Source organism: Zootoca vivipara, chromosome 6 (genome assembly GCF_965207765.1).
Source record: "Zootoca vivipara chromosome 6, rZooViv2.hap1.1, whole genome shotgun sequence".
In the NCBI taxonomy this organism is placed as follows: Eukaryota; Metazoa; Chordata; class Lepidosauria; order Squamata; family Lacertidae; genus Zootoca; species Zootoca vivipara.
The window spans coordinates 61,105,042-61,217,345 of NC_142589.1; the positions used below are offsets into that span (position 1 = coordinate 61,105,042).

Sequence of the window (112,304 nt, forward strand, 5' to 3'; positions counted from 1 at the left end):
CCTACTGGGCCAACGGTGCAAATGATAAATGGCACACCCCTTTGTGCAGAAAGACCCTACGCAGCCCTTTTCTTCACTATGTTTACTGAGAAGTTATATCCCAGCATATTTTAGGTGGGCTTGCCCTCCCACAAGCATGTATAAGACTGCAGGTTTACCTTTCCAGGCAAACTTCAGAGTGATAAATGCACTGTACCTTTAAGGAAGTTAGACAAGGCGGTGAAACTGGTTTGTGTGGCATCCTGTTGAATCAGACGCTCGAAAATGGGGAGGGAGTGTGTGCCTTCTTAGCAGCCAAAAGGTTATCAGCACCCAAGGATTGCAGAATGAGAGCTTCTTTGAAGGGGGTGAACTGCCCCCCTCGACCTTTCCCAATTCCCCAAAGGGGGACCGCTGAACATTTACTAACTGCCTTAGAGAATCCAGCGTTTTAGAGAAGGCGGGCTTTACTGCCGAGTGACAAGTGGGCGGACCAACCAGAAACTCAGCTGGGAGTTACCTGCTGGAACCTGCAGGTGCGTCTTGAGTTTCATCCCTGATTTCCCTGGAACGGAAACATACTCCTCGAATAGGAGTGTCCAGAAGCGACTAAGCCAGGGCTTGGAACATGGACCCCATCTCCACCTGGAATACTAAGATGGTGGCGGCCTGGATGAGAGGTGAGAGGGAGAGCTGAACTTTTGGGGAGGCTTTTACACCCAAATCAGACATGTGTGTGTTGCTGGGAGGGTTCTATATCCGGCTATTGCGCCTCCATGGGACTTGAGGCTAGCCCATACTCGAGGAAGTGGTTGAAACCAGCAGGTGTAAATCTGAGCTAAAACCAACTATGACAGAGATGGTACCGTAGGAGTAAATAATAGCCGAGCTCTTTGCCCACAGGAATGAAGCACATTCCTGCTCTGGGCAGGCCCTTCTTACCTGGTCGGGCGGTTACTACTTGTCCAATGGAGTGGGAGGAGGAGAAGCCACTCCCCCAAACAGTGTTGTGATTGCCATAACATACCTGCTTTTTCCATGTGTTGACTGTGGATAGGTAAGGAAAGGATCTGGAGGTAGCTGTCGGACATGACTTTCTCCTCCTCCTTTGCCCACTTCTGGCTTCTTAACACAGGGCAGCTCGCTTTCCAAATTTGCAGACCTGGGAGAGCAAGGAAACCAGTGCCGGATTTACATATAAGCTAAACAAACTATAGCTTAGGGTCTGACTCCCTTGGGGCCCCAAAAAAATTTAAAGAGAGAAAAAAACCCCTAGATGTACATTTCCAAAATATAAGATAAAAAACAAATAAAATAAAACCTACATGCAGCAACAGTGTTTTGTGTTGTGTAGGCTCCTATTTGTTATGTGCCAATGGCTTTAGATACCCATTAGGTCCATAAGTCACCATATAGCATATATTCAACACAAAAAACAGCAACAATTTGTTGTTGGCAAAGGACAGCTGGACATAAAAAGGGCCCCATTACCTTCAGTAGCTTAAGGCCTCATCAAACCTAAATCTGGCCCTGAAGGAAACAGAACTGGAAAACTATGGGGGTGGCTGGGAAGAGAGATCACCCAAGTCCTCATTTGTTTGCAAAAATAAAATTCTAATTAGATTTAGGACAGGGATAGAGAAGCCTTGTCTTCCAGATGTGTATGTTTACAGAATTTATGTTATTGTTAATCAATTTATTACTCTGCCATCACCAGCAGGTTGCAGGGCAGTTGCCACAAATGAAGTTTAGTATTCTGTCCCACTTCTCACTTATCCTGCCCTGAGATCTTACAATGAAAGGTGGTTAATAATAATAATAATAATAATAATCTCAGGACAGGTCACAACCATTTAAAATAAAACAGCTGTAATTTGTAATTAGATTTGGGGCAAGAACATGAAACCTTGGCCATGTAGAAGTGTTAGTTTAAAGAATTAATGTCCTACTTCTCCTCACTACTGATTTCAGCACGGGTCATTACAATTTAAAATGCAATGACCAGCAAAGGCAAAAAAAGTAATTGCAATGAAAAATCACAGCTGCTAATTCATCTGTTGTTTGACTCCAACTCTTATTGGCCAACCCCACCTCCCAAAGCATGGCCAACTGTCAGGGATGATGGGAGTTGTAGTCACACTAGATCTTGAGGGGCACAGCTTCCCCATCTCTGATTTTGGAGAACAAACCAAAGTCATAAAAATATTTGTGGCCACATGATGCTTGACAACGTCTTTCTCTCTTCTGCTCCCTCAAGACTCCCCCAAACATGTGATTTCAAAGTTAAAATATGAGATTCTGTAAGCCTTGCCAAATTTGTTATCAGCTGTAGAAAACAGAGTCCTTGAACTCTGATAATGCTTCTTGCATGCCTGGATGGAAGACAGGGTGTTGTGTGAGTGTGTTTAGAAACTAATCTACTATGTGAAGGTAAAAATGGCATTCATTGCCCCTGCCACTTTTCAGCCCACCACTGGCATGTGACCCATGCATGGTTACCCAAAAGGACTCCCAGGCTTATATGATTTCTTGAATTACAAAGGTGTGTGCAGTGTCACTCATTTTAACATGTATCATTTTTGCAAATCAGTTTCATTTGTTAAGACACTAAGAAGAAAGAGGGGAAATGAGGGAGATAGGGGATGGGAGGGTGGATGGGGGTGAGAGTAGGTGACGATGTTTCTGTTTTGCTTAATATATGTAGGGCTTGGTGTCAGCTTTTATTGTGTTGGTACTCCTTTATTCACTTGTGTTCTTTTGATGATGAGAGAGATTGGGGTTGGCCAAGGGTGTGGTTGTTCATTTGTGACTGGCTATGATGGTCTTTGTTTTCATGTGTGAGTGGGGTGGGGTGGGTATTTTGGGGTCAGGTTAGCCATACTGATTTGTTTGCTGGTGGTAAATTTTTGTCATTATCTTGTTGGGCTGTGTGTGTGATAAAGGGGGACCATACCGGGGTAGGGCCCCCAGGCTTTAAAAAACAAAAATGGTTCCCCACCCACCTCCTAACTGAAGATGCCAAAGGTTGAACCTAGGGCTTTCTGCATGCCAAGCAAGTGCCCTGCCATTGATCTATGGCTCTTTCCAAAACGTCTGGGCCAGTTTCATGAAAGAAAGAGGATCAAATGCTTTCCGCTCCTGCGTTTAGGATTGGATCCAGCATTACAAGACTATCCCTTTGAGACGTGGGGCCTGACTGGCAAGGGGCTGCTTCATCTGTCCTATCGGGACCTGGAGGATTTGGGGATGAGGCGCGTCGGCCATCAGGAGCTGCTTCTGGAAGCTGTGGAGCAACTCTGCGTATTGGTGAGTGCATGGCTGTGAACCTCAGTGCAGCTCACAAATCCCTCACCAATTTGGGCCTCTGAAGTACCTTAAGGACCATCTGATTCCTTATATTCCACCTCAACTACGGGCATCTTATGACGGGGCCCTTAAGGTGGCTCTGCCCATGATAATCAGTTGACCTTCACTAGGGAGCAAACCTTTGGCAGGCCCTGCCCTATGGAGATCCCTACCAGTAGAGATTCAGGGGGGAACCTTCCCTCCCTTCTTTCTTTTGAAAACTTTATTATTTAGACTAGCCTTTTTATTATGAATTTTCTCTTTTTAAATCAATCACTCCTGTCTGTCTCTCACACAGATCTCTTCTATCAATCTTCTCTGTATATGTATCATCATAAAAAAAAACTCTAGCATTTTCATGCAGCACTAAACACAGTTGTGCAGTTACACAGTTGTGACCACCTATTTTTGCAAGCAGTTTCTCCTAATAGAATGCATTTTTGTATGTTATTTTCACCAATATCTTCATTTTTCTGCATGCTTTCCCTTGATATATGTATTTTTTATAAGCATTGTTTGGCTGGGAAACTGCACTGCAAAGTTAAGAGAAATGTCAGTTTTAAAGCATGGCTGTGTTTGAGTTCTTGTTTTGAAAAGTGCGAATTTGGTTTAATTTCTCTTTTAAATGCGAACTGAACCAAATCCCACCCCCCTACTTTGAGTGATACTTAGCTGTATACAAGCCTTTGTTTCCATTAGTGAGGGTCGCTGGGTTTGTTTCCCTCTCCCTAGAACTATGACCTGGCCACAACCAACCTGCAGGTGCTGACTGAGAAGCTGCAAGGCATTGTAAGGACGATTCAAACCTTCATCCTGAGCCGTAGGAAAGTTAGCACCTACGACGGATACACTATGGAGAAACCCTCTTCGGACCTCCTGGCCTGTGTGGTGGAGCTGATCGGTGCTGCAAAGGGTCTCTTCTTATGGCTCAACAGGTAAAGATTGTCATGGTCATCTTCTCCATTCCCTTTCTTTCTAACGTTCAGGCTGGGAGTGCTGTTTATGTCATGGAAATGGCACCTCCCATCCAAAAGAGCGAAGTTGTGTGTTTGTGAATGAACCTCCCAAACAGTCAAATGAGGACTGAGTAATACTCTGTGGTCCTGGGACACTGACTGGCTCTTAGGGGAGAACGAAAAATAAGTTGGGAGATGGAATGGAATGGAGTGGAGTGTCTGGGATCCTGAACAGTAGAGTTCCACGCTGTAGCGTTTTGTCACAGACCCCATTGGTGTAGACCAGGTGTGGGAACCTTTGGCCCTCCAGATGTTGCTGAACTATAGTTTCTATCCTTCTTGGCTATTGGGTATGCTTGCTGTAGCTGATGGGAACATCCAGAAGGCCAAATGTTTCCCACACACAGATACTGCTTCTTGTTATCCACTTGGGGGCAGTGGAGGGGAGGTAGTCTGTATTAAATTAATGGCCTGGAGGAAAATAGTATAAAAGGGTTGAGAGGGGAAAGGTTTCGTGCAGATTTAAGGGTGTGTGAAATGGAAAGGGTTTGGGAGTGTTTAAATGATGATTCACTTGTAGAGTTCTGTACCCAAGGGGAGATAAGGAGTAAACCTTGAGCTTTTGTCTTCATCCCTTTGGTCTAAGAGAAAAGGTACCAAGGGAAATTGGAGGTCCTGTGTTCAGCTTCAAACACCCACTGGTTGCTGGGCCAATGCAAGAGCTCAGCATAATCAAGTAGGAAGCCATTTTTCTGAGAGCCAAATTGGAGCCAGATGTTAGCGGTTTTTCAGACTGTCTATGAGAACATAGGAAGCTGCCATAATATACCACATCAGACTGATGGTTTGTTTAGCACGGTACTGTTTACTCTCGCAGTGTTTCACTTTTCAATGCTGTATTACTTAGTCAGGTGGAGGGTGGACAGAAATGGCATTATTATTTTTTTTAAAAAAAGATTTTTATTGATTTTCAAACAAGACAGACACAAACAAAACATATAATATAACACTGTCCCTTCTTTTTCCCTCCACACACCGGTCCACTTCTGCCACCAGTGGGACCCGTGTGCTTTAAGAATCAAAGGGGTCCAAATTATGAATTGAGTTCTGCTTCCCCCCTCCCTCCTCCCCCCATATCCCCCCCCCCCCCTGCCACTGAGAGAACAGGGTGGAAGGAGTTATGGGGATTTGCATCCCCCAACTCTTTCATAATCATATTTACAAACCTACAACACATAAGAAAAGAGAAAAGAAAAAAAGGAAAAAACAAAACAAAAGGAAAATTGGGAAAAGTTAAAACTTCCCAGTTCTTATTATTTTAACATCTTAATTTGTGACTCCCTCGATAGTCTTCCTCATGGTTTTCCTAACATGTTCTAATTACTTGTGGCGAATTTTCCAACTCAGTTTCAAATCTTAATCTTAAGATTAAGATCAGAAATGGCATTAAAACGGGGCCTCCGATTATCAAGTAGGGGGTATTGGCATGTAGTAAGCAGGCTTGTTGATCTTTTCTTGCAGGTACCTCTTCTCCCACCTTAATGATTATTCAGCCAGCAAAGACATCATCTGGCTGTGTGGAGATCTAGCAGAGATTATGAAAGCGGTAAGTTGTTCAAAGACAATGCCTATAATGTGCATTTTCAGGGAAGCTTAGCTTTGCCCCTCTCTGGGAAAATTAAGTGCCTATTCATGCCACCAGCTGAAAGTACCTGTATTCTGAAGGCCAGAATGTCCAGTGGCCTCTTCCATGGGTCTTTGACTGCCATAAATCCAGAGGTGATTAGCTGCCCTGCAATGGCAAGGCAAGTGATTTGGGTGTGCTGGCTCTATTGGGTCTTCTCTAGTCCTTTCTCACTCCCAGCAAGCTGGGTGTACATGTTTCAGGGACCACAGAGTTTATAGATGCAGGCTGTGGTGTGACTCCAGAAACTAACATCTGCTCTATGCTGCTGAATGCCAGTTGCTGGGAATCACGAGGAGGGAAAGACCTGCTGATTTGGTGTGCTCAGATCCTGTTTCTGGGCTTCCCATGAGCTGAATGCTTAACTTGAAATGAGTTTGGTCCACAGGAGGCTGTGGACTTTGCAACACTATATGGAGAATTCACAATTCAGCATGCTTTAGGAGGTGCTGGGCAAATGTTTTCCCCGAATGCGTGCTGTACCCTATGACGATTTGCCGACAGCTCACCACAGATGAGGATGCACCTTATCACAGGCTTTCCCCATATGCAGGACACACCCAGACTATCATGTGGTTTGGTGAAATTGAAGCTGGTTTTATTTTTGTGCCTCTTGAGCTGGTCTTAAGCTCTCACACTGTAGCCACATACTTAACTGAAGCCTCACTCTGGGACACGGTGAGTTGTGATCCAGTGACATTGTTGAGAGTGTTCGTAAGACTTCCTCCGTATGTCCCAATTACCATAATTCTTCCCCACCGACACACATAAAGGCAATTTAATACTGATTTCCTTCGCTCCATTTGGACAGTGCACCATAGGTTAGAACACATATCCTGATTTGAACCTCTCAATGTACAGGTGATCAAACTATGATTTCATTTTTGGTATGTTTGGCATTCCTGTTTCAGGGGAGGAGTAGCAGACCGAACTATGGTTTATCATTTCAGGCATCCACACTATAGCACCTCCTTCATTTACGTGTCCCTGTGTGTATTCTCCATTCAGTGCCTGAGGCCTTATTCTGAGTGCCAAATGTGGTTCAAAGAGTGCCTTGCCCAGTTGAAGAACCTAATTGTGAAATACTGTACCTTCCCTAAGGAGGCTGTGGTTCTTTATTCTTTTTGGCGTTTTGAACAGAACATGCATGGCTATGAATTTTCTTTTCTCCTTTCTATCTAGCTATCTTTTAAGTGCTCCTGTGATCTGCTTTTGTTTGCTGTTATAGTAATTGGAAGAAATTACTATGGTGTTTTATTTTGTTTTTTGGACTTTGTGTGAAGTGTTTTGGTTTGTCTGTTAAAATGTAACTCATTTGGAGTTTATGCTTATGAGGAAAAGTGGGCTGTAAGTTTGAATAACAACGATAATAATCCACAGGGAAGCTTCATTAACTGCGGTTTGGTGTGATTTCAAAACTGAGGTTGTGAAAACACCATACATTTAAAACCTGCCCCCAAGAATGTTGAGAACTGTAGTTTAAGGGTGCTGGGAACTATAGCTCTATGGTGCTAAGCAACAGTTCCTATTATTCTTTTTTTTTTAGGCGAGGTGCTTTAAATATATTGTATGTACATAGCTGAGCTGTGTTAAGAAACTGTCTGCAAATTGGCCTGAAGTTTAATGAGCCTTCTGCAGATACCATCGCATCAGGAGGTTTGTTTTATGATGTAAGAACTGGGCCTATCCTTTGGAACTCCCTTCCACAACACATGAGACAGGTGCTGTCTCCATTGTCATTTCAGTGTTTTTCAAAAACCTTCCTTTTTCAACAAGCCTATTAAGTGGAGATTCTTCTCTCGGTCTGTGTTTGCGTTGGATTTGAAATTGGGTTGATGTTTCTATTGTTAAACCCTTAGTTTAGGGTGTTTCCTAGGAAACTGTTCAGAAATGAAATAAAGGCTGTGTACGTACTACACCTTTAAAGCACATTCGAAGTACGTTCACCCCCCCCAAAAGAATTCTGGGTCCTGTAGTTTGTTAAGGGTTTCTGGGAATTGTAACTCTGTGAGGGGTAAACTACAGGGCCCAGAATTCTTTTAGAGAAAGAACGTGTTTTGAGTGTACTTTAAAGGTACGCTGCTCCAGAAAGATGGTCGCCCCCATGTTTGGGTCAGAGAGGCCATCCATCTGTGGATTGTAGGGTGCCAAGCTCTGTGGCTCATTGTTGGCTGACAGAGGATGAGACACCCTATTCTGAACTTGAATGAACTGAGGGAAATGGCAGCTGACCAGAAATGGGTGGGAGGAGTGAGACCGAGAAGAGGGAGGTAAACAAAACTGGACGGGGGTGAGGGAGCGACTTGTTTTTTGTAGAAATAATCCAGTGAGTCACGCTTTGGGATCGGGGTCAGGGCTGGATAGCTGAGTTTGGGGAATCTCCATTTTCAGTTGGATGTAGCCCAGTGAAAGGAAGCATATGCGCTGCGGGGAGACACACAGAGAGAAAGTCTCTTCAGGGAAGCTTTTACAGGTAGGCACAGCGGTAGGTAGCTTCTTCGTAAAATGTTCCTTCTCTGTGTGACCTTCTGCGATGGAATCTGTGGAATGAGCTGGAGGGACTTGATGACAAATGGCCCTACTGGAAAATCCCGCCAGCTCTAGACGAGAGCATGGGAAAGGAAAGGGAGGAAAGCGTGAAGGTCGTAATAGCAAGAAACTGTCAAAAGCTCCATGCTATAGATTTCTTAAAAGAGCTGGGAGGAGAGGGGAGGGGTGTGGCAAGGTGTGCCATGTTGCAGAAGAAACTAAAGAATTAGGCTTCTTTATCTAAGTAGAAGTAGCTAGAAACTTGAGGTGAGTCCCCCCCCCCATCCCATTGTAGTATTATAAGTGGAAATGTTTTACCTCTACTAAAACCATTTGATCTTTAGGGGTGCCCTACCAGGTGAATGATATTTTATGGCATTTTGAAGCAAAGGTTGTGTGTGTATGTTGGTGTGTTTGTGTCTGTTTAGGGCTGTGTACACCCTGTACATTTGAAGCACATTTGAAGCACACACACAGACACACGCACAAGAATCCTGGGGGCTGTAATTTGGTAAGGGAGTTGTAGCTGTGTGAAGGGTAAATTACAGTTCACAGGATCCATGGAGTGGGTGTGCTTTAAATATATGGTGGGCATGCAGCCTGTATTGTTCGTTCTGTAGTGCTTTTGAGATAAAAAACATACAAATGACCAGGAAAGAAGAATGTGCCAACTCATTTTGACAGATGGGAAGGGAAGCTGGGAATGTGGTGGGAGAAGGTCTTCCTTCCGCTGTGATCTGCAAACCTTCTCCAGCCTGTAGGGTAGGGTTTAGATGTGTGTATTCTGAACATTTCATATTCTTTCATAGTGTCTCTTAGTACTTTGCTTTTCACTCTCTTCCTTTTTCCCCTTCCCCGCTTCCCACAATTATTTGTTTTGTTTGTGCAGTTGGGTTCCTGTCATTAGTTTTTGCTGGGAAATCTCAGTCTCTGGTACTGAGACTTGGGGCGTGAGCCTGGGAGCCCGAGGGTGGTGCGTATTGATTGGGGAAGGGGGCAGAGACTTTAAAACTTCGTGTTTGTATTTTAAAGAGATCTGAAGACTCCTTCTAATTGTGCTCCAGTGCAGGGTTGTTATATCTTCAAACTGCCTCTATTTAACTGGAACAGTCTCAGAATTATGGCGCCTGTCCCTGATAATGCATTGTCTCCATTTTGTCCTTTTGCTAGATGCATGTATGAGAGCCAGTATGGTGTAGTGGTTAGAGTGGAGTTGCACTAGTACCTGGGAGACCCACGTTCGAATTCCTCACTCAGAAGTGAAGCTCCCTGGGTTATCTTGGGCCAGTCATTTCTCTCTCAGTCTGGCCTACCTTACAGGGTTGTTGTCAGGATGAGATGAGGAGAGGGAGAACTGTTTGTGCCACTTTGGGCTCCTTGGAGGAGGCTGTTGGGGTTTTTAACTCTGGTCTCCCAGGTCCTAGTCCAGCACTCTAACCAGTGCACTTTCTTTCTTTCTCTCTTTTTTTTAAGGGGGGGGATCTAAGGGGATATTTTAAAATCCATTGGATCAGCATATGGTGAGCAGATCAGTAAATAGTCATTCTACCTCCAGTATAATTGCATCCCAAAACACATCATTTTGTGGAATGTGTACCTCCCTCTGAGAAGTGTGCATGGCATTACTTGGAACCTAATAACTGGGGGAAGGTCAGTGTTTGAAGATAAGATGCCCTAGTGTGATCTTTCTTGATCCTGGCATACCATCGAGTGGAATGCACATGATTGATGACTGCGCAATCTTTCTGGCTGTCATAGCTAAAAGCCAGATCCTTCAGGGCAACTTGCCTCTAATGCACACACATGCATGCTTGTGCACATTCAAGGTGCCATGTGTGCACAGCTTGATGAGACTTGCCTTGAGTTGTGGATGGCAGGTGAAAATACAAGAGCTGTCCTCTATAGTACAGCTTTCCTCAATCTGGTGCCCTCTAGATTGTATTTTGAACTACAGTTGTGCTGGATTGGGCTGATGGATGTTATATACCAAAACATCTGGAGATTTTGGAAGGCTGTTTTAGTCTCTCTCACACCAAAAAAAAACCCCTGAAATGCATTAATGGTGTTCTTTTTCCCCTGTGTGTGTTTTTAATGCTGCAGGGAATATGGTCAGTGGTACACAATGTGGAAAATATCCATCCCTTGTTGACCCTCAGAAGGAAGCTGAGCCAAACCTAGGATCTAGCAGCCATTACCCACCATTCTCATGGCTCCTCCTTGATTTTGTTTGCGCAAAACTTGCATGGTAGTTGGAATATGCCCAGCCTTTATTGAGCCTTCTTCTGATTTGTTTACAAGGCAATTATCTGACAATGGACATTCATCCTGATTTGCTTGCAGGGTTGTCTACACATCTTCCTGTTGATCATTTGTTCATCCCACACATTATGGTGCATTTCTCCATCACTTTCCTAACTGCAGAAAGTCCTTTGGGGCCAAGCACTTTAATTGTGCAAATCTAAGTTTCTGGTATGGGCCTGCAAGATAAGGACCGCCTGGAGGCACCCAGAGTTAGGAGTGTGGATGAAGCAACTGGCGGGGGTAGACATTGGAGGGAATTAATGTGCAATCTGTACTACACTTTCGCAGGTGAGCTTGTTTCCCTGGTCACTGGTACACTCAGAGAGACTCCCTGCTGCTTTGGAATGAACAATTGCTTCCAGGCTGTTGCTATCTTTGGGTGGGTTTCAGTCGCATACTGGCGAATTCAAGCTATCCAGTTATTGTTGATTGAGAGGTCTTGTGCAACAAACCTGCTTCTCCAAAAAGACCAGACTTTTCATGATAAGCGAAGTGATGAGTAAATGCAGAGGAAAGTGTGGGATCACACTTCCTTTGATGCAGGAGCATTTGAGCTCCCCATAAACAAATCAAGAATGGATTCTCATTGAATAAACAACCTTGTCTAATCTCACTACAAATAAATCAGGATGAATGCTCAGCTGAACAGGTTATCTGGAAGGACCCTAGTTCTCACCTGTTTCTGGGATAGTTTGAAGAGTCTAGCTTGGTTTTCTTTGCATTTGTACTTGCAGGACTGCACTGTGTCTGAGAGGGAGGACCGGATTTTACTGATTGTAAGTACTGCAATTTGTGGATGGAATGCGCTATGAGATGAGACCTGATGTGGAATCTTGCTTTAAATTCTTGGGCTGACAGCTATTTTTTTGGGGGGGGGGGTGCTTCAGGTCCCTTTAATCTAAATTGAACATTGTCAAGTACACACGCCCCCTCAGATGGCCAAGGATTTTTTATTGGCATGAGAAATGTATCCACTGCCTCTGTTCTGGACTTGTGCACACCAGGGATGTACAGCAGAAAATGTTCCGAAACAGCATATTTCCCATTTCTTAAGTTCATTAGGGATGATGAATGCATGTCAACTCCAAATAAATATAATGTTAGGCAAGCTTGACAGTTTCAAAGTTTTGCTTTTGTTTACTAAATACAGATAAAACGAGCTAAACGAGATTGTTCTGTAGGACCAGAGTAGTTGAAACGATGCCTTCTAGATGTTGTTGGACTGCAACTCCCATCATCCATGACCATCGGCCATGCTAGCTTGATGGAAGTTAGAGTCCCACAACATCTAGAATGCACCAGATTGTGGAAGCCTGAAACAACCTATTGATTTATAAAAATTATGAATAGTATGGAAAGAGTGAACTGGGAGCAATTATTTTTCTTTCAAAATTAAACACTTGGCATAATCTAGGTAAATAGCATAGTCTTATGATGGAGTAAGCTGCATCAAAACCATATTTATCCCATTTGGGAAATAGCAGGAGACAGGTCTGCATCATGCTTCCTGGCCCAGGTCACATCCACACCATACATTTAAAGCATGTTGATTCTCACTAAGAACCCTGGGAAATGCAGTTTGTTAAGGGTCCTGGGAATTGTAGCTCAGTGAGTTCCCAGGATTCCTTGGGGGAAGCCATGCCCATGAAAGTGCTGTAAATGTGCTATATATTTTTGGTGTGCATGTAATCTCCCGGTTAGCAAATGCATTTTAAAAAAAATCAGGGGGTAGGGGAAGATCTAGGAGGATCTTGTGCCTCCAATTGCATTTGTTCTTACCTCTGTCAGAAGGCTCATAATCCACCTGGCTTCTTCTAAAAGAATGAGTTTTCCCCTCTTTGTGCCCTGCAGGGCAGACACATCTCAGGAATCTGCGAGCATATCTTGAATTATAGTCCAGCTGAACTCCTGCATCGAACTGCCATCTTGGAGACAGTGGAACTTGTGGCAGCAGGTCCAGAGGACAGTTTGGTGAGCCTGGCAGGCTCTTTTCTTTTTCTTTTCTTTTCTTTTGCAAGGCCTTCACAGGCAAAAGAGCTGAGTGCAAAGCCCCCACCCACAGTTATAAAGTGTATATTCAGCACTTATAAAGGCGGATGTCATACTTGACTGCTCCAACATGAAATAAGAAACAGGAGCAGGAAATCAATAATAAATAACAATCACAATAACTAGCAGTTACTTACCTATCGGAGGGGGTGGGAAAGTCCCACAAAGCAACATGATGCAGCTAAACAGCATTTCACGCTGCTCTGTATCTATACTGACTGGCAGCGCCTCTTGAGGGTATCAGGCAGGGAGTCTTTCGCAGCCCTACCTGGAGATGCCAGGAATTGAACTCAGAACCTTTTGCATGCAAGGTAGGCACTCTGGCCCTGAGCTGTATGGCCTTCCCTGTTTATGCATGTCTGTCAAAGCTGGGTTGGCAAAGTAAAATGTCAAATCCCTCTCCTGCAACCTGGAAGCCCCCAGAATAATTGTCCTTTATTGAAAGAATGTTGACCTTCATCATGGGCAGGATGAATGAGCTCTTCTCCCTCCTTCCTTTAAGTTGTCTTAAACAGAGTCAGGCAGGGATGTTGTTGGGTACTTAAAAGCAGTGAGCCCACGACATAAAATTGCTTCTGGGCAAATTAAGACAACTGGAGTTTCAATATTACTTTGCTCTAAGCACACCTAGCCGCCCTGTAAACAACGGGGGTTTCTAAACAAAACAAAACAAAGATTATAGAGAGGAAAGGACAGGAGATCTGGGTGCCACTGCAAAAACCCCAGGGCTCATGCCATCTGCCCCCCCCCCCAAGACAGGCTTCTAGTCAGTTAAGCCCATCATTGTCTATTCTGCAAAGTGATCCTTTTAACCAGAGATACTGGGGATTTCACCTGCAAACTTCTGCATGCAAAAGCAGGTGCTCTGCTGCTGAACTACAACTCTTATTCTGCTGATATATCAAGATGCCTTATACTGAGTTAGGCTACAGCCCTGTCCAGAAGCTGGGAAACCAGGGTTCAAATCACTACTCGGCTATGAAGCTCATTGGGTGACCTTGGGCCAGTTACTGTCTTTTAACTTAGCCTACTTCAGGGGTTGCTGTGTGGATGAAAATGGGGAGTGGGAAAACCATGTATGCCACCTCGAACTCCATGGAGGAAAGGTGGGATATCAGATAAATATGTGAATATTTATGGGTCTCCAAAGCCTCAGATATGGGTCTTTCCCAGCCCAACCTGGCAATGCTGGGACCTGAACCAGGCAACTTTTGTGTGCCTAGTTAATGCTCTTTTACTGAGCTAAGATCTCTTCTGCCACCATCTCAGTAACTGTGTCTACTATATCTTTTCCTCTTCAGGGCATTGAGATTAAGTCCTCGCCCACCTGTCTCCATTTCATATCGGGAACTGCCCCAGAGGTGAGTCAGAAAGAAGATACAGGGGGTTATTTGTGTCTTAGGGGCATTCCCAGACTGTCACTATATTTCACAGGGATTCGGTTTCATGCTGGCAAATTGAAGATGCACAATTATAGTTGACTGCGGGAGGCCTTGCACAACAAACTTGCTTCCCTGAAACCTCAGATTTTTCATGCTAAGGGAAATGCACTGGAAAGTCTGGGATAAACACTTGCTTTGCTGCAATGTCATCTGTCCTCCTTGTGAACCAACTGGCATAAATGCTCATTATATAGCCAGCATCACCTCATCTCCCCGCAACAAATCGGGATGAATGCTTAAGCAGGTCGCCTGGAAACGCACTCTGGGTTTTCCCATAGGGAAGAAGGGAGCATTAACTTAGGTCCTAAAATAGTGCCCTGCCCTGCCCCACCAAAGTGACTTCAGGTCTCTGAAATGAGCCTGTGTGGGAAATCTAGCAACTCATCTAGAGGTGGGGGAGCTCATATTTCTTCCTCAGATCATGCCAGGCAGAACATGGTTTAGCCCACCTGCTTTGCTTTCTCTCCCCTCCACCCCCCCCCCAGTGTGACTCTGCGTCATCTGAAGCTTGGCCAAAACCTTGGCGCGTGTGTGTGTGTATGTGTGTGTGTATGTGCGCGTGCACTGTTCAGCCCAGCTAGTTTCTTCATTCCTTTGCCTCCTTGCTGAGCAGGAATTACCCCAAAGGTCAGAGCTTGAAGTTAATACTTAATCCCCTCTGCAGCAACTCCCCAGCCCTCCCCCAGTCTTAACTTTCACTGTCCAAGAAAGCTGCTTACTTGGATTTGTCAAAGAGTGAGAGTGTCCAAGTTGCCTCCTTCTCCCTTCCAGCAAAGGAGATCTTGACCTTGTTTGTTTGTTTGTTTGTTTGTTGCACGTGTTGCTCCTTGCTGCTTTCCAGTCCCCGGCTGAGCACTGCAGCAGCGGGATCCTTCCAGGGGACGAGATAGTGCAAGTCAACAACCAGGTGGTGGTAAGTGTGGGCCTCTTCCTCATTTGGCTCCGTGGCTGACAGGGTCTTCATTAATGCCAGGCTCAAATTTTCCTCCTGCCACGCTGCTGCTTGACTGCCTCGTCTTGTTTTGATGTGGGTTTGGTAGTAGTGATAGAAAGTCATGGAGGCAGAGCATAGCCATCAAGGCTAGTAGCTGTTGATGCCTTTATCCCCCATGAATTTGTCTAATCCTCTTTCAAAGCCATCCAGGTTTCAGACAAATTTGCGGAGGACAAGATAGGCTATCCGTGCTTCACCTCCTTAAAAATGGCAATTGGTTGCCTCCTATAGGTAAATTTGCAGCTAGCAACTGGTGAGTGCAGCAGCTCAGGCCTCTAGCCAGAAATATTGTGGTGGTGAGGGAGCCTAAGGGTACATAGAAAGCTATTTAATTGTGTGACATGTCAGTAACAATTTTAAAAATAAATCTTAAGTGCCTAGTGCTTGCCAAAATCAACAAATAATCTTCTATCACCTTAAGACTAATGCATTTTAACGTGGCACAAGCTTTCAGGGGCTAGAGTTCCCTACATCACGTGTATGAAGTGTAACCCTCAGTTGCAGATGGATAGATGCAGAGTGGCTAGTGTTGCACATGGAGTGAGCAGAGGAGAGAAGGACCTGGAATGCAAACAGTACAGATAGTGGAAGTTTGGTTTGAGCTAGAATGTGTGCAAGATAAGCAGGGTGGTCCTCTACAACAGCCCCAAGAGGTGATAAAACAACCAACTTGGCAATGCTGAGTTAACTAACCCTTGAATGGGAAAGGAAACTATTATCTCTATTGAGACCCAAATGAATAGATCAAACCTCAGGAATTGCAATTCTTCTGTTTCCTGCTGGAGCCCCGCCCCCCCTTTGAAATTCCTTTAAGATCAGTGGCAGAGTATGCTGGCACACTGAAATGTTTTTTTAAAAAAAACTGATTTATGAATATTGCCAGTTCTGTCAGTGTTTTTATCCCAGGGCTTTTGCATAGGGCCAGCCTTATTATTATGCATTGCGAGGCAGCCAACTGAGGCAGTGGATACGGGGTGGGGAGTGGTGCTGATGTGTTGGAGCAGGATTGGCCCATGATGTTTCGCTGCTGAAGTTTAACAGTGTGTGGTTTAACAATCAAGCCCTCTCCCCAGGGAACTCTGGGAATTTTAGCTTTGTGGAGGGAGCAGAGGCTTCCTAGCAACTCAGCACCCTTAGTGAGGATTCTTTGAGGGAAGTCATGACTGTTTAAAGTGGTATGATAACGCTTTAAATGTCTAGTGCAGATGACACATATGTCTAAGCTAGCCTGCTGCTGTTCCGTCACCGGTGTTAAAATAAGATGTGCCCAAGCCCTGAATTTTGCAGCCCTCATTTAGCTTAGTTTATTTGACAATTGTTATTTTTATTTACAGTATTTGTAAACTGCCTTTCTACGTCGGCTCACCAAATAATAGTGTAGGTAGATAGATAAATACAAAAATATTTCAAATAAAACAATGTCAAAAAATGTGAAATTTAACGAAAAGCACTTTGAAGCTAAAAAATATCATTAAAGGCAAGACAATCTGTCAACCATGTAGGTGGGCTGGACGCGGATGAATCTGGTGAAAAAGCTTCTTGAGACGTCAAGTCAGGTGACTTTGGTGCTGAAGAAAATACCACTCGTTTTCCCAGGGACTCCCAGTTCCCCTGAGTCTTCTCCTCTACAGCAGAAGGTAAACGAGGCCTAGAAGAGCCCAAAGGCCACATTTCCCTGAGCTGCTTCCCAGTGGTGGGTGAGGCCAGAGGCAAACATGGGCAAAGCAAAGGACAGGACTCTTACATTGTACAGCAGGCAGCACTCAATCTACAGGAAAGTCAAAGGTTTTTGCACACCCATATACCCAGGCATGCAAGAGGCATTATCCCTATTCAGGGACACATTCCAGCCTAGAACAAGCACCTGAGGACCTCCTGAGATCTCTGTGAAGCTGCCCCATGTGATAAACCACTGAACGTCAGCTAGCAGCTTCTCAGGTCCTGGACTGACTCCACCTCCATGTTTGGCATAGGAGACTCCTGGAAAGGAGGTTATGCACTCTCTCCTTCCATGGAGTTTTTAAGCAGAGGATGGGGGGGGCACCTGTCACATATGATTTAGTTGAGATACCTGCATTGCAAGGGGTTGGACTTGATGACCCTCGGGTCCCTTCCAACTCTACCATTCTATGATTCTATGTAAGGGGTGTTTATCTGATTACTCCCTGTATAAGTCCTGGCAGGAACTTCTAGAGCCAGACCTGCTGCTTATCATCATTACCATTATTATTGTTATTTATTTCCCTCCCTTCAACCTAAGGTCCCAGGGCGGGTAACCATATTAGAAACGGTTCAAAACAACTTATAATCACAGAAAGAAGGTGGGCCAGGTAAAGAGGTGTGTCTTCAGCATTGGATGAAGCAGAGCTGGGGTGGTTTCCTTAGACCGTATCTTTGCAGCTATGGGTTGCTTATTCTGAAGTGAGCAAAAAGTTCTCCAGAGTCTCTTAGTAATCTCACATTTCCAAATAAATCTGTGCCTAATCTTTGCTCGTCCTTGTCAGGCTTTTTTTTTTTTTAAACAACTCCCCTAGAGTGTCATTTCTGACCCAATGGAAAGGCGAAAGCATCATCTCAACAATATACAGAAGGCACAGTGTAGACTGTCCCCTTGATTGTAACAGATAGGTGACGTTTGTCTGTTCGTTCCATAGGTGCTGGGAGGTTTGTTCGATGTTGTGGAAGCCCTGAGCTTGCAGAGTGATGAGTCTGCGACCAGTTTTGCTTCTTCGACTTCCAGGTTAGGAAATCCAGCATTTCTGGGGATTTTAGGGTTTTGGGCCCGCTACTGTGTTACGTAGATGTTTGCATACTCGCTCTCAGTATGGCAGTCATGCTGGGAGGAACGTTTCACAGTGGGAACAGCTAGGGAGAGGCATTGGCATGGATTTGGGGTTGATTTGGGCAGGAGAGAGAGAGAGCCCATAGCTCTGGGAGATAATTTGCTTTGAGTTCAAAAGGCCCCAGGTTCAATCCCTGTCATCTCCAGGTAGGGCGGAGAGGGACATTGACCTGAAAGCTTGGAGAGCTGAGCTACTGCCAGTCAAAACTGAGTGAGATGGGCTTCTGATTTGACTCTGTATGAGGCAGCTTCCTGTGTTATGCTAACTCCTGCCTGACTGCAAAATGCTTGAGTTTGAGAATTTGTAAGCTCAATCCAGTGAGTTTTGTCAGTGCTAGGTGCACTCAAGCTTGCAAATACAAAATAAATAAATAAAATAAATGCAGGACGTTTATGATACAGTTTGTAACAAGAGTGGGCTAGCTTCAGTTTTGTATGGTCTACTTATTCTTTCTGGTATTTTACTTGAGGCTCTGTGTCCCATCTATCTGCGTCTGTGTGTGTTTGAAATTGGCAAAGAAAGAGTCCATATGCAGGGTTTCAAAAACAAATTAAGGTCTTTCATGAAGTGCTCCTAATCTTTGTTGAGTGACAAGGATGGTGTTGGCATCCTGGGACACCTGCCTGGGCATGAGCCTTTTGGCAGGGTCCACCACTGCACTGACACCTGCCCTGTTCCCAAGCACTAGATAGCTTGGAGCTGCCATTTTAAATCTCCCTCCAGACATAGAGGGAAGGGAGCTGGAAGGGAGGACAAGGGTCACCTAGTCCAACCCCCTGAAACGCAGGAATATTTTCACCCAACATGGGGCTCGAACCCATGGCCCTGAGATCAAGAGGCCCATGCATACTGAATCAAATTCCTCCTCCTCCATCCCTGCTCTTGAGTACCAGCTGCTGGGGAGCCACAGTGGAAGAGTGCTATCGCCTTCATTTTTCTTCCTGTGGGCTTCAAATAGATGAGGTGTGCATTTGGTCTTATGATAGCAGAGGAGGAGATGATGTCAGCCATGGTCCCAACTCAGACTCTGAAAGCATCTTGCCCTTGACTACTGGAGCTGGGAGTGTTGAGCCAGGCAGATCAGTGGTCTCAGTGTAAGACAGCTTTCCAGGGTATGAAGAGAAGATAGATTGTAATCCAAAGGCCACCTTTGGGGAAAAAAATATGTTGGCATGTGAACTGTGGGTCTGGTCCATCAAGGATTGCTTTCCCTATCACAGAAAGTGTGATTTTTTTTTATTGGGGGGGTGGCAGCAAGTTTGCTGTGCGAATCAGCTTTAAATACTCATCTTGAATTTGCTAGTCTGTGATCAAATGCTACCCCAAAACAGTGACACTCCAGAAGTGCCCTAGGCTGATAGGTCATCACTGCATCCCATGGGAGCAAATTCTGTATAAATAAACATTTTGTGAGGATGCCCTTCATTTCCTGTCCTGAATCTCCCAACTTCTTCAGCTTCACTGGTTTACCCCCAGGGTTCTGTGGACTTGACTTAGAAGCTGTAACAAAATCTGCAACTCACTGAGTTCTGATGATGTCACACTGTACTCATACTTTCAGTGGGAATGAAACTGCAAAGGGTCATGCTGGAACTTGCCCAGAGAGGGGGCATTCTCTGGTTCAACGCGCAGATGGAGTATCTCTTAAATAAATTAGTGACCTTTCCCCCTTCCGGTTACGCAAACCAAGGTCTGACCAAGTTTAAACTTCCCAAAAATAAAATATTTTCCATCCTCTTGGCCACTCGCTCAGCAGAAACTAGGGGCAGAGGTACTTAGAAAATCCCTTTGTGATCTCATGCTGCAGGGAGGGCTATCTTAAGAGCTATTGCATGGAAGATGGAGCAAGCTTGTTTTCTCCTGCCCTAGAGGGTAGGACTCGAACCAATGACTTCAAGTTACAAGAAAGGAGATTCTGAGCTTTCTGACAGTAAGAGCTGTTTGACAGTGGAATAGACTCCCTTGGAAGGTGGTGGACTCTCCTTCCTTGGAGATTTTTAAGCAGAGGTTGATGGTCATATGTCATGGATGCTTTAGCTGAGATTTTTGCATTGCACAGGGTTGGGATAGATGACCCTTGGGGGTACCTTCCAACACTACAGTTCTATGATTCTATCTCAGGCATAACCAGTGCTTTTTTTCAAAAAATATATATTTAGGGGCACTCTCATTTTGATTCAAGAAAATCACCAGTTTATAGTCTAAATCGGGAAAAATAATTACAAAAGGAAAAAAGGACAAAGATGCACAAAATGTTTAGGGGTATGCATACCCCTGTGCCCCCCCCAAAAAAAGCAATGGGCATACCCATTCTTGTTTGAATTTTACTAGAACCTTGAGAGAATTAAGGATTGTAATGCTTCAGAGCGCACACACACTGCTCAAGAATTTCTTTTCGGGACCAGAACCAATCTTAGTTTTCACCCATGAATCTACTCCTGGTTCCCCCACCCTCAAATGTTCTTCCTTTCAGTAACCTAATTTGGAAGAAAAAGGCTTTTGCTGTTTATTGCTGTTTTAAGCAAATGGCTGTAAAACAAAACAAAATGACTGATCTACTGCAAATTGCCTTGGAATCTAGTGATTCTGCCTCTCCTAGATTTCTGGTGGTTAGGGAGAAGAGCTGTATGTGTATGATGGAGAGCCAAGATCTCTCAAGGTGTGGTGTTAAGGGAAGAAGGACAAGGGGGAAGGCACGGGCATCCAGCTCTGTAGCTGTCTGGGTCCCAGCATGTTTTGCTGCCGAATCGGCATTTGCTGGACTCCTTTTTGTGGCTGAAGTGCCAGACAACTGGGATCTGAAGTCCTGGTAAACAGTGCACAGCTGCTATGAAAGATAGAGCTCCAAGTTTGTTTCTTTTCTTTCTTTTCTCCTTTAAAAGCATGACTGCTGAGGTGGATGGGAGACCAGATTTTCTTCTAGGTCTTCCTGCTGATGAAGAGGAGCAGGAAGCAACCAATTCATGGCATCCGGACGGCTCGCTAGAAGAACCTTCTGGGGCAGGTAAGGATTTGGACATTGGCTTGCTGATGGTGGGGAGCTGCATGTTGCCGTGACTTCTTGGACTCTTTTAAATTTAATTATTTTGTGAATTTGTTACATTTTAGTTTAAACCCACCTTTCCTCCAAGGAGCTCAGAGCTGTCCTTTTTTATTATTCCCCCACAACTCCCCTGTTATTCCCACAACAATCCTGTGAGGGAGCTTGGGGTAAAAGAGAATGTGGGTTCATATGATGCCGCTCCCTCTGTCCCACGTGTGCAGGAAGGGCGGAGGCCATTTCCCCAGCTGGTCACACCTTTCTGCTGGGGTGTGAAGAGCCTCTGGCATGGGGAGCCTGTGGCATAGCAACTGATGCTAGACTCCATCTCCTATTGGTCACAGCCAGCCTAGCCAGCACTCAGGGATGATGGAAGGTAGGAAGATGCCTTACATGGAGCAAGAGCATAGCATTGTCTTACTGACCGGCTGTGACTCTCTGGGACTTCGGACAGGGGACATTTGCTGTCCTGCTGGATAATCTAGGTCAGTGTTTCCCATACACTGGTCTCCAGCTGTTTTTGGACTACAACTCCCATCATGCCTGACCATTGGTCTTGCTAGCTAGGGGTGATGGGAGTTGTAGTCCAAAAACAGCTGGAGACCCAAGCTTGAGAAACACTGATCTAGGTACTCAACAAGGGACTTTCTGCATGCAGAGCAGCTGTTCTGCCACTGGGCTGCAGTCCTCTCACCATTTGATCATTTTTAACAAAGCTTTTAATCACCTTGTGCTGACTCATCACCTGTGGCCTTCTCTAGAGAATAGAGGCCTCAGTTAGGCGTGCTTTGCTTACATCTAGGCTAGATGCGCACTACTCACAACAAAGATGGTCTGGAAATGACAACTGGTGCAGAATGCGGCAGCTAGAATGCTTGTTGGAGTTAGGCATTCAGACCGCATTACACCTATTCTGTTCCTGTTTAAATTGTTTATTTGTTCCCAGGCCTAATTTAATACTGTGGTGTTAACTTGGTTCCAAACCATTTAGAGCAACCTTCACTCTAAAGGGTTTAACTCAAATCTGCTCCAGCCAGCACTTGGAGGGGGCCAGCTTGACGAAGGCTGGTTTGAGGCTCTGGAGGTTGGCTTACACCTGTACACAAACCTGCCCAAACTTTGAGTTCAGCATTTGAGGCTGTATATTTTATTTATACTGTATAGTGAATAATTTCAAGTAAGCAGTTTACAAAGAATATAAGATATACATTGAAAATTGTCAATAAAAATAAAAGTTAAAGACAATGTTTTTTCAGGAAAAAAAGATCAAAATATGAATAAGATCAGTGGTGTTAAAAATATTATGAACTAAAATTAGAATACAGGTGAAACTTGGAAAATTAGAATATTGTCAAAGTGTTTATTTCAGTAATGCAACTTAAAAGGTGAAACCAATATATGAGATAGATGCATGACATGCAAAGCAAGATATGTCAAGCCTTTATTTGTTGTAATTGTAATTATTTGTCATTAGGTGGGTCAATTATATATGGAATGTAATTAATGAAATGTAATAGCGATGCTTATTTTTGTATTATTGTAACTATTTGTTTTATTACTGTGGAATTTCCAAAAGAAAGCATTTGAAAAAATTAAAATTAAAATAAAATAATAATAAGTTGCATTACTGAAATCACTTTTCGACAATATTCTAATTTTCCGAGTTTCACTTGTACATGTCACCTTTACATGTCAGGGTAGACTTGCCTAAACAAACGTTTTTAGCAGGCACTGAAAGGAACAAAATGCCTGCTTAATGTCATTGGGCAGGGAGTTCCAGTGTGTAATAGTTAGATTGGTGTTTTTCAAGTGCAGATTGAACATCATGTGGGAATTGTACAAGTTCCACAGGGCAAAGTGTTCATGTGGGCATACATAGGGTAAGGTGATCCCAAGCTGTTAAGGACTTTATATACTAATAGTAACAACGTGAACTTGTTCCCGGTAACAAATTGCCAGTCAAGTGTCTGAATTAACATGTTACATGTAGACAGGATCTCACTCCTCTCAGTCAGTAGTTATGCTGCAACATTCTGTACCAGGCTCAAGTGGAGCCCCTCATAGATCGGGGTTGTTTTCATAGTTTAGAACTTCAGAATATTGTTTGCTGCTATGCTATTATGGTATTGGTGATTTATAATTGTTGCAAACTGACTTGCTGAGGACATGTGCCCATTAGATATTTTAAAATATCTAATGAACAAATAAATCCTTCTGGTATGAAATTTTTTTCAGACTGATTAATTAATGAGCTTTGGTTTGGGTTTTTGACTTGTTCTTCCAGGTGCATTTGCTGAAACTGTGCTGGAAGGTGAGAGCCTTGAAGGATCCAGATCCCCTGATGCTGTTACCCCTGCCAGACCCAGTACCTTGGAACTTGAATCGGAAGACTCCACAACCCCTGAGAATGGGTTTGTCAGAGGAATCGGAGGGCTGGGACCTGCAGGTTCTTCCAAAGAGGTGAGAGTTGCATTGTGTATTGCTTATTTCTAGGTTTTATTTAGACCCTTTGGCTTCAGGTCTAAAAAGGCCTCCCTGAATGGCTAGTGCAACAGAAACAAAAATGTAAACTAATTCAGCAGGACCAATCCCAGCATTGACTCCAGACTGTCAGCATTTTGCAGGAGCGATTCAGTCACATACGGTAAATTTGGGTTTCCGCAATTAAAGTGGATTAAAGCACCCTCTTGCTCTGGTGTAACAAATTCACTTTACAAACGAAACAGGTTTTTGTGGCTAGAAAAGTGACAGGGAACTGCATAAAAAGTGTGGGATAGATGGTTGATCATTGGGAAGTCTAAGGGCATGTTCAATTTACTGCATCCAGTGCACTCCCACTGCTAGTTTTTAAAACTACACAGACATGTTAGCCACAATCCATATCAATCCCGTGATTTCTTAACAAATGCTGCTATTTGGTGAGGTCCCCCCCCCCCCTTTGAATCAGTCTTAAACAAATTGTAATACTGTGAGTTTGTGTTTCTGCTGAATTGTAGTGTGATTTCCCCCGGTCACTTATTATTGTGATGTGGGATGGCTGGCACCATCAACAGGAACACTCAGCCATTCTTGCAGATCCTGATAAATTGCTTTTCTCCCTCTCTAATCCTTTCAGGGCAGTGTTGAATATCGACGAAAGCAAAAAGGTGAGTACCGGAAACATCAGTTCATCCTTCAATATTACAAGCATTTCAGCCTATGCTAAAGCTGTGTAACATGTCCATAAATATATCCTGGTTAGAAGGAGGAGGAGAACAGTTCTTTTTTGTGTGCCACCATTCACCAGACAAGGGAGGGGGGACTTTTATGTCCCCCACGGGCCATGTTTGACAGGTGGGTGGTCAGTCTCTTGACATGATACCAGGTGACTCATGTTTGCCCACGTGGTTGATCAGCTGATTGCCAGAGTTGCATACAGCCACGCATGGGGAATGTTGTTCCAGCCAAGGACCAGAATTACCTGAAGGATTATGAAGACTAGCAGAGCCTTCCCTTCTGGAGGCTCCTGCCCACTTGAGAGAGTTGAATGCAATCTTTAAAGGGCCCGTGGTAGATTCTACAGCTGCATATTCTGGAGTGGCTGTGAGGTTGCAGGGTCATCCTCCAAGCCCCTTGCAGATAGGGACCTGCCAACTGGAGGGCACCAGGTTGCTGAATACTGGTCTAGCATAATGAGGAAGCCACAATTCTAGAGGCAACAGGAGAAGGGGAAGCAAGGAAATAATGAAAAGGAATGAGGTTGTGCTTGAAATTGGCAGTCTTGTTCTTTGTAAAGTGTCATGTACACAGATTTCAGTATGTCTGAATCTGAGTCCTTCTCATGCCGTCCCTGGGTCCCTAAGGCAGGGAATGTGACACCTGGAACCCTGAAGAGGAGGAGCATTCTACACTGCAACATTTTGTTGCAGATTCCAGTTGCCTTGTTGTATGGGATATGTAAACCAAACTCACACCCACACTGTACACATTTAAAGCGTGAGACCAGCCCTGTCTTTAGCATATGCGCTGCCGAGGTGCAAAGATCCGCCCAGCGCCCCCAAATTTAGTTTAGCCCCCAAATTAACTTTTATTATGCTTATGTCAGACACCACGCGTACGCCTTATCTCTTGTTTATGAACGAAGGGAGGAAAAAGGAACTAACTTTTTTATTTTCTCATTTATTTACAATACACTTATACTTAAGTGTACAACACCACCACACTTAAACTTATAAGAATTGTTTAGGCACCTACTTAGGAGAAACATCAGTCATGTCAAAGGTGCCGTCGATCCCACTGCCGCAAAGCAGCTCAATACAATACATAACATAATATTTTGATGTAAGAGTTAATTTCGCGTGCATGGTGCCGTTGTGAATGACAAGTGGCATCATTGAGTCTGACAAGCACCGCCATTGTGAATGACAAGCGCTGGTGCTGGCGCGGCGCATCTTTGGTAAAGGAGCGCACAAAGTCGAAAGTCCTTTAGTGAAACAGTACGGTAGATACAGTGGTACCTTTAGTTGCGGACTTAATCCATTTTGGGGTGCTGTTTGCACCCTGAAAAGTCCGCAACTAGAGTGTCACTGCCATGCATGTGCGTGGCACGCTCAAGCGCTTCTGTGCATGTGCAAAGTGCACAGATTGCTTCTGCACATGCACGCGTGGTGAACCCGGAAGGAAACATTTCCATAAGTCCATAACTTTGCGGAATGCAACTAGAGGTACCACTGTATACATTTCGGTAATACCTAGGTATATATGTATTTTGTTTTTCTAGCTTGATCAAAATTATTTATTATTTCATAACAGGTAGATAGTTAAAAGCTTAGGTGGCTTCAGTGGCAGGCACCTGGTGCCCCCCAGAATTCGGTGCCCGGGTGTCCCGGACCGCCTGCACCCCCGGGTAAAGACGGCCCTGCGCGAGACTTTCTCCAGAGAATCATGCTGGAAACTGTAGCTCTGTGGGAGTTAAACTACAGTTTCCAGGATCCATCAGGGGAAGACGTGGCTGTTCAAGTGGTATTAATGTGCTTTAAACCTGTGGTGAGCAAAGCTGCATCCCTAGAAGGATGGGTTGCTTTTGGCCCTTCTATAAATGCCTCCTTAAGTCAGCAAAAGTAAAAACAAGTGCTTATGGTGGAAGAATCTCAAACTATACTATGAGTCTGATTTTTTTAGTGAATTGCGTTGAGCATCCTGTCCTTCCTTTTTGTCATAATAACACCCCCCCCCCTTGTTTGTGTTGAGGAATGGCAACCCGACTGAGTCGCCGCCGAATCTCCTGCCAGGATCTGGGGCAGGTGGACTGTGATGGTTGGCTCCTTAAGAAGAAAGACCACGGGGGCTTCATGGCCCAGAAATGGAAGCGGTTCTGGTTCGTGCTGAAGGGTCAAGCCCTCTACTGGTACAGCAACCCCAACGTGAGTGCATCCCAGGTCGCTAAGTATTTCAGAGAGTCATGGATCACTAAAGGGTAGCCCTGTTTGTTGTTGTTGTCTCAACAGAGCACCTGCCCATATTCAAGCATTATTTAGCTGTTAATCTACTCCTCCTCCCCCCATTTGAATTAGAATGGAATAGTCCACACATATTTGAACTTGTATATGAGGAGCAACTTCTGTCTTTTTGTTCATACCAGTAGTTGTTCGCTTTTGTGTTTGTCCCTGCCTTCTAATTTGTGGACTCCTTTATTCCAATTAAGTGCTGAGGCGGCACATACACTTCCCCCCCCTGCCTAGAAAGTGCGCAAAAGCACACAGTCGGGCAATTGTGAATTCTCAGCACACACCTCTGTGGTTTTCTGGTTTTGCGCAAATCTGAGGGCTCCAAAGAAAAAACACAATTTTTCCTTCTTATTTATTCATTTAACACATTTAAATACCGTCTTTCTGCCAAGGCACCCAAAATGTCTTACAGTGTTAAAATACTAAAGCAAATGAATGCTATAAATATAAAACATAAAATTGGTCAGGGGAGGGAGCAGTCTGACTCTGGAGCTGGCCCCAATGTTGTCTTTGCCTGCCTCCTCTTTTTACAGAGCAGAGAGTACAACATTCAAGATACAGTGTATTACGACACCCTGATTCTACAGAGATGGGCAACTATGCTATGGGATATGGGGGGCATTCAAAGGGGAGTAGCAGGAAGTGACAACTGATCCACCAGCCACCAAAACAAATTGTCTGCAATCCTGAGTGGAGCAGTTTGGAGCACATCCCCCCCCCCCCAGCTTATCAAATTATCTCCAGGGCATTTCACAACAGAAAATTACATTACAAAAAACACAAAATGATTCATTCTCTGCTATTGCTAGTTGCATCCAAGTTGCAACTGGTCAGTTTCAATGCAAGTTGAAGACCATGCCCATGGGAGCTGGCTGCATCTCTATGATCATGGATGATGGGAGCCGCGGTCCCGCAACATCTGGAGGCCTGCAAGCTCCCCTTCTTTGCTTTATAGCTTGCCCATGGAAGGTTAGGAGCAGCCTGCGGTTCCTACAGCTTTCCCTTGCTTTCTGTTGGTAACTGTAGTAGAAACCTGTTCAACATTCCAGGGCTGCTGCTTTATATATGAGTAGCAGCAAGTGGAGCCAATCAGGGTGTGAAGTGCTGCTCTGTTTTAATTGGTGCTTTCCCTTCTCTTACTCCAGGATGAGAAGGCTGTGGGTTTCATCAATGTGTCGGCGTACAGACTGGAAAGCAAAAAGGAGCAGAAGAAGAAATAGTGAGTATGTGCAGTGAGCCTCTGGAGAGATCTTGAACATTGAACAAACAGGGGAAGCTGACTTCTACAGGGTCAGGCTGCTAATCCATCTAACAAAGTATTGTCTACACCACCCTGGGCTCCGTAGAGGGACGTGCACATCATAAATGCAGTAATTCACTGCCTGGCAGCAGCCCTCCAGGGTTTCAGGCAGGAAATCTTTTCCAGCCCTTCTTGGAGATGCTGGGGATTGAACCTGGGACCTTCTGCATGCAAGGCAGATGCTCTTAGCACTGAGCTACAGCCCTGCTCGTAAATGAAAGGGAAATGCATCCATTATCCATTAAGCAGGGAGAAAGAATGGCTAGGACCCACTACCCTCTGAGAATCAACCCAGTGTGGGGCTTCAACTAGCAACAGTGTAAGGTGCTTACTGTTTTTGTTTACTTCACCTACTAATTGCTTCCTGTAAAACACCCTTGAGCAATTTAATAATAAAAACATCAGTGGTATATTGTGGAATGTGAAACAGGGACCTTTGGTGTCTGATCTGGTTGGGAGGAGGAGGAGGAGGTTTGGATCCCAAGGAGGGCTGTCAGAGGAGAGTTCAGCTCCCATAAGACAGAACCTGTGTTCGGCTCCCATAACACAGAGTTCCCCAAGCCTGACATCGTCCAATGAGGAGCCACTTCTAGCACCTCCACCTGTCAGCAGGGAGGTCTCCCCTCCTAGGGTGGTGTTTGGGGAAAAGTCTGACATCAGTTTGGCTCCAACTCCACTCCTGACTCCCAAGGATGTGGCAGTGTCAGCACCAGAGCAAACAAATCCAGCCCATGTGGAAGAATAACATTTGTTTGCCCAATCCCGAGGCTCTAGGTGCAAACTGCATGAATTGAAGGGCCCACCCCACCCTTCAAAAGGATTGGGCCAGGTGCATGTCAAGTGTTGGATCAATGTCTTCCCTACCCCTAGCCATAGCTTGTTCTGCTCCACTGCGCTTCACCTGTTTGTAGCCTGTAGAGCTGTGTTGGGACGCTGTATTGGTTTGCCCAATAAAGCTTTCAGAATGGACATAGTGAAGAGTCCAGTTCCAGGTCTAAGGAGAGGAGAGCCAGGATAAAGGGGAGGAATATGCAAAGCAGCTTAGTGAGGACCGAGCATGCTCAGTGGGCATGGAATGCTGACTGACTGGTGCATGTGACGGTTGTTGTGGGGGAAGGAAGAGGGAAAGGAATATCCTGGAAGAGACCTTGGCTGAATGGCACCCTGAATGTGAGCATTCCATGCTGCAACACACTGTTGCAGGTCCCACTAGTCCATCATATTGTCCAGTTCATCAGTCATTTTATTCAAGTTCTCGGACCTTAATTCTATCACTCATATCATGTGCCGAGAGTAGAATTATCTCTCTCTGCATATTCTGAGCAAAGAAGTGGGGAGAGTGAAGTTGCCTACTGCAACCATTTTCAAGCCTTGACACACAACTGTAACTATGCAGATTTGTAGTTGGGTATGGGCGTGCCTTGCAGTTGCAAAGAACTGTGGGAAATTCCACCACAGCCACCTTTTCTCTTTTTCTGCAGTGTCTTCCAGCTTACCCATGAGAAATACAAGCCCTTTATCTTTGCAGCAGAGACCCTAGCTGACCTGAGCATGTAAGTAGCCAAATGGGAGTTTTTACACTGTTTTATCCTCCTTTGCTGTGTATTATGGGCCTATGGCCGAAATAAAGTTTATCTTATCTTATCTAGCCAAATGGGAGTGGCCTGAGCAATCTCAGGTTCCACCCTACCGGTAGAAGCAACTTTGGGGACTGATCCATCCCACGCAAAGTCTTCTTGAGTAGTGTTGCAATCCTTGACAGGTGTTGCCTGATTTCCCTAAAGACCTCACTGCAACCTTATTGTGGAGGGCCATAAATCGAGAAAGATGACCCTAGTCAAATTCCAGCCAGGGTTTGCACAGAAAAACAAAAACTGTGAAGAAATCTAGGGAGTATCTGTTATCAGCTGCTACAAGCTGACAAATTCCTGAGTCTGTGGCTCTCCAGGAAATACCCAAATACACTTTGGGGAATGAAGTCATAAAGGGGAGTTGAGAGGCAAAGCAGCTTTAATGCTGCTAATAAAAAGATCATATTCAAGTATATGTTTGTTTTTAGTGGTTTCATATACAGTACTGCAGTGAGGAAAATTGTCTTGAACATCTGGGTAAATCTCAAAACACACTGTTTCTCTTCCCAGGTGGGTCAGCCGTTTGATAACTTCTATGATGAAATACACTCCAGTCCATAAATATGTTCCACATAGGCAAGAAGGTAGGCTCTCAATACTAGATTCAAAATGTTTATGCCTCACCTTTGTAATTTACAAAAATCACTAAAATATATCCTTGAAACAGCAGTATCAGATCTATTCCTGCATTGCAGGGGGTTGGACTAGATGACCCTTGGAGTACCTCCCAACTCTATGATTCTATTATTCTACTAAGAGTGCCTAAAATGCATTAAATTAGGTGCCTGGCGAGCATCCTGGGATGTGAGAATTCCAGAGGCAGGAGAGTGCCCTTTCCACAGTTGCTTTACACTTCTGATAGAAAGGTTATCCGCAAAAGGGCTTCCACTTCATAAACAAAACCTATTCAGCATATTCTCTCTCTGTAAACTGAAGGGACTCTATTGCCTGTGATTCCTAAATCCAGGTCCGGAGATGTTCCATTTGGTTTTGGCCGACAAGAGTCAGTGTTGCAGTCAGCGCTGAGCTACTTCACCATAGGTCCAACATTTGGTTCATTTCTGTGTCATGCTAAGCCAAATCATGGTTCTCAGAGAGATCATGGCCACTTTGCTCCTCCTCCGATCCTGCTCCTGTGAGCTTAAGCCATAGTTCAGCAGGCATATGGTTTGTCTTGTTCCAGGCAAACCACAAGATGCAACCAAGGTTTGTTCTTAGGTTTTACAGCTCATGGTTTTTCTAGAGGAGGCAACCCACAAGATTGGTTTGGGATGCCACACTAAGCGAAACCATGGCACAATTTATAGGAGCGCAGCAGCAGCAAGACTGAGGAGAGGACTGCAGCAGGAACTCATGCGTTCACATGAAGCCATAGTTTGGCTTTGTGTTATGTGCAAACTGGTCCTCTGAATAAGGCAGCTTCCTCCGTTTCTGTCTTGGGATTTTCAGAGACACAAACTTAGGTGTTTTGACAGTGAGAAAGAACAGTACCACGTTCTCTTTAATTGCCCCCTACAGAAAGGTAGAGAAATGATGTCTCTTGCTGGGACTGAATTCCATTGTGAATTTCATGTATTGGAATGTGATTGGCCACTGAGAATTTTCTTTGAAAAACTTCCCATTTGAACAGATTGCTACAGTGAAACAGAAGCAGAGGACCCTGAGGACGACTCTCCTAGGCATAGCTTTGATCTGGTAAGTGTCTTGTGGATGGAGCCTTGCACCCCATAGTAAAGATGTGTGACCCAAAAGAGGTCCCCTGTTTGAAATTACAAGCCCATCCCCTTTTACCTGAGCTATGCAGGTAAGTGGGAGTGGACTCCCACACTCAGTGCCTGCCAAAAAGTTGTGATGATGCTATATTGACCTTTTCACATCAAATGCAATTGGGGATTCTCCACATTTTTTCATTCCTCTTTTTCAATACATGAAGTCTTCAACTAAAAATTAGTGCTGATGTTGATTTCCCCATCTTCCCTCCCCATCATTTTTTCCTTCAGTTTCATGTCTCTTGAATTGTGAGCCTTAGGGAAGGGACTGTCTCCTCACTGATATTTGTAAGCTGCTCAGGGGAGCCTTTGGGGCTGAAGCATGACATAAGAATGCCAAAATGGGCTTATCCACATTTCTTCTTATCCCACTGCTTTCCCCCAGGGAAAACTGCTCTTTAGCACTCAATTGGAGCAAACAGCAATTTGGGTTTTCTCCAGATTGATGTTGGCTCTGATTTAGCACTAAAGAGTGGGTTTTCCCTGGGATAGGAGCAGGGCAAAACCACTCAGATACGTGAGTAGCAAGTGATGTTCAAGTAGAAAACCACTCAGACTCATGCTTTCTAGACATGCAACAAGCAGAAGGGTAGATGAGCCCAGAGATAATGAATTTAGTTCTTCCTGACTCCATTTCTTGCATGCTATAATAAAATCTTACTTTCTTTCAGCCAAAGCGGAGGGAACTGGAAAAAGATCAGCTGCTAACAGGAGCCGCAGGGAATAACGAATCCCCAAGCAGTAGTCCTCTGGGTAGTCCCCTCCCAAGACAAAATGCAGACCACAGCCCAGCATCACCCTCTCCCACAGGTGAGTTTCACATTCCCTCCCCCTTCCAAGTTTATGTAAGAAGAAGAAAATGCAGCCTGAGCAACACGGTTCATTATTCTTCTCTGTGAAAGGCTGTTCTTTGTGTACTAGCCCTGCCCTCTAGGGCAGCAGAGTTCTAGAATGCTTTTGCTTATGGTTTTCAACCTTTTGCCTCATGAAGATCCTTCAGGGGAAGAACTGGAGTCTTTGATCAAGTGTCTGAAGCAAGGCGGAGTGTCTCTCATTGGGAAACAGCAGGTGTTCACCCGCGAATATTACCGGAAGTCCTTTGTCAAGCGCAACAAGAACCCGGAGATCAACGAGAAGGTTCATCTTGTTCGGACCCTCCAAAGCACACTCAAGGTAGGTGCAGCATCACTTTACACTGGGGAGGGGAACATCTTTAAGCCTGAGGGCCGCATTCCCTTGTGGGCAACTTTCCAAGGGCCACCCGCTAGTGGTGGTCAAGGCCAGAGCAATAAATGTGAATTTTACCTTTGTACAGTCCGCTAGTTTCTGTCAACAGTTGCACACACTATTGATCCTTCATCCCTCCAGACAGGCAGGAAGCATGATCAGAGTTCAAGAACATGTACTGCATGTGCCAAGCAAAGTCAGAGAGGAGGGATGACCTGGGGAGAGGAGGTGTAGCATGGAAAGTGGACTAGAAGTCAGGTGTGGGGAACCTATAGCTCTCAAGATGTTGCAGAACTACAACTCCCATCACCCCTGGCCATTGGTCATGCTTGCTGGGGCTGATGGGAGTTATAGTTTAGCAAGATATAGAGGGCCAAAGGTTCCCCACACCTGCGATAAGATACTACAACCAGCATGGAAATGCAACAGGCTGGCAATTTCCTAAGCTTTAAGATCCTTGCAATTCTGGGCTTCATAGACTTCATAGACTTAAAAATAAATTTAAAAAGAACAGTGCATCAGCATTAAAGATGGGACCTTCCTTCCTCCCTCAGGCAAAAACAGCTGAACTTCAGCTACTCGATATTCTTCTGGATGACTCTGAACTGACCTCTGAGAAATTCAGCGCATGGAAAGAACAACATCAGGAGTTGTACCAGGAAATCCAGGCCTGGTGGGCCAAGAGGGTAAGCCAAGAGGATGGCGCAAGAACAGACTATGTGTCGGACTTCAACCCAGAGGACGCTGCTGCTGCTGCTGCTGCTGCTGCTCCATAAACTATTTTGTCAGCAGGATATGTGCTCTGTGGATATTACCATCCTCCCTATTCCCATAAACAAATTCAGGTGGTCCTCTCATCCTATAGAGAAAGAATATGAATGACAAAGAACTTCTTGCTGAACTGAGAGATTAGGAAGCTTGTTTGTTCTCATGACGGGCATTTTGATTTCATCTGGGTTTATTTTTTTAAAGAAGACTGACACATGATTCTGACAGTGCAAAAGAGAAGCCTGACCAAGGGAGCAGGACACTAACTGCTGTCTGTGGACCAACATCTTGGAAAAAGCTGAAAAAAGCAAGATTTTAAAGTTGCTTTCCATAGCTTTGTTTCCCTTGAGAAAGTTATTCAGAAAGCAGCGATTTCACTGACACGTTTCAAGTTGAAACACTTATGTGTAATTTTAATAACTAAAAAGGCATCCTAGCAATGTGTGTGGTTTTCAATTTTAAATGACCGGTGGTTTGCATCAGAATCCAGCTTGGGTTAAGAAGTGGGATAAGCATATGCGAGAATAAATAATATTGGCTACATGTACTATTATACTGCAAAAATGCTCTGACAATATATAGATTCAAGCCTGTCAAACATGTTACTTTGCATATATCTTCAAAATGATGACTTTCAAATTGTCCAGTCCCAAAACAATGAAGTGTATGTTGAGCTATAATAAATCAAGGATTTTTTTAAGGACAATGCTTATCCTTTTTAAAAAGGAACACTTTTGGATCCTGCAATCCCCTGCGATTCAAAGACACCCTTTTTATCTTGTATTTATATCAGATTCATGCATGTTTGTGTTAATTATAGCCATCCAAGTAGACTTCCATTATTAGGCAGAAGTGGGTGTCACATTTTAAGAGGCTGTAATGATGCATAGATAGTGTCTGGCAGGACATGCCCTTTTAATACCCCGCAATGTCCCTGTTGCACAGTCACTGTAGGCATTGTGGGAAATCAGCTGATTGGTGCTGACAGCAAACCCCACTATCCAATCAGGAGCACATTTTAAGGCCCCTGCTTTTTCCTTTATAGCCACAGCTTTAGCTGCCCTATACAGGGGCGTAGGAAGGGAGGTGTGTGTGTGTGGGGGGGGGTGCGGCAAGCCCTGGGTGTCATCCTTGAGGGGGGTGACAAAATGGTATACCGCGGGAGTCGGCACTTACCTTGGGGCCTGGCCTGTAGCGCGCCCGATCCACGTGTGTCTCCTGGGAGTGATGCAGTAGCTTGGGGCTCCATGCTGCCCGAAATGGCAGCGTGGGGTTTGCATCCGCCAGTGTGGTGCCCCCATATGCAGATCGCTGTGGCACCATCGTGTGGCACCCCCATGGGCGGCTCACCCCACCCTCGTGGACAGCTTGCCCTGCCCCCACCACTCCGGGTGCCGGAGCAGTGAGCTATGCCCCTGGCCCTATACTTGGTCACATATGACTTGCTCATTGGGGTGCAGATTCACAGAATCGTAGTTCCTCAGTGCTGTTCCAGGGTATCTGGGTTCAAACCTCACCTGCCCCTTTTAAAACTTTGGGCAAGCTTAGACAAAACCAAGAAAAGTGGTTACCTATCTGTTCAAGGAGTTTCCTCCTAATTATTTATGTTGCTGCTGGAATTATGTATATTTTTTGCCATGGTTTAACCAGAGCTTGTATAATTTAATATGCCCTTTTTGTGTTGGTTGTTTAAAGTCCTTTGTTGATCTTTTTGTAAGTCACTGCATTCTTTTAAACAAAAAAGTAACTTCAGCTTCAAAAATAATAAAATACTTCATAGGGACTTGTTGCAAGATCAAACAACTTGCAAAATCCTTAAAGTAAAATAAAAAACCTGTAAGTGCTGAATGATAATCATTTGTTTCTGACTTCTCATTTCCTGCAATTCTTTCCAAGAAGTGGAAGGGTTTTGTTTTGTTTGCTCCAAAGCTCTGCGTACCTTCACTATTATCTAAACTGAGGCACCAATACAGCGCTGGAGAAACAAGTATCCTGAAGAGGGAACTCTTGGCATTGCAGTGCAGGATTCTATCACAAACATTCCTTCCTAGTTATTCATTGATGGGTGGAGGCAGGAAGAGAGGGAGTGGCAGTGTTAAATCACTGTACTGACCATAGTAAAGCTTAAAACCACTTTATTTCCAAAATAAACACAGAATCTCAAAAAGAATCCCACAGTCTATTAATGCTTCCTCTTAGCAGTAAGACTTTGTCAAAATAGGGATGCTCCATAAATCTAAATCCTCAGGGAAATCAAAATAGGAAAGGGTCGCAACTCAGCAGTAGAGCACCTGCTTTGCATGAATAAAATCCTGGGTTCAATCCCCAGCATCTCTAGCTAGCCTTTTGCCTGAAGCCCTGCAAGTCACTGCCAGTCAGTGTAGACAGTACTAAGCTAGATGGATTAATGACCTCACTAATTATAAGGCAGTTTTCTATGTTGCTGTTGCAAGAGAAGGTCTGAAGCTATAAGTTTCCGACTTGCAGTTTTTGCTAGTGGCTACAGGGGGCGTGGGTATGTCTGTCTGACAGACCCAAGCACCGTGGTGATCGAGAGGGAAAGCGCCATGGTGAAGCGCCCCCCCCCCAAAGATCCACCAGGGTTGGGGGGTCATCAAGAGGTCCAGCTGAGCGCAAGATCTCTTCCGCAAGTCCCGAAAACCCCCACCAAATTAAAATAAGATGAAGTTTATGGAAGGAAATTTGAACTGAAACAATAAAAACTGATGGTATATAATTAAGGTAAAATAACAAGGATAAAAAAGAGGTTTAAGTATAATTATGCAGAAAATATATATATTCAATGAACCAGGAAAGGAAATGGAGGGAATTCAGGAGGTTAAAGAGAACCTCCCAAAAGATTTTTTTTGTTTTAGTTCTTATATTCCATGTTTGATATTTTGCATTTCTCATTCTTTTTCTTTCTTTCCCTCTTTTTTGTTTTTGATGGAAAATAATTGTTGAATTTGAAATTGTAAAACCAATAAAAATTTATTTACAAAAAAATGAAGCTATAAGCTTTCCGATGAAAAGCCAAATTTTAAAAGGGTAGAGTATTTGATCAAGATACATGCAAGATAAAGGGGAGATCCATACATATTTAAAGAACATTCAATGCACATTTAAAGCACTTGACTTCCCCCAAATAATCCTTGGAATTGCAGGCTCACTCCTACAGAGCCCCCTGGGAAGTCTGTTAAACTAATATATTATAAAATAACTATCAAAAGAAACAAAAGCATTACAATTATACAAAAAATAAGTGAAACACACAGTATTGTTTTAATGAATAAAGCAGAGCAGTATAGATAAAAAAAAAAGAGGTGAGTCTCATTAAACAAAAAACAGGATAAAGAGGTATGAATCTTCAGCATGCAAGGAAAGCTATAGAATGAGCATACCAGACTCATTTCTGTGGGGAGGGGTCCGTAGGTATGTAGTTACCTAGATATTTGGGGCCTAAATCATTTAAGGCTTTAAAACACTAAAGTGAGCACCTTGAATTGAGCCAGGAAACAAACTGGCAACCACTGTAGCTGTTTTAAAACGGGGGTTATACGAGTTCTAAATTGAACCCCAGGCAGTACTATTTGGGGGGGGGTGCTTTTTGCATGTTCGATAGGTTGAAGTTTCTAAATTGTCTTCAATTGCTGTCTTATGTAAAACACATTGCAATAGTCCAACCTGAAGTTCACCACTGCATGGAGTATGGTGGACAAGTCCTTTCTATTTAAGAGGGACCATAATTAGCAAACCAGCTGTGCTGGAAATAGGCACTCCTAGTCATGGTGGCTACCTGAGCTTTCAGTGAGAGTGCTGGATCCAGCAGCACCCATGAGTGGCAGACCTGCTCCTTCCAGGAGAATGCTACCCTATTCAGGACAGGGAGATGATGAGTAGGACTGCACTGTTCATCAACAAATCCTTGGAGTGTCAACATTTCAGTATAATCTAATGTCTAGTCCAGACTTGAATTCAATTGGATTTACTCCCTGGTAAATGGGATTGCTGTCTTAATCCTCATGTTCCAGCCCTATCTCAGTTTAATCCCCCCCTTCTAATTATGGTTGAAATGTGCAGATACATTATATACTTATATCCATTACACCCTACCTGTTGACCTGCCCACTTCAGCCTTGACAGGTTCATCTTCCAGTCTTTCTGTCATGAAACACAACACACATTTCTTGATAAGCTTCCGTATCTTCAATTTGCCAAGTCATCACTGAGCCCCATCCTACAAATATTTTTAAAGAGGCTGCCACATACAAAGGTTGGATTAAAAGACCCACCAACCCATTTTGTTCTACCAATTATCCTGAAAGACTGAATTCAGCTCCTTAATAATCCACGTAGTAGGGCGTAGGTAGATTCCTTAAGCTGTTGTCATGCTTCCTTTGGAAACTTGTAGCCAGGCACATCCCAGCAAAGGTCTTGGCTGCTCCTCCACTCCAACCTAGATAGACACATGTTCCAAGATGGAATTTGTCCATATCTGGGGTCTCTGTGTTTGCAATGTTAGATAGGACTCTGTATGCCATGTAGGATGTTGCATAGAGGTATAAGACTCCAGAGAGCAGGAGCAAGACCCCAGAGCCTCCTGTAAGGCAGTAGTTTGGATGATGTTCAGACCACCAGTGTGTCCCCACATGGGTAAGAACATAACTCAGGAAGCCACCAAGCAGAGAGATGATAGTCAGGGCCCTCACCATCTGAACAGGCCAGGAGATAGCCATCTCCTCTGGAACTGGTTGGCATACCTTGTCTTGTATGCTGGTCATCTCCATACAGCTCTCCCAAAGGCCGTCACTGAAGGAGACATCTTGAGGGAAACCAGGTCTTTTGGGGAACTCCCGCCATTCTGGTGTTACTGTAGCTGCCAGCATCAGAACCCATCCCATGGGTGCAACCACCAGTCCTAGCACCATAGCGCCAGTTGCCATAATCCACTTAAAATGTCCGTCCTTCCTATATGATTAAGCCAGACTTGCTTGTCTCCCTAATTTTGGTCTAGCATCAGAATCCAAACTGCTGCTTTTTATAATTTTGGTAGCCACATCAGCTTCATCACTTTCAAAGCACAATTACAAATAACTGGGAAAGGAGCTCACTTCCTAGAGGGCAAGCGTCATGAGACAAACCAACTCCATTGAGTTACATATTAATGATCCTTCTATTTCTGGACCCTATTCATGGCCAGTCATAATGAAGACCTTTAATCATTAATAAGCAACACACCAGCAGCATGCACAACAATTAATCTTGAATGATTATGCTCACATTTATAACCTGACCCAGAGTGGAATCAAGGAGATTGTAAAATTAAAACAAGGGAACATTTAACAGTGGAAGGTTAAAACTTCCGGTGGTTTTTCTCATTTACAATCAGCAGAGAGACTTAAGTTGGAAAAAAAGACTTGGGGTATGGAACAAAGCAAGATGGGTTATGAGAAGCAATTGTGTAAGGATGATGAACATGTTATTGTATATAAAAAATGTTTAAATGTTTGTTGAAATTTGAAATGTAAGAAGAACTAGTTAAATAATGCAGAATTAAATGAGCAAAAAGTGTTGGTTTTACAGATGGAACAGTGGGAACATATACGTATAGGCATATACTGTGCTATGATCTAAAATAGAATTTTTACAAAATTATGTACCATTGGTTTTTACCTCCTGAGAAATTATTTAGAATGTATAAAAATGTCCCAAATATTTGTTGAAAAATGTCAAGAACACAAAGGGGCACTTTATCATGCTTGGGGTATGTTCAAAAAGCTAAAAAATACTTGATACAAATACACAAATTGATACAGAGGATTTTGAAAGTTAATATTCAGCTGAAACAAGAACTCTTCCTGCTGGGACAAATGGATATATAACCAGAATAAGAATATGGAAGATTATTTCAATATCTGCTCACTGTGGAGAGATTTTTATATGCATAAAGATGGAAGACCTTATTACTGTATTACCTACTATTAATGGAATTAATGGCTTTGGCTGAGATGGCCAAGTCCGTGTGTTTAATTGGAGAAAAATCATTGTTGCTTAATAATTAGAAACCCCTTGTGGTCTTTTTGCACAATAAGGAAAATGAGCTTTAGTTTGAAGACTGAAAAAAGGTTGGCTTATGGGAGAAGAGTTGGAATGCAATTACGGAGCAAGAGTTTTGCATAAGTCTATAAAGCTGATAGTTAGAGACCCACAAGTTTTTTCTTTTCCCCCCTTCTTTATTTTTTATGTTAAAAACTAAAACGCTTGGCGTTTGATGTTAACATTTGTATATTGCTTCTTCTTTGTTTTTCTTTTCAAACTTTAATAAAAAAAACTTTTTAAAAAAAATATATAACCTCAGCTAGGATTTAGCCAATGTGGTGCTGGACTGCAACTCTCACTGGGAGTCTCCCAGTCCTGACCACTGGCTATGCTTCCTGGGCTGTCTCTGACCTAACCTGTGCCCTAGATTTAAAGCAGATAACATCCATGAGCTGGATGATATTAATGTTATTAGCAACATAAAGAATGGGATTTATTTTATTTTCAAAAGTACAGCAGCAATACACAGAAAGCTTATAAAGAATCATAGTATTGTAGAGTTGGAAGATACCCAAGGGTCATCTAGTCCAACCCTAACCAAAACGTAAGTAAATCAAGTTTTATATATATGCAAGTAATTATGTACTGTATATGCAATTATCTCGGTTTTTTTTTAGACAGATATTCTCAGATAAATATGCAAAGGAGATTTACGCAGTAAAATCAAACATTTAAGAGAAATCCAAATCCACAGTCGGGCAATACTTTTATTAGGACAAACGAAAATTTTACAAACTAAAACTATTGCTCAACTGTAGATTTGAGTGTTTTTTCTTATGGCCTTTGCTCTTCAAGAGAAATGGAAAAGTGGAGGTACTTCTCAAAAACGCAGTGCTCTAATTTTTTAATGGCACATACATATAGCAACTATAGATGAACACTATTTTATTAATAATGGTGGCTCCTATTTACCTGGGAGTAAATTCCATTGAATTCAGTAGGGCTTACTTCTGAATAGACATGGTTAGACTTCTGCTGTCAGGTTACAGAGACCTGCCGTGAATAGCTGTAATGGAAAAATTTAGGGATGAATTAAAAGTTGCTGGTTGTACAGTACAGTACAGTACAGTACAACTGACGATGGAAAGGCTACAACCCCGTTTTGATGGAATGAGGCTTCAGGTATTTCCGCCCTCTCCTCCACTACCTCTGCCCTCACTACGGTTCTCGAGAAGGGACAATTTTTTTCTTACGAGAAATTGAATATTCGAGGAGAGGGTACTTGAGTCCGAAAAGAACATTCATTGGGTGCTCGCCGGCCAATTGCATTCGGAGGCTGTGAACCAATGGGAAAGGAAACGGAAACTCCTCCCTTGCCAACTGGCAGAGAAATGGGGCGTGGCGCCGCCCCGCGGTCGAGGGCGCGAGCCTTCAACAGTCAACGCGCGAGGGAGGGGGCGGGGCAACAATGGAGAAGGCGGAGCGTCGTGAGCCTCTTTCTTTTCACCCTCGTGCAACGGTTGTTGCGCGCGCGCAGTGAGCGGCGATTGGTCTGAGGCTCCGCTTTCCTGGAGTTGTCTGGGGAGATTTCGTCGTCTCTGCTGTTATCCGAGTTGTGAACGGATGTATTTTACCTCAGCACTCGCTCAAACAGAGGGACGTTTGTTCGCGGACCCGTCATTTGCATTCTAGAGGTAAAATAATAATAATAAATAACTTTCCTCTTCGTGGGTTTAGCCCTGACCCCATTTAATTCGCCGCTCAGGAGCCCTGAAATATATTCTTTGGTAAACAACCACGGCTTTACCCCAAACCAGCGTGGAGGGAGAGGTAGTGAGGAGATGGGTGTCCTTCTTTGCCCTCAGATAGGCACTATTTAGCCTTAAAATACACTCATAACTCGCCCCCTAAAACACCATTGCTGGATTCCCCCTCCCCCCTTTCGTGGCTCTTTGAATGAAAGATGCTCTTCATATACACATGATGCGGATTGAGAGGATTCTAAATAAGTCATGGGCTAGAAACTCAAAACCAGGCTTACTTGAAAGTGAACTCCATCAAAATGGATAGACCACTTAATGATTCTTCTGCCCATTGTAGTAATTGCAATGTGCTCTGCTAGATGCTGAATGCCTTTTAGTTGTATTTTATTCATTATTTTGTTTTATATTGTATTGTGTTGCAATTTGCATTACATAGAACTTAAATTGTAATATAATGCAAGAAATAGAAGCAATAAAAATACAATTGAAAATCGAAACGAATATTTAATGTGGACATGCCATGGACATAAACAAAGCTTGTAGGCCACTGGTGGGCCACAGACCACAATACAGGGAACCTATGCCTTAAGGTGCATTTCTTGGTGTATGCACTGAAGACTTGAGTCCTTATTTCCAGGTACGTTCCAGACATGTAGAATTGCAGCCGTAATGTACATTAGAAGCAATATATATTTAGAGGCTGAAGTTGGGTAATGCCTTTATTGCGTCCAACCAACATTCCACAAAAAAACTTTTGAGTTCTATAGAAATCTTGATTGGGCAGGATGTTACACAAAATAGGGGGTGATTAGTTGAGGAAAAACAATAAGCAAAAACCCAGAAAAACTACCCTGGATGTTCTCTATAAGATCTGGTTGTAGGTAATGTCTAAAATGGAGATTACAAGCTGAGTCCCTCACAGATGCTGAGACACTGGCTTATATACTTGGGGTTTTGAGGTGGATAAGGAAAAAATGGCTGCTGCCCCCATTTCTTTGAAAAAACAATGCCCAATTTGTAAAGCTGTTCTTTCCCACACACTTCAAATGAAACCACAGGTTCCTGCTCAGGTAAAGAGCAGAGATAAAAAGAAATGTGGCAGTCTTTATTTCAGCAAACCCAGAAGTTAATTTTGGCAGATGCATTAGGTGACAGGCAATTTAAGTGTGCTGCATGACTCCTACCTTCTTAATATGTGCGAAGGCTGTAATCGTATTCACACATTTCGTATTAGGTCCTATGAATTTTAACAGGACTTTCAAACAAACATACACAAGATTGGTAATGCAAAGGTGTTTTTTTAAATCTTCCCAGGATAAAAGTATTATACATGTGCTTTTAAAATGTGAAAATAAAACATGTTTTGGGAAGAATATGGATGATCTTCTGTATATCACACATGACACAAGTCGTATGAGAGAGGCTCAAAGGCATTTTTCAGATTTTGCATGAATATGCCCTACAGAGAACTCTTGAACTCTTACGGCTATTGAATGTTGTTGGGAATGAATGTGAACGTGATTAGGAAGGTCTGCAAGTGACTTACAGCAAAAAAGATATGCAGTACATAATATCTTAGAGGGGTGAAGTGGGGGAGGGAGTGTGATTAACTCAACATACAAGAATTAAGCCTGGTCTTACACCCTTTCTCTCTTCCTAGCATATTACCATTGATTATTTTTTTCAGAGCCTGCCTGTTTGTCTGTATACCTTGCACACATACTGTAGTGATATCTTTACACCATACACAAGAGAATGAGAATATGCTCCTGAGGTCTGTCTATGGTTGTGGAATAGGATGTGTTCCTTGCACTTGGTTTGGGAATTCTTATAGATATAAAGCAAGATTAGAATAGTGATTTGCTAGATACAGTCTTGTAAATTTGGTATTTATCTAAAATTCCAGATAGATACTTTGGTCATAGTTCCAAGCATGGCTGCCTATGGGGACACACTAACTGAAACCTCCTCCTCAAACAGTACTGATGGTAAGTTTCCATTTTTAAATCCTTAATCCAATACAAAGCCTTTACATTCCAGGTTACTGTTCCTTCTCATTTTATTGCACACATTTTGAGATGAGACAGTGGCAGTATTGAATCTGTATATAGGATTGGTAATGAACTGAATGAGGACCAATAAACTGAAGTGCAGTCCTGACTATTGGACTGCTGCAGTGTGTTGTATGTGGGACTCACTTGAAGACTGTTCAGAAACTGCCTTGGATTGGCTGCAAGGATCAGATGTTGCCATTTTTAAAACTACGGTACTCCACTTGCTAGTAGCCTGTTTTCTGAACATAATTCACAGTGCTGCCTGTTGCCTTTAAATCCTTAAATACGTGTGATCTGACTTCTTGAAGCATTGCTTTCTCCTACACATTTCTGTTTTAATAGGTTATTTTTTGCTGCTCTGAGTATATTAGCTGAAGAATGGATACAGATTTTGAAAATAATTAAATAGGCTTTGTCTTTTATCTCCCTTTTCTGAGGCTTTATGTCAAGCAGGAAACAGATCAGCTTCTTGCTGCACATGGTTTTTTAAGTTCCTTTGAATTGAAATTTGTTTCCATTTTAGGGAATTTCAAAGGTGATAGTTGGTTACAGAGCTAATGGCTTTGGGGACTTCTGACTGTAGAAAAATTATCCATGATGTGACTGTACTATAAGGAAACTTGATATGCCCTTTAGTTTATCTTAGCAGTGGGCAACTTTGCATATACAGTAGAACTTTTCCTACACATATATACATTGTTATGGGGTGTGGGGGAAGGCATTTGCCTAGTGCATGCTGTGTGAGATGTTCATGAAATATCTATTTTCCTGTTTATATACAGTCATACCTCGGGTTACGAACGTGATCCGTGTGGGAGGCATGTTTGCAACCTGCAGCGCCGTGTCTGCGCCCGCACACGATTCGACACTTCTGCGCATGCGTGTGACGTCATTTTGTGTTTCTGCACATGCGTGAGTGCCGAAACCTGGAAGTAACCTGTTCCAGTACTTCCGGGTTCAGCGTGGTCCGCAACCCTAAAATGCGTAACCCGCAGCGTTCGCAACCTGAGGTATGACTATACATATCAATTGAAAAGTAATTAGTTGGTACCCTGTCACATATGCAATGTACATTTCTTTTTTGCACTGTATGAAGTTGTCTCCTTGGTTCAGAAGGTAGACTACACCCCAAATACATTTCAGAGTGTCCAGCTGTAACTGCATCCTAAAACCTTCAGGCACTCAGACTCCCTTGGTAAGGAAGCAAGCACTTGCCTCATCACTTCAAGATCCAAATTGCTGGCACTGAACTAAAGACTTGTTAACCAGTGTCCTGGTAAGGAGAGCAGTTTAGGTGGGAGAAAGGGTATGACTTGTTCCATCTCTTCCTGGATACTGTGGGTGCCTTCTCCTTCCCTGTCATCCACATCTGTAGCTGTGCCCCTAGTCTACTTCCCTCTTTTCCTCTCTCATAAGGAGTTCTTACGGAGATGTTGCATAGCCTGCATATGTGCATTGCCTCCCAACACCATTCTACACTCTTTATAGGTAAATGCCATGTGTGAAGTAGGCCACCAAGGTGAGAGGCTTAGCTGAGATGTGAATTTTCCTATGCAAATATTCTCTGAGCATGTCCAGATGCCCCTAATTTAAGAGACAGCATGTGTGATTTTAGTTTTCCAGAGTGTCTTAAATAACTTTTCCCAGCACTTCTGTATTCTGAAAATAAGAAATGCTAGAAATCTAATGTGGGATCTCATACATGCAGAGTTGTGCTCTGTTCTACTCTTAATAGAACTTGTTTCCTAGTGCCAGTATTCTGATTAGTAGATAGCATTCACATCTTCATATGATTGGCTTAACAAATACTAAACAACACTGTGTTGCCATCCTGTTTTTGAAATGTGTCTAGCTCTTGCATAATCAAATTTCAGTTCTTGGAGGAGTTATCAGCTGACCAATTCTTCTGACATATTTCATATTGGCATCTTGTCAGTAGATGCTTAACCATGCCATGCATAGCATCAATCCTGTGATAATCAAACTGGGCCCCTGCATTCCCCTTCATATTAGCATTTGGGTATTGCAAACAAGTGGCAATATGAGATCATCATTCTGAAACAGGAAAGAAGCTGTATCCCAGGGAGGCAAACTTTTAAATTGTATTTTTGCTGACTTAAATTCACGCAAAGGTACCCAAGAATATAGAGAGGGATAAATATTGTTAGGCAATATGGTGCCTTGCTGTTTGGTTGAACTGCTGTTGTTTTTCCTGTATTGAAACCTGAGAGTTGCTAAGAATAGCTTCACACTTCCATCTAGTCAGATCTGGTACTTCTGCGTCAGTATTTTCAGCATTCGTACAGCCTTATTCTGTACAGCTGTTGGGGAGAATCAAAGCTTATTTTGGGGGAAAGCTAATGCCAAACAGGGCAGCAATTGCTTCACTTTTCTAGGAGGTGTTCCAATCTACTGCTGCTTTAGGGTAGCCGCCAGCTTCACTTGACGTGTCCAGCAGCAAATGAGAATTGCAGTGCTGTGGGTTGGGAATGTAATCAAGAGCTCAGCTCCTCGATCCTGAGTAAGTGGTAGCATTTTATAAAGCCACACTTCAATATGTTTTTTATGAGTAGCTAGAAAGTTCCACTTTTCTTTTAAGATCTCATTTGATCAAATAAAAGTCACATCTGGTTGCATATTTACATTTGAATTGTGACCAGCGGCTGATGTAAATAAGCTAGGAAATATAGCTATTGTTTATAGGAAAATGGCTTTTCCTTTTTATCATATACTGTAGTAGCTCTACTGCAATGTGTGAGGTGCCTAGCTGCGTAGTGTACAGATAAACTGCACTTCTCTATGGTGTAAGGTTTTGAGCCTAATCTACCAGTTGTTTTTCTTTTCCCAGCATTCTGCAGTTCCAGTGATGGTTCTTCATTTCAGCCCATCAAAACCCAAGTTGCCATCCCTACAGCTCATGTCATGCCTTCCATGCTAGATAGGTCTTCTTGTACAGTGGGTGAATCAAGCGTGCTTCGGACCACCCTGACTTCCTCTCTGCCAGTCTCTTCAAGTAGCACAGGAGGGCTGATGTCCAACCATGACCCTGATACTCTGAGGCACTCCCAGGTGTTTCACAGGAATCCTGTTCATCTTTATCGAACTTCAGTGGAAAATGGCTGTAATCAATCCTCTTTCCTTACTCCTGACCAAACAAGTGTGGAATGTGCTCAGAAGCCCATTAGATTGGCTGCTGAACTCACATTTAACCAATCTCCTCTTCTGGATAAGCAGTCTGCTGGTGCTTGGTCCCAGCTTCAAATGTGTAATTCAGATACTGCTCTTACTGGCCTAGAAAAAGACCCACGCAAAGTACTGCTAGATGTTAAACCAGCAACAGAAACCAACAGAGCCTGTGAAACGCAGGTACCCTTGGGGCTTAATCCTGCTACTATGTACCCCAGCCCAACAGCTGCTCAGTCTCAGCTGTGGAAGCAGGAAACTTGCACACTACATCAGCATGAGAATTGTGCGCTTAGTGCCTGGAATCAGCACTTGGACCGTGTTCGGCTGCAATTGGAGCAGATTCAGGTAGAAAGTCTTTTTGAAACAATCTGCTTTAGTTTAAGAGAGTGTGTGGACACAACAAGAGTTTAAAGTTGAATAGAACTTTTAGCCCTTATTCACAGTTGCATATAAACAGGGTTATTCCATTGCATGTTTGTGTTTCTGAAATATATATGTTTCCACTTTCTATTTAAGTGTGAGTCTTTCCACTCTAAATTATTTTCTGCTTTAATCTCTATGATAGTGGTTTAATAGAAATAAAATATACAGTTGTCAGTGACTAAAGCTGTTGTATGGATTTGTCTGGTGAAAGAGTACAAGGTAATATGCTACCTTGACTAACGATTAATGAGGGTGGAATTGATAATCATTAGCATTTTCTATGTGGTGCTTTAGTTTACAGGGAGAGGTGGCACTGTGCCATTTTTCAAGGAGAAGTTCCTGAAAAAATGGGCAGCCCATGGGTATGCATAGTAAGAAGTCCTGTATTTGTTGTGTCCAGTTTTTAAGGGGTTTAGGGATTCTCCAAAGTGCATATTCCAGCCTTGTTTTTCCAAATGTTGCTGCTACATATCATGAATTCTTTTTGACTGTGTTTGGAAAAAATTGCAGACAAGTAACAGTTAGCAAAATGACTGTGACTCATTTTGCCTTTTTGTTTGAAGACTTTGTCATAAAATCCACACTCTTCTAGTGAGATGAAACTATCTTTGTTTAGTGACTTAGAGCAAATCCCTTCCATTCCCTGCAGAAAAGGAACTTTCATGGTTAGTCCAGTGTATCATTTCTTTGTAACACACAGAGTGATCTAAAATTATTGAGTGCAGTTCTTGATTATTGAGTGCAGTTTTTTTTCATAGTGTTTTGATGTAGGTCTGGAATAGCTGGGTGTGAGATGAGTCTTCTATGTATTGGTGCATGGAAGCGAATAGCCTCTTAAAAGTTGTGTCTGAGCTGAACCTAATGCCTCACTTCTGTTTGACCCTCATGATTCCAGCTGCAAAACAAAGCTCCTTGCTACCATCCCTTGGGGAGCAGTACTTCACTGCACACTATTGATCCAGCCCAGTGGGTTGGTATTGTAAATTCAAATGAGAACCTGCTCAGGGAGAAAGAAATCCTCATTGACAGGTAGGAAATGGAAATAATCTTTTAGATTTCCAACTAACAACTAACAAGTCTGAGACTGTCACTCAATTAACATGTAATTAACATGTAACACTAAGCCACACTATGATTTAGCACGAATGAGCAAACATGGGAGTTCTGGCATTGAAGTTGTCACACCACCCCAGGACTAAGCTGTGACTTGGTTTAGTGTTATATTCAAACCTGGGCTCATGTTTTGTCTCACTTTCAGGCAACGCATATTTATTGTTTAAATTGAGGGATGACAATGGAAGGTAGCCTTATCCCCAATTACCTTTTCCCTTTCCATTACTCTCCCTCCCCCATCTTTGCTTCCTGTCTTTAGATTATAAGCAGGCATTAGTAAATACCTTTTAAAATCTTGTATAAAGTCCATCCTACTAAAGAAAACTTCTTGTTTTCTGAATATCTGACTTTGCAAATGTAAATATGTGTGTTGGGGTTATTCCTTTTTTGAAGGCAAAGGCAACACATTTCACAGCTGGAGCAGAAAGTACGAGAAAGTGAGCTGCAAGTCCACAATGCCCTCCTGAGCCATCCTGCTGCTTATGGGGACTTGTATCTGCTCAGAATGCAGGTAAGCACCATCAGTTCATGGTTGGTGTGGCTTGAAGATTCAATTTCCTTAATTTTTCTGAAGTACAGTAAGAGCTACAGAAATAATGCTTGGGTGAAGAAGGTTGTATTAGGGAAATGCCATAGTAATCACCTGCCATTTCAGGATCTTCTGAAGCTCTGGATCTGACAGTATCAACCATACCATTGGTCTTTTTTCTTTCTTTTTGCAATTGCTGCTTTTCTGGAAGTACAATATTTGGTGTGGATTTTGAGAATGCTTGGAAGCTGGTATGATCCTCATTAACTCTTTTGCAGGAAATGCAGCGGGAGAACATATTCTTACGAGCTCAGTTTACTGAAAAAACAGAATCTCTTACTAAGGAAAAGATTGAATTGGAGAGGAAACTGGCTGCTTTAGAAGCAAGTGTAAAACAGATCCAGGAGGCCCATAAGGAGACTATACAGAAGCATACAGTGGAGCTGAAGAAACAAGATGAAAGGGTGGGCTGTCTCTATTAATACAATAGGTATCTCCTGGTTTCCACTAAGATACTTGGTTACAAAAGGAAAACAGTACATGGGCACATGGTATATGCAGAGTGTTTTGCTTCTGATTATGGTCATTGCAGGTAGTAAGAATAAACTATCACAAAATATGCAAGGAATGTTGGTATACAGAATCCTCCCCCTCATGCATTTTGGGGTTAAGGCAAGAGTACAACAGCTTCTTGCACATGAGTTTATATTGAAGGATTGACTCTGGAGCAAAGAAAACCTAGTACTTGGCTCTTCTGGCATCTAAACCTGGAGTCTTGATACAGTTCTTGCTTGCTGATCTTGCATCATGTAGTATTGCTTTTGGAAATTGGTTTCTGTGTTGAAGATCAGTAATGTGAGTTAGAAATAGTTCTGTTTCATTAGTAACAGTGAATAGATGTAGTTACAGGTAAGTAGCCGTGTTGGTCTGCCGTAGTCGAAACAAAATAATAAAATTCCTTTCAGTAGCTCCTTAGAGACCAACTAAGTTTGTCATTGGTATGAGCTTTCATGTGTATCTGAAGAAGTGTGCATGCACACAAAAGCTCATACCAATGACAAACTTAGTTGGTCTCTAAGGTGCTACTGGAAGGAATTTTTTATAATGAATAGATGCTAATTGCAATACATTTATTAGGCAAGCTTAGCAAATTCAAAGTTTATTTACTAAATATAGATAAAATAAACATGGTAAACAATTTTGCTCTCTGGGGCATCAGAATTCCTCTCCACCGAAACCCCACATCGGCGTTGAAGATTCTAAATACAGTGGAACCTTGGTTTATGAACACCTCGGTTTATGAATTTTCGGTTTTCGAACGCCGCGGACCCATCTGGAACGGATTGATTCACTTTACATTACTTTCAATGGGAAAGTTTGCTTCAGTTTATGAATGCTTCAGTTTATGAACAGACTTCTGGATCCAATTACACCCATGCTTCAGGTTAAGTACGCTTCAGGTTGAGTACTCCGTGGACCCGTCTGGAACGGATTAATCCACTTTCCATTACTTTCAATGGGAAAGTTCACTTCAGTTTATGAACGCTTCAGTTTATGAACAGACTTCCGGAACCAATTGTGTTCATAAACCGAGGTACCACTGTAGTGAAATGCAATGGGCAGAAAGCTGAGCACATCAAGATTTTTCCAAAACGATAGCATCAGTACTAGACTGGGTTTCTCTGAGCATCCAAATCCTACAGTTTTTCAATATGAAGCTTTAGCTGTGCTCTGCATGTAAAATGTGTTGCATTCTTCATCAGCATGTCTTAAGGAGAATTTTTTTTTACTTAGCTGACACAACTTATCCTCTGACATCATGTTGCTGCTTTTGTGTAACTTGGAGTGAGATTAACCTGCTCTTTGTGATAGCCCATTCTGTCTTGAAGTACTCTGCTTAAATGAAGTCTCTGATGTATATTTTATTTGTTGCTTGTAGCTTAAAATAGTGTTTGCCCCTCAGCTTCAGGCATCAAAGCTGATACATGTACTCACTCAATGAGTGAAAAACAGTCCTCTAAGAAAGCCCCTACTTTTGTTCTTTGTTTGTGCAGGTAAAGGCAAGAGATAAACACATTGAGCACCTGAAAAAGAAGTGCCAAAAAGAATTTGAGCAGAACCGTGAGAAACAGCAGAGAATTGAGACTCTGGAGCGTTACGTTGCTGACCTTCCAATGTTGGAAGATCATAAGAAACTCCACCATCAGGTATATTGGTATCTCCTGGATATAGCTGCACTTGTGCCAGATCTTTGCATCTAACTGAGTGTGCATGGCTGGCTGGAATGGCAATGTGTTTGCAGGAAGTGAAATATTCTGATCTATTCAAATTGCTTGGAACTGTAAGAAGATGTAGGAGACATATGCTTTGCGTGAAAGAAAAACTGCTAGGAAAGAATTCTGTTGGTTCTGAAGTGTACTCTCTCTTTCTACTTTCTAGTTAAAAGAATCTCAGCAGGCAACTACAGCTTTTCAGGAATCAGTGACCACTCTTGAGAAAGAGCTTGCAGATGTTCGTGCCAATTGTAGAGAGAAGGAGCTGCACCTAGAAATGCAGAAACACAAAGAAATGGAACTGCTTTCTACCATGCGCAGGTAATGCTCTTGGGAACTGTGAGTGAAGAAGCAGAATGAAATAGGAGAATGTTATTTGGTGTGGTCTCAAAGCCTTATATTGTATTGTGCTTGTGGTAAAACTTCCCTATAATGCATTTATATCAGGGATGCAGGGAGAGACAATATGATAGTACAAGCCTCGGGAATGAGGGTGGGGGCAAGAGGTGAGAATAGTTGTAGAAGAGTAAACTTTTGAGTGGCGGTGGAGTGAGAAATAGATTGTGTTCAGCTGCTTTGAAGGTGTAGATGCACAACATTCAGTTTTTAAAACTATAAAACTGAGTAAGGGAGCTTGGGGGCAAAGAGTGGACTCCGGAGTTAGCGTGATACTTGAGAGAGAGAAATGGACAGTGGAGGAGCAGACACCACAGGTGCTGAGTATATGGGTAGTAGCCAAAACTACCTTGGGTGCCTTGGCATAAAGGCAGTATATAAATGCAATAGATAGATAAATAAAATAGTTGGCTATAGGCATGTAGTGAGCTAGCTATTAAAAATGTCATATCAATTTTGTCTTCCAAATTAAGGTAAACGTTCTGGCTTCGGAAATAAGAGGAGATAATTTGACACTGAGCTTTGGGCTGCTTTTAAAACACTAGTAGCATGTGATGGAGGCAGATCCATTTTGTTTAAACTACCCAGTTGTGTGAAGGAGAGATGTGTTTTGAATGATTAACAGTAAAAAAGAGTTTACAGTGGGGGTGGGGGGACACAGTCCTTCCTCCTGCCCATGAATCTGTTCCCCATCCCCAACGCTTGTCTCATCAACTGAGTGTCCTTGCTTGGGATATCTTTTTTAAAAAATTGTAGCTGTTTATATTCTGTCTCTAGGGATACAAATCCTTCCAATGTGAGTCACAATTGCCATCAAAATCCATTGACAGAATCACAATAAACAATATAAAAACATAAATAATCAGAATCCTTCCCACAATGTATTCGGGGAGTTGACAGGACAGTCCAGTTTGAGCAAGCTCCGAGGCCTGCTACCTCTCCTGGGATCCAATGAAGACAGAGTGAAAAAGTTTAGGGAACTTGCCATGCTGATTATGTAAGGCTGTCAACCTCTTCCCATGTTGGATGAGGGGTAGGGAAGAGCTACAAGACAATGTTTGGCTTTTTTGTTCTTTCACAGAAAAACGTGGCCTTGTCTCGTTAACACAAATGTGACTTTGTCAATATGGGATCAAGGGGTGGCTGTAGTTTAGATTGAGTATTATGAAATCCATCTTCAAGGCGTGAGCTTGTTGAGGTCATTCCATTTAGCATTGGCATCTTGTTTCTTAGTTTACAAGATAAAATACAGCGTGGGAAGAATTCAGCAACAGAAGACACTGCCCAGGAGTTGGAGAAAGAGAAACAAGAAAAAGATTCTCTGCAAAAAGAATGTGATCTCCTTAGGAAGGTAACCTACTCCCAGTGGGGAATTGGTAGTTATTGTGGATGTCATATTCTCTGGCAATTGCATCATAGTCTTTGTGCAGTCCCACATATGGGTTCTGTATCTGCTAAGATAGACATCTCTTAGATAGGTTGTGCCAAGCTCAGTGATTAACATCGCACACACGATATCTCTGAGGATGATTTTTGCCTGCCGCTGAGGAGGCAGGCAGGGGAGACGGAGAGCTAAGGCAGAGAGTTATCCTGCAATTCTCACATGATTTCTCAAAAAGTGATTTTTGCATCAGCCTGCTGCTGCTGCCACCTCTATAGGAGGCACAAAAGAGCACCTGAGGCAGAGTTAGCAATAGCAACGGTTGCACAGGACAGGAAGAAGCATTGGCTTTCCGATTTTTGCAATGTTGTGCTTTTTGACTATTGCACACAAGTAGACACGATTCACCATATATTGCCAGATAATTTTTTTTTAAAAATGGTTATCACAATTTGCTCTTTATATTGATACTAGTGTCGTTCAGCCCGTTTAGAAAACGGGCGCTAGAGGATATGTGAACATTCGGCCTCTTTCTGCAGCGACCGCCTGAGGTGGTTTGCTGTGGGGCGGGTGGGCGGTGTGTGTGTGTGTGTGTGAGAGAGAGAGAGAGAGAGAGAGAGAGAGAGAGAGAGAAGCGAGCGGGGCTTCTCCAGAGCAGTCGTGAGAGGGGAAAGTTGCGGCTGCGCTTCCCTCCAGTCGACCGCCTGAGGTGGTTTGCTGTGGCGGCGGGCGGGCGGTTTGTGTGTGTGTGTGTGTGTGAGTGTGAGTGTGTGTGTGTGAGAGAGAAGCGCACGGGTCTATTTCGCAGCCTCCTCCTTGCGCTGCTGCTTAGAAGCAAGTGCGCCTGCGTGGAGACAGAGCGCGCTTGCTCGCACGGGGAGCGGCGGTTGGCGGCCGCAGGTAGGTCTCTGCATCCAATCCCTGTGTCCGTGGAGCACATGAGCATTAGCGCGGAAAACGGGACACACGGAATCTGGACGCAGAGACACAGGGACTTTATTATATAGGATAAGACAATATATTGATACATTGCCTGACCCTAGTGCAGAACTCTTATGTGACTACACAAATGACCACATGAGGAATCACGGTTACAGATAAGCATCTGAAGAGATAAGAGTTTAAATCATGAAGATCGTAAGCTCAACAATCTAGTACTTCCTGCAAGTGTGGTCCTGAATTAGTGGGGTATTGCTGTGAACAGTTATATTTCAGGACACATAATCTCTTCTGAAGAGTCCACAAAAACGATTTGGGGTTGAGAGTAAGATCAGAATGTTATCTCTCTAATTGCAAATATGGGGTCATACACAGTAGTGCAGTGCTCATAAATGAATTTGTTAAAGCAATAAACATTCAATTTTTATTTTTCTAAGAGTACATCTAAGGGAGCTAATAAATACATGGGAAGGTTTTCATCTTTTTCAGATTGTGGATAATCAGAAGAAGAAGATGAATCAGTTATCTTCAGAAGTAAAGGTGAGTTCAAATTGAAGGATTGGATATATGGTTCATGTATCCAAATCATCAACAGGATAATCAGAACTTGTTTGTTTTTGTATTCCAGGATCTAGAGAATCGGATTGCTCAGGAGGAAGACACAGGTCAGGCTCTCAAAGTGGAAGCACTGAGGCAGGAGAATGCAATGCAACAACTGCGCATAGCAGTGAAAGAGGTAGTCTCCCTTTTTAAATATTGGCATCTGTTAAACAGATTAGCCAGCCAAACAACTATGTAGTAGGATCTACATTCCTAGTCCCTCCCTCCCTTTTTTGCTTTAGAGCACCTTGATTGCCTAATAAGTCTGTGTTTTACTTCTCAGATTTGTAGCCTTATTTGAATCCTCCTTCCCTTTGGTTTGTTATACCCATTTAGAAATAGTGTTTAGTGTTTTTGGTACTCCTAGGGCTGTACAGCAATTTGTAGCTTGTGGCGGCTTTTGGTTACGAAAGCATAGCATCCAGCAGCTCAGGATCTAGTATCTCTTATTCCCACCTACACAGTAATTATGGTTAGAATTGAGATCACACAGTGACCTCTGATATTTTATAAAGACGTTAGAAAGTGGGTGCTGCTGCCAGTCTGAAGGTTTCCAAAATAGAAGACATCCTGTAGAATTGCAGTCTCACACTAGGGGGTGATAGAGATCTTCTCTAATGCTCCAGCTTCTCTTCCCCATTCCTTTTTAGCTTTCTGTACAGAACCAGGAACTGATGGAAAAAAATCTGACTCTTCAGGAGCACCTCCGGCAGATTGAGCCGGGTCAGCTACTGTCTGTTGAAACAGCCCACCTTATTCAAGAGCTGCATAGAGAGCTAGCCAGCTGCCTGCAGGACTTGCAGTCTGTCTATAGCGTTGTAACTCAAAGGGCTCAAGGAAAGGATCCCAACTTGTCTTTATTGTTGGGGATTTGCAGTAAGTAAAACTGTGTTTTTTTCAGCAGGTAGTAGTAGATGAATATTATTTCTTTGGGGCTCTGAAGATGTAATGCTTCTGTTTTATTGGTTGCCTGTTGATAGCACAAGGGTTGCCAACCCTTTCTAGGTCTGTGGGCATATTTGGCGTTTTGAGATAGTTCTGTGGGCATAGTCATATCTCTCCTCACTCCCCTGGGTCATTCTGCTCCCACAATGGACAGAGGAGCACACACAAATTCCTTGCTTGTTCGTGGGGACTATGTAAAACAGAGATCCAGTAGAACTGAAACAGCCTCATGAATTTGCCTGATTTCATACAGAGCTCTCAAAAAGCATATTCAAAATAAAGCTTACATTGGTAGCCTGTGCAGTAAAAATTATATACCAGCTGCTTGCCAACACTGCTAAAATATGGATACAAATCACAGATTTTAATCATTACACATGATGGTGACTTTAAGGGGATCTCTTGGTGAAAAAAGGATCCATAAGCCTTAGATTCATGTGTTTGCACCATGGCAGTGCTAGAAAACACTGGATCCATGAATCAATCTTATGGCTCATTCAATGGACATATAATCTGTGAGGAACTGAAAAAAGTTATGCAATTTCAAGAGGATCCATTTTACATGTGGTGTGTGCACCCACATGCTCTCCCTGGCACTCCTCTCCCTCCTGACTCCAGCACCCTAATTTCTGCCCCCAGTCCGCCAGATTGTTCCCCTTTCCCTCACATCCTCTTGAAACACTTTTCTTTCTCTTCAGCTGCTTGGGTGCTGCTTGAAGCCTTGAAAAGCCAATGGAACTGAAAAAAGAAATGCAAGAGAGGGTAGCTCACTTCCTGCCCCCTTGCCTCCGAATGACAAAGGTTTTGGAGAGTATTGGGGGGCAAGAAGCTTCACAGGCACTAGGAAAAGTCTGTAAAGAGTGTCATGGTGCCCACAGACACCATTTTGACAGCTTGGGGTTTTGTGCTGAGGATGTCTTGTAAATTGTTTTGCTGTCATTAAAATTACAGTATTCAGTTATGTTTGCTTCATTTGCAATTCCGTTTCAGAATCACTAGACCATTGACACTCAACCATTCTCAGTATACTTTCTTAACCATTTGGAGACATACCCAAATGTGTATTCATAATATTGAGAGCTAGAATGTGCTTTAAAGGAGGGGGGTGTAAAATCTGTTTCTAGCCTTAAATGGGATATCTGCAATCCCTGGATATTTCCTTTTTTCACCGTAAAGTGATCCCATCACTCATCTATAACTTTGTTCTCTGATTTCACAGCTGTGCACTGTTCAGTTAAAGAAAAGGATGACTTACAGAAACCGGGCATGATAGCAAAGAAGCTGGAGGATGTAAAACAATTGCGCAAAGAGATTGAAGATTTACGGACTGCTATTTCTGACAGATATGCACAGGATATGGGGGATAACTGTATCACGCAATGAATGCAAAATGATGGGACCCAAAGACTAAGATTCCACATCCATGAAAGCTGCTATAGGGTGGAATTTTCCAAAGCTCCTTCAATATATTACTTCCGATTTGATGCCAAGTAGAGCATATTTCCCGCACCAAGAAATCAAAGTGTTTCTCTTGCCAGGAAGGTTCTTTGAAGAAAATGTCTGTGTTTGGCACACACCCCTTTTATTTGCGATTGGTTAAGATTTTGGGCAGGCTACCAAATAGCTGGTCCTTCCAACTGTGAGTTCTCAGCAGTGACATAATTGCAGTTCCAGGGCTAGTTCATGCTTGCAATCGCATGCCAGTAAATGCACCCTCTCTTCAGCTTGTAGCCTGCAATTTCATGAGGAAGTATGTGAATGGTTACAGCTCTACAATCATTTCTGTGATTTTTGCAGCAGCACTTTTTCTAGATACCACAGTCATAGGAATCACTGTGGCTATACCTGTGTACTGCAGCTTATGCAAGAAAATATTAGTGCAATTGTGGACATGCACAAGGCTGAGGAGCGACTATGTCAGCATGTGTGTAGAAACATTTAAATTGGTCTGGATAAAGATGTTCTGAAATTCTTAAGTACTCTGAACTGTTCTGGTTTAGAAAGGACCCCCAAAGAAGCAGGAGTACAATGTTGGGAGTTTTAAAAGCCTTGATGCATTTACCCTCAAAAGCCTTATAAGTACAGCTGCTTCCATGGAGTCTGGTCTTAAAAACCTTTATTAGTTCTCCACATGTCTAACTGGGGCAGGGCGGCTATAACCTACATCAGTAAAATGGCCTTTCACAGTGCCTGTTTTAATGGGTTAAAATGTTCCCATTCAAATGCACCTTTTAAACTGTTTTTGTATGTCTGTTCTTTACGCAAGTACTAACTATATATTCCAAAGTGTGTATTTTCATACTCCTGTGCCTTAATTCCTAGAAATAAACTATATGAGATCAGCTGCATTCTAATAGGTGTGTGCCTGTATTGCAGCATTTGAACTCTTTCCATCTATCATGTGGATCTGACTTGGGCAAAAATACTGAGATCCTTTACTGGTTAGTTGTTATGACTAAGCTGATCTGTACAAGTTATGGAATGTAGGTAGGGGAAGAGTTTTTGAATGTCCCTCATGTTTCAAAATAAAACATCAAACCTCTGATTAGAACATTTAAGATCTAGGCAAGAAACCTATGCCTCTTTCTTCACACAGATGGGAACTTTATACTATGGAAAAATGTTCAGTCACTCTTGTGGCAATGCATGCACTTGTTCTAAGGTGTATGAATACACATGGAATTGCCAACTTAACAAGCAGTTAACTGCAAACTTAACAAAGAGCATTTGTTGCCTCTTGCTGCTGTTCTCCCCACCTCCCTGGATATAACTGCAAACCTACTTTTTAAAAATCTGCCTCAACATGCAATTGGCTGACTAACATCCTGCCAGCAGTCCCTTGCTATGTATGTATTCTTAAAGTTCCTGTCTCATCTAAAGTGGTGGGTTACAAATCTCTGAATCTACCTGAGGTGCATTAAATCATTCATAAAGAACTGAGTAAACTACCGTAGTAATAAAGATGTATATGAGAGAGAGAGAGAGAGTGCGCATTGGGAAGTAGAAAGTGAGGAACTTGGTAACCATCTCCTATCTAGGCTTCAGTGGGAAAGGGTAGATGTCTTGTGTATTGAACCTGCAGAAAGATGGGCGCACACGACCCATCTCAAAGGCTAGGTCTGTTTGTTTTTGAGAACAGATAATGTAGAAATTGAATATTTTGTTCAGACTTATTGTGGCTATAACTTATTTCCAGGAAGAATTATTTTAAGCCTGCTGAAAAAATGGATTTAAAATATAGCTTTAGGTTAGTGAATGGAATCTGTCATCAGCAGGAAAGGCTGGAACATCCAAAGTTGTGTATTGGGACAGGAATATAGTTTTGCTTATGCTAGGCTGCTACACCAACATAAAATAATGAAAGCGCTGAATTTCTGACAGTTAATGGAAATGTGGCATTTACATGACATTTTGCCCACTGGCAACTGCTACCCTTGCCAAAGCTATTTCCTAATGAAGTGGGAGTTGTGTGACTCCAGCCAATGAAGGGATAGTTGCTTTGTTATCATGGCAAACTCGCTGCAAAGTGTCAAAGGAAGAAAACATCATCATCATCATCATTATTATTAATATACCGCAGGTTTACCGGAAAGAAAAATCTCAGGGTTATAATTTTAAAATACTTTGTTTTTGTACCTAAAGAAAGCTTACTTTGCCAGACTACTTGGTACTTAGTATTTTGGTTACAAAATAAAGTGGAGTTTATGCTTTTTTTAAAAAAAGTGCCTTTATCCTGGACTGCTTTGACTATAACCTCCGCCACACTTGGCCTTCACACTGCCTTGCTACCCTCCCATTTCATTAGTAATAGACTAATCCAATTTGGCACTAATTTATTGTATTAATACCATTTTTTCTGTGAGGAACCTCTGGCCCTCCAGGTGTTATTGGAATTTCACCTTCCATCAACCCTGCCTGGTGGCCACGCTTGCTGGTCTAAGTAATGCTGCCGCTAACACAATGAAATAACTTCAGGTGTTATTTTGTTGCTCAAGCAAACCCATATATTGGGTGTGGGTGTGCAGAAATGTACATGTTGGCAGTGCTAGAGTTAGGTATGCAAACTTGTTGCCATATTTTTGATGCATCATAAAAGGTGTTCTCTTTCTCAAAGCAGGGAGTGTTCCTTTCCACGATGGTGTTTGCCAGCTGGAATTTTAATGAGCACTTTTATCCCTGCTTGTAGAGTTCATTCTTGATTAACTGGGGAAGCTTTTTAAGTTGAGCTTTTTAAACCAATTAAACGTTTCTTCCTTACTAATAAAGGACCGATACAATGTAGTTCATGAACCATAATAAACTATACTTTAGTGCAAAGCTCTGGTCGGTATTTTCAACTTCATCCCTGAGCTGTTGTCCGACAATGCACGGTCGATGGCGGTAAACCTCAGACTGCGTTCTTTCCTCGAAAGCAAATCTGCACGCGAAGGGGCTTCCTTCCAAGTTAAGACTTCCAGGACCAGCTAGCTACAGAGGCACACAGTCCTGAGAGCCTCTGGGCTGAGGCTCCGCGCATCCTGAAGGAAACCGAGTCCCAACCTAATGCATGGGGACAACGAGCGACCCGCCTCCAAAGCATCGCCTGGCGGCCGGATCGCAGACTATCCGCCCCGCATGCCCGCGGCTGTAGACCCCATTGGTCTCCGCGATCACATGCTGGGCGGGGCTGGGAAGGAAGCAGATTCCCTCCCCACCCCTTTCCTCCGCTTCCTTCCAGGCACCCACCCAGCAGCCAAAGAAGAGAGGGAGCGGCGACGAAGCTCAGCATCATGGCCAGCCTCACGGTCTACAGCACCTCGGTGACAGGCTCCAGAGAGGTGAGTGGCGCGCCAGGGAAGGTGAGCTGCCTCGCGGAGCGGCTCGCTTCTCCCCCGCCCTCCTGGCACTCCGAGGCGGAGCTTTTCCGCCATCCCTCTGCAGCGTGCGCTCCCCTTTCTTGCTCTCTCTCTCCCTTCCCCGCCCCCATGCAGCTGGATGCCTTTTCAACCCTCACGTCCCCCCGCTTGAATTGAGCCCCCTTCTATGAAATTCCCTTCTAGCTCGCTCCCTAGACGGGCTTCTTTTCCATAGGGGATCCAGATGTTACAGTAATCTTATTTTCTGTCCCAAACCCCATGAATGATTTTGTTAGGATTTTGAGTACCAATGCTGTCAGTGTGATTAGTATAAATCACATGAGATGTCAGAGAAGATGCAGTCTGAAGCAGGAGCTCCCGCCCCCCGCATTTCTGAAGTAGCCCTGCCCTCTCCTCGATGCCTAGAATCGTGCCAGCGCTGGCATTTGTACATACTGGGCTTGGTCTGTATTTGGAGAGAAGTGGATCCTCCTCCCTCACAAAGCATGGCTGGTCTTGCAATCCCTGCCTCTAGCTCTTTGTTTTGCATTGAGCAACATGAGCAGGCCATGTTCCCATGTGTGTCACCTTCCCTATGTATCAAATCCCAGAACAGGGTGATTAATCTCCCACTCACCCCCTCCCCCTTTGTGTGTTCTGCAGATCAAATCTCAGCAGAGCGAAGTGACCAGGATCCTAGATGGAAAGAACATCAAATACACCCTGGTGGATATCTCCCAGGATAATGCCCTGCGGGACGAAATGAGGACCAAATCGGGCAACCCAAAAGCCATCCCTCCCCAGATTTTCAATGGGGACCATTACTGTGGGGTGAGTGGTTGGTGCAGGCTAGTAGTGAAGAGATGAGTTGGCTGTTCACAAGAGGTGTGACTGGTGTGGCCCCCCCAGGACAAATTCTAATATATAACTATAGATCTGAAACCTGTAAGACCGTTCATATATTTAATGGCCTTCAAGAGGCCTTTAGTTTGAAGCTTTGAATGCAAACCAGACTTATGTATGCAAGTACATGTGTGAGTAGGCCTGTGTGCCTTAAAAGAGTAGGCCTGTTGCTTAAGTCAGGGGCCAAATGCAGCCCTCCAGGCCTCCCCCCCCTCTTCTGGTCCTTGGGACTTTCCCTACTTTACTGGGGATTGAACCTGGGACCTTCTGCATGCAAGGCCAATGCTCTGACACTAGCTATATGTGTAAAGTTGGCATACTGTAGAAAGGTAAAATTTGTATTTGTTGTCCTGCCCATTTTTTCTTCTGGCCCTCAATCTGAAAAGATCACACGTATACACACACACACACACACACACACACAAACGTGGCTTAAGGGATGCCTACCCTGGTTTACATACAAGGTTCTTTATGGCTCTACGCATGAGTTGCACTTGCAGCTTAAAAAGGCAAGGCCTACTTTGTCATTCTAGCCCTATTGTAGTCTGTCCATGGTTAGGCCCTAGCAGGCTGTGGTGGCTGGTAGGATGGAAGGCAGGGAGACTAACACTAGGTGGGGCTAGAGACCAGTGACAGGCAGAGCCCCCATCCCATGTCTGGTTGTAAGAAAGAATGCGGCAGGCAGGCAGGTAGGGCTGGCTGAGGGCAGGCTGGGGTTGATGGGGTGGTGCCCCATACACCTGAATGGACCTAATTGGACTTGTGGGTAATGCATGTATAATGTTCAGGTGCTAGTTGGGTTGTATGTGTCTCTCATGCTTTTTCCAATGCATTGTAGTAAATTATAACTGCAAAAATTACAAATGTAGTATATGTGCAGTGACGTCGTATTATTTTAGAGATTTGCAAGTTGACCAACATTTGAGCTTTTGGGCTCCTTCCCCCAAATGGGCATTTTTGAATGTACCTTGGGTGAAAAGCCTACCCTGGCTATTTGTGGACATTTGTGTACTTAAAAATGGCATTTGCTATTATTATGACATCCCTGGGGTGCTGCTCTTTTGAGGTGATATGCTGTTGCCATCTGACATCTAGGGAGCAAGCAAAGGTTCAGGCCCTGCTTTTGTCATCAGCTGCTTATTGCAAAGTGCTTTGGAATGTGTGGCGAGCAGCGGGTTAAGTCAGGGAATAAAAGTGAATCAGAGGCAATGTGCCCCTGAAGACCAGCTGCTAGGAATTACAAACGGAAAGAGTTGCTGTTGCACTTGGGTCTGTTTGTAGCCATCCCATAGCCATCTAGTTGACCAGCAGGGCCCCTCTTGAGTCAGAGCTGGGCTAAACTGTGTTTTTTAATATTAAAACGAAACTTTGTTCTTGAGCTTCTTCTAGGTAGATATGTCAGTGGGCTATTAACTGTGCCCTCCCTGTCTGGAATAGATCTTGGGATCATAAGGATCCTCTTTCTCTCCTCCCCACCTTGAGCATTCCCTGATTTGACAGGGAAGCTGTGGCCCTCCAGAGGTTACTGAACCCAAGTTCCCATCAGCTCTAGCCAGCCTACTCAGTGGCCAGGGATGGTGATAGCTGTATTTGCATTCCAAATGGATCACTTCCCAACCTCCTAAGTCCTTGTCAGGCCTATCCTGGCCACAGGTTCTCCATCCTCAAGGTATGGGGAGCCTCTATAAATGGAAACAAGACTGCTGTGGACAGTGCTTGGCTCTCCTTCACTGGAGGCGCCAGAGGACCATCTATCAGGGATGCTGTGGCTGCACCCTATGTTGTTCTATCTCTATCCCAACGCTGTAATTCCCTTCCATTTTAACAACACCCAGAAGTGACAGATTCCAGATCAGAAGTCATTTCCTGTGTCACTTGTGAAAGCTCCCTTTGTAACACCCAGCTAATAGGAGGCCTTGTTTGGTGAAAAGGAGCTATTCAGCCATGAGCCACCCGTAAGGATTGTGTCATATACATCGTTAAATAAGCTTCACCCTCTGTCTGGGGACAGATTTCTAGTGTGATACTTGGGCCAAGTTCTGAACGACTTTTATGAAAGTGAGTTGCTTTTTGTTGGATGGTTTTTTGAAAACTGAAGCCAAGGTGCTTGATTCTGTGGTTATCCTCTCACCACAACCCTTGTTCCTGATCGCACACCAGTGCTCACTTAGTCTCTGGGTCACTGCACCTGTTCTAAACTCTGCCTGTCTTTACAGACAGGAGGTAATGACCATTGCTTACGGCAACCACTCTTCCTGAAACAAAATTTTAATAATGAGCCTCTAGCTAACTGTGGTCCGTACGCTTTCCGCTTCTGATGAGCCACCTGAGTATGTGAGCAGGTCACAGAAAGGAGCAAGCTAAATTTTGGGAGGGCAGAGGCTTCTTCGGTGGTCGGTGCAGGATTCCTCATATAACACTCTTGACATTTGTTTGAGTACTCAGTTCAAAGGCTTCCTGTGTCATGTTCCTGTGCCTTGATGAGAAAAGTGTTTTGTTGAGCTTCTTGCCCTAGTAGCAAGAAGCTCAACAACTGCACTATACAGTACATTTAAAGCAGTATCATACCACTTTAGACAGGTATGATGGCTTCCCCCAAAGAATCTTGAGAACTGTAATTTGTTAAGGGTGCAGAGTGTTGTTAGGAGACCCCCATTCCCCTCTGAGGGCCACAATTCCCAGAGTGGTCTAAGCATTAAGGCAGTGTTTCTCAACCTTTTTTGGGCCACGGCACACTTGTTCCGTGAAAAAAATCACGAGGCACACCACCATTAAAAAAGTTAAAAAATTTAACTCTGTGCTGCCCTATATTATAATTATGACTGTAAGAAACACTTGCCAAATATTGCTTTCCGGCGGGTCAGTGTAATGTATTGGCAGCCGCCAGGCTCGTTTGCACTGAGCTTTGGGAAAGAGGAGGAGAAATATTGCTTTCTGGCGGGTCAGTGTTGATTATTGGCGGCCGCCAGGCACGTGACAATGCAAATTGCCCTTCTCGTCGCCGGGCACACCAGCCAGCGTCTCGCGGCACACTAGTGTGCCACGGAACAGTGGTTGAGAAACGCTGCATTAAGGGAACTCTGGGAATTGTAGCTCTGGGTAAATAGGTGGTCCTTAACCAACTACAGTTCCCAGGATTCTTCGGGGGAAGCCATGACTATTCAAAGTGTCATGAGACTTCTTTATAGTGCAGATGGGGCCTCGGAGAGAAAGAGGCTCTTAGCTTTCTATTACATATTGCCTTATTATTGACTCTGTATTTGAGTTTTGTTTCTTGCTTCTCCCATCCGACAGGACTATGAACTCTTTGTGGAAGCAGTGGAACAGAAGACCCTGCAGGAGTTCCTCAAGCTAGCCTGAGCATGCTTTATTCCTTGACCTTTGACCCTCTGCCCTACCCCAAACCTAGACTTTGCATTCCAAATGGATCACTTCCCAACCTCCCATGTCCTTGTCAGCCCTAGCCTGGCCCTGTGTGACCAGACTCCTCTCCAGCTCCCTTTGATTGCCTGCTTCCCTCTCAGCATGGTCAAAAAGAAAAACACTTTGCACATTCCTTTGAATGCTGCTGGGCCTTGCTCCTCGTGCCTCTGTGGATGAGAAATCTACCGGTCAAGGACATCGGAAAGCAGAGCTTTCCCCAAACCTCCTCCCCCCACCCCTTGTGCCGAGCCTGCCCTTGAGAAAAGAACAAGGGGAGGTGTTGCCTCTTGTCTTATAACCAGTTGCAAATGCTGGCTTCCACCCTTCCTCTTTCATTCCTACCCAGGAAATGAGAGCAGCAGCCGTCTGCTATAATTAATATTACTTTGTTATATACCAATGCAAAAGTACTGCACAAGATGCGCTGAAATTTCATTTTCTGACAGAGAGGTGGGGTAGGGTTGTACGTGTGTCTTAAAAATTACTTCAGTGCAGCTCATACTCTCCTAGGAAAAGCGGTTTCCAAGAGGATGGTGAGAGCAGATCTTGTATTCCATTAGTGTGTTCCCACCCCAACTCATATGGGAAGTATATAGAATGCTAGGTCTGGTCTTGCATCAGCTGTTTCACACTTTTTCTTTTTTCTTTTTTTAAAAAACAAAAACAAACTGGCTTTTTACAAACATGGACCAAGTGCATTTTCAGGTTTTTTTCCTTGCTAAAAGCAAAATTTGTAAAAATGGCCATCTCATTTGAGATACTATTAAATGTTGCTAAAAACCTCAACTGTGGCTTTGTGTGTATCTTTTACTGGAAGATAAAAGTTGAGTACCATCCTAATTATTGATTCAGAAATCCATTTTCCAGCTCTCCTAATAGCTGGGTTGATCACATTTACTATGCCTCAGCACAAAAGATTCGTTCCTGGCACAAGCGTTGGACAGGTGGCAGAGCCCTGTAGGCTATATTGCTGGCTTCCTCAAACTCGGCCCTCTAGATGTTTTTTGCCTACAACTCCCATGATCCCTAGCTAGCAGGACCAGTGGTTAGAGATGATGGGAATTGTAGTCTCAAAACATCTAGAGGGCCGAGTTTGAGGAAGCCTGCTATATTGGGACGGTTTGGGCACAGTTGCATCAAATACCCATAAATTTCTAAAATATCCTTGCACCCTTCCTCAATAACTGAAGTGGATGTATCATAAAAGCATAATTTGTAAAGACTTGTGCACTGAACCCAGGATTGTTTTGCTGCGGATGTACGATGGGAGCTGTGGCATCAATGAATTATTTCTAGTTACAGTCAGGTTGTCTCTAGGAGGGAGGCTTGGTTGCGATTTGTCTATTCAGTGGCAAGATAGATTGATTCATTCATTCATTGTGTGGGGTTACCTGTCAGTAAAACAACACCATGCAGAAGGTGCTAGTAGGGGAAAATGCACTTGATAGTGATCACCATCAAGAGGCCCTTAACTCATCATGCACTACTTCTTTAAGTGGAGTTCCCCTCACCTCCCACAGAGGAAGGCAGTAAGCCGGTGTAAAATGTCACCTTACTTGTTTGAGGTTCTTAATTTGAGACTGCAAATGCGAACTGCAACAAAATGTTGCAGTGTGTGTGCTTATGCTCATGGTGCCAACCAGCCAGCATGCTCTCTTCCAGGATATGCCTTTCTTTTCCCACTTCCTCCAGGCTTTATGCTTTTTTCTCCCTCCATCAATCATTCAGCATTCCGTACTCAGGAGTGGTTTAACAATTGGTCCCTCTCCAGAGGGAAGGAAATCTGGAAGCTAGCCTTGTGAGGGGAATAGCAGCCTCCTAATAACTCTCAGCACCCTTAGCAAACTACAGTTCCCAGGATTCTTTAGGGGAAGCTATGGCTGTATAAAGTGGCAGGATACAGCTTTAAATATATAGTGCAGATGGGCCTAGGTCTGGCAGGAAAGTAGTCCTCATCTCCCAGTTCGGCACCAAGGAGGGGAGAGTGGGGTCTTGTTTCTGTATTGGTAGTTCTGATTTGAAGCTTTGTCCTGGAGACTCAGGACAAAGCTTCAAATCAGAAGAGGCAGAGTTTTACAATGAGCACAAATGGCTGAGATTTGTGGACCTCCTGGACATTGGTGATTTTAGGGGTTAGAGGTGCTGTGTTATGCATAGGGAAGGCCAGATGCATTGGCATTCCTGTTGTGGCATGCAACCAGTAACAAGTAGATAAGGCAGCCATGGATTAGTAAGCACTAAGAACCAATTTAAAAGTTCAGAAAAAGCATCTGGTGTAGTCTTCACAAAACAGTACAACTTAATAACTTCGGCACAATTAAGAAGGGGAGGGAAAAAAGGAATTTGATATGCTTGAGTCCTTCCTCCTTGTCAAAAAATCAGAGAAAGGCTGAGCCTATTCAGTACACCACCTTTTAGCAGAACTGTGGCTTAATAATTATTTTAAAACCCTTCTCTCTGCCATGCTAATTTTCTGGAGGAAGGGAGGTTTTAGCATGGACTGATAATTGAAACATGCAAATTCCATCCCGGGAGGGGTAGGGAATGACACCCTGAAACACGGCTGTCAAGGCGCTTTGGCCTGCCCTCTTTACTGAACAACTACAAAGATCAGTCAGGGGGTGGGAGAACTCGCTACCTAATATTGCAAGCCTTGGGCAAACAGGGAAACAATAACAAGGGACATTGTATTGAACAAAGTGGGTTGCTGTTAAGAGATTCGGTCAGGTTTGCATATAACTCGCCAGAGGAGGAGAAATTAGCTGGGTTTTGTTGTGGCCCCCAAAGAGACCTGCTAAAGGCATTACACACAGTGGATGGGCTGGCTGAAGTTGGGACTCCCTGTTTAGCCTCTTGCACAGGAGAAGAGGAGCTTATATGTGGCTGAGTTGCCTTTGTGACCACCTCTCTCCCAGAATGAGCAGTTCAATGGTTGGGTGCGCAGGTCCTTTTCAGCTTCAGGAAAGGAAAATAACCATCTCCCTTTCCCATTAGAACTAGTGGAGAACCATGGGCCTTTCTGATGGTGCTGAACCATAACTCCTGTCAGCCTCGGCAAGCGTAACTCATGGTCAGGGATGATTGGAATTATAGTTCAGTAACATCTGGAGGGCTGAAGTTTCCCCACACCTGCATTAGGTGAATTAACAGGCATGCATCACAGGTGCCCCATACCCCACCAACTAGTTGGTAAACCCCATTTTTGAGGCCCTTGTAGGCTACAGGAACAGGGTGGGTGCTATCAAGCACATGGTGTACACCAGTGCATGGTCTGGGACGCTATTTGGTGATGCAGCAGCTTAGAAAAGGAAAACTTCATGCTAGCACCAGTAGCCCAACTGTGTGCTCTTTCTTGGAGCAAGGGTCTAGTGTTTCTGAAGAGAGCTTTACAAGGGCCAAAGTCTCTTCATCCATTTGAGGCTAATGATAACCTAGACCTGGGGCTAAGCCCCACTCAGGCTGGGTAACAAAGGGAGGGTCGATGCCCAGTATTCCAACTGCACCCCAACCCCGGCTTTCTCCTTTGACTGGAGTGCTGAGAATAGCTGCAAAGGTTGGAGCTTGGGTAAGTGGAAAGGTCAGTCCTTCCCTGTTTCTCTCTCTGACTAGAGGATGTCATTTTTGCACAGGCTCTCATGAAGAAGGAGAAGAAGGCACACTACTCCCTAGCTGAGTGGCAGCCAAGCCTGATGAATCATCCACTGTAAACCATTACACTTGTTGCCCTTGTGATTTGGTTGACGGGGCCCTTTTCTGCAGCCGAAGTGAGGCATTGGGGACCAGCCCACACTCCTCCAGCGTCATGGAGTTGTTGTTATACACTCGATAAGGAAAAGTGCTGATGATCTCGTAAGGTTCCATTTCTTCTCCCCTAGGAAATGAGCAGAATAGTGCTTGTAAGTGAGCTGATTTGGAATTTGACATTCAAATTTTAATGCAAAATTTTAAAATTTGAATACACATATTGAATAATTGTTTTTTAAAAAATGCAAATGTTTGTTTAGATTTCTCGGCATCTTCGTTGCTTTGGCTTTGGGAGGCATCAAGCCAAGAGTCTGCTTTTCAGAAGCTACGCTATGTCATTGCAGGACCTAGACAATAACGCCATTGCAAGATTCTCTAAGGAAAAGACAGCAGAACACCACACTTCAATTTAGTCTCTAGAGAGGCTCCTTACATTCAAGAATGAATATTATTTGCATCACTCCTAGTATCTCTACATCTGAGCTATGCAGCTTACCTTTCAGGGATGTACCCTGTTTCTTGTGGTCATAACAATCTCTGTGGGTTCAACCACACATACTGGGCATGGAATGAACAGTGCCTATGGCAAGATTTTCCAGGATCCTCACTACTACTATCCCTTGGCAGTAGCCCTACCTGCTTTGATGGTATCATGACCCCAAAGAAAAATACCAGAGCAATGCCAAAGTGGAAGAGGCTGACATGCTTTGTGATATCACAGGCACTTTTATTGATTCTCTGTAAAAAAAAAACTCCACTATGGAGTTGTGGCAGATACTGGAGAACTTGGCAGAGGTCAAAACCAGAAGAAAAGAAGGGCAGATAGTGAGGAGCAGAATACACAATAGCAAAAAATTAACTGGAAGGTGAGTCAGAAACCAAGTGTCTGTATGATGTGATAGATCAACTCCCCCAAAGCCATGGGATCTTGCCTACCTTGTCCCTCCCCAATAACCTGAAAGTCAGCCATAATCCCCAAAGTGTTTATTATTTGCCCTTCATCCCCAAACATTTACTCCCCATATTACATTGCATTGCAGAGGCCTGGTCCTCTCAGATTCTAGGTGGGAGATCAATCTGAATAAATTGGCAACATTAAGCAAAAACACACAGTTCCCCCCTATTTGTTTATAGTGAGCACAGACTTTAGTTGCAGAACGTTAGTTGGAGAATCAGGAGTTTAAGGTTCAGAAACTTCTACAAAATATTATCTGCTAGAATGATCCCTGTTACTACCTGCTCCGGGCAAGATGCTGCCGCAGGTCTCCGATGGTCTCGGTGAATGGCATCTTGATGATATAGGTCTTCTCCCCATTCTCTGACTTTATCCGAAGAGTTGCAACATTGGGGTTGGAGGCCTTCTTTTTTTCATTCCCTTCCAACCTGAAGATCAGAAAAGCCAGTTACAGAAGGGACAATGCCGTCTTTGAAGAGGGTAGGGAAACTTGGGCACACGGACTGGCTTCATCAGCCCCTTGGAATAATCCTTGGGTCCGTCTTGCTCAGTATTTTTCTCTGACTGGTCACATCTCTCCAAAATCTCAGCCAGAGATTGTTCCTCAGGGTTTACACCTGAAGCCTCTCTCATGAATGTGTATGGCTGCAAGGCAGCAGAGGTAGGTTTATGATCAGAGTTCCCCTCCTAGATAGGTTACCTTCCCAAGTTGAGCCGCATCTACCCCTAATTTCCCTCAACAGCACATGCAGAAACATGTTGGACCCGTATGGGGTATTAAGGAAGGGTCAGTATCTCTGGTGGGGGACAGTTTGTGCAGTAGTTTGTCCACCTTTGGTGCACTCAGCTCTCACCTGTGGCTTCTAGAAGCTGACACTGGCCACACCCCAGGAAATGGCTTCAGCTGGCCAGCTAAACCAGGTGAAGGTAGCCGATGGGTCTTAAACCCTCAATGAATCAGGAGAAGTATGAGAACCCAAATCACATACTTCTCAATGCAGCTCTGAATAAAGGGCATCAACATGAAAGAAAGTGCTACAGTGGTCTTCCAGATGCTGCTGGACTCCAAATCACATCAGCCCCAACCAGTGTGGCCAGTTGTCAGGGAGGATGGGAGTTGTAGTCTAGCAACATCTGAAATACCGTAGGTTCCCCCTCCTGCACTACAGCTTGAGGAGACTGCATGATGCCACAGCCATTCATGTGAAGAGGGGGAATTGCCTTTTTTTTTTTTACCTCTTCTTCATTGCTGCAAAGCTGGGGGTCTCCACCACAATCACTTCGTGGCTTTTTCCACTTGAGCCCTGGAATCAAAGAAGGAAATCTGTGTCAAAATCTGACTGTCCTGAGAAATGTAAACAGAATCAGCTGCCCTGCTCATCTCAGCACATCCAAACATAGTGATGAAGCAAAGTTGTCTTTTGTTGTACTGTTTAGAACTGAAGGGTTTGGTCCTGGGTCCTTGGGTATTAATTAAAACTTCCAAACTCAGCTCAGACTCCAAGCTCAGAGTATGGGGAAGCTGCCCATGGGCTGGCAACCCTTACTCTAACCACTACACCACACCACACCACACTAGCTTGATGGCACTATTTGAATGCCAATAGTATATAGTCTTTGGGGAAGTGAGAAAATGACCATATGAACCCCAGCCAATTTCCTGTCCTTCTGATACTTAGGATTAGAGATGTGCTTTCCCCCCTAACCTTATCTCCCATGTCAGCATTGATTCTCAAAATGAAGGAAGAAGGGGAAAGACTATCATTGTGTATCATTTGTGTTGGGCTTTAGGTGGACAAGGAAGGAGATCCTGAAAGGGCAGGTATTCTGCATGTGCATCCTATATTCTTTTGGCACATCCTGGCCATGAAATTAAATTCTGGTAGGGAGAAGGATTCTAGGTAGGGATATGGTACCTAAGCCCACGCTGCTACAAAGTATTGGCTATTAGCAGAAGTGCTGGCCAGCAGAAGGAGACCCAGAATCAAACCCCATTTCATGCAGGCTGGAGAAGGAGTTCCATCCTACCTGGAGGGTTTTTTTAATTTCTCCTCGGATATCGATCACTTGCCCATCTTGAATCTGTGACTTTGGAAGCTTATTCAAAAACTGCTCCATGGTAAGCTTAGGACCTGCCATAACAGAGGATTGTGGGAGTAAATGCTTTAGTACAGGGGTGCCCAAACCTTTTTCAAAGAGGGCCAGATTTGATGAAGTGGACATGCGTGAGGGCTGACCAAAGTTGTTGAGTTGTTTCTTTTAGGGTTGAGGTTGTTGAGCTTTTTTAGGATTTAACCCCAAGAAAGAAACTGCCACAAGGGCCAGATTGAACCAGTCAGGGGGCCGGATTAGGCCCCCAAAATGGACTTTGAACATGCCTGCTTTAGTAGATAGGCGAAGAAAGAGCCTTAGGCATAACACTGGGACTTTGCACTAAGATCTTGTCATCCAGTGGCTGCGGAAGTGGGAGACAATTACTCTCTGGTTGCCAGCCACTAAAAGAAAGAGCTCCAAGCCATTTGCCCTGAGACTGACCGACAACTGACCAAAGCACAGCCTAATCCAGGGGTCAGCAACCTAAGACCCATGGACCGGAAGCAGCCTGCAGAGGTTGTTTGACTGGCCCACGAGCTGCCCCTGAACTGAGCCACCAGCGTAGCGCAGCTCAGGGACTCACTTCCGCGGCACCAAAAATCGTGTCTGTTCACACAAAGATGCCAGAAATCGAATGCGCGTGAGTGATCTGGCCCACAGAGGGATCTCTGGGGACTGATCTGGCCCAGGCAAGATAAACCTTGCTGACCCCTGGCTCTGCTACCAGCCAAAGTGCTACTTCTAATCAGGTAAGAAAGCCAGCAAGGAGAGATCAGTCTGGTTTACAGTCAATATAAATATGCCTGTTTCACAGCTCATCCCTCCTTTCTGGCATTGGCAGACAGGATCTTCTTCCTCTGACTTTGCCCTCTATTCCACTCTCCTTTTTTGTCATTTTCATTTGGGAGCCTAAGGGTTGGGCCTGCGTCTTGTTTTGATTTAGTTACAGTGCCTGCCATCAACTCTGAATTGTACCTTTTACTGATGTAAGCCATTTTGGAAACCACTCTTTGTCCCACCCCCTGCCCCCCAGTGCAGCACATTATACTATCGTTGTTGTTAGTATATACATTGTTTTTTCATTCATTCGTTTTTACTAATTGACTCCTTTCCAAAAAGCCTTCTGACGCTCTTCTTGTCAAGATGCTTGACTGGTGGGGGAAAACAAAAGGTCCTTTTCATCACAAGCAGCACATTCAACACAACACAATGCAATGTCAAAAGTTTTGTCATACAAGAAATGGAGTCATAATTAACTGAGTGGGTATAAGAAAATAAGGAGGACCAGAATTTTAAAACACTGAACGACACACACACACACACACACAGAGAGAGAGAGAGAGAGAGAGAGAGAGAGAGAGAGAGAGAGAGAGAGAGAGAGAGAGAGAGAGATTAAGGGAAACCAAACCAGAACATAGGAAGTGGCCTTATAGTGAGTTAGACCATTGGTCTATTCTGATTGGCAGCAGCTATGCAGCAGCTATGCAGCAGAGAGGGAACCTTTCCCAGCTCTACCTAGAGATGCTGGGGATTGAACCTGAGATCTTCTGCCTGCCAAATACTGCTGCTGAGTTAGGGCCCTTCCTACACTCACCATTAACCACCATCTCACCTGGTATCTCGTTTGTCTCCTTTATTCCACTTGGTCTGGCAAGGCCAATGACGTGGCCCTGGCCAGGAAAACTTTTATGCTGCAGCTTCCTCTCCTGAAATAAGGTGTCTCTCTTGTCAGTGACCTGTGGAAGAGACCCGCATTGCTATTCAATGCCCTTGTTGTTGTTTAGTCGTTTAGTCGTGTCCGACTCTTCGTGACCCCATGGACCATAGCACGCCAGGCACTCCTGTCTTCCACTGCCTCCCGCAGTTTGGTCAAACTCGTTGGTAGCTACCTAACCCCAAACTCCAGAGTTCAGTGTTAGGCAAGAAAGTGTTAGTAAATGTTGGCAGCAGTGACAAATGGAGGATGGAAGAGAAGTCATCATTTCCTTGTGCAGAAACTGCAAAACAAATGATAAGTCAGCAGGGATGCCTCAACCTGATCAGCAGGACAATTGCCACAGTGGCACTACCTATATCAAGCTGGCAATGTTTGATAACTTAATAAACCACACTTGGAGAGAGGTGGGTCAAAAAAGGTTCACTCAAAGCAAAACATTCAGGGTTGTATCCAAATCTAGTCCTACTCACGAGTAGACTGGGATGGCTAAATAATGTCCGGTAATTTCAAGGGACTACTCTGAGTAAAACTTGGGTTGGATACAACCCTCGGCTGGGAGCCACCACAAGCAAGGCCTTTTCTGCAGCCATCACAAACCAATGTGTTTGTGTGAGGAGTCTCAATGATCCACGATGAGCCACTGCCTCTACCAGACCAGATGCTGTATAAAAGAAAAGAGGGTCCCACCCCTTGTTCTTTCCTACTATCAGAAAAGCTATATGAATCTAATCAGAGAGCCACCACTTTAATAATAATAATAATAATAATAATAATAATAATAATAATAATAAATTATTTGTACATCTGGGCAGCTTCCAACAAAGATTAAAATCCAGAAGCAAACTCGGGGCCAGTTTATGCGATCCACAAAATCAAGTGGCATCTCATTTCCAGACTGCCCCAATCTGGGCTATGGGAGGAAGTGGGTTGCATATTTGAAACATTATCCTAGAAAAAGAAAGAAACACACACATATAGAAAAAACACTCTGCAAGTGCTCAGAAAATAAGCATTGTGGGAGAAAGGCTTCTGGTTAGCCTTCTACATAATGCATTACTTTCCTTTGTGTTGTGAATTTTCTCCCGTGACATGTGGACATTCCCTCTGGCAACCCAGCATAGTACCGTACAAAAATACATCACTACTTGATTCTATAACTATCTCTCAGAAACTAGAAGGTGAGAGCAAATGGAAAACCAGAAAGGTATATGAAGCCAAAGAGGCCCAGGTGTCACGTATTCTGGATCTCTATGATCCTCTGGAGACGATCCTCTGCCCCAGCTACCTTTTGGACCTTGTGGCTTGTGCACTCTTCCCTGCTTGAGTCTAACTGACTGTTCAGTCCTGGCGCTCCCCACATCTCCCCTGCAAAAGGAAAGGGAGCAGGTGCTTCCCCCTCAGGTGCCTCACGGGGGCTGGTTTCAGAAACCCCAGACCACATTTCCTTGTTCTTGTTCCTTTCTCTTTTATGTAAAACATTTTCCACTCATCTATGAATAATGAGAACAAAGAAACACAGTTTCCTCCACCTACTTACGAATAATGGGCAAGAAAGCAATACACTTTCCTCCCACCTGTTTGGAAGAAACTGCTCCAGTTGCCTCCAAATAAAACAAACACACCATCTTAATAAGTCACTTCTGCCGACAAGAATCAGAACAATGCTGTATCAGTAGTTCCACCCGAATACTCTACTCTAGAAAGTTAAAAATAGTTTATTGATAAATGACATCCTCATTTCCCTTCCTTCTCTAAAACAGAAAGGCACAGCAATCCCATGGAAGGTGGCAGGGGTGGGAGAAGAGACTATGGCACCACTTTATTTGGGAGCACACCCATCAAAGGATGGGTGGCAGTCCCTCTCTCTCTGCTTTTCTTGTTCTCTCTCTCTCCCCCCCCCACCCCCATCCCTGCTGCAACTGGTTTCAATGGAAAAGGAAAGAACTACATCAGCTTCAAGAGTGTAGTATTACTTCCTAGTCAAGGGCATGTTCAGGGAACAAAAGGCCTCATATCCCGTGAATCTAGGGTCTCCCACAATCTGCCTCCAACACACACCCTTTCTTCAGTTGCATCAGAGCATTAATAGAGTGGAACGTGGGTGGCGCTGTGGTCTAAACCACTGAGCCTCTTGGGCTTGCCAATCAGAAGGTTGGTGGTTTGAATCCCCGCATACGAGGGGGGGGGGTGAGCTCCCATTGCTCTATCCCAGCTCCTTCCAACCTAGCAGTTCAAAAGCATGCCAATGCAAGTAGATAAATAGGTAGTGCTGCAGCAGGAAGCTAATCAGTGTTTCTGTGCACTCTGGTTTCTGTCCTGGTGTCCCATTACGCCAGAAGCAGTTTAGTCATGCTGGCCACATGACCCAGAAAGCTGTCTGTGGACAAACGCCGGCTCCCTCAGCCTGAAAGCGAGATGAGTGCTGCAACCCCATAGTCACCTTTGACTGGACTTAATCATCCAGGGATCATTTACCTTTTACCTAGTGTGGTTTCCATGGCTCCAAGAAGGTCTCCAATGGCAGACCTCCCTCTCTGTAGTCAGAGAGGGAGGTCCACAACATCGAAAGACCATTCGGGAAACTTAGTATGGACCACTAATCAGTTAGGTTTTTCCACAAGCGATATATTTAATCCTCTTCTAATCAATTCTCAACAACGTTCCAGTCACATGCTTTTTCAAACTTGGCTGTTTATAGCAAGTTAATCTCTAATTCTTTACTTGCCTTGTATAATATTGGGCATAATCTAAAGGAAGAATTTGTGTACAACAGGAGATAATTTACTATCACAGTTTATAAAGCAAACACAACTTGGGGACAAGCCTACCAAATATGATAGCCACTTTCAGGCACTGTCATTTTGCAGAAGATAACATATATCTTAATTTGTGGTAACTTGCACCTGTATGTTTTTCATCATCCCTGACCATTGATCATGTTTGCTGGGGCTGATGGGAGCTGGAGTCCAATAACATATGGGGATCCACAGGTTCCCCTCCTCTTGTCAAATATTTTCTGGCTTTTTAGTCTGCCCTTTTCTCAGAGATCATATCCTATTATTCCTCCCATTTGCCTGAGAGCTCTCTTCTCCCACCCCTCTTCCTTTCTTGGGTCTCAAAATGAAACATAAACTCATTTTCTCTAGAGAATGTTCATCCACACAGTCAGTCAGAATCTATTACTGCACACAGAACAACCGTATCAATATTAATTAGTGATAATCAAATTATGATCACACAAAAATAAGTGTTTTGTTTTTTTAAGGAGGGAATCTCCATTTTTAAGAACTGAAAAGTGTTCGTTTTTTTAAAGCAAGAAGCACTCTTAGTTCCTCATATATAGAACAATCAGTTCCTGAAAGAGGAGAAAACATTTTAACTGCTTAGAGTAAAGAAAGGTTCTCAGTTCTGCTTAAACAATGGAGCTGCTCTAACTTCAGACCGCATTTTTGATAAGCAAATGAAACTTCTGCAAACGAATAACTCAATAAACAGGAAGCTGTAGGAGAGCAGGGGGTGGCATACCTGAAATGGGATACCATCTGGGTAACGCTTCTGCAGCTCAGAAGGGAAGTAACCGTCCATGATATCTCGCAGGAGTTGCTGAAACCACAAGCAGGGCCCACATTTCAGATTTTTATTTATACTGAGGGTGATAGTGCCCCAAATATTTTTGGGGCCGGGGGACCAGTTTAAGACACTGTCACGAGAACCACAAGATAGAAATTTCACAGATGAACAACCGGTGATGCTCAGAACATTGAAACAACTAAAACACCTACAGCCCCCTCAGAATTCAAACGAATCATGATAAAAATGGGAAAAGGAACCAACCAAACAGCCAGAAAAGAACATGCCAAAAAAGCTTGAAATAAAATAAAATAAAAATTTGAAGTAAAAATAAACACTGGGAGGAACAGAGGCTTTGGCAGGTGCTAAGGGAGGAGGAGTGCAGGGTTAAGGGTGCAATAGCACCCGCAGGAACCACAGTAGAGACCCCCGGGGCTCTCTGGTGACTGAACAACCACAATAAGCAGTCCAGATAAATGAATACCTCTCATTTATTTCAATTTACAGAATATTCTCTTACCAACGCTCAGAGCTGGAGGTGAAACAAAAAATGCACATAAAAAATGGAAACGTGCGAACAACCTCCATTTCACCAATCCAATTCCGACTGCAAAATATTTCTGAAAGAGAAATTGTAGCTCAAATTCAAAACAGTTTAGGGATGAGAAACCCACAATAAGGAAGAAGAGGACTACAATTTTGGGAGGCAGCTCTGAGTGCCCAGCTTGGTGAGCATGAGCCCACAGCAGCATCTGGTGGCAGCAATTCTGGCAGTGGTCTGTAGCAGGTAGCAAGAGCAGGGGACTGACAGGCAGATCAGAGCCACAGCCTTCAGAACCTTGGACAGGTCTTAGGGGGTAGACCACTTGCTCCAAGGACTGCTGGTGTTAACTGAGCTATAGTCCCTAGGCCTGAGTGTAGGCACAAACCAGGTCCCGCCATCCCTTTGCTCTGGATGCCCCCTTGATTTCATTCTCCACCTCAAGATGACCCAGCACATTTTGGTCAAGAGGGTGATAGGCTTTAAAGAGACAGTCCTCTGCCTGGAACCTTATACTCCCGTTACCTCTGCCTGTTGTGGTGAGCAGGCTTAGAGGCACATTTGAGACTAGGTTGCTGGTGTCTGGCTTTGGAGCTGCAGTCACTGGGAGTCAGTGGCTCAAACATTTCAGATTTGGGCATGCCTGGCTTAGAAGGGCCTTGATGGCAGAAATCAGATTACATCAGGGCCCCAATCAATGCTTCCTGGTTCAGCTGTCTACTCTCCCCAAGTCAGTGTTCAGGGTGCTGCTGGCAGTCTGGGTCATAACACTGTCAGGTTTCATTTCCTCCTCCTTGGGGTACAACCACAAAGCTGAGCATATTTCCCTATCCTCACATCCTCAAATGGCGTTGGTTAATGATGAGAATAATGATACCAGGATACAGCAAAGGTTATGGGATGGTGGTCAGGGGGAATTCAATACAGGGCTGCCATTTGGGGAGGCATTTCATATTGTGGGAACCCATCCTTAGATCTGGAGGTATCTCTAGACAGCTTCCCTTTCTAGCAGGTGTCAAACACAAAATCTAAATCTCACTGCATATCCTTGCCAGATATCTGAATATTGATATCAAATATTCAGAGAACAGCAAGGGAACATTTTACATCATAACGCTCAGAAAATAATTTTAAAGATAATTTTGAAGAGCAAATTAGTTTTAGGTTTACTCCACTCATCTTCCTTATTTCATTTATCACCACCACCACCACCACAAAGGTTAATTGTTGTTATCCCCATGTTTATAGATGCAGCATGGAAGCCACTGAGATCTGCCCAAGACCATACAATGAGCCTATTATGAAAAGTGAGATTTGAAGCCAGGCCCACATCCAGCACTCTGCTTACAGACCTCCCTGGCTTCCACATAGCTCACCTATACAATTCAAATCTTTGTAAAGTGAAAACACTTGCAGATAGACCAAGCTAGGTACTAGGGTGTGATCTGAAGGCACATGACCCAGTTACCTTGTGGAAGCTAAGCAGTCTGGCCTGGTCAGGTTACAGATGAGACACTGCTTGGGTACCCTACATGTGGATCTAGTCCCACACAGTGCAAGTCTGAAAGTTGTGTAAACTGGAGTACAGCCTGAAGTCTCTTAAAAATAAGTACATACTCCCAAAAGAGGGTGTGGGACTTTAGTCACTAGACTCCATGTCTTCCCTTCGCAGGGACTGAGACTTAAGCTTAAACTTTCTCTTCAACCATAAGAACTATCAACTTTTTCCCCCAAAGGAAAATCAAGCTTTGTTCAGGCATCTACTAGGAAAGAGCCTGCACCCTTTTCACCACAGGTTTCTCCTGGTAAAAAATTGTAGAGACTGGGCAAAATTGAGTGTTCAAAAATACACAGTACTGCTTTTTAAAAATGTTCAGCCAATAGTTGACTCATTCACTGGGAGGAAAGCCTGGCATGCTGCTTGCTGCTGCAAACCATCTCTGCGGGGGCTGAAGAGGGACGTTCAAAACTCAAGGATTTACATGTGGTGAAGAGTTCAGCAGCTTGCTCATTATGCATAGGGAGCTGCAGTGGCCGCAAATAGAAAGGTCCCATGTGTGAGTTATATAGAACAACTTTCAAACAGTTGCAGAGGCAGCAGGTGGGGCTTTGTGCTTGAGGACGGAAGCTGGAATGGTTTCAAAGTCAGAAGCAGAACAGTCCTGTGCTCATTCTTGCCTTCCGTTACTTCCTCCTTAACTTGTAACTCATTTCTAGAATGATGGCCACAGTAAGCATGATGGGGGCACTTCCTTCAGGTTGAAACTGTGTCAATCGCATACACAGAGAGGGATGGGGGATACAATTTTCAAGTAAAAACCTCAGAGAAAGGGCAGACCGCAGGCAGGAGAGGGTACTGCACTCACCCCCCTCATTTCCCTTTTGCTCACCCAACCCATCTTTCTGTGTGATTTGTGAATGTATTCAAACAGCACACAGAAATGTTGCTAACGTGGGCCTGAAGAGCCTTGATAGCTTTCTTTCAAGGAGGCACATATTGTGTTTCTGAAGGAGCACCTTGGATCAGGGCAGGATGACTCCCAGATTCGGTAGTCTACCTTTTTCTTTTTTTAAAAAATGAGATGCTGCATGGTTCAATGGCACATTTTAAATTTATAAAGCAAGAGTGCATGCTCCAGATCTGTGTTCAGTGACCCTGACTATGCAGTCCCACTTAAGAACATAAGATACTGCTCAAGATCCAGCCAAAGTCAATCTAGCCCAACATTATTTGCAAAAATCTCAGCATCCAGCTGGTACTAAGTGACCCACTGGAAGTGGGCCAATGGGCCACAGTATACTTCCTGCCCACTCTAGCCTAATAGCACAATTCCCTTGGGAGGGACTGAATTCTCATCTCTTGTCTCTTCATGGACAGATGCTAAATAGTTCCTCTTATTTCAAGATCACTATGAAATACTCGTCCTGGCAGTCATTTCCTCTGCCCTCTGCAGTGGAAAGGGAATTGGGTCATGCTGCAGCTCTGAATCTTTATTTGCTTCCTTCACCATGTCCCTACCCTGCAAGTTTCAATACCTTCATTCTCTTTCATCTCTTCCCTGCTATACTCTTCCTGCCCTGGTCCCTAATTCTTCATGATTTACTGGTCAGTTCCAGGGGTGGACAGCTTGACAGCCGCATTCCCTTCTGGGCAATCTTCTGAGGGCCACATGTCAGTGCTGGGTGGGGCCAGAGGCAAAAGTGGGTAGGGCATGAAATGTAAATTTCATTTGTACCATAGCTGCCAAGTTTACCCTTTTCTCGCAAGGAAGCCTATTCAGCATAAGGGAAAATCCCTTTAAAAAAGGGGATAACTTGGCAGCTATGATTTGTACAGAAGACCAGTTTCCACACACACTCCCAAAGCCCTCTCTATTCTCCATCCAGGCATTGGAGTTCATGGACACAGTCCAGCACAGCAAAAACACTTGTGGGGTGTGTGTGTGTGAAGAAAGGCCAGTGAGCAGTGTGGCCTAGGGACAGAGTGTGTGGTCTGTGAAACTTCTGACAGCCAGATAGGGAGGCCTGGAAGACAGCATTTGGCCCTTGGGCCTGAGATTGCCTATCCCATGTTTACTCAGATTACGGTTTTGTAGAAGTCACTGATTCTGGTTTGTTAGGATTTAGGTGATCAGATTCCCCATTTAGCCAATAAGGTGGAGTCTGAGATAAAGCAAACTTTAGTATCCTACCACTGCACCATCCACCTGAGCTCCTGAAAATTGTGGTGCATACAGATGTATGTGAAAGCATAAGGTAGCATATATATTTTTCTACTGCAAGAAAAGCTTGACTGTCATTATTCCCACCTCACATCAGAGGCGAATTTAAGGGAGCACAACCAGTTCGCCCACACTGGGCGCTAAGCCGAGAGGACACCACAGGGGGTGCTGCAACAATGATAAATAATGGATGGCAAGGTGTCACTGAAATGTTAAAGCCCAAAGTCCATCACATTACATAGGTATTGTGTCTGAATCCAGTTACGGTTATTCTCGTTTCCCCCCACGCCCTGCCTCAGGCAGGCGTTTGTTTTTTAAAAAGGTCAAGCACCTTGCAAATGCATCAATTTGGTCTATGCTTGTGCCAAATTATTGCCATTATTACAAGTCAATCGTTTTTAGACAAGAAAAACTCCTGTAGAGAGTGGGAGTTGTGCTTTCATGATGTCAGCCAATCAGTACTATGCATAGCCAGCTTCTCCTAGAAACTAGCAGAACCAGTCAAAGCTCTGAGCTTCTAGCCTTCAGAGAAGATTGCACCCGTCCAAAGTGAATGAGTGCAATTCCACTGAACTTTGACCGCTCAAATGCATAACTGTATACAATCTTGTCCTCTTATCAGGCTTCTTACAAGAAAATGGAAGGAGTCATAAATGCTATAACTTATTTCTGGGCAGAAAGTGGTGATTTTGTGCTATCAGGAAACGCACACAAGAAAGTCTGCTTTGTCATCATGTAGCCATTACTATGGGTACACCTGCCAGCCAGCCAGTCGGTGATTAAATTTCTTTAAGTATTGATGCATACCTGCGTGGAAGGTTCTTCATATGACCGAAAAGGCCCTTTGAACATGACAATCCCATTTTGATAGAAGGTGAGGGGGATTGAGTCCAGCTGCTTCAGCTTAGCACCCCCTGCCGTGCGCTCGATTTGGGACATGCCTTCCCCAGCCAAAGCATTTAAATCTTTCAGGTTTGCAAAAATTACATCAAAATTGGTTTCTGAAACGATGGATTCACCTATGACAAAAGGAGGAGAAATGACTAAGGGGAAGGGAAACTCTCAACACTGCATTTTAACTGCAAAATCTTTTCCAGCATCAAGGGAAGCAGTTTCCATGATAAAGTAATGGAGGAATATTGTCACTAGGACAATATTTCTACAATTAGTGTTGGATTACATAGGGTGGTATCCAATGCACTTGCTCTGTTAGGCTTGTTCAACTGAACTTTCCACCCTCTCCTCCTCCTGGACATGCCCTGTGCCCTCCCCAAATCTGCTCTAGAGGATTGGGGAAACCCCCAAGAACAAATTCAGGGAATACAAACAGAAAGGAGAGGGAGGAGTTCTGTTGCACAAGAATAAATCCTTGTGCTAACGTAATGTAGTCATGCACTGTGTACAACCCATAGGGACAAATATGGATTTTGTGCTCTAGATGTGGAGTTGTTGCAAAGCAGAGTACTGCACATGATACCTCAAGGTTCAGGATACCGTAGTTATTAGGAGTTTTTCTCCATTTATACCCTGCTTTTCAAGGCAAAAGCTTTCAGAAACTGGCTTATGGTACAACTAAAACAGCTTAATTAAAATCAATAAACTTTCCCCCAAAAACCACTTGTGCCTAACAAGTTTGCATTATTTGCTATGAGAATCTTGGTAATGGTGATTTGTAAGGTTATTAAATGAATGACAATGGGGATAATTTACAATGTATACAATGCCTTCAAAGTACGTAGCATATGTTTGAGTTCTGTAAATGAAAAGACTGGTCCCTGCACCAAGGAGCTTACAGTTTAAATGGAAGTAAAGTATGCTCTGTTGTCTTAAGGTATCTAAAACAGGGCAATCTTTTGTCCCGGCAAACCTGGTTTCCAGTAATGCTTTGACAGCTCACTCCTTTCATCACTTTGTGCCTCCACTTCTCCCAAAGAGTCTATCCCTTCTCCAACCCAGATCAATCCATAGTCATTCAGAAACAGCTGCAATGGGGGAAATGGGGACAATTTAGGAAGGAGGACAGCCTAACCAATGGTGAGAATAGAAAAATGGTGAAGGAAAAACAAAATTGCTACTTTCCCAAAATGAACTTTTATTTAAGGCTACAACCCAATTAAATCAATTTTAAATAAGGATGATGCGAAAGTTCCTCAGAGCCCAACTCGTATTCAAACCCGGGGGATTTGGAAGACCTGAGGCCAAGCAGAACCTGGAGATCTCGCTTCCCCCGCTTCTCATTGTCTTAACACAAGGAGTAAAAAAAGGCAAAAGAGAGATTCCCTCCCTCCCATTTCTGTCTGGTACCATGGACTCTGAGAGGTTAATTTGTTCAAAGGCTCTTGTTCACGTCCAACCCAGTAGCCACCCATAGAATGAATAGAAATTAAGCTCAGATTCATAGAAAAATAATAATAATCTTTCTTCCATTAATCTTACCTCCATTTCCCAGACCTGATGCTGCAACTTAAGGCATATCACTTCCAGTTCTTCTGCTCTGCTCACCCAAGAAGATTCAGCTTGCAGAGAAAAAAAACACCCAAAGATATGTAGGGGTTCCTCATTTTGATTAATATTAAACTGCACAAAGAGCAGCAATAGTCCAAGTCTCTGTTATAAATTAATGTTCTGACTCAGAATGGAAAAGAAGGTTAGTGTTTTACCTTCGGACACACATCCTTCCAATGGGAAATTCCATATGGTGACCTGGCCGGTTCTGGACTTACTGGTGCCTTAGAGCTTAAAACATGACCTGCATTATGGCGAGACCTCGAAAGCTTCTCTCTCCACATGCTCATACACACCCTGCTGTGGCCTGGAGGCTGGCCTTCAGCTATACATCCCTCAAGTGTAGCAAAACCTGGCATCTGCCTCTTGTTGAAGAGAAAAAGAAAAAGCATAGAGACATGTGCCACAATGTTACCTTTTCCTTTCTTAAGGATTTTTATCTGCTCCTCAAGCTCCTCGATCTTCTTATCCTGCAGATGCAAATATAAAAGCCAAAATTTATTACCAATCACTATTAATTCCATGTCATATATGAACTGCTTCCTATGAAGCATCTCAAAGCAATTTCACAACAGAATAAAAACATAAACAAAACAATTGCATCAATACAAGCAGAACAATTGCATATACTGTAAAGGAAACCAAATTCAAAACCAATACAGATGTTGACTGGGATAAAAGATTCCACTCTGAAAGCTTGCTCGAAGAAGAAAGTCTTCAACAGACACTAAAAATACATTAGACACGACCTGTGTCTGATATGTAGGAACATGGAGTTCCAAAGGGTAGGTGCTGCCACAATAAAGGAAAGATTCCTCCATGTTATGATGCAGACCATCAGATATGACGGTATCTGCAGGGTGCCCCTTCTGTGTCGCAGAGTGACCCCCCTAGTAGTTTAACCATCAATCCCTGGAATTGTAGCTCTGTGAGCAGAATAGGGGTCTCCTAACAACTCTCAGCGCCCTTAACAAATTATACTTTCTAGAATTCTCTGGTGGGGGGAAGCCAAGACTCTTTAAAGCCCCATTAGGGGAAAAGGCAGGGTATAATAAAATAAAATAAAAATAAAACAAAATAAAAAATAGTGCTATGAATCAACATACATGATCAGAAAAAGAATGATTCATCTATCTTTCCTCCCACTGTGAGTTTACTGGTAGTGGTTAGGAGTGAATGAGCCTTCTCCATCGTGCCTCTCCAGCTGTGGAATGTCCTCCTCAGGTAAGCTGTACTCTTTGGAGTAATTCTAACTCTCGTCTGTAAGCAGAATGGTTGGAGCCACTGCCATATTTGAAGCCCCTCCACTCATGCTGTCCTGGGTGGGAGATGGAGGGCAGCTTCATCCTCCTCCCCCACCCCAGCTCCAGGATGGTGTTCCAGAGAGGTCTAAATTGGGAACATTGCTGGTAGCTGGACCAGCTTAGGATCCAAGGATTCTTGACCGCCAGCAAGGATACTGCCTGCAGCAACCAGTGCCTGCCTGCTTTTTCAGCAGTGCAGCAGAGACAAAAGCAGAAGATTGTGGGTTTGGATTGCTCTGCTAATTTTCTTTTCTTTTTTTTACAACAGGCAAGGACATTTAATTTTCCAAGGCTTTTAAAATTATGCTGTGTTCTTTCAATATTGCTTTTCTCTATTCTTCTGATCTGTTTTCTTAAAAGTATAGTTTTGTTCTTATCTGGTGTGTTTTTACTTGAGGCATTGCATTCTTATTCCCATATGGCTTTTTAAAAATTTGCTGTTTTAACCACTCACAGAGCACTCTGTTATAAGGCAGCCTATACATAGTGTAAATGACTGTAATTTTATCAGATTGTAATTTTATCATGGTTGTTTTTTTGTGGTTTTTTGCATAACATGTTGTGAGATACTCACCCACCCAGAATGATTTATGAAATTTAGAAAAATAATTAAATAATAAACACTTGAATTTTAAAAATCAAATAAATAAAATCTTAGCATGATTCTGAGATCAACTATGACCAGTTTGAACTGTTGCCATGCTAATGCAGTTCCTTTGAAGCCTGGCATTTTCACCTTGTGGTATATTGCCCGTGCTTGGCTCTTGAGGCTCTGTTCCAAGGAAGCAATCTTCTGCATCATGGCGGTCATCAGCTCCATATCGTTGGGAGCAGACCCTAAAGGCACAAAGTCAACAAAGCATGAGAACAATTTGGTGTCAAATGTTCCTTCGAGATGGCGACCCCACAATGGCATGTTGTGCTCCTTGGAAATGGAGCACAGGGCCAGAGTGCTCGGTATGTCGCCAGTGTCGGCTCTCTGCCCAAATCCTTGGCGTAAACAACAGAGGACTAGTATCTGGGTCACCAATCGGGGGAAGACTGCGGAGGTGCAGCTATGCTGGATCCCAGACGTGGGCTGACATTTCAGTGGTAGGTGGTAAACTCTATTTTCCACAGATTCTCTGCACAAACACACACATCTGTAGATGAACTCTTTTCCCTAGGATCGAAAAAAATCACCCTAGATTTTCTCTGTTGTACTCAGAAGGATCAAAACAAACAGGAGGCCAGGGAACAATGTTCCTCACCATGGCATAAACTTAGTATGTCACTCCTCCTTCCCTCCATCTAGTTCTAGAGCGAAGAAGGAAAGAGAAGAAGGAATGGATACAACTGGAACTAGATGCGACTCACACATATGCCTTGATTCTTAAGGAATGAAGGGAAAGCACAGAATGCACAGATATTTGACCTAGAATTCAGTTTCCTGTGAGTCTCAGCTTTTGGTTTGTTTGTTTTTTAAAAGTTTCTAGACCTTATGGTTGCAAAGATATGGTTGAAAGTGTATAGGTGAGCAAGGCATGTTGAAGTGACAGGTGTTTGGATAATAATTCTGGTGGCTGGAGATGGAGACCTAGTGCCCTGAAAAGCTCCTTGCCAATCCCTGTGGCAAGCAAAACCAGAATAAAAACATGCAACATTGTTTTTAAAAGTGCAGGAAAAATATGCAAAATAAAATAAATTATGCAAAAGTTCTGTTTCCATAGCTTATACAGGGTACAGAATTTCATTTGTCTTGACACAGATCCTGGATTGTCCAGCTGTACAGTCTTAATTCTTGAGTTATTTATTTTTTATCCCCCATCTACAGAGAAAATCTTATTTACTCCTGGCTTTTCAACTTAAGTAAGAGATGTGCAGGCTGGCTGTTCCACTGCTGACTCAGGCATCAGTTCCCACCCACCCACCCACCCCACACCCTATCCTTCTGGTGGGCTGTGCGGTTTTTTATTTTCAAATGTGCTGCATGAACATTTGGGTTTCTATCTGTTCATTAGTCACCTGATTAACTAAAAATAAAAGGAAATGTTTTCCAGGGCCCAGCTAAGAAAAGAAGCAGAAATTGTGCGCAGAATTTGTCAAAGGCAGAAAAAAACAAGAGGGTGAACTTGAAAAAAGTCTGTACATGTGGCTTCATTGGCATGTGGCAAAGAAGAGTGCTGCTTATTGGACAGACATGTGTGAGGTCCCACAATTCGGTTCTGCTTAAGGGACCTAAATCCTTTAATCTCAGAGGCAACATTAGTGTGGGTCACTTGACCTAGCTTGGGAGCAAAAACATCTTTATCAGCAATGTTGTCCATACTCTATGCCAATCAATTCCGTATTTTACATCAAGGGTAGAGAACCAGAGGCCCAAGGGTTAAATGGCCCTTGAGATGCTCTCTGAACCACACCCCTCAGCAGCCCTACTCTCCTTGAATTTTTTTGTCTGGCTGGAATGTGCCCTTGAACTCTGATGAAGCCTGAATGGAGGCTACAGGGGGGGGGGGGTGTAGAAACTAGCCTGCTGTACAAAGGGAAACTTTGTGTCCATTGCTTTGCCCTTTTTTGTCTCTGTTCCCAGCCACCACTGACATGTGGCCCCTGGAAGGCTGCTAAGACAGGAATGTGGCCCTCAGGCTAAGAACGGTTCCCAATCTCTGTTCTAAATAAAGGGAACCCACCTGCTACAATCAAACTGCATCACACAAATCAATGTCATGTGTGCTGAGATTTTGCATACACTTTCTCAGTATGCATGGTTCTTTCTAAACTTAGGCTAAAGGCAGACAATGGGTTTTAAGAGAACTGAAAATGGGTATGTGCGGGGTTTTGCTTCCCACAACATGTACTTATCTTTGTTTTGCCCCACTGTTGCCTCTGGTCAAAAGCAAGTTCTGCAGGTTTTAAAAAAATATACTAAAATAAACTCCTGTAGAACCTGTGTGAGTTCACACAACGAACAACAGTGCTTTCAACCTTGAAAAGAAAAACACTGGATCTTGTCAGATTTAATGGGTGAGATCAAAGCTTCTGCTTTTAATTTCAAACTTACCAGAGTTCCCCATTATGTACAAACTGCAAAACTATTATTAGTTTGGGATGGGGAACCTGTGGCTTTCCAGATCTTTCTGGATTCCAACTCCCATCAGCCCCAGCCACCATGGCCAAAGATGATGAGACCTATAGTGCAGAAACACCTGGAGGGTCACAGGTTACCCATCCCTAGTTTAAATTATGGTTAGTTTGGAGAAGCCAGGTTTAAAGCATGGTTTATTATCCCAGCATGTTTACTAACCAGAGTTTACACTAACCAGAGTTCCCTGAGTTTGGACATTTTCAAATGTATTTCCACTATCCTTAGTGCTAGAAATAATAGAGACTCAAAGCTGAGGTTATCATGAGTTCAAATTCTGTTTCAGTTATGCAATGTGATCTATACATGAGGAACCACAAAAGACAAACAGTCCTTGTAATGAGAACATAGAGCACACAATGTCTGAGTTAGCTAGGGAAAGAGAAAAACAAGAAATAGTGGAAAGTGTTGTGGCCTTTACCATCCCAGACCTCGAATTTGCATGGCTGGTGTTAGCCCTTGGCATTACCCAAAACCAATCTCATATTCAGCCCTTCCACTCATACCCAATGCTGTTGGTTTTTCTGCAGTTCCATCTGAGCATGAAGGCCTGCTGATTGGTATCTGAGCTTTGGGCCCCAGGATTTCATCCATCATTGCAGCTTCATCCTCTGTGAACAAAAGTGATCAAATCATTATGAGGAGCACAAAAAGGATTTCCTCTGCTGTGTGGGTGGGTGGGTGGGTGCAAGTTTGTGTGTAAGCAGAGACGTCTTTTGCCTTGAGGAGGCAAAGTAGCTAGACTTGCCAACTGTACCAATTTCCATTGAGAAGGCTAATTGACAAGAAGTAAAGCAAGCTGTAAAAAAGTGAGCCAATCTCTAGATCAACATAAGCTGGTAGACTTCCAATGTAAGATCCTGCATCAAGATCCTGTCAAAACTAACTACATCTTCTACTTCCCATGAGTAACCTATCCAGAGCTCTCTTGAGTTATTCCACTTTAATTAATAGCACCCAGAAATTTACTAGATATTTTTCAAGATTAGTAAAAATGCTCATATATTACTAATGATATATTTAAAACATAGACAATTTTTTTGAGTAAATGCGGGGGGTGAGGAGGAGGCGGCCCTGAGCCTCATTAATTACCACAGCCAAATGAGTCAAGGTTTGTAAAAACAACAGGCACCCCCATCTCACAAACAGCCAGTTGACTGGAGCACAGTTGAATTTCCAACTCTGCTTTTGAGTCTTGGGTAGCCTTAGGTGTCATACACTCTCAGCCTAATTCTTTGCCTGTAAAAGGGGAAGAGTAATCCACAGGTTTATGTAGGAACTGATGAAAAATTAGAAAAATCATACACTGATATATACATAATTATTTGGAACAGGGTAAACAAATCAGTGGCAAGGATCTCACCATTCTGAATGCTCTCTTTGAAAGGTGCTGTCCTTTTTCTGAAATCCAGAAGAAATCAGGAGTTGTCACTCATAAAACAGGCACGAATTCAATGATTATCCATGTAAATGTATACTTCAAACATAACTGATGAAGAAGATGCTTGCAATTTTACACTACAGTTGGGAAGTCATGCCACAGCCCTTTGGTTTTCTGACATGAGCACACATAATGAAAAGAGTGACTTCAAGAGTGTGATGTGAGTAGAGGCCACAAAGCCCCTAGATAACTACACTGTAAACACATAGAACCGTTCCTAGTTTCAGCTTCTGGTGTGAGGTACATACAATGCTGGAATGAACCTGAAAGCCATTTTTCCATCTGCACCATATCAAGCAGTTGGTCCCCTACCTTTCCCGCCCCGACCTGGCCACAGTGATCCATGTGACGGTCACCTCCAGGCTTGACTACTGTAACTCGCTCTACGCGGGGCTGCCCTTGAAACTGTCCCAGAAACTCCAGTGGGTGCAGAATGCTGCAGCGAGGCTCCTTATGGGGACCTGGCCATGGAAGCATATTCACCCAGTGCTTTACCAGCTGCACTGACTTCCGGTGGAGTACCGGGTCAGGTTTAAGGTGCTGGTTTTAACCTTTAAAGCCCTATGCGGCCTAGGACCCTCGTACTTACGGGACCGCCTCTCCTGGTATGCCCCGCAGAGGACCCTCAGGTCCACAAATAGTAACAGCTTAAGGGTCCCAGGCCCTAAAGAAGCCGGACAATCCTCCACAAGGGCCAGAGCCTTTTCAGTGATGGCACCAACCTAGTGGAATGCTCTGTCCCATGAGACTAGAGCCCTGCGGGATTTGATCTCCTTCCGCAGGGCCTGTAAGACAGAGTTATTCCGCCTGGCCTTCAATTTATCCTGATCAGTCATCCCTTTTCCCTTTCCTTTTTTATGAAGAAACCCTTCTGGGTCCCCCCACATTAAAAATTTCCCTGGTCTCCTTGCTGGCCTTAGCAGGACTAACTTGGCCAGTTGCCCTTGTGATGCGATATTGATGTGTATTTTACGTTGTTTTTAAGTTGTTTTTGGTTGATGTTTTATATTTGTTGTTAGCCGCCCTGAGCCCGGTTTCTAAACCAGGAAGGGTGGGGTATAAATAAAAATCTTCTATTATTATTATTATTATTATTATTATTATTATTATTATTATTATTATCTGTTAGAAAACTAACAGGCGCTGGTTTTCTCTGTGGCTCCCACATGTCCAGGTGGTTGTATGAATGAGCCCTCACTTACCCTGGTGTCTGCAACTGGAGTGGCATCCTGCGAATCTTCCCCAGAGAGGAAAGAGGAGACGTCATCATTTACCATGAATTTACAGTTTTAAATTCTAAGTGGGGGGGGAAAGAGATAGAAATGCATTACAATTTGTGGCATACATATGCAACTCAGAATTGCCTACGTGGTTTATCTGTATGATGCACACATCTCTGCACATTGCTAATTTTTGAAGATGTGATGCACCCCTACAGCATTCCTGATCTCACAGTCCAAACACATTGGATGGAGTGAGGAGTCAACCTAGGCCAACACTCTATCCATCCACATGACTGACTTGACAATTGCAAGACCAGCTCAAGGACTGTCTAAACTACAAAGTTACCATCTTTTGCCAGATAAACTTTTTGCACTCCTGACTGTAAGATTTAGTACCAAACTACCATCTAATCTGCCTGACAGCCCACAGAGCACTCAAGTCAGCTACAAATATGGCTGCATCTGTTTCTATCTCATGTTTTTGTGAGCACAAAATGAGAATTTTTTTAGGTGTACTACAGCCTGAGCTCCTTGAAGAAAAGGTCGTGCACCAATGTGCCAAAATAACAATGGAGGGGCAGCATGGGAAAATATCTGGAGAGAAAGCACAAAATATTATGTGGCCAGATGCAAAGGAACACAGAGCATAACATTTTGTGGACTTGGGGTAATTTTGTTAGGTGCAAGTGTTATCCACAGGTGGCATATCATACCAAACACACAGATACAGGGCAGTGGAGAGGAGGAGGTATTGTACAGTAAAGCCAGACCTGAAATGTAAGTGGTAGATCATTACAAACAGAATCACAAAGAAAACTGTAAGGGTATTGCAGAGTTGAAAAAGGTGTACAAAAGGACAGCTAAAATGATCAAGGGACTGGAGAAACTCCCCTATGAGGGAAGGTTACAATGTTTTTTAGTTAAGAAAAATGGTGATATGATAGAAATATATAAAATTATGCATGGTGTGAAGAATGTGGATAGAGGTTTTCTCCCTCTCGTGTAATACTAGAATCAGGGGTTTCTCAATGGAGTTAAATTCTAGAAGACAAAAAGGAAGTACTTCTTCACACAGCGCATAGTTAAAGTTGTAACTGTGGAATTCATTCCCACAGGTGGCTGCCAACTTGGATGACTTTAAAAGGGTATCAGACAAACACATGGAGGATGAGACTCAGTGGCTACTAATCATGATGGCTATATAGCACCTCCAGTATTAAGAGGTGGTGTGCCTCTAAATTCCCGTTTCTGGGAAACTGGGAATCTAAGTTGGCAAGTAAAGGTAAAGGGTAAAGGGACCCCTGACCATTAGGTCCAGTCGCAGACTCTGGTGTTCATCTCGCTTTATTGGCCAAGGGGGCAGGCGTACAGCTTCCGGGTCAGGTGGCCAGCATGACTAAGCTGCTTCTGGTGAACCAGAGCAGCACACGGAAACACCCTCCTGCCAGAGCGGTACCTATTTATCTACTTCCACTTTGATGTGTTTTTGAACTGCTAGGTTGACAGGAGCAGTGGATTCGAACCACCGGCCTTCTGATCGGCAAGCCCTAGGCTCTGTGGTTTAACCCACAGCGCCACCCGCGTCCCTTAAGTTGGCAAGTGCTGTTGCACTAATGTCCTGCTTGTGTAAAGACATACTGTGTGAGCGGAATGCTGGACTAGATGAGCTGTTAGTCTCACCCAGAAGAGCTCTTCTTATGTTTATCTGTGGGTCTGCGGAGTGCAAAAATATACAAGAACAGTGCCCCATTCATATCTGCCCACTGAGAAAGATTGCATTTGATAAAGAAGGCTGAAGGAAGCCCATGAAAGCTTCTGACATATGAATCTTCCACAGCAAAACCCTGTTCATTCAGCAGTACTGTATATCCTACTGATTTCAATGGGATTTGGATCCTAAGGCTGCGGGCAATGGCAGGTGAAGCCCAAGGACATCGGGAGCACCACAAGCTCCGCACTTCATGCACATGGGATTACAGTTTAACAGCACAAACCTATATACAGTATATGTTTACTCAGCAGTAAGCCTCACTCTTACTCCCTAGTAAGGAGGATTGGGGTGTCAGCCAAAGGATTTCACACTTACCAGAGAAGAAATCCTCATTAAATTTAAGTGGGGCAAGGATGTTGAGCAAGCATGTACATAGGATTCTGGGGGCTGCTATCCTTTACCCACTTACCTAGAAGAAATTCCAATTGAATCCCGTGGGGCTTACTTCTGAGTAACATGGCCTGGCATAATTTGTCTTTAACGAATTTAACGAAGGTTTTCATTGTTTTTGCTGCAAGAGACTTAACGCGGGTTCCTGGGTTAATTAGGTAGGAGCCGCGCCTGTGAGGATGAAAAACAGCGCCCCGACCCGTTTTAACAGTTTGCCAGATCTTCACAGATTAAGAGACTCACCCGCCCATCTTGAGGCTTCAGGCCGGCGGCGCCATCTTGTTTACATTCGGTTGCCTAGGTAACGACTCCAAGCCAGAGCCTGGAGGGAGAGTCAGGAGACTACAATTCCCAGGATTCAGCGCTCCTGGACCAGTTCTTTCTTTCCCCTTCAGATTGGCGGCGCAATGCTATATGCATGTTTACTCAGAAGTAAGGCTCCATTTGTGTTCAATTGGGTTTACTTCCGGGCAAGTGAGCATAGGATTTCAGGCTGCATAAAAGTAGGACAGACAGCAACATGTTCATGTCTTCAGGAAATTCCCCTGTGAGGGAAGATTGTGGCGTTGGGGGCTTTTGGTTTAGAGAAAGGGCAAGTAAGAGGGGACAGGAGAGAGGTGTAGGTGTAGGATATTATGCCATGGCATGGAGAAAGTGGCTAGAGAAAAGTTGTTCTCCCTCTCTCAGAACACTATAACTTGTGGCCAAGGAAGAGGAATGTTGGAAGATTGTGGACAGGTGAAAGATAGTACATACTGTATTCTCACAGCACATAGTTAACCCATGGCATTCCCATATTTCAAAAAATGAAAATCCAGACAGAAAAGCTGTTTTTTTTTGGGGGGGGTGGCAAAGTTGCTGAGTTTTGGGATGCTTTTGAGCTATTTCTGAGGGAACTCGCCAAAAATGACACTGCCGACATGGGCTGTCATACATCCAGATTTCCCCAGACAACTTTTTAACCAATTCCCTCCCAGACACTGTTTGCAACTGCAGTATTCCAAATATGTCCAGGGAATTCCAGATGTATGCAACCCTACTTCCCCAGGGGGGTAATGATGGCCCGCAACTTGGATAGCTTCGCAGGTGGATAAATTCATGGAGGTAACAGCTAGCAGCAGCTACTAGATATGATTACTATGTTCTGCCTCCATATATACCGTTCGGAGGCTTTATGCTTCTGAATACGAATGGCTGGAAACAGCAGGAGGGGAGCATGCCCTTGTGCTCAGGCCCCGCTTGTGGGATTCCCACTGGCATCTGGTTGGCCACTGTGAGAACAGGACGCTAGACTAGATGGGCCATTGGTGTGACCCAATTGGCTTTTCTTATGATGCCATGCCCTATTTCAGGATGTTCCATTTTACCACTACATTTCCCCAATTTGCTTCCCACATGGACACCCACTTCCCTCCTTATTTATTTTACTTCTGCAAACTTTGGGGTTCCCCAAAGCTTGCTGATATTTCCCTCTTTTGCATGTGGATGGTGTCATTTTGACTACATTCGCAATGGCACTCACAGCTTGAATGCTGAAAATATAGGGACTTCACTGCACACAGTCCCTCCAGCATTTTTCAGACAAAAGGTAGGGTCAGTTTGATGTTTGTTATGTAGACATTTCTCTTGTGTAAGAATGTGTCATAAAAATACTTTAAGGAGTGTCTCATCCCAGACTAGCTTGCCCGCATGTTAAGATAATTAGTTCTATGCAAGGTTGTGTGTTATATTTAATAACAACTGCTAGGTTACCTTGGCAAGTACATGGAAAAATTCTGCACAATGGTTCCGGAGATCAAAGAGCATGTTTTCCTGCTGGTTACAGCTGTACTCCATTTTGAATCAAGATGGCATACTGAGATGGCATACTGAATCTTTCAAAACTGCACACTTTAACCACCATTTTCAAACATGCACAGATTTTTTTTTTTTTGGTTTCTTACAATTTCCAAGCAGCACGGGCTGCTATCTATATTAAGAACTTTAATGGAGTGGATGTTTGTAAATTTAAATTGCACTAAAAACGTATTAAAAATAAACTCATCTCCCACCACCCTGTGCCAAATTGCATCTTCATCAGAACTGAGCTGCTTCAATATATTTGTCTGTCAGCAGCAAAGATCCATTTATAGAGTGTCATCCCCAAGCAGCGTTGCCTAGCACTGACTCTGTTGTGTTTTGAGTGCTACCAGGAATGAGGAACGAAGAACATTTGAGTGCCACTACTTCCTCATCACTGAAATTGATAATTCAGCTCTGAGCACCATATCTACTCCTGTCCAAAATGAATGACATTAGGGTGCTCCTCCTTCCTAATACCCCTGCATCATGTGTACCAGCAAGCTCAATCATCTTGAGCAGGCACCCCCAAACTTCGGCCCTCCAGATGTTTTGGACTACAATTCCCATCACCCCTGACCACTGGTCCTGTTAGCTAGGGATCATGGGAGTTGTAGGCCAAAACATCTGGAGGGCCGCAGTTTGGGGATGCCTGATCTTAAGGGTTGTTCCATATGTAGCCAAAGGCAGTGCCAGATTTATGTATAGGCTAAGTAGGCTGAAGCCTAGGGCCTCTAAATATATGGGGCCTCCCCTCTCCCAAAATTGCAAACCCAATACTTCATACAAGGGCAGGGCAACTCGGGCCCAGCAACTATGAGACTCAGAGCCAGCCAGTGAGGCCCAATTTGAAACTCTGGGGCCCAACTTGAAATATTTTTGTGGGACCCTAGTTCACAGCCAAAGTCTACAGAATCTTAGAGATATAAATCCATGTGCTAGATCATTTTCACAAGGTCAGCAAAGCCCTTCAGAAATCAGACCTGCAATTGAGTTCTTGTGCAAGTTTGTACAGTTCACTTCTGGATTTTTTTAAAGGAAAATTAGAGAATATTTTGATGAGATTGAGAAACAAGCAAAAGCCACCTTGCCAAATGTTAACTACAAAACAAGGAGACAAAGAGTGAGGGAACGGCAAAGAAATGACAGAAGTGCACCTAGAATCATAGAATCATAGAGTTGGAAGAGACCACAAGGGCCATCCAGTCCAACCCCCTGCCAAGCAGGAAACACCATCAAAGCATTCTTGACATATGCCTGTCAAGCCTCTGCTTAAAGACCTCCAAAGAAGGAGATTCCACCACACTCCTTGGTAGCAAATTCCACTGCCAAACAGCTCTTACTGTCAGGAAGTTCTTCCTAATGTTTAGGTGGAATCTTCTTTCTTGAAGTTTGAATCCATTGCTCCGTGTCCGTTTCTCTGGAGCAGCAGAAAACAATCTTTCTCCCTCCTCTATATGACATCCTTTCACCTGATGCCTTAGATCAGACTACGGCCCCGCTCTTCCAAATCGGAAAAAAATCGCCGAAAATCCTTTGTGCGCATGCGTATGGGCCTCTCCCGACCCAGAAGAGGTAATTTCCGGTGCACTTCCAGGTCGGGGGAGGCCCATATGCATGCGCACAAGCGATTTTCGGCGATTTCCCCCCGACTGTGTGTGTGTGCGCATGCGCACAGGCACGCACTCCCCCGCCCTCCGGCCCGCTGCGCGCGCACTCCCCTACCCTCCGGCCTGAAGCCCGGTAAGTCTGGGGACCCCTGCCTTAGATCCACTTTCTTCAAGGAATATTGGCAAAAGATTATAAAGGTTATTTCTGGTGTATTTCAGGTGACGATAGAAGTCAATAGAGAAATGCTTATCTCTGGAATATTGGGGAACAGTAAAATAGAAAGAAAATAGCAAGATTGGTATAAAATTATGATAGCTGGCATGCTTTTTATTGCATCAGGATGGAAAGAAAAGGATAAATGGACAATGGAAAAATTGAATGACTATGTTTTTGAATATATGCAATCTGAGATATTTGAACAAGTAATGAAGGAAGACACATGGGAAAACAAATGTCAAAAGATTTTGAATAAATGGACAAGTTATAGGAATTGGATAGCACGGGGGGAAGCCAACCCAAGCATTCAAATTAGAATGAATAACCTGTGCACATGGTTAAAGATTTGAAGAGAGAACAATTCTGGGGGAGGGGCTAAAGCGGAGGGGGGAAAGAAAGAAAGAAAAGAAATTAGGATAAATGAGTAGGGACAAAAGTATATACTGTTATGTATAGCTAATAAGAGGGTGGTTTTGATGCATGTTATTGTTATATTTTTGACCGAATGATTTTTTTTGTAATTTATTTGATGTCCCTGGATGAAAGTATGATTATAAAGAATAATAAAAAATAAAAGGTTTTTTTTAAAAAAGATGCACTTTCTTCAAGAGATAAGTTTAGGGTAAATCCTTTATTTCTATATTAGATGTACTTGAAGCCAATTTAAAAAGAAGTACTGTGTACAGTGATGTTGCACAATTGTTTTTCCGTTCTTGCTATTCTGATAGTATCTAAGCAATAAATTCAGCAGGGTGTTGAACTGTTGGTGGAAGCATACCCAGAAGATATTGACCTGAAACTTATTGATGAACTTTTGCACTTTCACCTGTATGTGAGACAAAGCCATAGTCTTACAGCAGGGCACTCTCTGTCTCATAAGACCTTTATCAAATTATATACAAAGAAAAAAATTCAGATGGTCTTTCCTAATGTGGAAGCAATTTTGTGGCTATTCCTTAGCTTTATGGTCACTAACTGCTCGGGAAAGAGGAGTTTTTCAAGACTCAAAAGAATTTAAAATGAATTAAGGGCCACAATGTCTCAAGAGAGGTTGTCCATGCTGAACATTCTATACATTGAAAGTGACAAACAAACAATTTTTGGTGAAGTTTTTTGATGTCCTTTAGAGGAGAAATTGTGAATTGCAGAATTTGAAATACCCATCATCATCCTTGGCTTCACTCAATTTTGTTTATAACACTCTTCCATTTTCTAGTCGTGAGGGTGGGGGATTGGGAGTGGCCTCACGAGTAGCCTAGGGCTTCTCTTCATCTTAAAATGGCCCTGGCCAAAGGCTTGGATTCAGTTAACGGTGTACTAGCAGGAGTCAGCCAATGGATCCTGCTAGCACAACAGGCTTTTCCTACCTCCCTTTCTCCCTGTGCTCCTCCAGTTCCCCCAGATACACTCTAGAATAGAAAATTGGGAGAACTTCCAGAACAGCATGCGGGGCAAGGAGAGGGAAGATTGTTCCACCAAGCAAGCAGAAATGCTTGTGTTGATGGACCAATGGTCTTAGCACGATGAATTCCACCTAAAATGCCACCACCCACAAGAGAGGTATCAGCAAGCTTGGGGAACCCCCGAGCTTTTGCAGACGTGCAGCAGTCTTGGTGGGGGATACCCTAAGGCAGAGCATGGGGAGCGTTAGTGCAGCACACCTACACACTGCAACCAACACGCTAACGTGTCATGACACAGTTTGGAAAGCTCTGCCCTAAGAACAGACAACTAAAAATAGCCCAAAGAGGAATGAGCATGCTCAGTGAGTGGCCAGGGAATGCCGGCTTACTGTTGAGTGGAAGGGGCAGAGGGAGAGCAGAACAGAACACTTGGGGAGAGGGTGGAATGGAATATCCTGGGAGAGGATGCAACTGGCTGGAAAACTGAACACAGTAGCAAATGGCATGGTGGGCCAGTGACGCTTACCTGACTTCCCTGCAGGTGCATTACTGTTGCTTACAGGGAAGGAGAGAAGTGAAGCAGTTGGGAAGGTAGTGCAAGTTCACTGGGAGGACCACCTAAATGGCGCTGCTGGTGTGTTTGCACTGCACTGCACTTACTTCTCCACTCCCTTGCTCCCCAACCCCCAGTGAGCAGCAGCGACTGACCCATCAGGAGGTAAGGTATCTCAGCCCCACCATGCCATCCGCTGCTGCCTGAAGGGGAGCACTCCACACTGCAGTATCTTGTTGTAGGCCCCGCTTCTTATCACTCCTTGCATTATTGCCACAACAAACGTGGGTCAAAAAGCTTAACTGGAACATTTGTGGTGTAAACTGTTACAGGATTGCAGCATGAAGTTTTGGGACATGTGCTGATTGGAAAAGAAGCAGTATGGCCACCCTGAAATGTTTGCAAGCAGAACAAGAATTGAAAGCAGAATTGTGTATAACCATCCTCATACCACAATGAACCCAATAGAAAAGAAAGCATTCAAACACCTACACAACAGCCTTGCTAAATAAAACACAGTGTAGTTACCAGTATATATGTTGGCTGATGGCAAAGTACAATTGTACTTGTAGACCTTGTACAAAACAAGGAGCATGATGGCAAAGCTCAGAACTAAAGTGCTATAGATATGAGAGACAAACTCCATTAAAAAACCCCACAATTAGCAGCAGTACATAAAGCTCTCCGGAGAAAGGGACCCATATTGTTGTTGAATGGCTGGAGCCCTCCCACTAGGACAGGCTACAAATGAAACTAAAATCTACTATCAAAGGAGTAGCCCTGTTGCGCATCAGAGACTTTTTTATCCATTTGCTGGAATTCAGAGCACTGGGTTGCTGCTATTATACATATTCCATTTAGGTTAGCAGAATTTCAGTGTCTTACAGGAAGTTTTGGAGGCCCCTCCGTAAATCTATTATAAAGAACACACACAAACGCGCACACACATCACCAGCTAATGTTAGAGAGCCATGTAGGAAGCAGCAAGCAGAGGAGTTTGTGATTGGTGGACTCCTCCTGCCTCTTTTCCATCTACAGTGTGAAACCTCTTGAGCGTCTCATCTCAGAGAAGGCAGCTCCCCTTGCAAAAAGTTCCATCCATCAGAGCTCTGAGACAGCTTCACCATGAAGGCCATCCTGATCATTGGTATTGTGCTGCTGATGAATCTGACTGTTGCCAATGGGGTAAGGACTGGTCTTATTGGATGTGATAACTGAAATGAGAATCTTCAGTTGCTTCAAAACCTTGATTTCGGGCACTGAAAGAAGGCTGTGTTTATGTAGTGGCTGCAGTTTGGGGGAGTGGAGGCGGCATTCATACATAGGAATTGAACATATTTAATACTACCTGTTTCTGAAATGCAAAGCCCAATCCTGTGCATATTTCCTTGGATGTATGTCCTGCACGGAGTTCAAAAGTGCTTACTCCCGTCCCAAGTGAGTTCACATGGGGAATGCAGACTGAGTCGTACATTGGATGTAGGAGGCAATTCTAGAGTAGGACCATGGATATAAAGCTTGGAATTTTTATTTTTGCAAAGGCATGCTCCAGCCAGTGTTAAGTACCCTTAGACTCTGCTGGTCTCTGTAGATCGGACTCTGTCCATTTTGGTTTCTCTCAGTTGTTCATTTTTCCAAGCTTAACCTCAGTTCTCCACGTTTCCAAATTAAAAAAGAAGTTAATGCAAGTTCGTTAGCATTTTGGTGCATATTTCTCCTAATATGTTTTGCCTAACATACCCATTTTTGCAAAGCAATTTCCCCTAATATAATGTGTTTTGGTGAGTTATTTTTAATAGTATACACATTTTTGTGCAATTGTTGTTACAGCATATGCATATTTGTATACACTACTTGACTGGAGAACTGCATTGCAAAATATAGAGAAGTGTGAATTTCAAGGGGTGGTTGTGTTTTTGTTGGTGTATTGTACGGAAAGTGAAAATTAGATAGGTTTGACTCTGTAAACTGATAGGGATGGGGGAGAAATTAAGTGGTTCAAAATATCAGAAATTTGTAGCCCAATGTACACCTTTTCTTCTTTTTAAGTGAGCCCTGTATATTTGGTTGGATTGGACTTTTAACATGGCACATACTGTGCAGGTCTCCTTACAAATAACCCCTGGTGAATTCAAAGGGAGATATGTTTCTTTGATCCTTACAAAAATATGTGTAAAGAAGCAGACATATCTGTGAAGATTACCATCTGACCAAGGGGAAACTGTCCACCCCATCCCACGTAGCCTACTTTTACACCTTTAACTAAAAGCTCATGTGTAAACATATGCGGCTTTTGACACCATCGACCATAACATCCTTCTGGACCGTCTAGAGGGCTTGGGAGCTGGGGGCACTGTCATACAGTGGTTCCGCTCCTTCCTCCTGGGCTGTGTTCAGAAAGTGGTGGTGGGGGATGAGTGTTCAGACCCCTGGGCTCTTACTTGTGGGGTGCCTCAGGGTTCTGTCCTCTCCCCCATGCTTTTTAACATCTACATGCAGCCGCTGGGAGAGATCATCAGGGGGTTTGGGCTGGGTGTTCATCAGTATGCGGATGATACCCAGCTCTACCTCTCTTTCAAATCAGAACCAGTGAAGGCGGTGAAGGTCCTGTGTGAGTGTCTGGAGGCGGTTGGAGGTTGGATGCCAGCTAACAGATTGAGGTTGAATCCTGACAAGACAGAAGTACTGTTTGTGGGGGACAGGAGGCAGGCAGGTGTGGAGGACTCCCTGGTCCTGAATGGGGTAACTGTGCCCCTGAAGGACCAGGTGCACAGCCTGGGAGTCATTTTGGACTCACAGCTGTCCATGGAGGTGCAGGTCAATTCTGTATCCAGGGCAGCTGTTTATCAGCTCCATCTGGTACGCAGGCTGAAACCCTACCTGCCCGCGGACTGTCTTGCCAGAGTGGTGCATGCTCTAGTTATCTCTCGCTTGGACTACTGCAATGCACTCTTATGTGGGGCTACCTTTGAAGGTGACCCGGAAACGACAATTAATCCAAAATGCGGCAGCTAGACTGGTGACTGGGAGCAGCCGCCGAGAGAGACCACATAACACCTGCATTGAAAGACCTGCATTGGCTCCCAGTATGTTTCCGAGCACAATTCAAAGTGTTGGTGCTGACCTTTAAAGCCCTAAACGGCCTCGGTCCAGTATACCTGAAGGAGCGTCTCCACCTCCATCGCTCTGCCCAGACACTGAGATTCAGTGCCGAGGGCCTTCTGGCGGTTCCCTCGCTGCGAGAAGCCAAGTTACAGGGAACCAGGCAGAGGACCTTCTCGGTAGTGGCACCCGCCCTGTGGAACGCCCTCCCACCAGATGTCAAAAAGAAAAACAACTACCAGACTTTTAGAGGACATCTGAAGGCAGCCCTGTTTAGGGAAGCTTTTAATCTTTAAGAAATTAGTGTATTTTAATATTTCTGTTGGAAGCCACCCAGAGTGGCTGGGGAAACCCAGGGGTATAAATAATAAATTATTATTATTATGCCTGCAAAATGTTTCCATTGTTTGGGAGATAAAACAGGTGGGTCCTTAACAGATTTTCTGGATTACAACACCCATCATCCCTGACCGTTGGATATGCTGGTCGGGGCTGATGGGAATTTGAGTCTATCAGCACCTGGTGAGCCACGGCCTCCCCATCTGTGAGACAAAGTATTATCAATCTGTTCTTAATGGCACAAGGACACTGGCCAGTTTAAATTTTGCCGCTTTCTGCCTGGACACTGCTTCTGACCACAAGGTACATTCACAGGATTAAACAGCAGTTTTCCACTATTGGCCCTTGTGAGGGCTGATAAAGCAAGCTGCTGTTTATCTGACATTTTTTAAATCTAAACTGGAAAAGTCAATGCTTGTCAAAACCTTCAAACTCACCTCTTGTGGTTTATGGGTGATGATCAACTGAGGATTATAAACATGGGTGAGTACCAGATTGGTGCTTTAAAACCACAGCTATTCTGATAGATACAATTTATCACACACAACGCTTTCCTTCTCTTAACTCACATAACCAACTTTCTCTAATTTTCTGCCTAGGAAGCTCCTTAAGAGATCACAAATGGGTCATTGGCAACAAATGTTTGTTTATAGGTTTCCCTCCTGGAAATAATAAAAATGGGTTAAGTGTGTGGGGAACGAGATGCGGGCTAGCTTTTTAAGGACAATCATGGTACAAAAAAAACATGCATGCATGAAAATAGTAACAGCTATCTCAAGGATATCTCTGCCTGTTCAATTCTTGTTGTTGTTGTTGTTTAGTCGTTTAGTCGTGTCCGACTCTTCGTGACCCCATGGACCATAGCACGCCAGGCACTCCTGTCTTGCACTGCCTCCCACAGTTTGGTCAAACTCATGTTCGTAGCTTCGAGAACACTGTCCAACCATCTTGTCTTCTGTCGTCCCCTTCTCCTTGTGCCCTCCATCTTTCCCAGCATCAAGGTCTTTTCCAAGGATTCTTCTCTTCTCATGAGGTGGCCAAAGTATTGGAGTCTCAGCTTCACGATCTGTCCTTCCAGGGAGCACTCAGGGCTGATTTCCTTAAGAATGGATAGGTTTGATCTTCTTGCAGTCCATGGGACTCTCAAGAGTCTCCTCCAGCACCATAATTCAAAAGCATCAATTCTTCGGCGATCAGCCTTCTTTATGGTCCAGCTCTCACTTCCATATATCACTACTGGGAAAACCATAGCTTTAACTATACGGACCTTTGTCGGCAAGGTGATGTCTCTGCTTTTTAAGATGCTGTCTAGGTTTGTCATTGCTTTTCTCCCAAGAAGCAGGCGTCTTTTAATTTCGTGACTGCTGTCACCATCTGCAGTGATCAAGGAGCCCAAGAAAGTAAAATCTCTCACTGCCTCCATTTCTTCCCCTTCTATTTGCCAGGAGGTGATGGGACCAGTGGCCATGATCTTGGTTTTTTTGATGTTGAGCTTCAGACCATATTTTGCGCTCTCCTCTTTCACCCTCATTAAAAGGTTCTTTAATTCCTCCTCACTTTCTGCCATCAAGGTTGTGTCATCTGCATATCTGAGGTTGTTGATATTTCTTCCGGCAATCTTAATTCCGGCTTGGGATTCATCTAGTCCAGCCTTTCGCATGATGAATTCTGCATATAAGTTAAATAAGCAGGGAGACAATATACAACCTTGTCGTACTCCTTTCCCAATTTTGAACCAATCAGTTGTTCCATATCCAGTTCTAACTGTAGCTTCTTGTCCCACATAGAGATTTCTCAGGAGACAGATGAGGTGATCAGGCACTCCCATTTCTTTAAGAACTTGCCATAGTTTGCTGTGGTCGACACAGTCAAAGGCTTTTGCATAGTCAATGAAGCAGAAGTAGACGTTTTTCTGGAACTCTCTAGCTTTCTCCATAATCCAGCGCATGTTTGCTATTTGGTCTCTGGTTCCTCTGCCCTTTCGAAATCCAGCTTGCACTTCTGGGAGTTCTCGATCCACATACTGCCTAAGCCTGCCTTGTAGAATTTTAAGCATAACCTTGCTAGCGTGTGAAATGAGCGCAATTGTGCGGTAGTTGGAGCATTCTTTGGCACTGCCCTTCTTTGGAATTGGGATGTAGACTGATCTTCTCCAATCCTCTGGCCATTGCTGAGTTTTCTGGCCATTGCTGAGTTCAATTCTAACAGCTGTAATTGTTTAAAGTGGTATTAGAGCACTTTAAAAATATGGGGCGAATGTGGCCATTGTCCCCATGGGAGGCCTAGGTGCTCCTTGGCTTGCTTTCAGACAGACATGGACACTGTTTTATTTCAGCAAGCTTTTTATACACTGCCATCTTTGTTCCACACCCTTACTACTTTTTTTAGTCTTTAAAAAAATATTGTAGTTTGTGAAGGGTACTAAGAGTTGGTAGGAGACGTCTGTTCCCCTCACAGAACTACAGTTCCCTGAGTGGTTTAACAATCCCTCTTCCCAGGGAACTCTGGGAATTGTAACTTTGTGAAGGGAACAACTCTCAGCACCTTTAACAAACCACAGTTCCTTGGATTATTAGAAGAAAGCCATGTCTGTTTTAAGTTGCATGCTGCTGCTTTAAATATATACCGGTAGTGCAGCCCCACTGAGTCCAGTGGACTTTATTCCCAGGGTATAACCAGTGCTGACTGGAGCTGATGGGAATTATAGTCCTGATCATCTGGAGGGCACCAGGTTGCAGAAGGCTGGTGTACTGGCTGGAGCTGATTTCCCTGGTATTTGGGGTGCGGTCTCCTTGCCACCGCTGCAGTTCTCAGAAGCTGAATGTTGCATCGCTTTCTGCCTGGGTTTCCTTATCTGCTAGAATAACAGGAAACAGGTTTCAGGCGCTGGCATTGCCTTGATCAGGGCCTGTCATTCTTTATTGCTTGCCTGCCAACCTCAAGGCCCAGAACATCAGCTGCTGGGGGCCAGCTGGGGAGAGGCAGTCAGTCAGTTGTAAAACCTCCCAGGACATAGATGCCGATTAGATAGCAGTGAAAAATAACCTTTTATGAGGATGGGCACATTACATATGTAGCAAACTTCTGTGGCACCATGCTACTGTGGTATCTTTCTTGTTGTGATCTAAAACAGAAGGAAGGTACCTCAGGACTGAGAACAAAATGAGGCCCTTGGGCTTCCTGTGGACTCTACCGAGGCCTCATCCTTTACAGGCCCTGCTCCCCCACTGCCTGAATGTGTTCTTGAACTCCGAAAAAGTTCTCTTTCTTCTCTGGATGAAGGACAGAGAGGAGGTGTGGGGGTGTAGCCACAAGCTACTGCACATAGGTGGGAAATGTACCTCTGTTGCTTCACCAGCCTTTGTCTCCTAGTCTGTTTTGGGGTGGCTGTCCACATTTTGAAGTGCAGTCGTACCCTGGAAGTCGAACAGAATCCGTTCTGGAAGTTCGTTCAACTTCCAAAACATTTGGAAACCAAAGCGCGGCTTCTGATTAGCTGCAGGAAGCTCCTGCAGCCAATCGGAAGCTGCAGAAGCCCCGTCAGAAGTTCGACTTCCAAAAATAGTTCACGAACTGGAACAGTCACTTTTGGGTTTGCGGTGTTCAGGAGCCAAAACGTTTGAGAACTAAGCTGCTTGAAAACCAAGGTACAACTGTTCTTGACATAACATTGATGTCACACCTGAGGCTCTCCAGTTGTTGCTGTTGTTGTTGTAATTATTATTTATTAAATCTGTTGGTCCCCTTTTTGACCAAGGTAATGCAAAGGGACTTGTAATCTATAAACAAACACAAACATTAAAACCAGCACAGAATAGAAACAAGGAAAACGGCCAAAGGCAATCCTGTTTTTAAAAGGCAGGATTGAAACATTTTACCCACTCAAGGAGGCCACAGATAGTTAAGAGCCAAAGGCCTAGCAAAACAGACATGCCTTGGCCTGGTGCCTAAAGCTTTGTAATGATGGCGTCCAGCGAGCTTCCCTGGGGAGAACATTCTACAAGTGGGGAGCCTGGTGATAGATGTAAGAGTCTAACAGCATCTGAAGAGCATCAGGTTCCCCATCCCCAATCTAAAGAGACCCAATCTGGGAAGACCATTAGGCTGTATCCAAGTAAGTTTTGCACAGAGTTTTCCCATTAAAAGTAATGTACCCAAACTTAGTCGTGTTCATTAATTTAAATGGGTTAGCATTGGAAACAACCCATTGGCCCAGATTCAGTGTTCTCTGACTGCCAGTGTAAGGGCTGTTGCACTAGCATAATGTCAAAAGCAAAGTTCAAAAGTTTGTGATACCTTCAGTGCGAGTAAACAGCACTTCCTCTATTTGGTCCAGAAAGGAAGAAAAGCATGTCAAGATGCATGTGAATACAGGGAGAGCAATTTTCTCATGCAAGGCGGAAGAGAGCTTTGTTTGAAGGAAAAGGGTGTAGCTCAGTGGTAGAGCAGCTGCTTTGCATGCAGAAGATCACAAGTTCAATCCCGGGTTTCTTCAGGTAGGGCTGGAAATGTCCCCCTGCCTGAAACCCCAGAGAGCTGCTGCTAGCCTGTGGAGACCATACTGAGCAAGATGGATCATTGGGTCTGCCTTGGTATAATGAGTCTTCCTATGTTGGTAAGGTATCAACTGTGTCAACTAACGTAACAAAGTGCCCTGTAGACCTTCAGTTTTGTTGAGAACTTCTCTGACCCCGTATCATATACTCTTCTCATTTGCTCTTTTAGGGTCAGGATGCAACAGAAACTCCCAAAAGCACGACTACTCATTCTCCGGTACATGGCAGAGCCATGTCCCTCAATGGCCCAGCTTGCTTTCTGCTACCACTCCTGATGGTTGTGATTCATCTCCTCCGAGTATACTGAGCCTGGAGAGTCACTGCTATGAGGGTATTCCTTGGAGGGCGAATTCATCTCTTATCTGCCTTTAGGGAAACCTTCCCTCCACTGATGATCCAGCCAGCACCTATGCTCTAGCTACAACCAACCCACAATTTTGGGCCATGCACCAATATTCATGGTCCAAAGGCTTTTGGCTTCATCTTCACCACAATGGATGCTTTATTTGCAGAATGAAAGGCAAACCAGAAGGACTTCTTGAACTTAATCCAGATGTGTGGGCTCATGCTCAGATGGTCTTCGCAGCAGGCGATGCACACAGGTCTAGAATGCATCTTCATAAAGACATATCGGTTCCCTGAGATAGGCAACCCAAGTGTCAGCTACTCATGTCTACTAATTAACAAGAGGCACAAATCCACTGGGATGTTTTCTCCGGCAGGCCCTCCAGGAAGAAACAGGAGTTGTGCATAAGCACTGCAAGGCTCCTGTTTCTTTCTGTCAGGAGACCGTCCTGAGGCATTGTGGCTCAGATCTGCCTCCTAGTCTGCCACCCTCAATCCTAAATCTGTCATCCAAGGTCCCAGAAGATGACCATCCACCTCTTGTTTCTGTAAGCCTTTCAGTTAATGCCGTGGTTTCCTGTGTGAAGCAACCCACCCTCCCACCCAACTTCAGGAATCATTTGAGGTCACATCCAAGTCTTCAGGAGGTCGCCTCTTGATTAGCAGCAAATTCGGTTGTGGAATGTCAACCCTTTGAAGTGGCAAACCTCAAGAAGTCGGCTGAAGATGGTCCAGCAAGATAAAACCATGCAAGATAAAAAAGCAGTGTTTGCAAATGTTCTGCCTTTGTTTTCTGTAATCCCCCAAGCAGGGTGGGTCAATGAATGAAATAAAAGCTTCTTGGCTGGAAAGCCTGCCTTTGTTGTAGTCTAGAGTGTTCCTATGCAGGGCTGTAGCCAGCCAGCCAGCCATGTCCCATTTCAGAATATCCCATTCTATTTCATTTTCATTCTGGTTTTCCTCCTCATTCCTATAACCCAAAAAAAAGCGGCATTTCAGCATTTCTTCCTCACTGAGTGAGTATGCTCAGTCCTCACTGAGGTGTTTAAAGGTCTGCTCTCCACCCCACACTTTTAGCCCCCCCCCCTTTTGTGCTTTTGTGCTCTGCCCAAGTACAGTATGTTTGCTGACTCCTTTCTCCTGTAGTGGGAAACTTGGTGTCTACTATTGAAAATGATGTCACTGTTATTATACATTAGCAGCCTTGTACCTGGCATTGCTCAGGAATTCTAAGAAACCAAAAAGTCAATGCTGGTTTGAAATCAGTGATTTAAATCAATGCAGTTTGGAAAGGCTCGGTCCACCATCTTGATTAAAAACATGGCGACCAATTGTATCTGAACATAGACAAAAATCTGCTCCTTGACCTCAGGAGCCAATGAGCAAAATTTGGTTACAATATCTTAAGAAGCATCCACCTGCATAGACAAGCAATTTTCCAAAATTAATACAGTGGTACCTCCGGTTACTAACGTAATCCATTCTGGAGGTCTGTTTTTAAGCCGAAACCGCTCGTAACATGAGGCGGACTTTCGCTAATGGTGCTGCCGGCGCACAATTTCTGCTCGCATCCTGGGGCAAAGGTCACAACTAGGGGCATCGACTTCCAGGCTAGCGGAGCTCGTTACCCGAAGCATTCGACAGTACGTAACATGAGGTTCCACTATACGTAACATGAGGTTCCACTATAGTGGACTATATTACAGTCAAACCTCGGTTTGTGACCGCCTTCGTTTGCGACCGCTTCGGTTTCCGACCACCGCGGACCCGGAAGTGTTTACATCCGGGTTCTGTGGCGCTCAGATGTGCAGAAGTCACCTGCGCAGCTCGCGCATGTGCAGAAGCGATCTGCGCAGTGCGTGCGTGCACAGAGGTGCTCTATCGGCGCTTCACACACGCACAGAAGCGTGCCTCGGGGGGAACCAATTGTGGTCATAAACAGAGGTATGACTGTATATAGGAATGACTTATCCGGCATACGTTTGTCTAATCCAGGCATCCCCAAACTGCAGCCCTCCAGATGTTTTGACCTACCGGTACAACTCCCATGATCCCTAGCTAACAGGACCAGTGGTTGGGGAAGATGGGAATTGTAGTCCAAAACATCTGGAGGGCCGAAGTTTGGGGATGCCTGGTCTAATCCCTGTTGAAAGCTATCTTTTAAAGTGCCTTTTTTGGTGCCAAAGGAGGCTTCTCAATGCAAATAGTAGTTGTGTGGGTGCATGCCACATGAACACTATTTTCCGCAGGACAAGACTATCACTAGCGTGATGGCTACTCACTGGAAGCAATGATGTTTCTGAATGCCAGTTGCAGGAAGCCACAAGAGAGAGCGCTATTGTACTCAGATCCTGCTTGCATCTGGCTGGCCACTGTGAGAACAGAATTCTGGACTGCATGGCCCATTGGCCTCATTCAGCTGGCTCTTCTTACATTCTCATATGTGACAGGGATTGTTTTTTCCCCTGACCTTCAGCAGTAGCTTGGCTTACAAGGTAACAGTAGGCAATCAACTCCATGCCATGAAAAACAAAAACAGAACTGATTTCGGCAGATCAGGTCGAAGCAGAACAAATAGGTTCCCAAATGGCAGTGGCCGAGGGGTTTTACTTTGGGGTGGGGATCAGAGCAGCTGGCTCCTGTTCAACAGAGGCTTAATATGCAAATTAACTTTAACTTTACCTGATATACAAATGCTAAAAGTTGAAGGTTTTTAAAAATGTCATTGGCAAACGGAGCTAAATATGATAACCTGCTAGATGGCGCAGATTAAATTGCTGTTTCAATAGATTGGTTCAAAAGTTCACATCCCTAGTCACAAAAAGCAGGCCAGGCCTTTTTGCCTGATGGGAGTTGTAGTCCAAAACATTGGTAGAGCACCATGCTAACGAGAGCCGATGTAGTGTATTAGGGCAATGAGGCCTGAGCATTAGGGTTCCCTTTTAGCATCTGCTGTCTCAAATTAATGTTTCTGCCCCTTTGAGCAAAATGCTACAGCAGTAATTTTGCATTTAGCTGAAAAACTGTAAAAGGGCATTCCCCCCTAAAGTACAACTAACATTTGCTTTATTACACCTGAACAAAATCTTTTATTTTTCTGCTTAAAACAGGATACTCATATATCCCACCCACCTTGCTTTTATATATATATAGACACCAATGTTTCATTTCCCTTCTAAACATGTGAAAGCCACAGTCTGCAGCCTTAGATCGCATGCAGATAAGTGTGGGTTTCCTGTTGTAACCGAGGTAAGTCAACATCTTTCTGAACAGGTTCGCATCTTTGTTTCAGAAAGTGCAAATCTGGTAAGATTTGGCCTTGAATGCGGACCAAATCAAATATCTTGTCCGAAGATACCTGTGACACTTCCAGGCAAAGCTTTGCATAAAAGCTATGCTGCGGGAAACCAGTTTCACTATTAGTAGCCAAGGTGACACAAGACCCTCTTTCACATTCTCTTTAGCAAACTAACTTCTGGGCTAGGCCACCCATCAGGAAGCATGCCCTTTATTGGCTGAGTTCTCTTCCTGGGAGGGACAACACAGTCCAGGAGGGAGAAAGGTTCTATTCCACATCCCAAACTGTTCCTAATGATATAGGAGATTTGACCTTCCCAAGGCACTGGAAGCACATCAATATTTTAAATGTTCTGCACTTGACTCCTGTTGGGCATAACAGGCTCTGGGGCCCAGTCACACTTTGTTGTGGCTCAAGTTCAGTCCTGACCGTCTGCCAAAGAGCCCCCCCCCTACATGCTGGGCTTTCTTCCCCTACCTGAGTGGTGGGAAGGGACTTGCTCCTTTGCCTTCCTTTCTCGACTGGGAACCAAAGCAGTGGTTCAAACCCACGGAGAAGCTGCACCCAGAATTAACCACATGCAAAACTATTCCAAAGAAAGCTAGACAAATAAATGGCCCTGCCTGCATCCAAGAAAATGGGCTGGCTTCACACGTAAAAACAAAACTTCCAGGAGAGACAATTTGTTATGCCAAGACCCTGCTATTTCCACTATGCCCTCCAGCTGCACATTGGTTAAATAATTGATCTTGTTAAACTCCTAATGCAGGCACCCCCAAACTGCGGCCCTCCAGATGTTTTGGCCTACAACTCCCATGATCCCTAGCTGACAGGACCAGTGGTTGGGGAAGATGGGAATTGTAGTCCAAAACATCTGGAGGGCCGAAGTTTGGGGATGCCTGTCCTAATGCAAGACTGCACCATACTTTTAGCAACTGCCTGTGCATGCATTTATATTCAGAATGTGTACATCCATGCAAGGAACCACTGCTAGCTCTGACTCTCCTGAGTTTTGTAAGTTGTACATATAGTGAAAAATGTAAGCACCTTTATTTGATATCTACTGTACATGCAAAATGGCTTCCTGACGAAACCCTGCTCCTTCACACAAAAAGACTGAGGAAGAACTCATGTGCTATGCGCTGTTGAAGCAAACAGAACCCTCTAGTGGTAGAAATGAGAAATAGCAGCAACAATTTCTCACTGCAAATTGATGTCTTTCCCATAGCCCCAAAAGCTGGGGCTATGAAAAGTGAGGCAAGAACCAGCACATGGAAGAAGCTTTTCCTGGTTTAACAACCATCAGTGCAACATGTGTCAGTGATGAATAAATATGGGGGTTTGCCTCATAATGAGTCAGACTACTGATTCATGTAGCTCTGGATACGGAAGCGGATCCCAAAGGATTTAAGCATGGATCCCTTTAGGAGCAGAATTTACGCAGTGCAGAAGAACCTCACACATCAGGGACTGCTTCTCCCCATATGAACCGACTTGGACCTTGTGATCCTCATCTGAGGCTCTTCATCATCTGCCTCCTCTGTGAGAGTTTCAGGGGGCGGCAACAAAAGAACAGGCCGTTTCTGCAGTGGCTCCCCATTTGTGGAGTGCTCTCCCCAGGGAGGTTCACCTGGCACCTTCATTACATATCTTTACGTGCCAGGCAAAAACATTCCTCTTCTCCCAGGCCTTTGACTAATTAAACAATTTATGGCCTTTTAAATTGTGTGAGGGTTATTGTTTTTGTTTGTTACTATGTTATGTATTTTGTGTTTTTATATTGCAATCACCATGTAAACCTCTGGTGGGTGGTACAGAAAATTAAGAAATAATAATAATCCACCAGCACTGCAGAGAAGCTTGAGAATGGCATAGGTTGAGGTTGATCTGACAAATTTCCATTCCACCTTTAGTTGCAGACATGGGATGGCGTGTCTCATGTCTGTTTACATTCCAGCACTGTTTGCTGGCGTAAGCGGAACCTACGCTGGGTTCTTTTGCTTTTGCCTCTCTCTCAGGAGAGACGGCAAGGAGAGAGATGACATGTTTCTTTGTTTCTGATTTATTATAATAAATCCGTAGTTCCTAGTATGTCTCCTCAAGCTTCAAGCTTCTTTTGTTGCGCAGTTTTGCTCTGCTAAGTAAAGTAGGCCCATGTCCACAGACTTGGGTCACTGATTTATGTCGCACCAGAGGTCGAGGGATCTTCGCAGTGCTGGCTGGAAGGAGATGATCCAGCTGGGGGCTAGCCAGCTGGCCATTCGACCCCCGAATGCCGACAGGGTGGTTACCCTGTGGCTCTCCAGATGCTGTTGCTTCTAACTCCCTCAGCCCCAGCGAACATGATCAGTTGTGAGGGGTGGTGGGAACTGTAATACAACAACATATCAAAGGCCACAGGCCAGCCATTCCTGCACTGTGCCAGCAGCAGCATAATTAATATCCTGCCTTTTTCACCGTCTGGGACTCAAGGCAGCTTACAAAAATTAAAACAACACAGATAAATTAGGAGCAGTGTCCAGGAATTGCTTTTAAAAAGCTTATTTTTTGAAAGAGAGATCTAAAAAGCTCAACAACTTTGGCAAAAAAGGTTTAAAAGTAATTAAACTATAATTGAATTAAAACAATATAAAAACAACTCTATTAAAACGCAGATAGTGAAAACAGCACAGCTTTGTAGATTTGCAAAAGCCTAATGTTCACCAGTAAAATAAAAAAAATTCCTTCAGTAGCACCTTAAAGACCAACTAAGTTTTTATTTTGGTATGAGCTTTTCGTGTGCATGCACCCTTCTTCAGA

The 112,304-nt window shown here is 43.9% G+C and overlaps 5 protein-coding genes and 2 long non-coding RNA genes across 21 annotated transcripts; 5 read left to right on the forward strand and 2 right to left on the reverse strand.

Moving 5' to 3' along the window:
* The first annotated feature begins 209 nt into the window (after positions 1–209).
* CNKSR1 (connector enhancer of kinase suppressor of Ras 1) lies at positions 210–35,197 on the forward strand. 4 transcript variants are annotated; one of them, XM_035118981.3, is made up of 21 exons: positions 210–659; positions 3,128–3,285; positions 4,057–4,259; positions 5,802–5,886; positions 11,529–11,570; positions 12,646–12,765; positions 14,145–14,204; positions 15,127–15,198; positions 16,782–16,916; positions 17,934–18,019; positions 21,005–21,126; positions 23,447–23,622; positions 24,278–24,308; positions 26,392–26,564; positions 27,794–27,867; positions 29,430–29,501; positions 30,090–30,163; positions 31,210–31,274; positions 32,020–32,158; positions 32,340–32,521; positions 33,130–35,197. In XM_035118981.3, the coding sequence occupies exons 1-21, from the start codon at positions 608–610 to the stop codon at positions 33,349–33,351; spliced, it is 2,343 nt and encodes a 780-aa protein (XP_034974872.3). In that variant the 5' UTR covers positions 210–607; the 3' UTR covers positions 33,352–35,197. The 4 variants fall into 4 exon arrangements, with proteins under 4 accessions (XP_034974872.3, XP_034974873.3, XP_088528471.1 ...); XM_035118982.3 differs by lacking the exon at positions 15,127–15,198; XM_088672345.1 differs by lacking the exons at positions 210–659; positions 3,128–3,285; positions 4,057–4,259; positions 5,802–5,886 and adding an exon at positions 8,348–8,449.
* Positions 35,198–37,582: 2,385 nt separating this feature from the next.
* LOC148685365 (claudin-19-like) lies at positions 37,583–38,400 on the reverse strand. The gene has a single exon (XM_088672358.1). It carries the CDS (start codon positions 38,284–38,286, stop codon positions 37,684–37,686), a length of 603 nt encoding a protein of 200 aa, XP_088528484.1. The 5' UTR covers positions 38,287–38,400; the 3' UTR covers positions 37,583–37,683.
* Positions 38,401–40,904: 2,504 nt separating this feature from the next.
* Positions 40,905–57,338, forward strand: CEP85 (centrosomal protein 85). Of its 11 annotated transcripts, none has more exons than XM_088672354.1 (14): positions 40,905–41,076; positions 43,052–43,133; positions 43,982–44,209; positions 46,048–46,730; positions 47,704–47,837; positions 48,315–48,432; positions 48,729–48,914; positions 50,505–50,657; positions 50,890–51,044; positions 52,353–52,470; positions 53,929–53,979; positions 54,068–54,175; positions 54,690–54,915; positions 56,204–57,338. In XM_088672354.1, exons 4-14 carry the CDS (start codon positions 46,122–46,124, stop codon positions 56,365–56,367), a joined length of 2,022 nt encoding a protein of 673 aa, XP_088528480.1. In that variant the 5' UTR covers positions 40,905–41,076; positions 43,052–43,133; positions 43,982–44,209; positions 46,048–46,121; the 3' UTR covers positions 56,368–57,338. The 11 variants fall into 11 exon arrangements, with proteins under 11 accessions (XP_088528480.1, XP_088528475.1, XP_088528474.1 ...); XM_088672349.1 differs by lacking the exon at positions 43,982–44,209 and adding an exon at positions 44,296–44,475; XM_088672348.1 differs by lacking the exon at positions 43,982–44,209 and adding an exon at positions 44,313–44,475.
* A 2,366-nt stretch (positions 57,339–59,704) lies between these two features.
* Positions 59,705–64,931, forward strand: SH3BGRL3 (SH3 domain binding glutamate rich protein like 3). Its single transcript, XM_035116940.3, has 3 exons — positions 59,705–59,801; positions 60,483–60,650; positions 64,017–64,931. Exons 1-3 carry the CDS (start codon positions 59,754–59,756, stop codon positions 64,080–64,082), a joined length of 282 nt encoding a protein of 93 aa, XP_034972831.1. The 5' UTR covers positions 59,705–59,753; the 3' UTR covers positions 64,083–64,931.
* A 1,441-nt stretch (positions 64,932–66,372) lies between these two features.
* On the reverse strand, positions 66,373–92,542 carry UBXN11 (UBX domain protein 11). Of its 2 annotated transcripts, none has more exons than XM_035116937.3 (15): positions 92,487–92,542; positions 90,062–90,155; positions 88,782–88,819; positions 87,925–88,029; positions 85,034–85,134; positions 83,409–83,463; positions 82,925–83,004; positions 82,356–82,470; positions 81,296–81,507; positions 76,181–76,258; positions 72,551–72,674; positions 70,873–70,976; positions 70,081–70,148; positions 69,126–69,272; positions 66,373–68,016 (listed from the first exon to the last, which is right to left on the reverse strand). In XM_035116937.3, the coding sequence occupies exons 2-15, from the start codon at positions 90,127–90,129 to the stop codon at positions 67,857–67,859; spliced, it is 1,455 nt and encodes a 484-aa protein (XP_034972828.3). In that variant the 5' UTR covers positions 90,130–90,155; positions 92,487–92,542; the 3' UTR covers positions 66,373–67,856. The 2 variants fall into 2 exon arrangements, with proteins under 2 accessions (XP_034972828.3, XP_034972829.3); XM_035116938.3 differs by having other exon boundaries at positions 92,263–92,542.
* LOC148685366 (uncharacterized) lies at positions 66,633–68,582 on the forward strand. Its single transcript, XR_015950615.1, has 2 exons — positions 66,633–68,041; positions 68,150–68,582. It is a non-coding gene; the product is annotated as an uncharacterized LOC148685366 (long non-coding RNA).
* Positions 92,543–92,546: 4 nt separating the features above from the next.
* On the forward strand, positions 92,547–107,058 carry LOC148685367 (uncharacterized). The gene is made up of 3 exons (XR_015950613.1): positions 92,547–92,675; positions 98,904–99,050; positions 106,032–107,058. It is a non-coding gene; the product is annotated as an uncharacterized LOC148685367 (long non-coding RNA).
* The last annotated feature ends 5,246 nt before the right edge of the window (positions 107,059–112,304 follow it).

What these genes read in the sequence shown, in the direction of transcription:
- CEP85 (XM_035116931.3), top strand. Translation starts at nt 43,079, where the DNA reads ATGGCTGCCTATGGGGACACACTAACTGAAACCTCCTCCTCAAACAGT. An exon ending in CTGCTTTCTACCATGCGCAG is followed by an intron (nt 51,045 to 52,352) that starts GTAATGCTCTTG and finishes CTTGTTTCTTAG; the next exon opens with TTTACAAGATAAAATACAGC. An exon ending in AATGTGATCTCCTTAGGAAG is followed by an intron (nt 52,471 to 53,928) that starts GTAACCTACTCC and finishes CATCTTTTTCAG; the next exon opens with ATTGTGGATAATCAGAAGAA.
- LOC148685365 (XM_088672358.1), bottom strand. Translation starts at nt 38,286, where the DNA reads ATGGCAACTGGCGCTATGGTGCTAGGACTGGTGGTTGCACCCATGGGA.
- UBXN11 (XM_035116937.3), bottom strand. Translation starts at nt 90,129, where the DNA reads ATGATGACGTCTCCTCTTTCCTCTCTGGGGAAGATTCGCAGGATGCCA. An exon ending in CACGGGCAATATACCACAAG is followed by an intron (nt 83,464 to 85,033) that starts GTGAAAATGCCA and finishes TTGCATCTGCAG; the next exon opens with GATAAGAAGATCGAGGAGCT. An exon ending in AATCCTTAAGAAAGGAAAAG is followed by an intron (nt 83,005 to 83,408) that starts GTAACATTGTGG and finishes TTTCTCTGCAAG; the next exon opens with CTGAATCTTCTTGGGTGAGC.
- CNKSR1 (XM_035118981.3), top strand. Translation starts at nt 608, where the DNA reads ATGGACCCCATCTCCACCTGGAATACTAAGATGGTGGCGGCCTGGATG. An exon ending in TAGCAGAGATTATGAAAGCG is followed by an intron (nt 5,887 to 11,528) that starts GTAAGTTGTTCA and finishes TTGTACTTGCAG; the next exon opens with GACTGCACTGTGTCTGAGAG. An exon ending in AGGACCGGATTTTACTGATT is followed by an intron (nt 11,571 to 12,645) that starts GTAAGTACTGCA and finishes TGTGCCCTGCAG; the next exon opens with GGCAGACACATCTCAGGAAT.
- SH3BGRL3 (XM_035116940.3), top strand. Translation starts at nt 59,754, where the DNA reads ATGGCCAGCCTCACGGTCTACAGCACCTCGGTGACAGGCTCCAGAGAG. An exon ending in CGGTGACAGGCTCCAGAGAG is followed by an intron (nt 59,802 to 60,482) that starts GTGAGTGGCGCG and finishes TGTGTTCTGCAG; the next exon opens with ATCAAATCTCAGCAGAGCGA. An exon ending in ATGGGGACCATTACTGTGGG is followed by an intron (nt 60,651 to 64,016) that starts GTGAGTGGTTGG and finishes CCCATCCGACAG; the next exon opens with GACTATGAACTCTTTGTGGA.